Below are 140,871 nucleotides of genomic sequence, written 5' to 3'. Positions count from 1 at the left end.
TATAACTCGGGGTGCAGTTTGCTGTCTGTTCAGAGCACCCCACACGAGCTAATTCTCCTTGGTGCGTCAGGCAGTGGTGCATTAGACTTTGGTTCACCTCACGTCATCCTTGCTTTCTTGTAGATGAATGACCAGGATAGGACCAGCATCCACGAAGCCATGGAACAGCAAAGCATTTCCATCTCCAAAGCAGGCATTGTCACATCCTTGCAAGCCCGCTGCACTGTTATAGCTGCTGCCAATCCCATAGGTAAGCGCTGAGAGACCACAGGCCCATTGCAGGCCTCCAGCATCAATCCTGTTGTCATGAGATCTGTGTTTGCCTCAAAGCTTCAGCCCTGAAGCCTGTGTTTGACTTGGTTTGTCTCTGTGCCCCAGGTGGTCGATACGACCCATCGCTGACCTTCTCAGAGAACGTAGACCTGACGGAGCCCATCATCTCTCGCTTTGATATCCTGTGCGTGGTGAGGGACACGGTGGACCCTGTGCAGGTACAAGCGGTGCAGTGAATCCGAGTTTGTGACAGTGCTGCTGGGATGCTCAGCTGCTGTTGCTCACAGAGTTTTGCTGCCTAGTGGGCATCCTCAGTTCTGTTCCTCCACTGTTTGCTTGCAGGATGAAATGCTGGCCCGGTTTGTTGTTGGCAGCCACATCAAGCACCACCCTGGAAGCAAGGAAGCAGTGAACGGGGACTCCAGTGAGGTTATTCTGCCCAACACATACGGGGTCGAACCCATTCCCCAGGAGATCCTGAGGAAATATATCGTGTATGCCAAGGAGAAGGTCCACCCCAAGCTTAACCAGATGGACCAGGACAAGGTGGCCCGGATGTACAGTGACCTCAGGAAAGAGTCTATGGTGAGAATACTGGGAAAAGGGGGAAGAAATATGCATCTAGATTGTAAATCAGCCTGTGGCTGCTCCAGCACATGTTGACACATTCTAGCTATTCGTGTCACCAGAGTCTGTGCCACTTTTTTGTGAGAGACAGGCACATGCTGCAGTGTCTGCTGAACAGACGATTCTTCATCTAAATGCAGAGGCTTGCCTGTGGGTGATCCATGGGCTGATGGGCTGGACACATGTACTAATTCCTGCCAGGGCAAAGTCCTCGTGTTGTGACTCAGTCTGGCAGGCCCACAGGAGATGTTTGTATTTGTTCAGCCCCATTTGCTCCTGGTACCTCACAAGGAGCTGTTCTGTTAGAAATATCCTCTTCTTGTCTGGGGGATCTTTCAGGCTCACTTCATCCTCTGCAAGTGCAAGTGGATTTTTTTGAGGTCAGAAGAGGATTATTGGACCTTGGGAAAACTTATGGGTTTTAGAATGGCCTTTTATTTCTCTTCCTGGCTTTTTGTTTCTCTTTGCTGGAGGTAGCTGGGGATTGGTGCTCCTGGAAGGCCACTAAACGCTGGCAACAAGGGACCCCATGAAGCATTCCCTGGCGCTGCTGAATCAAAATATTGACCACAGGCTCCTGCAGCACTCTGCAGCATGTGCCAGCAGGTGGCAGCGCCTCCTTAGCCTGAGACAGTCCTTGAAGGGCCAGGAGCAGCTCCTGCCCCAGAAGCCGCGTGTCTTGCCCCAGGTCTTTTACCCTTCAGTAAGGAGCTGCTCCTTCCTCCCCCTCCTCAGGCGACCGGCAGCATCCCCATCACGGTGCGGCACATCGAGTCCATGATCCGGATGGCCGAGGCTCACGCCCGCATGCACCTGCGGGATTACGTGGTGGAGGACGACGTCAACATGGCCATCAGGGTGATGCTGGAGAGCTTCATCGACACGCAGAAGTTCAGCGTCATGAGGAGCATGCGCAAGGTGGGCACCTGGGGGCTCGGCTGCAGCCCCCTCGGTGGTGCTGGCTGCAGGGAGAGGCTCCTTCAGGCCCTGCAGGGTCTGTCCTGCACAGGCAGGCATCGTGTCTGTGTGAAGGGTATCCTGAGTCTGGAGGCACTGCTGTGTGACTGCCCTTTGCCTGGTGGGGTGTGCAGGGGCTCTCTCAGGAGCGCTGTTTTATCAGGGCTGGGGACGAACACGAGTCCTGACCTGTGCCCTGAGCCCCTGTGCCCAAAGCACTGTTGTGTCTCCCCTCCTTTGGCACCTTCCCTCCTGTTTTGTCCCAACACTCCTGCTGCTACTGCTGCCAGGTGATCGAGTCAAGCAGGCAGGCAGTTTCTTCACATTTTTTTTTAGGTCTCTTCAGGGAACGTTTAACCCCATCGCAGCCCACACCGTGACTCGGTGCACAAGAGCCTGCCAGCACTTTTCTCTGCGTAGCAGGGCCTGGCTCTGAACAGCTCTTGGCTGGCTGCAGCCTGGCATCTGTCCAGAGTGCCTGCCCTCAGTCTGGGCGACTCGTGGCCTCTCTGTGTGGCTGCAGACAGCCAGCCGGGCACAAACGTCTGCTGGGCAGGCACGGGGTGGTCTGGGTTAAGAGAAGCAGCTCTACCCTTCCTCGAGGGCTGCTTCCCCCAGGGGCAGCACGCCTCTGCAGCCGTGTCCTCTCAGCCCCTGGGAGGCTCCCAGGCTGCTGCTGGGGTCCCTCTGGAGATTTTGGATGGGCGTCAGAGCAGCTGGTGGAAAAATACCTTGGCTGATACAGGGCTTTGTTGTAACTGCACGTGCAGGTGGCAGCCTGGCAAGGCTGAAATCCCTAAGGAGACTCTGAGGGTGCAGGTGACAGTGGTGTCATTTGGTTCCCCTTGTGCTTTGTGGGAGGAGGGGTTGGTTGGTGTCGGGCACGGGAGACCTGCAGTGCGGCACGCGATGCCTGACCCTCCTGGCTCACCTCCTCTCCTTTCCTCTCCTCTGTCAGACGTTCTCCCGCTACCTTTCGTTCAAGCGAGACAACAACGAGCTGCTGCTGTTCATCCTGAAGCAGCTGGTCGCAGAGCAGGTGATGTACCAGAGGAACCGCTATGGGGCCCAGCAAGACACCATAGAAGTCCCGGAGAAGGATCTAGTGGATAAGGTACGGGCTTATCCTAACAAGCCTTCTCTGGGGTTGGTTCTCAACCAGAGGTGCTGTCAGACAAGTAACTTCTTGAATCAATGTACCAGGAAAAAAAATGGTTTAAAATCAATTCAGCCCAGAATCAGGGTGGTCTCATCTGTCTCTAGTCTAGGAGTGCCGTGTTCTTCCTCCTCAGTTCTCATGCCCATCCCATAGATCTTTGGGGTTGGAGTGGTAAATCCTGCAGTATGGCTGGTGCTTTGCAGGTGAATGAGGACACAAATTCCCTGGTGCCCACATTTGAGGAAGCACTGAGTAGAAAAATCTGCTTGTATGAATTTTGCCAATCCCTCCTGAGGTTCACTGTCCTCCTCCTTGATGTGTCCCCACCCCGGTGCCAGGGCTGTGCTCCTGACTGTGCTTTTCTGTGCAATGCACTGACCTTGCTTGGCACTAAAGCAGTACTCGATTCCTGGGTTGATGTTTTTCTGGTCCTTGTGTTAAACAAAGAGAGTAACTGCTCCTCCCAGAGCCACCAGTTTGTTGCTGAGAGATATCCTACAAGACTGCCTCCCACTGAGTGAGGACTGGGAAGTTTGGGATAACAGCTGTGTATAATAGTCATGTTCTACCTCTAGTGGAAGTAAAAGGACGAGCTGAGAGCAGGCAGATGCTGAGCCAGCATCCTCTCTTCGCTCAGCTCTGCCAATACGCCTTCCTCCTGACCTGCAGTCTCCCCTTCTACTGCAGTTCTGGTTCCCGCTGAGCAGAGCAGAGATTGCTGACTGTCAAATTTTGTGAGGACTCTGCTGTGGAAAACCACGTGGTGCTTTTTATTTATTTATTTTTGAATAAACATTTACCTCTTCCCCTGCTCTGTCCTTCCAGGCCCGGCAGATCAACATCCACAACCTCTCCACCTTCTACGACAGCGAGGTGTTCAAGATGAACAGGTTCAGCCGGGACGTGAAGCGAAAGCTGATCCTCCAGCAGTTCTGAGTCTGGCACTGGTGCCCTCCGTGTGCTCCTGCAGGACGAAACCCCTGTGCTGCTGCCCCCCTGGGCACGCTGCAGACATCAGCAGCCAGAGAGACTTAGCTCCACGTTCTCTTGCTTGCTTTGTGCCTTATGGATTAAGGAACTGCTGAGCTGCCGAAGCCCTTGTAAATAGTGCAGAGTTAAGTAGTTAAATGCCCAGCCAAGTCCGTTTAGCAACTTCGTTCGCTGTTCCGCCTTGTAGATGAGACCAACAGCGAGAGAATTGCTGCCCACATAGCCGGCGTGTTTGCTGTTTGTTTGTCCCTAGTTGTTAATGGGCTCATCTGCAGGAGGGACGAACGGGAGCATTTGAAAGACATTTGTCTGCCTTGCCCACGTCCCTTGGATTTCAAGCACCCTCGGGGATTCTCTTTTCCCAGCTCTGGCGACTGTGCAGCCTGCTGGGTGATAATTGAGACTGCTTTCAGCTCTCCACGAACCAGTCAGCCTCTCAGCTCCAGACCTTTGTGCCTGACACTTGACATTTCCCCAGGTGCCCACGTGGGCTGACCTCGTGCTTGGGTTGTGCAAGGGAAGGGGAAGACACAGAGGAAGATCTGAAATAAAACATAACCTGTTCTCGTGTTAGGGGTGACCTGAAGGGGAATTGCCTTCCCAGCATGCTGGGGCAGCATCCAGAAGCCTGAGGGAAGGGGCATCCCCTGCCTCACAGGGTGTGAGCTCTGTACCACTGTCAGCAGATGCAAATTTACAGCTGGATCCAAGCGCTGGCACCTGAACCGAGCAGCATCTCACACCCATTTGCTGGAGGTGTTCCGGGAGGGCGGGATGGGCTGAGTATCCACATGCAATTTTCTTGCTGTGTGCAGTTTTAATAAATTTTTTATCAATACCTTTTGTGTTTCCTCATTTTATTTATTTATTTATTTATTTTTGAAACTCCTGCAGCCACACAGGGAAAGGAAGAGCACAACAACTGCCCACCCTGAGGCTGCATCAGCTGCTCAGCAGTTTGCTGCTGCGTTCGGGGCTGGGTACAAATGCATCCTCTGTTTGCTCCTCAAGTTAGTGGGAGCTGCCTGTGCGAAGAGAGGGAGAGAAGTCCTGCTGGGGCTGGTCTCAGCTATTGCACATCCTCGTGGAGAGATACCAGGATGCGGTTGTCCACAGCACAGTCACATGAATGCTGCTGTTTTCCCATCCAGTGCTAGCCTGCAGTGGCTCCTTCCTCATCCTGCCTGCCTCTTGGAGCTCTGCTCCCCCTGTGGGACTGTCCCATAAATATTCTTACCACCTTGAGACTGCTCTATCACAGCATCCATCTCCCAGCTCCCAGTCCTGGGTTAGACAGCCTTGATCTTACGTCTTGGATTCTAGCCTGGGAGAAGCAGTAAACCCTCTCCAGGGCTTACTGAAGTGAATGTGCTTTGCCTGGCTAGACATAGGGACTGTACAGCATCTCCAGCCTCCTCCTGCCTTTGCTGGAGAGAATTTGTAAACTGGCTGCTGCAATTCTGGGCTGGCCAAGCAGACATGTCCCCGGCTGCCAGCATTGTGGAGTTTTGTCATGGTGATGTGTGTGTGTGTCCTCTCAGCCTGGTTGTTACTCGGGAGCTAGCAGTGCTTGAACCCTGCTGGGGGCTTAGCACATGACTCTCAGCCTGAAACTGGCTCCGCATGTTGCCTTTTCTGTCTGCCAGCTCCCTCCTGTGTATTTGTTTAACTGTTTTGGCTGTTTTTTTTCCCTTCCCACTGGGTCTCTGTCTACCAGGGCTTTCCGCGGGCAGCCCACAGAGTCACTTTCCTGGCACGTGCTCCCTGCCTGAGCTCGCCCTTTGCCCCCCAAATTTGTGCGTGGGTCAGGTCCGTGCAGGGGATGGCAGTGCTGCCGTGTGCCTGGGGACACGGGGTGAGGCCCTGCCTAAAGCCAGCGTGGCTCCTGAGGTCTGGGCACAGCCCTGTCAGCACCTTGCCTCCTAAAACCAGAGGACATGGACAGAGGCAGTCCCTGGGGAGGGCAACCCCGACCACTTGCAAGCCGTGTCCAGCTCCACGGGAACCCACAGACCTTGTTGGAGAAAGTGCTGGCCCTGAGACAGCAAAGCCAGCAGTGAGGAGGGATGCCTCGAGCTTGTCCAACAACAGGATTTATGTCATGGGGATGAGGGGTGGGTGTGGGAGGAGAAAGGCTGTGTGTAGCACTGGAGAAATACAAAATGCTCCCTAAACACTTGCAGCCTTACGAAGCCTCTGCTGTTCGTGTAGTGTCCCAGAGTTAAGCACGTTGCCAAGCACGTTATTGTGAACCATGAGAGAATAGCCAGGAGCAGATGATTTTCCCAGCTCCTTGCCCTGTTGCTGGACAGGGCTGATGACAGCCACCCTTCTGTTTTGTCCTACGATTTACTCCTGCCTCGCGTCCTCTGGCCCCACCTCACTTGACGCGAGCCGCGAGCTGTGGCAGCAGAGAGGCGCTGCTGTCGGAGTCACTTCTCTCCCCCTGCCTCATCTCGAATCTTCCCTGCAGAGGCAGCTCTGCCTTTTCCACCTTGTGCTGCCAGCATCCAGCAGAGCAATGAATTCTTGCAGCTGCGCCCTGGCTAATGTTGGCATCAGCCGCTCAGCGGAGTGTTAATGCCAATCTGAAGGCATGCTCCTCCTCTCACGGCCACTGAGCTTTTCAGGTTCCCTGGAGCAAACTTTGGCTGTTGACAGCATCAGGTGTCTGCTCCGGACAGGGGTGCAGATGGGGTGAAAACAGATGCTGCTTTGAACAAGGGCTGCCTTGCCCGGGGGCATGTTCCAGCTGAGCGTAGCAAGGATTTTACTGCAGGGCTCCGGAGATCAGCAAGGTGAGCCACGCTCTCATGAAAAGAGGAGCTGCTCCCCTGACAACCCCGGCTTTAGCCAAGCTTGAGCACTTGACTTCTCGCTGCTGAGATTCAAACGGTGCACGCTCTGACAACCTGGGGCAACAGCGAGGTCTCGGGGAGGTGAGGTTTGTCCAGAACAGGCTGTGCCTGGGCTCAGCCGGGAAGGTGATGAGGAAGCTCCCTGCAAAGCAGAGCTCTGCGAAGCCAGCAGTGTCCCTTCTGGTCATCATCGCCCCCCTTGGGACTGTGGCTGTTGGCAAATGCTGAGCCAGACAGGCTTAGGAGAACATATTGGTTTGAAAAGGGCACAAGGGGCCAGATCCTGAAGCAGTTCAATTTGAACGTGCTGTGCACACCCCTGGGAGAACAGCACGGCTCTCTGCTGCTCCTAAAAAGCTTTCTGACCTTAGCCCAGCATGGAGCATTCTGGTTACACAGAGTGCAATCCTGAATATATATATACACACACATACACAATGCGTACGTACACGAGCATGTGCCTGCACATAACCAGCTAACTCGTGTGAGGGTATTTGAAGAAAAGGAGACAGAAACTCCTCCTTTTTGCCAGCCCTTTTGTATCTACTGAAAGGGTTTGGAGTCTCAATAGCTTCTGCCTTTACTGTGATCATAACCACCACGCTGTATCTGCAAGTCCGGGGTTGTATCCTGTGTGCTAGCAGCTGTTGACCAGTCTGCTTGTCAAATGGCAGCTGCTGGCTGAGCAGTGGGAAGTTCAACCCTCACTATGCCACATTTCCCCCCAAATTAATGCCATAGCCACTTGGAAAAAATAGCATACGCAGCATTTCTGGACCACCATTGATTCAGTTTCTTCCATACCTTTTCTGGAACTTGATCTGTCCGTCTGTCTGCTTACTAAAGAGCTGTCCAGAAGCTGGTTGAGGACTTTTGCCCTGCAACCGTGCTCCAGATGGAGCAGTTGTGTCGGACAGTGTCATCGCCCTGTCCCAGAGCAGACCAGCCAGCTGCAGCTCAACCAGGAGGGACATTTCAGGCACTTGTGGCTCTGTCTTTGTTGAATTCGGCTGATCTAATTAGGCGAATTCCAGCATGCCAGTGCTGAGCCCCGAACACAGGATGAGAATACCTTTACAGAGGATGTGTATCTACAGTCACAGGTGAGCAGACAGCCACCCCCTATGCCATGCTGCAGGGAGATGCACTCTGAACTCCCTGGTATTTTTCCATCTCCTGAGGTACTTTACTACTTAACAACGCAGAGCCAAAATTGGATCAGACTTCTGCTGTATTTTGCATCTATTATGCAGTTCATGCTGCCATGACTGATTTAATGTCTCCATTATCATGGAGCACTGGCCTGCCAATGACTCCAGCCATCCAGCACGCTCCTCGGCCATAACTAAACATCTTCAGGGAGCCTCGAGGGGCTGCTGAGCAATGCATCTTTAGAGCAAAAGCTCCTTGGAAGCAGGCTGTGCTTCTTTCTGCTCTGCTTGCAAGTCACTTCCCACTAAAGGCAAAGTGGGGCTGTGGGGGGAGAACCCATGGGAGCTGCCAAGTTTCTCTTCTGGCTTCTCTGGTGATCAGGGGGACCCGAAAGTAACTGCTCTGTGTGAGAAATGCCGAGGAGCTTCAGTCCCATAAAACCACATGGAAATACAGCTGTAGGAGTGCCAATGGGCCCTATAAGACAGGGCATTGCCCTTCTTAGAGGCAACAGAAATCAACTCTCTTCAGGTGCAGGCTACTCCCCAGGCCCTGGGGTTGTCTGCATCCAGCTTAGCCAGCTGCTAAGAAGTCAAGAATTTCTCTCAAGACAAAATTGGGCTATTCAGTTTACCAAGGAAAAATATAACCTACCTCTAGCTTCTTTCCCAAGACAGTACCTTGCTCAGGGAGGGATAGAAGCTCCCCTCACCATGTGAAGGGGAAGGCTTATGTTGTCTGGGCCCTGAGGGCACTGGTAGGCCCGAATTGCTCTGACCATCCTCACCTGTGCTCACCACCCCACACCCACGGCCCAAGCTCTCTATTTAAGCTCAGCCTGGGGGGTCCCTTACTGCTTCTTTGAGTTATGAGGTAGGTGATGGGTTTATGGTTAGGGCTGGTGCTATTAGAGGTCTTCTCCAACCTCATTATGGTGTTGTCCAGCTCAGCTATGCCTGGCTATGCTCTGCCTGTAGCTTTGGGCTATGATCTGTTATCTGGTTCTGTCTAATCACTGTGGACCTGCCCAGTGGCTGGTGATGGTTGCCTTCACCAGACCTCACTGGCCTCTGGACCAGCTCCCAGCTTTGGTATTGGACTAACTTCACTGACATGAGTTCTGCTCAGGGTGTGGGCTTCTGTCTGAACATGACTGCTATCCCTGGGCAGCTCTGCTTGCTTAGGTGTCCCTGTTATGCTAGCTGTGTTACTGTACTCAGTTCCCCAGTGGATGTTCCTTAAAACCTACATAGCAAGGGTTTGGTGGTTGCTAATGTGGACCCAGGTTATGCCTCTAAGATATGCAAAGACCAGTTCTGTGCCTTGTCACTAACCTCCTTGTTCTACTGGGCTTTAACCTGCTTCTTATCCTGTTCCAGCAAAAAGCTTCAGGAGGTCTGAGGTTTGTTTGCCTGCCCTCCAGGCATCTAGTGTTCTGCATTTCTGCAGATTTCTCCATCACTCTGCAACCCTTTCCAGAAGGGCATTTGGTCTCTGCCTAGGAACTGAGTTGCTGTGCTCAATGCAGAGATAAGAGTTCTCTAAGCTGTGTTGTGCAGAAACCCAGCTTAAATGATGGGAATAAGCCCCAAGAGACCAAATCCTTTCTGCTTCCTAGCTGGAAGCTCAGTAGTCACCCCTTGAGTGAGCAGAGGGCTGTGACCATCCCTTGCATGCCTGCTGCAGCACAGCAATGTGCCTGGGCTTTTGCTTCTCTGGGAGGAGCCCTGTCCCTATGGCTGTGAGGAAACTGGCTTTGGCTTTCAGCTGGAGAGCTGTCTGCCTCCTTGCCTCAGGTGGCTCTGTTAAAGGTTATTCTGGCCCCTTAATCAAATTCAATATAGCTTTGTTTTCTTCTGCCCTCTAGGAGTCCGCGGGGGTTTGCTGTCAGAGCCTCCTGCAGGAGAACGGCCTGGCTGTTAATGCAGCAGTCAGCTCCGCTTTAGAAGGGAGAGAAATGCAGCGCTTCAGGGATGGGAAGCAGCAGGGGCATGTGAAAACTGGGAGTAAAAGTAAAGCACAACTTGTGTGTGTGCTCTTTCACACCTTTCAGCAGGGGCTGGGAAGCAGGCAGGACTGGTAACAGCGCTGTGTCCCAGGTGGGTAGTGTGCCCTTCCCTAAGGGGAGGAAGCTGGTGTGAAGAGATGAAGAAAGGCTCAAAGTGATGCAGAAAACCTTGCTCCCACTCCTGTGCCCTCAATGGAACAGATCCCGCTCCCCTCTAATTACAGCACATGCTGGAAGGCATAAATGGCTCCAGGTCACTCCTCTTAAGGTGTTTATTATACATCTTTCCCCAGAGGATTTTGGATGAGAGCAGGAGGTATGTGTTTTCCCCACTGAATGCCTGCATGCCTGGGCTAGGTAAGAATGGAGTGGGTACCTACCTCTGCTTGGTGCAGTCAAAATCCTTGTGTTTGAGCATTAAAAAGGCTACTCAGCAAATAAGCTTATATAAATCTTGTCAGAGACTCTGGAATAAATTTAGGAATGCTGCAACATGGGAGAGATTAAATCTTCCCTTGTGCCCAAGGAAGGAGAGGCTGGGCAGGGGACTCTCAAGTCCCCCTGTCAAAGGGGGATGAGATGCCAAAAGGCTGCGCAGCTTCACAGTAGTTGGGGTTAAGTTGTGTGGTGTGCCACCAGCCTGCTGTGTCACCGAGTCTCTGTCGCAAAAAGCCAGAGAGTGAATTAACTGGACATAGTCTGAAAGTAGTGGTTTTTGGTGTTTTCTTTGCGCTGAGAATGGCTACAGATCCCTTTCTGCTGTATGATAATTGTGAGCATGCAATGGAAGAAGTGTTAAACCTTTTTCTTGGTACTAGTGACATCTTGCCATTTCTAACACTGCAAGAACTTAACATCTGACTGCTTATTTGTTTTGCTTATTGTTTATTTTCTTGCTCTGCTGAGCAAGGGCAATAGATCACTTTCATCTTTGTAAGTGAATTCAATTTTGCTGGATTTAGGAGAATAAAACATCTTACCAGCATATTTCAAATTAATGTGTTGCTTTTTTTTTTTTTCTAAACTGGAGTTTAAAAACAAGTTGTATTTCTGTTGTGATTAGACTTCTATTTAATTTGCTTTTAATTAACAAGTCCTAGGCAGCAAATTCTTTCCTTTAGCTATCACCTCATTCCTCTACTTCAGTAGTATTTGTTTGCAAGTATCTTGGAACAAAATGTGACCCTTAAATTGAAATCGGAAAGCTGGCTGAATTTCCTGGAGGCAAAAGCTGTTACGGTAACTTACGGGGAAAGCGGCAGAAGGATTTTCAGTTTTGCCAGCCTAAAATACACGCTTGCTTTTTGATTCAGTCTAATAGACGTAGCTGTGAAATTGAACAATTTGGGGGAAGAACAGCAAAGCACAGATAATGGTAATACTGATAAAAGTTCCTCCCAGTATCACTTTCCTGAATAGCTTTGAAGCAGCTATAAAAAGCATTTAGTGCAATTGCAAAGCCCCTTTTACCGGTGCTCTGAACATCGTTGGAGAACGTACCCCAGGTAGGGAGGCTGGAGAAGATCAAATGAGAAATGACAAACCTTTGCCTGTACAGCTGCCAATACCTCGGGAGAGCTGAGCCAGCCGTGCCTATCCAAGGGAGCGTACGACGAAGACATGGGCTGTGCTGGGTTTAAGTTCATGCTGTTTTTAAAGAGCACTGGTGTTGCCCATCTCTGCTGGCAACGCTGACCTGGCTGATCGATGCGGCCACAAATTTTGTCTCATTTTCTTGTCTAAGATGCATCTTCTCCTTTCATACTGCCCCTTTTTTGCTGCTCAGTGGGAGACCGATGTGCGATGTCAAAATAAATCCACGCAGCACCAGGGAGCACCATGAGCCTCACAGTAAGCGTGCACAGCGCTGTGCCAGCATGGTTTCCTCCCCTCTGATGCGGGGCCGGGTAATTCATGAGGGTGTCTGCGCTGCCTTTGATGCCATGGGGCTGCTGCAGACACTGGATCCAGTTTCTAAGATTTGGGGGCTGGATGTGGCAGGGTCAAGAGATCTGAAAGGCTCTTAGTTACCCTCTTGTAGTAAGCCACCTGCATGCAGAGACAGCCAAATTACCAGCATAAAAGTGAAAAATGACAAGAGTATTCATTAAATGCCATGCCTGGGCTAGGATCTGAGTGTACTGAAGGGTTTTTATCTTGGCGAAGGGGTAGGAGGCAGCTCGGTAGTTCCTGCTGCATTTCCTGCGCAGTGGGGGCTGGGGGCTGCATTGATTCTGGGATAAAAAGGACTTTCAGAGCGTTGGGAGGACGTGGTCTGACAGAAGCCAAAAGCGAGTGGCTTGGTTCAAGCCTGCTGGCTTGCTGCGCTGGGGAACTGGAGCAGCTGGCCCGTCACCTGCCCTTGTCCCACTTGGGGTAACCACTGCATGGGAGCGGGTGATGGAGGGGAAAAGAGGCCAAAAAGGGCAAGCAGCTGCTCAGAGGGGCAGTGGTGGTCTGGTAGGAGCTACAAAGGCCAGCACTGGTCATACCGGGTACCCAGGGCTGGTTGTTTGGCTCTCAGGAAGGTTTGGTGGCCTTTGGCATGCCACCTTCTTCTAGCTGTCAAAAAGCCATCAAGCTCATGACAGGAAAAAAAAAATACCAACAGTGCTTGTTTCGGGAGATTCAATCTTCAACAAAAGAACATTCACTACTTACTTGCAGGGAAAAAAAAAAAGTCTGAAATATTTTTAGTGAATCTTTATTTAGGGGATAAGATCTGGATCTAGAATCCTGACCGCCTCCAGACCGACATGCTGTTGTCTCAGCCACATGCTGCATGGGCACCTGGGGCCCACCATGGCTCATGGACCATGGGGAGGTCGGTGAGAAGCAACCAGCATGTCTTTGCCCTGTGTGTGGCTTGCATGTGGAGAGAGACCTGCAAACCAACGCTCCTCCTGACATCTTCACAGCTCAGAAAGCACCAAAGGTGGGCAGCGTGAAGGTACTTGGTGAGGCCATGGCAGCGCTGCTGCCTCCTCGCTCAGGGCTTGAGATATTTGATATCGGCGTTGCCTGCCCTCCTAGAGTAGTGTGATGAGAAAATTGTTCTGAGAACGAAGAAAAAGGCACCTAGGTGCTGCTGTGGAGGAAAGCTTGATGCCCAGTGAGCCTGATACCCTATGGAAAGGGACTGATTTCTTTTGGGGTCCTTCAGCTTGGAGTTACAAGGTATTTGCAGCCCTGTGAGGCTTGCGTTTTGGGTAGGTCTCTCAGACATGAGGCTGTGACTAGACTGGGAGCTGCGTAGCCCCTCAGAGGTGGCTGCTCAGGGGCTGGAGGCCTGTGGGATGTGAGTTGGAGAAATGAAGTTGCTCTGGGGGAGAAATCTTCCCTCATGAAGCGGCGCAGATACACACACAGCAGATACACGCACCGTGCGCGGCTCTGTGACCCACAGGTGAGGCAAGGTGCGAAGCAAGACACCTCCCTGCGTGCTTTTCCACCACAGGGCTCAAAGGGCCCGAGGTCTGATCCCATCCCCGTGGGGATCCCACCGAGGGCTCCCCGCTCCCTCAGCGCCTGAGGGACACCCGCGGCCCTCCCCGGCTCCCACCCCCCACCGCCGCCACACGGAGGCGCGGGGGGCCGGGGCCCTGCGGCCGGCTCGGGGAGGGAGCGGGGCACCGAGCAGCGCCTCCACGGCCCCCGTCAGCCCCGTGGAGTTTTTTTGGGGTGTGTGGGGGGGGGGCAGCTCCGGACGCCCCCTCCCCGTCTCTCCGCCCCCGTAGCGGCAGGAGGAGGAGGAGGAGGAGGCGGTGCCGGGCCGGGCGCGGCGGCGGCGAGGGGCAGAGCCCGGCGGGGCGGCCCCGCTCCCCGTGAAGAGGCGGCGCGGCAGGGCAGCGGCCGCCGCCATGCAGCCGCTGCACCGGGCCCCGGCGCTGCTGCTGCTGCTGCTGCTGGCCGCCGGTGAGTGAGGGCTGGAGGGGAATGGGGGGGAGCCGCCATCCCAGCGGGAGGGTGGGGGCAGCCACCGGGACCCCCCCCTCCCTCCACATACACACACACACACGCTTCCATCCCACCGGTGCCGTGCCCTAAAGACCGGGGGGTGATCCATCCCCGCCCCGGGGTGGTGGCTGGTTGTCCCCCGGTTGTGGGGTGCCCGTGGGTTTTGCTCGCCACAGGGTCTCCAGCATCGGTGATGGGGTCCCCGGTGGGGACCCTGCACGCTGTGGCCGGTGCCGAGTGCCCTCATGATGCCGTGAGGTGAGCTGCCCGCCACGGAGGACCTTGCCCACACCAGGGCTGCCCCCCAAAGCTCTCCCTTGTGTTTCTGGCTTCTTCTGGCATCGTGGGGATTTGACCAAGTACCGCAAAACTGCCACAAAGGACGGGGGGCACCACAAATTGCTCCCCGTTCCCCCCCCCCCCCCATCTCCTTCCAAGAGCCTGCCCTTGAAATTTGGAGGGGAGGGAGGGTGCCGGGGAGAGGCAATTGAGCTCAGGGATAATCGTACCCGGAATAGTTGCGAGGGCTTTGCGCCTGTTTTTAAATCATCTGGGGGAAATTTCCCAACAAAGGGCTCCCCTCCCCAAGACTCGTGAGGCTGCGGTTGCGCTCGCCCTCCCCACCGCCGGCTCTTTTGTACCAAAATCTGGGCAGAGCGGAGCTGGGAAACAGGAGTTCGGAGCGGGGACATCTGAAGTGTGGGGGAGTCTTTGTCTTGAGTCATTCTGGCAGGGAGGGAAGGGCTGATTTCCCAACCAGTCGCTGTCTTCCAGCACGACCGAGCTGCGATACGGTGACATCCAGCCCCCTGGCACGTCTGTGTTATTGCCCCGATCTCCTGAAAATGTTGGTGGGGGAATGTGTCATCTGGGAGCGCTGGGGAGTCGCTCTGTCCCCGAGCTGTAGGCACAGCGCCTTGCCCCTGTGGTCTGGGGCTCCCTAAAGAGAGGGGATAAAGGCTTTTAGGTTGGCAAACAATAGTGAGCTTAAAGAGCAAAATGGATCGAAAAACCTGTTGGGGTTCTCTGCCAATACTCCGTGGCACAGAAGCCCCAAGCTTTCCCTGGGCTGAGCTGGGAGCCAGCTCCGTGTTTCCCTCGAGGCTGGCAGTCCACATTAGGGAAAACCTCGGGCACAGCTTGCAGAAGTCCTTTAGCTGCATCTCGTCAGGAAACCCGTGTCCCCAAATTCTGCCAGACCTCTGCCTCCTCCAAGGAGCAGGGCAATGAGCATGGGCAGGACTAACCATATTCCTATCCCACTGTTCTGCCATTTCAGGCTGGCCCCGTCCCCACACTCGAAAGCTGCATTTGCTCTACGAGGAATGGACAGGGACCTCGTGGTGGTTTTAAAATCTGGCACCCGAAAGGTCTACAGCTGATGCTGCTCTGCTGAGGGAGGGTGTCTCTTTTTCTGCACAGACTGCTGGAAACTTTCTAGCGTTGCTGTCCAGCTGGTGATGATACGGAGGATTTGGGTCCTTGGATTTCCCTGTGATCCTCTCTGCTGTCCTAGCAGGGAGAGGTGGAGGGATGGGAGACGAGGGGCAGCTCAGTTCCTCACCCGGTGAAACTGGTAATCCTGGTGCGTTGTGGTAGCTGGACTTGGATGGTCAGGCATCCCTGGAGACCTGTTTTCCTACCTAGCTGGAAGGTCAGAATTAGAGACAAAGACTGCTGAGAATTTCTAAATTGAGCCCATTTTGGTTAGCAGCTTTGCTTGGTGGTTAAGGAGCTGTTCCAGTCTGGCATAATTCACTGCGCTGTGGCTTCGCTTCTCCAGTCCCACAAGACAGGCATGGTTAAAACCCGAGAGCTGCAGGCTCTGCGTCCCTGGTGCCGAGGGAAAGGCGTGCTTGCAGCTGCCTCCTGGGGTCAGGAGCCTCTGCAGACCCTCGGGACAGGTTGAAGGTGCCCCACATCGGGGTCCCAGGGGCGGGATGGGCATCACGTAGGTCTGCTGGCAGAGCATGGAAACATCTCTCCGGGCTCTTGGGTATCTGAGCCCCTTTGCTTTTGCAAGTAGGAAAATGATGTGGTTAAAAGCAGGGGAGAGGGCAGGGAAGCGGTCTTTTCCCTCTCATTGTCTCCCCAGGTGCTTGTCTGCATGTGGGCTATTTATTATTTTTTTCCCTCCTGCCTGCTTAGAAGATTCCTTGTTAGCAGTGTGTGAACAGCCGGAGCTGAGGGAGTATAAATCAGGACGGATGAAAATTCCCTGTAGTCAATTTTTCCTTGGCCTCTCCAGTGCCATAAGGAAATGTTCATTTAATTATAGGCATCAGGGGTAGAAATAACTACATTAAGCCCTCAAGGGGAAGCTGCAGGCGACAAGCTGCAGATCAGAGCACACAAAAGTTTGTGTTTTTTTTTTTTCCCCCTCTGCTCAGCGTGGGAAGACGCTCCGGCATTTTGTGGGTAAATAAGTGAGCAGGAGACACAAAGGCAGCCGGGCCGCGGTGAGAGGGGCTGCGGGGAAGGTGCGTCGTGGCCCGCAGCTGGCAGTCGGGTGAACTTGCCTCCAGTCCTCGCCGGCTATTGAAACACGTAATCCTGAAAGAATGGAGAGAGGCTATTTGTCAGCCACGCAGCCCGGGCAGAGTCGCACAGAGGCAGAGGAAACACATGCGCTGGTTTGTTCAGAGGGCCCGGGATGCTGGCGAGGAAGATGCGCCCTGCTGGCGCTCCGACCGGACCCCGCTGAGCCCCGTTGTGCCTCCCAGGATCTGGCTGCGCCTTCTGTGCTCAGGGTTGTGCCCGGTGAGTCCTCAAGTCCTTTGGGCTGAGCTGGTGTCAACGGCTTCTGCTCCTTTGGGGTTGTTTCTGGAGGGATGTCCCTCCTGCCTGCTGCAGCAGTGCTTGCCCTGCCCGGGCAGGGAGGTTTGCAGGCGGAGCAGCCACGCACCTTTACTTGGTGTGCTGGAAACAGGACTGGGGCATGCAGCCCAGACAGAGCGAGCAGTGGGAGCAAAGGCCTGGCAAGGTGACTTCTTGGCAGGCAGTTGAAATGTTTTGGGCAAAGGAACCCGTGGGCTGTGTTGTTTTGTTTTGCTTTGTTTGTTGTTTTTATTATTTTTTTTCCCCCAGATCAGTTGCTTTCATCCTGTGGTCTGTTAGCCCTGGGGGCTTGCGGGCTGCTTTGAGGGTGCTGAGGAAAGGTAACCGAGAGAGGTAAATTCACTTCTGCTGCGTGCAACTGCCTACCTGGCGCTGCGTCTCCCCCCGAGCTGCGACCCGCCGCGGTTGATAGCGAGGAGCGCGGAGGAGCAGACGCGGCAGCAGCAGAGGAGGGAGGTGTGAAGGCTACGAGACGATCCGGGGAGGGAGCGAAGGGAAACAGTCTGCGAGGCTGAAACCAGGCATGGTTGTGACGCCCGGCACAAAGGGCTGATGGAAGGGGGGATTGGGGCTCGCCTGAGCTGCTGTGGCCTGGTTCTGTGGGGTCTGTGGGGAGACTGGCTCTGCTCAGAGCGGGCTGAGGGTCCCGCAGCCCTGTGAGTCAGACCCCAGTGCACATCTGCAGCTGGTTGCAAAAGCAGGTCGTGGTACCTGCGCTGCGTGCTGGAGGTGTTCCCTGCTCAGTGTGTGCAACATTCATGCCCTGCTCCCCATGTTTGAGCTCCCTGGTTGTGCTGGCTGTAAAGATCTCTGAAAGCTTCAAGATGCTGGCACAACTACTGGGTGCTTTAGGATCTCCTTCTGAAGCGTTGCCTCACTGCAAGGGCTTCGTGAGCTGTGCCTCGTCACCTCCTCAGTGCAGGACCTCTACGTGCTCGCCGTGTTACTTCTCCCATTGCTTTCCAAAATGTACCAGGGCCGTGAGATGGGGGAAGGCTTCGAGGGACACCCGGTGAGGGACCTGCTTGCTGACAGTACCGGGAGGATGGCAGTCTGACCTTGTTTGCTGAAGTCCTAATTAGAGATGCTCTCGGATTAGGGACCTGGCTGGGTGTGTGAGGGGTCTGGTGCACTGGGAGAGCAGCAGCAGGGCTGGGAGAGGTGCAGTGCTCCAGGCACAACTCCGAATTAGCACCAGAATGACTTGTCTGATAAGTGGCTGTCCTGTCTGCACCCTGCTGAGAGCCCAACTTCAGGTGAGAGTGAGGGAGTCAGCTGGGACAGCCCTCAGCTGAACAGCATCACGCTTCTCCTCTTCCTCTGTCTGCAGCTGGGATTTTTTTTTTGTCATTTAAATCAGCGCCGTGTTTTGTTACGTTCTGTGAGCGTTTGTGCCTTGGCAGCTCTGCCCGGGGCCTCTCTCCTCCCTGCCCTCGGGCCCTGCTCCCCAGCTTCTGCAGACAGTGGTCTGGGGGAGGGCAGATCCCTGGCAGATGCTTCCCTCATCTGGTCATTGTGCTCCTGTCCCAGCCGATTATCGGCAAGTGACCCATTGCTGACCCAGCGCTCTGAGGAAATAACGGTGTGGGATACCTCCGGGGTCTGGGCTGAGCCTGAAAGGAAGGTCAACGGCAGCGGGGCCAGATGGACACCGTTGGGGCTGCCCTGTCGGCCACACCGAGGTGCCCTGGCCCCATCCCTGGTACCCGTGGTGTTGTGCAGGCTCTGCTAGCCGGTGGTGAGAGCCAAGGAAGTCAGAGCACGTGCTCCAGGCAAACGCTCTTCCCCCCAGCCAGGGCTGATCCTGCCTTCCTGGCGGTGTGTTACAGTCCCAGCACTGGAGAAGGAGAGGTGAAACCAGCTGATACGGCTGGGAGATGGGCAACAGAAGGGCACACAACCCCTCTGTAGGTCACGCCAGTATGATGACATCTTATAGGATGTTGGTGTTATTTCCTTGGAGAGAAAACTGAGGCTTGCTCGTTGTTAATTAAAAAGCAAGAAAATTTTAAAGGCCGCTTGACACAGTCGTAGCCAGATTCCATTTCACGTCCCCAAGTCCCTCCTCTCATTTCAGCTGGATCCAGAAATGACTGATTTCCTCTTTCCCTGCTAGTCCTGCTCAATAGGCCAGTTGGGAGCTTTCAAGCAGCTGCCCCATCCCGTGGAGAGGTGGCTTGCCTTGTGGCAACGGGACGAAGTGGTTCTTGGTTGGCTAAGGTAGAAAACGCTTTAGGGTTCTTCTAGAGTTGAGCACAAATGTGAATCTCCTTTTATTCCCAGCAGTTTGGGAGATAGGCGGCAGATGTTCTTTCCTCGGATTTTTTTTTTTTCTGCTATTGAGCAAAACTCCTCCATCTGCCTTTTTGGGCTCTTATGTCGCATCCTCTGCTGAGCTGAGCAGAGCAAGCTCCACTGCTGTGAGCTGAAGCCATTTTCCAAGGCGCCGGTGGGATCAGCGACCAGCAAACTCCCAAACGTGTGTGTTCACCGGGCTGGTGCTTCTCCAGCGGCTGTGGCAAGGTAACACCAGTGCTCCCTGTTGTTGGAACTGCCCCGTTCCGCTCCTCGTGGAGGTGAAGCCTCTTCAGCAAGGTCGGTGTTCCCTCCACGTGTCACGTTTGTGGGTGCTGCCAGCTGGAGAGCTTGAGAGTTCGCAGCCAGAGCAGGAGCTCCGGCGCTGTTCCTGCCGCACGCTCCCTGCCTTTGTTCCCTCTCCCCGCGCCGCTTACCTCTCCCACTTCCCCTGTGCTCTGAGCTGGGGCTGGTGTTGCCTCCCGTGCTCACATCCCTGCTGTTTCCCCGAAGGCTGGCTGCCCTCTTTAGCATGCAGAGCCTCATCTCCTCCAGGTTACGCAGAGGTGCCGCAAAAATAGAAACGAGAGACAAACGCCCCATTGAAGCAGCTGGCGAGCCCTGGCTCCGTTCCCTGCTCCCTCCCATCTCCACTCGCAGGGTTTTATTCCCGTTTCTTTTTTTTCCTACTGTTTGATTTGCCTTCTAAAATACCAGACTGGAGACTGATGGCTACTGGAAGTCGCCTGATCCCTGTTCCCCATCCTAGGAGGAGGAAGACGGCGAGCTGCTGATTCCTTGGGTTGGGTTTCTCAGCTGTGCTCCCCGGCCTCCCAGCTCAGCTCGGGCTTTGATTCTTTCTTTGCCTCTGAGTTGACAGCTGCATTGAGCTCCTTTATCAGATGCTTGGAAGAGAGAGGGGGAAGTGACAAATGTGTTTGGCACCCCAAGCCTTTGGGTCGGTGCTGCTGCAGGTGCTGAAGGTTTGAAGCGGTGTCAGGGTGCTGTCTGCAGAAGGTGCCTTGTGACATTTGGGCTGGTGCTGGGGCAGGGAGTTCCCCCAGGCTGACCTCTGCACCCCGTGCCTGTGGGTCAGCCCCAGGCTGCTGTCCTGCCCCACATCCACTCCTGGAGAAACCCGCCTTGCTCGGGCCGTGTCTATTAATGCCTCCTGCTCAGGGATGAGGCGGTGTAGTTTTATCTTGGGCTGGGGAGAGCAGAGCATGCCAGTAAACAAGATAATGCAGCTTAAGGGGTTTTAACGGGGTAAACACTTCAGAGTTACATGAGGGTAAGCGAAGTCCCAGGACCTGAGCTTCCTGCAGGGCTGGGATTAGCTCCCTGGTCCGCCACGAGATGTCTGTTGTGGGGCTGTTGGGCCTGGAGGCAGCACAGGCTGTGCGTGGCTCGGGGAGTAGAAGCGAGAAGCTTGAGCCATCCCTGGAGCTGGCGCAGGGCTGTGTGGTGAGGCTTTGCCCAGCTGGCAGGGGGACCTGGGCTGTGCATAAGTAGGATCCAGGCGGTTTTACTCCCAACTACGCCACGTTTTCCACATCTCCTTGGACCTCTGCTGTAGTCTTTCCCCATCCTTCTGCTCCCTTTTTTCTGGATAACTTGGAGGATAACGTTCCCTTTGCACCCCTCGCTGCTCTGTCACGTTTCCTCAAGCTGTAAGCTCCTCAAGACGAGCGCTGTCCCCAATTCAGCTGCTCAGGGCTCAGCAGTGCCCCGTTACTGCTGCAGATGCTCCAGCTCTCCTGTGGCAGGCTGGGGAAGCCCAATCTGGGCAGCAGCGCTTCGGAGCCTGGTGAGCACCGCTCAGTCGGTAGCACAATGGCTGGCTGGGTCTCTCTGACCAGCCCACTCCTGCACAAGAGGTGTCCAATCTCTCATTTCCAGCTGTGGATTTCACTGTGTGTGGCTCCCAGGGAGCTGGCCTGCCCCCTGGGGTGCCTCGGTCGGCTCCGTGATGCTGCAGCAGCCTCCTCCTGCCCCCCTGGTGCTCTTTTGCCGTTTGCTTTTTGCCGCTGCGCTGGCCTCAGCCGGTTCTTGCCTTGGATCAATAGAGCAAAACAATCGAGGCTGGGGAGTGCAGAAGCCTGACTCAAGTGTGTATGGGAAAGAGTAGCCAATGTTGGGTTTTGCTTGGTTCAGAGAAGAGAAGAGGTAGGCGGAGAAGGTCAGAGCACGCACAAGGCTCAAGAATTGCATTTCTGGGCTTCCAGCCTTCCCAGGGCAGGGCTGGTAACCAGCCTGGCAAGCGAGCAGCAAGTCCCAAACATTTTTCTGTGCTAAGAAGCCAATGTTTTCAGTGAAAGCACGGGAGCCAGCCGTAACTCATCTTGGCACTTGCATTGATTTGAATTTGTCCTTCTGGACGTGGTGGTGGGAAGGAACCTTGGGAGGTCGCCCAGGCTGTGCCCTTGCCTGCAGGCAGATTGAGCTCTGCCTGAATCATTCCAGGCCACGTGTACCCAAATCTGCGTGCGGCATCCAGGTGATGTCTCAGCAGTGCTTTGTAAAATCTCTGTTTCTAATGCTTCAGGACTTTGCAAGCATTTTCACATGTGCATTCCAGTGATATCTCGGAGACACTTCTAACACAGGAGCTTCTCTTAAGACGTTTCTAACGGATGGCTTCCTATCTTATAGCGGAGAATGTTTGGTGCTATTTCCCAAGGTGGTGACTTAACCACTTTGCAGTGTCCCTTTTTGTAATATTTCTGTTATTTCCGTCCTCGGCATCACCTGGCTTTATCTGCAGTCTTTCTTTGTAGTGAGGATGTCTCCTAGCTTTGTTTCCTTGGCTAATTTCATTATCTTGCTATTAATTTTTTGAGCCAAGGTCACTTAGGAAAATGTTAAACACCACCAGGTCCAAGGACAGACCTTGAGGATTTCTACTAATAGCCTCCCTCCAGCACAAGCCCCTGTCGGTTTTTCTGTAGCCAATGCCTTATGGTTGCCTGACAGTTTATCAACTAATTGCTGTCTTTTCTTGCTTCTCTTGTACTTCGGTGTGGGGCACATCATCTGATATTTTACTGAACTCCAGATGGAGTAGATCTGCTGCACTTCTCCAGTCTAGAAAATCAGTTATCAAAGCAAGATACCAAATTAGTCTTTATTTCAGCATATTCAATTAGTTCAGTTCAGTGACTAGTTCATTAAAAACTGAAAAAAAGACGAGTATAAGCTGAGAAAGCAGGAAAACTTGTTCTTTTTTTTTTTCTTTTAATCTACAAATAAAAATCAGCTGTGAGAGGATGAGATCTTCTCATTTTAATGCACTGAAGAACAGAGGGCTAGGAAGCCCTCAGCTCACCCAAATTAGCTACTTTGCTTGCTTAAGAAAAATGCTTTAAATGCAAAGTGTGTTTTGGTAGATGTATTTTTTCTTGATGTCCCCGTGCTTATCATGGTTTTTATCGGTTGAATAAAGCCACGTTCCAGATGCTGTTTGCCTGCATTTTGATGGCAGTTCAATATGCATGTGAATGCACCTTGACACAAATCACAATTAAAGGCTCATCTAGGAATCGAGGAGTGTCAGTCAAACTTCCTAATATGCAAAATGGAAATACCAAAGTATATAATTGTTCAAACAAAAGTGAAAAATGCCACCTGCATCCCTGCTCGGCGTTAGGTAGCGTTTGCTGTTAGTTGCATTTAATTCTTACCTGTGGCAGTCAGCCTGCCCTCAGGAAAACAAAAGATGCGAATGCAAAATGAAGTTCAGATCAATGGCTTAAAAATAGATTTCCAGCCTTCGGATTTAAAACCTGATTAATATTGATGATTTAGATAATTTTGGTTTAAATCAATCCCCCTGTATAGAATACAGCTGCGTGTCGGGAACACTGGGGCGAAATCTTGGCTGGGTGACAGTGGAATAGAAAAACTGGCGTTGACTCCGCAGAGCCAGGGTTTTATGCTGTCAGTACGAGCCTTTCCACCTCCTCTCCGGGATGGGTGACTCACAAGGCACCTTGTCCTTTCAGGGGGGGGGCAAAAAGCCCCCAAAAGGCTGCCCCATCACTGCCCCATTGAAGGGAATGCCTGGGGCTGAGTGGCTGCTTGGCAGCAGCTCCTCGGGGCTGTGAATGCTCCTCTGTCTGGCTGTGAATGTTTCCCCAGAGAGCCCGATTTTCCTTGTCAGCTGAGCGCAGCCCATGTGAGGGGCAGGTTACCCCAAGGCAGGTTGCTTTGGCAGGAGCAGGTTGTCTGGAGACTGGCCTTCTGCTTGCCAGTCCTCTCTGATGTGGGTTTGTTGCCTCTGCACAGGGACTTTGTGCCTCTGCCTTGCCTCCTCGGAGGAATCGACCACTGATGGCCTCACTTCAACCTCCCTGCTGGAGTTTGCCATGATGTCCCATCTGGAGGCCGTGAATTCCCACGAGCAAACCAGCCCTGAGGCCACCGAGCCTGATCTCATCCCTGGCTCTCTGCATGCTGCCCCAGGATCAGGCTTTACCAGCGAGGAGAACGAGGAGTCCAAGATCTTACAGCCCCCGCAGTACTTCTGGGAAGATGGGGGAGAGCTCAACGACTCCAGCTTGGACCTGGGACAAGCAACAGGTAGGCTATTTTTACCTTGTTCTTCCTCTACTCTCCACCAGAGCTTCAGGGAGGCGAAGGGATGCAGGGATCTGTTTTCCTGCTTTGACACAACTCTTGCTAAGAGGGGTTGAGATTAAACGTCAGCTCTATTTTCTCACCTCAGTGCCTGATGTGTCCCCAGTGAACCCTGAGCAAGCACAGGCTTTAGAAATCAAGTTACAGCTGAGCCTTTATTCCTGAGCTGCTGTAAGGTTCCCTGAGCTGGGGGGGGGGAAAAAGCATTGCATCCACCTAGTTTCCCATTTGCCTCACGCCCTTCTTTCTCTTTCACTCCTTCTCCCTTTTATTCTCTTTTCTCTCTCTCTTCTTTCCATTGCCATCAATTAATTACGATCTAAAGGTCTCAAGACCCTGGCTCAGAGATCAAGGCCATCTGAGGGTTTGACTCGCAGCTGGATCCCCTGGGCCAAATCTTGTATTCCTCACCCTGTGACTTCAGTGGGGATTTGGCCCAGCAGTAGACAACGGGTTTTTTTCCCTTGGGCAGCTCTGCCCCATTGCTGTCCTGCCTGCTCGCTGGAGAGTCCAAGGCCATGCTGAGCTTTCAGTATTTCTGCTTGCTTTCCTCCGTGGATGTTTTTGAGCCTTGGTCCCCTCAGTGGTCTCCCCTCTGAGTCCCTTGTTGGCTTTGAGGTGTTCTTGGCGAGGGATGGGAGGAAGGAATCTCTGCAGGGTTTCCAGTAATTTAGGAGATTATTTTGCATACTCCTGCTCTTAAGTGCCATGTGGGGCATGTATTAAACATTACCCAGTGGCCAGGCCTTCAGCCTTCTCCCTCCTCCCTTCTCCAGTATCGCTGCCTCCCTCCCAGCAGGTCTGACTCAGGTCTGGAGTTAGAAGGCAGGAGTCTTGTTTTGGTCTCACCTTCACACCCACGTCTGACCTTAGGAAGAGCTGTGCTCCCCCAGGGCCGGGGTCTGCTGCAGTGCCCCGACTGGCAGCGCTGTGCCTTGGGCTGCCTGCTGGGGCCCAGGCCGTGCTCTGGAGGACAAGGACGATCCCAACTGAGGTCTCTGAAGCCCTCTGCTCACTTCATTGCCCTTCAGCTCCTCCAGACACACTCCCGTGCCCTGCTCGCATGCGGCCCCAGGGCACTTGCAGGGCTGGCCGTGGGGAAGCCGTGCAGATGCTTCCTCTGCAGCGATGCTCGCGGGGGATGTTCCCACCAGTGCATCCTTGGGACATGCTCTGGCTTAGCCGCTCTCACGAGCTGGCAGCGTGCTCAGCGGCGCTTTTATTGGTGTGCCAGCAGGCACCTGCGTGTACTCCCAGATCTGGACGTGACTTGGAGAACAGCGTGTGCTTGTGCATTGAGAGCGAGACGCGCCGGGTACCAAACCCAGCCTTGCCTCTTGCACGTGCCTCTCCCCATTTGTATGCAGAACATGCTCGTCTCTCCTTCCGTTCTCGCCTGCAGTGCTTTCCTACACGAACAGATGTGTTCTTTCAGCTGTCCTTTACACATACCCTGCCCGATCCACTGCCCAGTGCCTCAGTGCGTCCAAGCGCTGTTTTTTTTTTTTTCTTTTTCCCCTGGCCATTGCTATGTCCACAGCTCATGTCTCAGTGGCATTTCAGAACCTTGGTTAATAGAACAGTTTGAATTATTCAGGAGCTGGGAGCACATTTCTACTTAAAATTTAATTAGAAACCTGCTGTGTGTCATTTTACTATAAAGGATATTGTAATAGCATCCCTAAATTGGGCAGCCTTCTCCTGTCATGCAAAGCCTGCGCATGAGAGGGACACATAGCCAATGGTTCTTGTGTTCTGCATGTGTGACAGATGCCATGTGATACCTTGTGGAGCTGTGTAATGACATCTGTTAGGTTATTTTCAACCTATAAATCCATTAAACAGTTTCAAACAGCTGCTATTAAAAAAAAAAAAAAAGAAAAAGAATGTATACTGCAAGTTCTCCTTAAGTAGGATTTCTCTCAGAGTGACAGTGAAGTGTAGCCTGGCATAGCTGATATATCTGCCCCGGGCACAGATTTGAGACCCTGTATCAATCAAGGCACAAAACAGGATTGTTGTACTACCGGAGAGAGAAAAATTACTGCTCTGAAAGGAGACATGGAGCGCTGGCTTCCTTCCCTGTTTGCTGTAAAGACGCTGGGCCTGGAAGTGGTGGTCTTGCTGCAGATAGGCCAGATCTCCTGAGATTTCAAACTGGTATTAGTCATCTCTCCTTTTCTCTGTCCTTCTGAAGTCTGTGTGGGGAGACTGCTCTGCCTTTGTGTGACTTTGAGACTGAGAGAGATAAAAAGTAATAACAATCTGCAGCTGCTGCTCTTTTTTTTTAAAAGTGCACTCAAACATCCTTTAAAAATATTTCTGGAAAACATGTGGCATCTACAGCCACCTGTTAGTCCATTAGAAAGTGAGAACGAACTCCCACTGGCAGAGCACAGCTCAGCCTGAGGCTCTGATTCTCTTGAATAACACGCTTTTGCTGATGTAAGCTACAGAAGGGTAAATCTCTATTGACATCAGTGAACATCAGCCCGTGGAAGGACCCTGAGATTTGTCTTTTTCTGTCAGAGCAGACACAGAAGTGCACACGTGCACGTGTGCTAACCCATCGCTACCTCCTGGCTTTGCTCTTCTTGTGCAGCTGCTACCCAGTAGAGGTGCATCTGGAAAAGACAGAATTAGTCTGTTGGGAAAATGGATGCCATATCCTTACGGAAAAAAGCAGTGGATAACTGGTACTTCAGCCAAAAGGCAGGTCAGAGGAGCTGTGAACCTGCTGCTTCTGCATCCCACAGCCCTCAGGCTTCCAGGAAATCCAGAAACTGCTCAGGTTGTAGTTTGGGTTTGCCTGCTTTACTTCGCCTTTGGTATCTAATTGCCCCAAGTCGCAGATCAACCCTAAAGACGTGGTGGACCTTGCCTCAGGCTTTTCTGGCCTTCCTTTCCACCTTTTCCATCTTGTTTTTCCTGGAGGCTTCCATCTGTAGTGTTTTCTACTATCATGCTGGATTTCTGGGGGGAAAAAATGCACCATCTCTTCTGGCTTTAGGGGTAGAAGATCGGAGTCATCAGGACTTCAGGTTCCTTCCAGTCCCTGGTTTCTTGTAAAGGCGTTGTGTGCTGTCACATCCATCCTGGGGTGCTCCCCGCTTTGCGTTCTCCGTCAGAACACAGTGCCCAAAACGTTCTGCTTCCAATGAAGGCTCTAGAATTTGGCAGCCTAATTATTAACTGGTGGGAAGTGTGGGCTCCCAAAAACTTGCCAGCCTGGCAGTGGGCTGGCAGCAGGCTCGCTTCCTTACGGCCAGAGCCTGCACTTCCAGCTCCTGGTTGTGCATTTGAAGCCCATGGCGTGACTGTGCTGGGAGCTATCAAATACACTCTTACAGCTGGTGATTCACCAGGGTGGCGTGCAGCACTTTGGAGGAGGAAAAAAAAAAGGTAATCTTTTAATTATTCATAGTAATTAGTAGCAGGGATTTCCATGAGAGCTAGGATAAAGAATAGCAGGGCAGACGAGCTAGAAGCACTGTGTCCAAAGAAAAATAAGTTTTCCAACGAACTAAAGGGATAAAATCTCTTCCACTCTCAACTCGTCTCTGATGGTGAGATTCACTTCTTTCTGTGATGAATTATGTGCCTCTGGCCAGAGAGATCCCAGTCTCTCCCAGCCTTACTGAAATCTGCTGCCTCTTCATCCAGACTGACAGCAAAGCTGCAGTTGTTAATACCATCTTCAACGAAGCCTTAATGAAATGAAGCACCTGGTAAAGGCTGTCTCCGTAAGAAGCTTAGCACTGAGCAGCCCCCTGCCTGAGCTCCGCTCCCGAGATGCCTCCTGTTTATGCCCTGCTTTTCCGTACGCTGACGCGCTGGGTGAGCTGCCCAGGGATGAGCTGCCTGCACCAAGCCATTGCTTGCCAAGGCTGACCTGTGACTAACAGGGTTTCTCTCTGCGTAATGTTATTTTGGTGCAGATATCCCTGAGTGACTCCATGGTCAGGGGAGGGCGGCTTATTCCAGCCTTATTGCAGATCAGGCACGGAGCAGAAGAAAGGTGTGGGTCTCGTTGGGAACAGCTGTAGTGCTGTAAAGTTCCCAGTCTCCACATGAAGCAACTTCCAAGCATAAGGAGAGGTAAAAGCTTTGCTGCCCTGGGTCTCTTTTAGCTGTGATTTCTTTGGACTTGTCTTGGAGTGGCAGCCAGTGACTTCTCCCCCCTCTTCTGGCAGATAAGGATATTAACCCCAACTGTTTCAGCTCCGCTCCCAGTAATTGCATTTTGCCTCCTTGTTATCCCCCTGCGATTCCAGTCGGGTGTAGCACGCCTTTTTGCAACAAGCCTGGCTGCTCTGCACGGTACGACAGCAAGCAGGTACCATGGCAGAACTGGCTGCGTAGGAAGCAGCAGGTAAAACACACCTTGTGCTTCGAGCTGCGTTGTGATGGAAGCCCAGGAATGTTCTTGTCTTTATTACAGCGCCGTCTAGTTATCAGTAATTCAATCACTGGTTAACGTGATCTCCCAGCTTAATCCGATAAAGACCTTATGGCCAGGTTATGCGCACTAAAAACGATGAGGCTCGCCCTTTTTCTGAGCTGTCTCGGTTGCTTTAAACAGTTCCTAGTGGCAAATGCAGGTTAGGGGACCTCGCAGGGCAATAATGGAGCCTGGCTCTTCGGAACGAAGGGGAAGCAGAAGTGTAATGAATTAAATGGCTGGCTGGGGAATCGGGCTCTGGCAAAGAGCCAGGCCCTGGCCCAGCTGGTGTCAGGGGAAGTTTTGGGATCGATTTCAGGAGAAGCAGGACGCCACCTCAGTGGTGGCTTCACAGAGGTTTGGAGCTCATGTTCGCCTCTCCCAGGGCAAATCATCTCCCCCGGCAGAGGAAACGAATCTGTGTGACCCGGCCCCGGGTCTGCTGGGAGCTGCAGAGGGCAGGGGGGCTGTGCCAGATGGTTTCTGAGGGAAGGGGTGATCCTGGGGGTCTTTGGAGGGCCCGGAAGGGGAAAACCGGGGAGGTTTGGGGGGAGGAAGGCAGCTGGATGCTGCAATGTAATCCTGCTGTGGTAGAAAGCATGAAGGGGGCTGCGGTGGCCTGGAGGTGAGGTGGAGGTGTGGAATTTCATATCGGTGAGACGGGCTCCCAGGGGGCTGGTGTGGCAGGGACACTGGGACAGGATGTGACCCAGAGGTGGGGCTGCCTGCTGCGCTCCTCTGGGCCATCCCTGCTGGGCTCTGGGGCTGAAGATGCTGAGAGTCCCGTGGGCAATTCCCCTGAGCTGTGTCCCTCGGGGAGAGGGCTGGTCCGCTGTGGCTTGGCTGCTTTTGTTGGTGGTTTGTAGGGGTGTGTGGTGTGCGCTATCTCTGCGTGTGGCCACAAGTTCCTCTCGTACTGCAACCTCCTGCTGATCTCAGCTGCAAGGCGAGCAGCTACTAGCGGTCCTTGGGAGATGTAAGAGGAGTTAAGGTTACAATCAGCGGGCTCTCACTGAAGCAGACAGGAGGAGGATGCTCCCAGCCTAGCACAGGGGACAGCAGAAAGGCTGGTGGCAAGTGGGAATGTTAAATCAATTCGCAGCGAGTGTGAGGGCTCCTGTGTCTGCTTCCACCTCGCTGGTTTGTTGCCCCGGAGAAGCAGTTGGGGTTTTGGTTTTCAGCTGCCTTGTGAGACAGAAGCCTGCTGGAGAGTGGAATCGGCTCTCCTGAGCTTCCATCACCCAGCAGAGATGGCAGAGGCAGCAGGACTTCGGGCTCCTGTAGATCTCGTTTGTGAAAGGGCAGCACGGCTGCACCACACGGGGCTTCCCCTCTCAGGAGCCAGCTGAGCTGTGACAACACCTTAAAAAAAAGGTCAAATCCGTGGCTTCAGGGACCAGCTGACAAGCTAGGAGTGTTTCCAGCTCCTGTGGGGCAAACCTCACGCTGCTTTTGCCCCGTTTGTTTTTATTCTGTGCCCATCTGCCAGTTCGTGCTCTCTTCCTGCTGGGAGGAGGTGCAGAGGAGTCAAGAATAGCTGCCAATGTCTTCAGGCAAGGGAGATGGCACACTGGATCACTGATCCCTTAAAATAATGCCTCATCTGACAGGGCCTTGTGTTAGAGGACGAAACCAGCATCGCTCACTTCACCCCCAGCACATCAGGGCGGGCAGGGTTCCTGCTGAGGCTGGGGTTTTCGGTGCAAACCCCGAGTGTCCCTGCAGCAGCAGAGCCCTGCGAGAGCACAGGAATCCTCTCCCTTCTCTTTCTCAGAATGCATGCTGTGCTCATCCTGGGGAGAAAGGTGATTGGAAACGGAGCTACTCAGGTGCACAGTTTCTCAAGGCTAATCTGTGCCTGATGGAACTCTGACTTCCAGCTTAATGTGCCTGATCTTATGGGTACTCTCCTTATTCTGCAACCACTTGTCATTGGGCTTCCACTCCCTGCCCTAACCTTACATTTGTGAGGTGTTTTTTCTCCTTCAGCACATTTGTCTAGCACTATCCCTTGTGTTCACGGTCAGAGCCACAGAACAGCTCAGGGCTGAAGTTGGAGGGAGGGGAGTTATATTCAGCTCCTGTTTCTGACTTGTGTATCCCTGCAGCAAAACTGCTCCTTAACGACATGGGAATCTCATGGTGCAGATATCTGTGGGATCACTTTTCTTCTGTGAAGCACTATACAAACTGAGGTTCTGCATTTCAGAGGTGCCCAGGTTGATTCAGGGTTTGGTGGCGTAACCTCAGCATGCCAGGGAGAAGGACGTGGTTTGCTGTGCTGTTGTTCTCTTCCCTAGTATTTCCCATTGAGCTCATGTCTGATGGCTCTTACAGCCCAGTATCTTTCTAAAGCCCACGCAGAATGAATCCCTGGGTCCCAGCCTGATTCCTAACACTCATAACCTCACCTGAGAGAATGCTGGGTGTCAAAGCTATTTGCAGCCCTCGTGGCTAGCGGGTCTGTGATAACACCTTCAGGGCAGAAAGGAGTGAGGAGAACGAAGGTATGAATCTTCCCCAGGGAAAGCGGGGTTCACTGGGATGGGGCAGGGAGCTGGGTGAGTCCAGGAGCATACCGTGCATTTCCCAGTGTGCTGCACTTACCAAGGGGGATTGTTCTTTTCAGTGGCAGAATCTCTGCTGTTTGATCCCATCTGTGACCAGCCATGTGCAGTGGGGACAACTCTCTGTTGTTCAGAGTTCACAGGTACTTAGCGTGTGACACGAAGTCTCTTGGATCTCTTTTTAGACTACAGCTTTCCTGCTGCCTCTCAGAAGGCCCTGCCGAAAGGGAACGGGACACAGGTAAAAGACAACTGGGAAGCAGCTACTGTCCATCCGCCGGCAGAATTTGTAGAGCCTGACTTGCACACGCCTTTCTCCAGCACGCTGGAGGAAGAGGAGGGGCTGCTCCCGATAGACCACTCGAGAGGAGGAGTGGAGAGCCTTCAGACCTCCGGGCCAGAGGTTACATCTTCTGAACCAGCGGGCCAAGAGGAATCCTTGTTCTCCGTCGTGTTTTCTACAGCTTCTGCCCGCCCAGGTGTTGTGACTGAGGCAGCTGTGGGAGGGCAAGAAGAGGACTCTGCTCCTCCTGGCTTAGACCTTGGGAGCAGCATGGGGCCGAGTCTCCTGCCAGTGTCCTCTGTTCCTTCTACTGCCGCTGCAAGGTCTCCTGGTATTTCGGAAGAGCCCTTTGAGGTGACAGATGGAGACACGTGGGCTGTCGGGGGAGCATATTCCGAGCAGACTGTGACTACTGCAAGAGCAGAGCTCGCAGAGCCCACGGTGGAGGCTGGTGGGGAAGAACATTCAGCCCGAGAGGAGTTCTTGGAGACAACGGTGGGGTGGGAGATGCTGGAGCCCACAGTGCTGACTGAGCTTGAGCAGCCAGCAGAAACACCCGTTTGGACACCCTCTCCTGGTGGCAGCTCCATAGACACCCAGACTCATTCTGGTGGTGAGCAGCACCCCGCTTCCCCTGCGGCTCCGTGGGACAGGGCTGAGGAGCCTGTGCAGGATCCTGTCTGGAATGACACCGAGTCAGCCACGGAGGCTGTGACAGCAGAGGGGAGCTTGTCACCGCAGGCTGGGGACGCCCGCATGGCCCTGCTGCCGACAGAACTGCCCTGGGATTCAGCACAGGTAGAGCTGGGAGGGGGCAGAGGATGGGAGGTTGCACTGGAGATATTTGGCAGGGTGTTTAATCCCTTACCCATACCAGCCCCCTAAGTCTGACTGGTGGAAGTAGCTTTTCCTGCTCATCCAACCCAGCCCAAACTGAATTTTGGAGGGTTTCTCACAGCACTCCTTAAGGTACCTGTGGTCCTTGGGGAAAGCCCTGCCCCCCTCACATCTTCCCTCCTGAAAAATCCTGCTTCTAATAAACACCTTCCCTCTGGGGCACACGTGGCAGCGAGAGCTCCTTGTTTTCTCAGACTTCATTATTGGAAGTGTCAGGACAAAAACGGCCCCAAGGATTTCTGGCAAGGGAGTGAGAAGGAAGTGCTATTTTTGTGGCTGCTGCCTGATGCAGTCACCAGATGCAGAGCAGGTGGAGCAGGGCAGAGCGAGCTATGAGGATGGTAGCCTAGGAGAGCCCGTGGGTGAGGAGGCGTGAGGTGAAGTGCAGCTCCTGAATCCAGCAAACGGGCAGCTGGTAAAGGCAGGATAGCTAGGACGAGCAGGTTGGTGGAAAAAGTACCAGGGAAGGCTTTTAATTTTTCTTTCTGCCCCCAAAGTACTTGGGACCCTGAGTGAGTGACTCAGTCCTTCTGTGCTTCCTGCCCAGGCTGCAAAGAACTGCCCTCTCTCACCAGTTTAAGCTCTCCAGGGGCTCCTGGTTAGGTTTTGTGTTAAGAATTGATCACATATACAATAAGGCTGCACGCTAGAGAGCTCTGCATCGAGTTCTCGACTCATGCTAGGCTCTAGATATGAGGGGAAGGTAAGCTGGGCTGTGGGAAGCTGGCACAGTAGCCTTGTGCAGCATGTGCTAGCACTGCAATGAAAGCAGCCAGTGTCCCGCATTACAAATGGAAGGGTGAATCCTCCGAAGTGCAAAGGGAGTACAGATCCTTCCTCTGAGAAGCATTTCTCTGGGGCATGGCGCAGCCCCGTGTGTACCCCGTGCTTTCAGCAGAAGAGCTGCATTCGCTATGCAAACCCAGCTGTCTTTACGTCTTGTCTTTCCAGGTGATCTGCAAAGACTGGAGCAACCTTGCGGGGAAAAACTACATCATCCTGAATATGTCGGATAACATTGACTGTGTAAGTCAGTCCGCGGAGACTTGCTGGCATGGGAGGAACGGTGCTGAGAGGTGTGGAGGCAGGCGCAGCTCCTGCTGTGTGCTTTCACTACAAAACATTTTAAAAGCACTAATTCTCAAAATCCCTACAGAGGCTGTGGAGAGAAGAACAGAAATATTCCCGTTCTCCAAATGGGGAAAGAGTGGGTGGATTTCACTCAGTCTAGACCGTGTCAGTTCCAGATTGGATTTTGACTAAGTCCTGGCTGCCAGTTTGTGCGTGTTCACCTGGTCTGTCAGGAGACATGAGAGCTTCTAACTTTGCACCTCTTACTTACAGGCAGTGTGGCAGGGTTGAGGTGTGACCCTTCCTCCCTGTCTTCCTTTTTCTTCTTTTCCTTCCAGGATATAGGAACATTCCTCTGATGGCTCAGAGGAAAAAGGATTCCCCACTTGCAGTGTGAATGGTTCAGTATCAAGCAGCTGTCTCTAAATCTTCCCTAAGTGCCTCTTGTTCCCACCCCGTTATCTTGTGTGTTATCTGGGACTGTTAACTAGACATGCTCTGCTAATCCACTGCCTGTCCATCCAGCCCCGTAAAGCTGCCATTAATTCACGAGCCCAGAGCCCCTTGTGGATGTCTGGTAAAAGGGCTCATTCACCTCTGCCGGGCCTTTTAGCAGGCACTTTAAAACCAGTTGTGAAAGGCCTGGGGTCAAGGTGCCTTTCATAATTCTCAGAAATGATTACGAGCCTGACAGCCTGAGACCAAAATATTTCATCAGGGAGCCCCGCTCTGTCCTTGTGCGTCTGCACTCCTGCTTGTTGCAGCTCCTGCCGAGGGGAGTGGTTTTGTTACTGCAGGGTGACCCTCCTGCACTGACCTATTTCCACTAGTGGTGAGCTTGTGGTGTGTCTTTTTAGGGCTCAGGGTGAAAATTCTGGGGGCAGTGCAAGCAGGTGATTTGCAGCACAAAGCATGCTGCCTGCTGTACAGGTGGATTAAAAGTCAAGCCTCATTCCTCCTGACTTCAGGCAGACAGGTTTGCCCTTTGGAGAGCCCTAAGTGTTTCTGTTGCAGTTCGGAATTTCAACTCTGAAAACCAGTCCTTTTTCCTCCACATCCACCATTCCTCTTTCTACCATCTCTGTGGAGTTGAAGTGCTTATTAATTTTGCAAAACGTGGTAGCTTCCTTGTTGTGGTCTTGTGTTGTTTAAACCAGTGGAAGGGCGAGAGCTGAAAAGCAGGCGTGGAGATGTCCCTTGACAAAACTGTGCCTTTACTGGTGGATCCTCAGTTCTGTCATGCTGAAAGAAGGAAGTGCCCTGGGACAGGCAGGCCTGAACTGTTTTTCTACTTGATTTCATATTTCAAAAAATATTTCCCAATGGGTCATTTGTACTTTTTTCCCCTTTATGTTGACAAGTGTCCCTTAGAATCTGTATTTAACATGAACATTGCTTCATTCCCTGTCTCCCATTACCACTTTGCATGGCTGAAACTGGAATCAAGCCTCCTCCTCTCCACCACTGCTGGCACAGTTTGTTTCCTACCCATGGCAATGTGCTCACTTGGGGCAGTTCACCTGTCCTCTGCCTCCCCCTTTTGTTTTCTGGTTTCTGTGTCCAAGGCCTGCACTGTTTGGATTTCTGGGGCTGTGGGGCAGAATTTGCACTGCAAGTGCTGTATCTGAAATTAGCACGAGGGGATTCCTCAGGTATTTCCTCTGTTTTGATGCCTGATCTGGTGCAGTGCTGAGTCCCACTGAGAAGCCGAGGGACAGGGAGGGTGCCAGCCCCTTGCAGTCACACTGTGAGCTTCAGTGTTCTCCATAGCCCCAGGCTCTCACCTGCTGCAGGGTCGATGCCTGTATTGCAGGTTGCAGCTGGCAGCTTGACTTCCCAATGGGAATTTCCATCTTCCTGAGGGGCAAGGCAGTCGTTTCAGTCCCTCTTGGCACATCTCCCACTCAGTATTCCTGGGGATTGTGCCCGGGAGAGGACTGCAGGATCTGACCTGACGCTGGGAGGTGACCGCCACGTGGCTCACGTGCATTCAGAGGAAAATCCATCAGTGCTCTGCAACCTCTGCTTTCCCCGTGAGGAGAAATCTCACCCCCGTTGTCCCTTTGCTCCTGGAGCCAGGCCCCAGCCAGCGGTGTCTCTTCCAATTAGGCCATTTTCGGCACAGGCCTGTGCCTGCCCTGAGCGCTTCGCATTGCCGTGGCAACGAGAGCTCTCCATTTTATTAATCATCTGCGCGGCCTTCGGGTTGACATGGCAACTGGAGATAAGAATAGAAACACACGAGTGGGAAAAGCAGCAAAGGAGCCCGCCGAGGGATGGCTGGAGCATGGCAGGCTGAGCTGCGCCCGCTGACCGGCGCTGGCAGTGGGGAGAAGCCCGGCTGATTCCTGCCTTACGTGGTGGTGGTGGTGGTGCTTCACAGTCCCTGTGTGTGGGATTTGGCGTGGTGTGGGGTGTCCGGCAGCCGCAGGAGCCCAGCAGGAGGGTTGGTTGGTGTGTCCTGAGAGCTGTGAGGGGGAGCATTGCACCAGGTTTAGCATTGCTGGCTTTGGGGTGCAGGGGTTTTGCCATACAGACACATCAGCCCTGCGGTGCTACACCTGCCCTGTTCCCACTGTGTGCTCACCAAGGTCCCTTTCCTGTGGCAGGAGGAGTTTCGGCTGGAGAGGGGTCCCCAGCTGTTGGCGCTGGTGGAGGACGCCTTCTCCAGGCAGACGGATGGACTGCAGGACCGCTGGCTGATCTCCCTGAGCAAGCCCAATGAGAACGAAAAGCACTTGCTAATGACACTGGCGGGGGAACAGGGTAAGTGCGGGGAGGAGGAGTCTTCCTGTCATGGGGGTTGTTTTTAGGGGGCTCTCAAATCCCCTAAGTGGAGCTTTTGCTCTCCCATCCCCTTCAATCCCTCCAATCCCAAGCATTAAATGGACTTGAGGGATAGAGTGGGCTCTGAGGACTTAAGACCCTTTTTCTTCACATCTTCCTTCTGGCTTGTCCTTCACTGCTTGCACCAAGCTCTCTTCTGCACTTTGCTTCCTGCTTCACTCCCGCTCTGGATTGCCTTCACACATCAGCTTCCTCCCCGTGCTTCTGCACTGTCTTCCATGAGCAGGCCTCTGCCCTGGCAGGGCACGGCAGCCTGCTCTTAGGTCACTTCGTAACTTATCCCCAGAGAAACTCAAACTGACGATGAGAGGTGAATTGAGCTGGGGAATTTTAACACCTTCATCCCCTTCTGGTAGGAGCATGCTTCTCCTGTACTGCTTCTGCTCTGTTCTACAGGCCTCTAACGTTGACATTATGGCCAACATAAAAAAAAAGCAGTATTCTATAATGCCCTGTAGTAGTAGGAATGTAGAGCTAATGTTTAAAAGATATTTTCTGTATCGATGCCTTAAATTATTACATCTCTCCCAAGCCCTTAGGCTGGACCATGTGCCAATGAAAAGGCTTAGGTAAGCATTTGCTCTTCTGAAATAAAGCCTTCATGCTGTAAGAGTGGACATCCCCCTTCCTGGAGGAAAAAAAAGAAGTCTGAACAGCAGCACAGCCAACCTGGGAGATATCCCTGCGTTTAGAAACCTCAGGAACCAAAGTATTTTCTGCTTTGAAGAGTTGTGCTTTTGTTCAGTCCCTCTTTTTACTGCTTTGCAAGTGAATGTAGAAATGGCCCTCAGCCTCTAAATCCTCCCTGGCTGCTCATGCTCGCCTGGCTTGGAGAACAACCCAGGAACTGTTGGGGAAGGAGGGTCCCAGGAGGGGCTGGCTCAGTGTGGGCTGGCAACTCCCTGGCAAAAGCTGTTCCCTGAAGCTGTTCCAGCACACCTCCTGCAGCCTCTGCTGTTGTGTCAGGGATGCAGCCTCGCCAGGGTGCCCTGCCGAGCAAAACGCACCTGCTGAAGGATGCAGTAGGTGAGCACGGGGCTCTGTGGGATCATCCTAAGTGCTGCAGCTCAGGATCAGAGCAGGGTGGCTGGACTGGGCAGCACAGGTCCCTGCCTCCACGACTCTTCGGATGTTGCTGCTCACAGAGCAGACGCAGATCCTGAGAGCTTCTGTGGCTGTCAGAAGGGTACCTAGGTGCCTCCAGTATCAGTTCATGCCTGTTTTTTTTTTTTTCCTTCCTTAAGAAGCATTTGGAGGTATCTTCAGTTATGGTCCTTGCATTCTTTTGATCTCCTAACATAAAGTACCAACGAATAAAAATGTGTGTTCCTCTTCCTTCATCCTGTTGGGGATTTTGAGTACATCTTAACCGAGTTAACGTGAGCTGAAAAAGCAGCACTGATCTCTCCCTTTCCTTCTTTGCAGGTGTCATCCCTACAAAAGATGTTCTCATGGCACTGGGAGACGTTAAGAGGAGCTTAGCTGAGGTGAGAGCCTGTCTGCCTGCATCTACCCTTCAAGACTGGCTATACAATTAAAATAAGCACCTTGCAAACTGGGAGCACATCTCAGTCTAACCGAATGCTGAACCCACAGCAGGCGCACAGATGAGTCAGACTCTTGGCAAACTCCCTTCTGCCCTCTCTGGTAGTTGCCAGATCATCAAATGTCTGCTCCCAGGGAGAGAGTAGCTGTGGGTTATCCCCTCTCTGCTTTTCTGGCTTAGTTTTGAAGCTGCTTTTCATAAATTCATTTTGTTGGGATACTTGGTCTCATACTTTCCACACTCTTGCCTGTGGGTGCTGCAGAGCCCCAGATTCAGCCCTGCTCACCCTACAGCTGATTTACACGTGCTGGCTGCTCCCAGTTGCTCAGTCTTTGCTGGAGAAGGTGGGAGGGGTCCATTTACTAGATGGGACACATGCACAGTCTTCCTGCAATCCCAGGCTCTGCATTTCACTTCTTAGGATGAAGACAAGAACTGTCTCCACAAGGGCAGGCAATGGATGCCAGATTCTACTGCCAGCTGCCTGTAGCCCTCACATATTCACTTTTACCCATAGGCAGCTTGGAAGAGGGCAGAGATGAGAACAAAACAGTCCTGTGATCTCTGAGTTTGCCCCTTAGGCACTGATTCTCCTTTTTAACATTCCTGGAGTAATTCTGCTGACTTTAGCAGCAGAAATGGGCCACCACCTTGCTGGATGTCTGCTCCCAGGTTTTTCCCTGACCTAACAAACTGGTGCAGTTAGACAAAGCAAATTAAGTGCGCAGTGCGGTATTGATTGGCTTACACCAGGGACAGTGCTAAAAGCCAGCCCTGTAGAAATAGTGTGACTGAAGTATCAACACCTAGAACTGTCCAGAAAGAAGATTCCTGTTGGTGTAAGGTTTGACTTCTATGTACAACAGCGCTCCTGCATAAGCATGCATCCTACCACAGTAGCCCCACCGCCTGCCTCTCGCTCTCCAGCTCCATCAATAATGAAACGCTGCTCCCTGCCTTCACCTTGTGCTAGCACAAGCTTGGGAAGAGGCGGGAGGATATTTTCTTACCCCCATCATACTTGTTACTGAATTGATGTGTAACCTGTCTGGAGAGCACCAAGTCACAGGGAATGGTGTTGGGCTTTGATGACAACCCCAAGGGAACTCTGAAACTTCGGTGGTTTCTGCCATGAAAGCCTCCTGTCTCACACGTTTGTGTGAGCCTTGTGCAGGCAGCCAAGGCAGGGTTGTGCCTACTGTCATTTACGGATTTGTCAGCTCCCAAGGATGGTGGTGTTAAATTCGGTCGTGTTCCTTCTCACTGTGCAAGACAGCGAACATCCTGGCTCCCTAACCCTGGCTTTTAGTTCCTCTGCCCACAGTGACGGTCCTGTACTTAGGACCTGGAAAGTCTGAACAGGATCCCACCTGATTGCGGGCCAGGGGTTTCAGTGTGCCCCTTCCTTCCTTCCAGATTGGCATCCAGAACTACTCGACCACCACAAGCTGTCAGTCACACCCCAACCAGACACGCAGCGATTATGGAAAGCTCTTCGTGGTACTGGTGATCATCGGGTCCATCTGTGCCATCATCATCGTGCTGGGGCTCATATACAACTGCTGGCAGAGACGTCTGCCCAAGATGAAGAACATGGTGAGCGCTGGGTGGGTGGGGAAGGTGGCTGGACTCATTCCTTGGGATGGAGGGGATTGGAAAACTGGGAGAGATTGTTTTCCTTGTGCACCTTCTGAATGTAGCTGGATACGCTGCTGGAGCAGCAGGAAGCCCACTTAGGCATAAGAGAGATGCAAACCTGTGGCTCTTGCTGTGCTCATGTCTCCCAGGAGGCCAGGAGTAAATTTACCTTTTCCCACGGATGACCTGCAAAGTTCCCCTGACCCTCGTAGCCTGATCCAGTTGTGCCTTTCAGCATCACTAGGGCCTGTCCTTCCTTGTCTCCATTTGTGTTCCTCTCTTCCTCTGCAGTCGCACGGTGAGGAGCTGCGCTTTGTTGAGAACGGCTGCCATGACAACCCCACCCTGGACGTGGCCAGCGACAGCCAGTCAGAAATGCAGGAGAAGAAGCCCAGCGTGAACGGTGGGAACACCATCAACGGCCCCGACAGCTGGGATGTCCTCATCAACAAGCAGGCAAGCGAGGACGTGGATGTGTTTGAGGAAGACACACATCTTTAGAAGGAGAAGAGAACCACCCCCTTAAATACACTTGTCTCTCTCCTGTCTGAACTGGTGGACCATGGGATCAGGTGGCTTCTCAGGAACTTTTTAAAGGCTTGGGACTGGTCAAGTCTTTGGGCAAGTTTTCCCGACGGAAGTCCTGAGCCTGCATCTGAGGCTTGGAGCCAGGAGGATCACCGAACAGAGGGAAGCGGGAGGGGTGGGTGTGTAGGTCTCTGTGTGTGTGTTCCTATCAGTAGCACCAATGCTTTCATCACCTTTCAAGGCACTTACTGTAGCTCTCTGGTAGTGGCCGAAAGTGGCTGGGCTTGAGAAACAAGGAGGTGAGGCTAAGTCTGCCACCAGGAGCTCTGGGGAGTAAGTTCACTTTGGGAGTCCAGCTGGAATTACGGCAGCCAGATCCTGACCTTGCTACATCTGGATTTGTATCTGTAGAGCTGAGGTGGCGTCCAGCCCCTGCAGGTGCAGTAGAACCCGTGCACCATTCTGGATGGAGAGAGCCACAGTTTGTTTGATGTCCTGGGCAGAGTTTGCATTCCACACATGAAAAGAGCTTTTTGGTGTTTTTGTTTGGTTGTTTTTTAGCACTCTAGCGTTCAGCTGCTAATTGGATGGGCCAATGTTTCTATCTGGGAAGAACATCCTCCTGTCATCTCTTTTTTCCTCACACCCTCAAAGAGCTTCTCTCTGTCCCTTTTCCATTTCACAGCTCCAAGCTGAGCTTGCAAAGTTTGAGCACTTTACCCTTGCTTCACTGATTGCAGAAAACTTGGTGCCATGGTGCAGCATCTCAGCTGGAAACTTGCTTTAGGCTGGAGAGTTATTCAATAAGGACATTTACCTGCCTCTTTCACCTAACAGCCTGTGAAATCAGCAGCAAAGTATCCCTTGTGTAAGTCTCAGTCCTAGATTGGCAGGCCTTTTCTACTCCTGTTCCATTTTCCAGGATAGTGTGGTTTCAGTTGATCTTTTTGAGGTAAATGTAAAGGCTAGGGGAGTCTTTTAACAGGGAGAAAAGTGAAAGCTCAGATAATTTCCTGGTCCTTTTATTTCCTTTTCAGGATCTTGCCTTGGGGTGTGAAGTGTTTAATGTCACATTGGTGTAAATCAGGGTAACATCTTTAAAATTGCTGCAGTCAAACAAATGTAAAAGCCTGTTTAGATGAGATGAGAATCAGATCTAAGAGCTCCCCAATGAATATTTCTCAGGCACGCCTCAGGCAACTTTGAGGCCCCAGCTCCCTGAAGATGTGTGATAAAAGGCACGTGAATATGCATAATTGTTCTCTGAGCCCTGCCTAAATCAAGACTCAGAACTACTTTCAAGCCTGAAATCCCAGAACATTTGTTTTTTCTCTCACTGAGGGATTGAGGGACTTGCTTCGGTCAGAGGCAACAGTATTGGTCTCTGTTTTGGTGAGCTGCTTGCTTGCTTACTGCAAGATGCAGCTTGGCGTTTGGTATTTAAGGGAACCTTTGTACAGAAAGACTCCAGATATGCAGCCTGTAAATCTATCCCTGTACATATACGTATTTTTAGCATGCTCATCCCTGATGTGAGTGCCTAGAGTCAAGGTACAAAAGAGTCTGTTGTTTCATTTTGCATAGCGCTTTGCATACAAACTGAATCACAGACCACCTCGAAGTAGGACCAGGTCGATAGCAGTCTATAACGCATTCAAGAGATAGCCTTTGGTTTCCTATCCACATTCCAATTTTCAGTGTTTATCCTGCCTCCTTACCTTTCCCTGCGTTGTGTAGGAGATGGTGACCATCAGCTCCTTTTGTATCTTGGTAGAGTTGCAGAGATGCCCAGAGGAGTTCCCTCTCCTGTCCCAGCGGCTGGCAGTGGGTGGCTGGCAGGGGGGACAGTCCACACGTGTGTCCCTTCGCTGACCACCCCTTGGAGATGGCTCCTGCTGAATTTGATGGGTCCGTGCAGTGAAACTGCACAGTTTCAGTGGCTGTGTTGAGGGCATCTGGGGGCTCATGGGTTAAATGCAAGTTGTTATGATAAGGTGAGTAAATTTAAAGCATGGAGTTAAAATTTGAGTTTGTATAGCACTTAGCATAACGGGGCCTGGCATGGCTGTGGCCTTTAGGCAGTTTCACTGTATAAATGTTTCTAAGTCCAATAATCCTCGTTAAATACGTTTTTATAACCCAGTGGCTATTAAAAAGATACAGCCACCAATCAGATGTGAATTAGCTCACCTGCAAAACACTTTCTTGGTGCACTTCATTGCTAGGAGCCGCTTTGCTGCCTCATTTTCTCTCTGCATTACTAATTCAGACAAACAACAACATGCTGATAAAGTAATGCTTCTTGTTGAGCTCAGTACCTCCTGATCCTGTCTATGTCTTCAAACTTTGAAGAAAGCACCTGGGGGGCACTTGGGCTTGTTAAGGAGCTAGCAAATTCTCCTGGCTTGCTGCTCTGGTTTCTTACAGCCTGACTGTATTCCAGGGACTGTAGTGGACTCTTCTGAATCTGGAGTGCTCCGGGGTATCTTGAGAGTGTCTAAGGGTGGCTGTCACGAAGGTGAGAACAGTCTTCTGATGTCTCTGACTGGGTGCACTTAGCTGTATGATCTCAGTTTATCTCTGGAAATCTACTGGCTAATACAATTTCCTTGTAGTCTGGTGATACTTTTTATACCTTTTCCATTTGTTTTTTCTCTGTATCCTGTTTTGCACTAGGCCGATCTTGTTAAGTCAATTGCACTGTTGTCCTCTCCTGCAAGCCCCGCAGATGGGTCTTCTCCTGGTACCTGTGGGCTGGGAAGTGCTGTAGAGAGGCTGTCTGTAGCCCATTTCACTTTATTGTTCAGTGCTTGGATTTCCAGCTCTGTACGGGGAGGATTTGAAAAGGAAGAGAAACTTTTGTTTTATCACTTGTAACGGGAAACTTTTCTATCAATTTAATGTAGTTAAACTTTGTAACAAAGACTGTCAAAGCTGGACTGCTCAGAGGGGTGTGCCAGGCAACAGAGCAGATAGAGAAGACAATGTAATTCCTGGAAAACCCTTTTCCACCTACTAGGACTTCACTGTAGTCCCATCTGCCAAACGTTTGACCGCACTGACACCTGGTGGCTGCTGGGAGTTGGAGACAAAAAATAAAACGGAACTTTTTTTTTCCTCCCCTCTTATCTATGGATATTTGTTTGCTGCGACTTGCCTAGGACACGGGAGGTTTCTGGAATTGCTTGTGAGCAGAGGGGCTGGCACCAGGCACGTGAGGGATGGTTTGTGTGAGGATGTCCCTGTCTGCAAATCAAGGAGATGGGATGCTTCATGGAGGCGCCAGTCTAGAGGCCCTGGACAGCCAGCTCAGGGTCACAATTTTGTGTGCTCCCTTTCTCCTCCACTTGTCCCCTCTCCTCCCAGGAAACATGGCCAGAAGTCAGAGGCTCTGACTGGAGAGAAAGGTGTTTCATCCAAGAGCACAGTGGGGTGCTGGTGTGAGGAGCTGTGCCCCAGGGACATGGCGATGGCAGCGGCTGGATGCACAGCTGGGTGCGGAGCCGCTCGCCACCTCAGTGGGACAGGGGCAGACGTGGTCTGGGCTGGCCGTGCTGCTGCTTGCTTCCAGACATTGCTGAGATGTCAAGACGGGGGTCTGTAATAGTACAGTTCTGTGTAGTACAATGTGCTGGGGCTTTGCATCCCACAGCCCTGTCCGTGTTTCAGCACCGTGTCCGTCCTTTCGGGGTCGGCGGCAGCTCAGCCCTTCAGCCACACCAGCCGTGGCGACTTCGTCGCGGCTCATCCCTGCCTGTCTTTGCTGTCGTGCTTTTTCAGCCTCATAACCACCTCATAAACACCCCAGCCCTAGCTGGAGATCGCTTAGAAACACATATTTGGCCCTGAGAGCGCCACAATCGTGTTTTTATTCCCTTCACACAACCCTCGCTCACTGCGTGCCTCAGCACCTCACCCCGGGGCCGCCTCACCCCGCTGCCCCTCAGGCCCCGGCCGTTGCTCCTCCGGGCCGCGGGAGGGCGGCGGCGGGGCCTCTCTCCTCCCTTTTTTCTCCGCCCTGTTTACATCCAGCACTGTTTCCGTCCCCTCCGGTCCCTCTCGGTCTTCTCCGGTCCCCGCTCTCCCTTCCCCGGCCCGGCCCAGCCCGATCCGACCCAACCCGGCCGCCCTCCCTCCGCCCGCAGGGTCAATGCGGCGCCGCCGCCCCGCCGCCTGTCCCCGGCCATGGACACCAGCGACCTGTTCACCAGCTGCAAGAAGGGGGACGTGAGCCGTGTGAGGTGAGCTTTGGGGACACGGAGGGGACAAGGGGGGGCTGCAGCCACTGCCAGCGCCTCGTCCCCGGCTCCCCCCTCAGCCCCCGGGCGGGCTGGGGCTGCCCCGCAGCCGGGAGATGGCAGGGGCGTGGAAGGGAGAGCTCCTTTCTGTGTAAACAGCCCCAAAATTTGGGTGGTTGCAGGGTTTTTTGCTGTTCCCTGGGGTTTGTCGTAATGTCTGCTTCGTTTCTTGAAATTCCTCAGTCGGGTGGTTGTGTGTGGGTGCTGTCTGGGGTGTCCTTGTGAAAACCCCTCGTCTTCGGTGATCTGTCTGTGCGGCTGGGCGCTGCGTGTGCAGCGGTAGGGAGCTGGGTCTGTGCAAAGTGCTCGTGGAGATGCTCAAACACCTCATGTAGGCTGTGGGGGTGTCCCCGAGAACCTGGGGGGCTAAATTTCAGCCTCAGCCTGCTCACGGTGCCGCCAGGTGCCGTGGTGTGAAGGCACGGGGTGACCCCGCACACCTCCGCTGCCTCTCACGGCCTCCCTGCTCCTGTTAGATCCTTCCAGCGCGTGGATCTTCCCCGATAATCAGACAGAGCCCCTCTGTCTCAAGGAGCTTCCTAACTAAGGAGAAGAAGCTCTGTGGGTGAGGTCTGGGAGGCGGTTTTATCAGTTGTGTGTTCATGTTAGCTTAGTTTGTTGCAAGCGCTAAATCGCAGCGTGCTGTAGAAGGAGAGGCCCTGCACATGACCTTGCGGAGGTTTTAGATAACCAGCGGAGAAGTGATAGCAGAGAGATCATCGGGCTGAGAATGCTGTCAAAGCAGAGATGAGTGCCGCATGGAGCCAGACAAAACAGGCTGAGTAGAAAGGATCTGAGTTGTTTGGGGTTTTGGATGTACTTGCAGGAAGCTGAGGTTTGAGGAAGGAAAGACAGAAGGAGTGGAAGAGGGAGCTGATGTGGTGGATGAGGAAAACAACTGAGAATCTTTGTGAGGGCTGAGGGGAACTCTCTTATGTGGCTAGGAGAGACAGCTGGGGCTGTAGTTGGGGGCAAGAACCAGGCTGCATAAGAAACTGGTGTGCAAGGCAAAGGCTGGTTTCTAGAAGTGCCAAGGGACAAGAGTTGGCAGCCTGTGATATAGCCTAAATGTGCAGGACAAGGAAGTGACAGGAATTAAGGGCAGTCTGGAGTGATACTGATGTTGTTGTTACTCATGGTAAGAAAAGCCATAAACAGGGTAGAAGTTTAGCCTTATTCTTGTAAATTTGGCCACTTACTAGTAAGTATCCAGGCTGTGAGCATTTAAAAAAAAAAAAAGAAGGTACTGCTGAAGTGCTCATTCTTCTTTTGTGACTGGCCTTGTTAAGGGTCAGCAGGAGGTTGATTTGATCACCCTCTTCCACTACTCACTACTTAAGATTGAAGGAAGCTGTCAAGCCACCCTGAAGAATGCTGTTCTTTGACTGATGTCACTTGATCCCTAGGTTGAATGCAAGATCTTGTCATGCGTTTGGACGTTACCACCCAAACTCAAAGTCCCATCTTTTTAAAGAGAGGAACGTGTTTGAGTGAAGAAGTACATGACGTTATGACTGTGCTCTCCCTTCTCTTCCAGATACCTCCTTGAGCAGCGAGATGTGGAAATTAATGTCCGAGATAAGTGGGACAGTACGCCTCTGTGAGTCCTGCAACCTAAAGCACAGCCTGGGTGGGAGGGCAGGGCATTCAGAGGGCTTTTGCTCTCTTTGCATTACAGCTAGAAGCTCTGTTACAAAATGTCTTGGGTTCTGCTTTGTGAGAGATTTGGCTGCATATTTCTGCTTCTCTCCTCTGCGCGTGCTGTGATAAATATGTCTTTGTCTCCCCATCTGAGTGTCACTTGCTGGAGTTAGTGCTCAGAAGCATGGTTAGTGCTTCCAAATGACCTGGATTGAGCCGTCTGTTTTTGGCCTGGCTATGCTTTTCTTCCGAGTCTATGGTATCCTGCTGTGTCTTTTCAGGTAAAGGTGCGACCTGATAAAATGCAAAGTGGCTGTGGGATCACTGTCTGTCTGGCGAGGTTGTGAACATGCAGTAGGTAGTGAAGAATCCTCAGAGTTGAGGATTGTATGAGCTTTTTTCCTCCCTACATCCCAATTCCAAAGTGTACTTAGACGTCTGCAGTATATTTGGAGTATAGAATAACTTTGCAAAGTAAAAGTAGAGTCACATTTGCCTGCTGCAGTGCAGGATGCAGGATTCTCCTAGTCTGTAGGACAATTTCAAGTCCTCATGCAAATTAGTTAGAAAAGGTTTAGATTTGTGTTGGGTCTGTCTGAGCTGGAAAAGGAAAACAAAACCTATCACAAGCAAGACTTCAAGGGATGGGTTTTCTGTACATACGTTAGGGGTGCTGTTCCCTCATTGTCCTAGCATGCAGCAGTCAGATGGACATACCAAGGAGCAAGGAGAATTCAGCGGAATTGCTGAGTGCCCATGAAATGAACTCCATTAAAACGAGGGAGCAGATTTGGCAGCTAGTGATGCAACAGAAGATGCAAAACCCAGGCTTGGGACCTTGAGATCTCCTTGTAGGACAGCAGTGCCTATGAGTGCTGGAAACAGATCCTGTTTATTCTATTGTTTGAGTCAGACTTGGTATTCAGGAACAATTCCTTGTTTCTATGAGGAGCCATCTTCTAAGCTTATCACGGATGGCTCAGTGCTGAGGTCTGCATGTTGTGGTGTGCCCAAACACTGAATTTTGCTTCCCGTTTTATCACTAATTTTCCTTTCTCTTGTTATTGCTAGGTATTATGCTTGCCTCTGTGGACACGAGGAGCTTGTACGCTATCTTCTAGCCAATGGTGAGCAAAATTGTTCTGGTTATCTTGCTCCCTACTGGTCTGTAGGGATTATATAATGTTCTAACTGTACCTTGTGGAAACTTCTAGTTTAATGAACCATCTAATCAGTAATCTCAGGCTTTAGGGAAGCTTTCTGTGATGACTCATGAGGTATCATGACTTTCTGAAATCACAACTGGTGTTTTAGAAGGGTGAATTGCTATTAGGAGTATGTTGGTGTAAGAATTGTATGTCATCTGAAGAACTGTCCATATAAAATGCTTTTGCAGTCTTCTGATAGCCTTGCTTCATACCCAGGACTTGAAGGTGAAAAGCAAGGACTTTGGCTAACCTGAACTAAAGCAAAGCAAGCCATCCAGGCAGTGTCTGCCCCTTTGGTTCTTGGCACCTAAGTTCCCTTACACAGTGGTGGCACTCTGCATTCTGGCAGAGGAATCAGTATGCAGAGTGAGATCTGGAATATTTGTTTCTCTCCCTGCATTCGGTGCACTTTAATCTGCCACTCATGTACGTCTAAAATAGGAAAATGCAAGTGCCCTTCAAATTTGTAATAGAGTCTAAAGAGGCGTCTTTTGTCCTCCTGTTAAAAGTCCAAAAAGTGATTGTACTCTTTGTACAGAGAGATTCTTCTCCCCAGAACATTGCTGGAATCATACTGAGTGACTTATTACCAAAGTCAATTTAAATGAGTCATGACATCTTCAGAAAGGAATTATGTGGTGGGAGTACAGCTTTAGGTTATGCACGTGTAGCGGGAATTTAATTTTCATAATTGTGCTCAGCAGCACAGGAGATCACAGCGAAACGGATCATCAGCTGAAAATTGTACTTGTTTAGTGACCATTCAGGGACACATGAAAGACACAGCTCTGCCCTCCAGCATGTACTTGTTGTCATTTTGCAGGAGCAAAATGTGAGGCAAACACTTTTGATGGGGAACGTTGTTTGTATGGAGCTTTGAGTGATGCCATCCGACGTCTGCTGAAGGAGTACAAACAGATCACAGCGAAGTGCATGAAAAGAGACTACTACGATGTCTTCCTACAGCGGTAAGCAGATGGGACAGCTCTGTGTGCAGTGCACGCTGTCATCCTTCCGTAGCTGTTAACCTGGATATTCAAGCTCCCTGTTAAGGGCCGATTTGCAAGGCAGATGATCAGAACCTTATCTCATTCCTGTGCATGTAGAGCTTCCTAGGGGCACATATTCCTATGTCGCCCTAAGGCTGACTTCCAGGTACACATGCATTGAAAATATAGCCTTCGGGTACAGGTTCCAGAGCCAACAGAAAGTTGGACTTTCTAACACAGAAGCATTAGACTGTCATCCTTGACTGTCAAATCTAAATCAGGTCACCAAAACCACATCAGCAATTTAGGATAAATGACAGCTAAAATTAAGTTTCTGACCTCAAGTACTATAGCCTGCAACCAAGGTTTCCAACAGTGATAATAGGTGTCTCATCTCTGAGATGCTCAGTTTGGGCTTCTTAAGGTGCTCTTACAGGCAGGTTGCTGAGCTCTTTCTTTTTGTTCATTAACATTTAATTAAAATGTGTTAATTTTAAGATGTTTCTGAAAGTTACCTGTCACACCATGTAGTCTTAGCCTAGAGCTCAAAAAGAAGCCTAACTTGCTCCACGAGTAGAGGAATAGTGTCAGTCTTTCTCTCGTGCTGTTTTTCTACCCCGGAAGTTCTTACATTATTACACAAACATATTTTTTTTTAATTAAAAAAAGTAATAAAATAAAAGTAATAATAATAAAAAAAAACGACAACCACAGATTTCAGCATATATATCTTCAGATTTGGAGAGAAAGCAAGTCCTGGAAAGATCTGAAAATCTTCCCATTACTACAGAGTCCTAATTTCTAAAGCTGTGAGAAAAGAGTGGAGGAAGGAAACTTATTTGTCTAACTAAAATCAGATTCTGCCTTATGTGGAAGTAGAGTTTCGCAGGGTGATCTGTCACTTCCCGATGAGTTTGTGGCTCAGATAATGCAAGGTTACACATGAAAACCAAAATGTGCTGTTTTCTACTTCTCATTCCAAACAGATTTAGCATTAAAATTGAAACAAAGGGCAACAGTAGGGGGGCAAAAAATTAACACCTAACTGTTTCCATTTCATTTTGGACAAGACAGTAGTAGGAGGGATGTAGTGGCAGGAGCTTGAGATCAGCATTCAGGACCCTGCTGTGATATCATCTGCTTGCATGACCCCCATGCCTTTCTGTGCATCAGTCCTGCTCTCTAAAGGGAGCATGGTGCTTATTTCTCCTGCCTCATTTGTGAGGGATGTTTGTGAGGATATTAATGCAAGAGGTGATGGGTGTTAGGAAACACTGGTGAGGGATGCCAAAAATCTTTTAAGTAGCAATCTTATTTTTCTCCTTTTCAGGAGTGAGGGTATGGGCATGCAAACATAAACAGGGCTTCATCTCTGATGTGGTAATCGCCTGTGTTTCATGCCTGTAACATCCTTCCTTCTTCTAAGGGTGTGTGATCTCAAGTCCCTTCCTGTTTGGTGCATGGTTAACTCATGCACACTGACAGTGGCCAGGGAGCAGAAAAGTTGTACCTTATCTTGTGGTGGGGTAATTCTTTTATGAAAATATGTGCTTCTCTGGATCATGAACAAATGCTGGTTGTCATATGAAAGTTTAAAAGTAGGATTAACCTTTAAAAGATGTGTTTGGGGGCAGCTAGTCCCTCGTTAAAATCCTCTGCCTGTGTTCAGGGGCTCACCTGATGCAGGAAAGTTCTTCCTCAGTCTGCGTTTTACATGAATTAGGTATTAATCATACAACATTCAGGTAAGTTTGTAACTTTTTCAAATTACTTTTACCACCAAACATTAAAACTGCCTGATTTGATAAAAGGCATCTAGGCAAAGCAGTCTGCCTTTAAATTCTCTTACTCTCTTCCCCCCTGCACTTTGTGACCTGTTGTTCATTTGGAGCTTAATGTTACCGGTGTCTCCCACTAGCTTTGCTCCATTCTCTCCTTTTTCATTTTGCAGCAGATTTCCCCTCTCTTTGTTCCCTACAGGTTGCTGGAGCAGGGTTACCAAAGCGACATCGTTTTCATTGTTCACGGCAAATCCTTCTGTGCCCACCGCTGTATTCTCAGTGCTCGCAGCGCCTACTTTGCAGAAATGTTTGAGACCAAGTGGAAGGGGAAGAACATGATAGTGTTGAAGCATCCACTGGTGAGCAGGGCTGTGCTTCCAGCCTTTCTTTTCCTTTTTCAGTGGGGTGAGAAAAGTGAGTGGGAAGGATGGTCTGAGGGTTAGCTTCCACAGTGGAAGTCTTGGAGCTCAGAATGACCCTAGGCAAGGAGAAGGACTTGCGAAGGCACTTTATGCATAAAATAGCATCTTATTGGATTAACAAAGGGCTGTAAGGCTGCATAGTTTGCCTTTGTTCCCTCTGTCACAGGCTCAAACATAGCTTAATTAATTGCAGTAGCAGGTAGCTGTTACCATCTGCCAGCTGCGTCATAACTCCTCTGTGAGTTGAGTCGCTCTAATTCCTGGTGGACAGGTGGTCTCTAGTGAAGACATCACCTCCATAATTGGTACTAATTGAGTCCCTTTTGTTGCCTTTACAGCAAGAACTAAACATGCCCTAAGTACATTCCATCCATTAATCACCAATACTCTGGCGTATGTTTCCATTGCTTGATTGTGGCTGTGCAAAACCTCTCATGGCAAACACAGTTCCAGTTTCTCAGGACATTACTTAATGTTTCTCCTTTCTCTTTGTACAAGAACATAGCTGTCCTGTCAAATTAAGAAGAGGGTTTGGAAATATTTGTGACCAGTGAAAGAGGGGATTTTACAGAGTGTGCATTATAACTGTCTTTGGAGCACTTGCATTAGTCAGGTCCTGTCCCATAGGCACACGGATTAGTGTCAGCTGATACATTTGAAGAGCAGTGTAAACCAGGTGGAGTAGCAGCATCAGTTATGCAAGGAACATAGAAATTAGATACTCAGATTGCTGTGTCTGAGTTGCCATTTGTGTGAGTGTTTTTTTTTTTTTTTTTTTTTTCCCAACTTGTTCAGGATCATGTTGGTATCCAGGCAAGATTCAAGCTTGTTAAATTCCTGGGAATTCTAACAGTAACTTTCTTGTGTTTTATTTTAGATTAATCCAGCAGCCTTTGGCGCTCTGCTGCAGTATCTGTACACAGGTAAATGATTTACTGTCTAGTGCACGTATACGTGGCTGGTGGGTTGCTGTCTGTTCCTCTGCCATAGCATAGTTTGGGTGGCGCAGGCTTGCAGACAGGCATGTTTGGGTACATGAGTTGCCAACACATCCTTTCTGCTGGCAGAAGGGGAGAATGTGAGCAATCCACGGCTCTTCCAAGTTGTTTGTACCTTTTGCCAGTTGTTGTCCTGCCAATAACTATACAGTCAATTAAAAAAAAATCAGCTTTGGCTGATTGGCTGGCTGGATGGGGAGAATGTATTTTTAACTTAGAGAAGGTAAATTTATCATCTGGGGTAACAATCTCTATAGTTGTTGAAAACCCAGCTTTCCACATAGGGCATTTTCAGTCTGGCAGACCTGATCAATGTGTGCTGAATGCTTTGACTACTTGCTGATATTTTTTTTCTGAGCAGCAGTGGATCATAAACCGTCAGTCAAAATGCCAAATGTTGCATTGTGTGCATGTTGAGTGCTGAGCTATTTCAGGCCAGGAGGTGGTGCCAGAAAATAACTTTATCTTCAGGGCTGTCTCCCCAGTTCAGCATTTTCAGAAATACTCCTCACGACATTTTCAGTGATGCTAAAAGATTCTGGGGTTACAGTTCATGAGCCTAAAGTGTTTTCTCACCCCAAACCAGACAGTCCGTGGTGGCAGTAATACATGACGCTGTTGTGCTGCTCTTTTTTATTTTCTGAAAGAACTAGCTGCATTTTTGTATAAGCCTGTTACATCTTTGACTTCTTGAATGGAGCTGTTAGGATAGATGCTGGAAAGTGGGAATATGAATCAGATGCCAAACTGAGATGGGGGTGGGCTAGCAGATCTTAGCTTCTTGGAATGAGTTGTAACTGGACACTGAAAGGTGAGGTGATGTCTCTAATTATTGCATTTTTGAGCCATCCAGTCTTCAGTCCTTGAATTTACCATTTTTACAGGTAAGTGATATGGGTTAAAAAAAACTGTCTGCATTTCTTCTTCACAGGTCGTCTCGATATTGATGTAGAATATGTAAATGATTGCAAGAGATTAGCCAAACAGTGTCGGCTGCAAGACCTTATAGATGACTTGGAGACCAAATGTAAAAAAGTCTATGAATTTGGTAAGCATCTTACGTGCTGTTGTCTCTGCTGTGCAAGTGCCCTTTCAAGGAGAAAGAGGAAAGTGTGATGGTGGATATTTCATGGTGGCCCCCTTGGGGCTTCCAGAACATGATTTTGTTGTGGAATCCCCATGTTTGCATGATAGTTTTCAGTCACGGGTTCTCTGGGGGGCAGCTGAAGTGGTTTCTGGCATGTGCATGTTTATCATTTACATAAAATGTTTTCATTATAGTAGAACAGCTGTGGCAGCAGGACTTTGCTGTGGTTACTGGCCACTCAGTGCAACACTATGGGGTATATTGGGAAGTGCCTTTCAGCAAAGAGTTTATTTAAATCCCCGGGGAGATAAAATATGTAGAACTGGAAGTCCTTTTCTGCATTTAGCTGACTCCTAACCAAAGTAAAACATTCGATAATTAGTTCAAAATGAATGCAGAAAGAGATACAATACTTTTAAAAACAGAGAAGTATTTCTGAAAGGATGTGCGTATTTTTAACACGTGTCTGTGCCAAATGTTAAATGATTCAATCCTCTATTTAAGGGCTTTTTGTTATCCAGAAGGCTTGTGATCTAGTCATGACATCAGCTTATTGCATGAAAGCCAACAGTTGGAGTTTATCATTCATCTCTTTAGCTCAAGAAAAAGGACACGTGAAGAATCAAAACAGCACAAGTAGGGCAAAGCAGTGTTAATCATTAAATAACAGAAAGGTATCTGGTAACAAAACCTTCAGGCTGAAAAAATCTGATTCTCATTTCATGCTCTGAGTTAACTCCTTTACTTCAACCAAGTGAATTTCATTTCAGGAAGGTAATGTAGTTTGTAGCTTCTAAGTCAATAGCATCTTTTTCCTTGATCTAAGAGGTGAGGGCGTAGCTATTCCAGCTTTCCATTTTGAATTACAAATTCTGATTATTCAGCCTCCTAAAGTTGCCGGGCTTAACAGATAGAGATAATATTCTGACTCAAGAAATTCCTCACCTGTAGATCACGTGGAAGATTTTGCCATGTATACGTCTCCCCTTAGCCACGTGCAATTGTTTGTTGGTGATGGGATACTGGGTTACAACAGTGCAGCTGTTCCCATATAGACCAGGCTGCAAGTGGAAGCTGTGTCATAAGTCTTACCTTAGCTGTGTAAACACAAATGTTAACACATCTGCAGAGATGAGAAATGTATTTCTTGGTTTCTTTTTATGAAATGCTAAGTGTAAGATGTCAATCTGGATATTACATGGTTGGTGGAAAAGGGGAGTGGTGGAGAATACTAGAAGTGGGAAATAATAATTGCTTAGGCATCAGGTAACAGAATTGTCCTGTGGTATCTTTTGATATCAGAGTAATCCCGTGAGATGCAGGAGATCTTTTTTCTTTTTTCTTTTTTTTTTTTTTTTTCCTCCAAGGGTCTAGCTGAGACCCCGAAGGTGAGCATTCCACCTTAATACATTAAATTAGAATCTCATATTACATTGTGGGAGGAAAGTAAAGTGAATAAATTTCTGGCTGTCTAAAGCCACTCATTGGCATCTTAAGGATCATAAACTCCAGTGGTTTATTTAGCAAACTGCCAAACTTCTTGGCAGGCTCAAAAAATGCAAAATGGTGAAGTAACATTTCAGGGTGCTTGGGAGTTCCTGTTGCAAGCTGTGCCTGCGAAAGTGATAAAAACCTTCTGGGTGGCAGAGAATAAATCTTTTAATTTCCTTGCTCTTTGGCAGGAAAGAGCTGTTCTTCATGTGTAAGGTCTGACAGAAGACATAATCAATGTGTTTAAAGCACTGATGGAAATCCTAGGCTTAATTTTTATTCACAACAGGTTGGATTCAATGGAATAGACAGAACTGCTGATAGGTCTGTTAAATGTTTTGTCTCCTATCAGATTTCAGGTGGAAGCCAGGAGAACTTGTTGATTCTCCAGAAAATGATACATGCAAGAATTATAGACGTTAAAAATGGGAAAGACCTGAGATCACATGTCTGGCACTGGACAAAGCATTACTGTTCTCTCTCATGCATTAGGAATCTCTGCTTGTTCAAAGTGTTTGCTGTGGAACAGACATCTGATTTGGGTCTGCAGAGCAGGGTCATGTCCTGCATCTCTGTTACAAAGTGGAAACATGCCTAATAAAACATGCGAGTTCAGGCCTGTGCAGCTCCAGTGGATAATAGCAGTCTTTGCAATGTCATTATCTAGAGTTAATCAGCGTTTCAAAAACACTTAGTGACTTGGCACCCACAGGCAGTAGTTTAGGAAAACCTGGAGAGGATGACCCACAGCATTCTGCTGCACCTGAGATAGACTTCAGTGTGACTGCTTGCATGTGGACGGTGCCTACAAAAAGAAAAAAATGTTGCAGTGTTTGGAAGAGCTCAGACAGGGTTTGTCCAGACTAAGCCATAATCCTTCCTACAGAAGTGAATATATTTGAAAATAAACATTCTGTAGTTACTTCTACAACTTCTACAAAAGGTTTGGAAGAAGGATTATCATTCTGTGATGCTCACCTTCATGGTGGAGGCACTGGAGATACAGAATTAATTGTTGCAGTTTGCTGTGGCATTGGGAAGAGGAAGCATAAGGCGTTACCTGGGTGTGACACCATTTTGTGAAGGTTTGGAAGTTTGGTGTTTGTTTTTTGTGGTGCATTGACTCAGCTGAAACAAAAGAATACAAAGACGTATTGAGCAGCAGAAGCAAAGGCAGCTGATGAATTGGGAGGTGATGTTCAGTGCTGTACAGCTGGGCTGGATTGGGAGGGAAGACAAAATCACTCCTTCCTCAGCCAGAGCTGGGTTATTCCCTCCAGGTCTTTGCATTGTTTATGTTGCCTGTTCCAGAAAGCCCTTCATTCCCACTTTTTGCTAAAGGTGATGGTCCCTGCTGCTTCCTTGCAGCCAACAGCTTTTTCCTGTTTTGTCACTTTGATTTTTTTTATTGTTTCTGTTAGGAGAGAGGTGCATGTGCTACCAAATGCTGTACTCCTGGATTTTGGGAGACACAGTGCCTGAAATGTCTCCTGGTAGATGTGCTTCTCAGACAAACCACCGTTCTTTCATGCTTCTGTGAAAGTGCACAGATGCTTTGCAGATCCCATGAGAACTCTTTCCCTTGACTACTGCTTAAAACTTGCTGGGTCCATTAGTGCTCACAGAGCCTGATTGATCTGGCGACGACAGGCACTACACAGATATAAACGATTCTCTCTGCCATAAAGAGTTCCTAATTGCACAGTGAGAAATTTGCTTCCCTCACACTGGTCTGTAAGTGGACAGGGCTCTTCAAGCAACGTGTGTGAGTTGGTGCCAGGTCTCCTTTTGGCTTACTTCCCTTATCTGAAGGTGGCATTCAGTGCTAACAGAGCAGCCCATCTCCCCGCTGGTGTAGCTCCATGTGTAGCAGTGATGGTACCTGGCTGTCTTGTAGATTACCCTTCCTTTTCCAGCATCCTCCTGGGATATTCGGCCTATTTGAGGCACGCTGGTAGCGTATCTGAAGGGTGCAGCAGTAATGTGGAGGAGGGGGCGGAGAACTTGTTTTGAGGCACATCATGGTCTCGTTTCGCCCACGGCCCCGTGAAGTCATCTGATGGAGCTCACGTAGTGCTGCGCAAAATGTCAGGAAAAATGAGGTCTCAAGGTGGCGTGATTCACCTGCGAGGGGTTTTAATGCGGTGAATCATACCTGTCAAATTATTCTGAGCGCTTCAGTGTGGGGCTGCTTAACTCTTTTGTCCTTGAGAGTTAACTTTGCTTCTCCGTGGCTCCCAGCAGCATCTCAAGCCTTCCTTACCTCAGCTTGGCATTCGCCTGTGGTGCGTCACGTTTTTCACGTGCTTCCTTGTGTACCAGGGACTCCTGAATGTCTTACGTGCTCCAGTCCTCACCCAAAATGTGCTGACTTGAAAACAAACCTGAGGAGCGGTGTGCCAGCAGCAGTAGTGTTTCCGTCCAGCTACTGCACTGCCAGTTTGGTTTGCTGCTCGTTTGAGGTTGGAGCATTTCTCTCTGTTATTCACAAAGCTGAACTTTCAAAAGCAGCAAAGATTTCTTACGGCTTGAATTTTACAAGCATTGCTTGATTAAGTTTGAATACTTGCTCGTATTGCCTTTTCCAATGGAAAAAGGGATCGATTACAAGTGCTACAGCAGCCTGCTTTTCTTCTGACTGAGGGATGATGGCAGGTTTAAATGTTTGTCTCTCATGTGGTGGCACATGTAGTTCTCAGTAGTTTTTGGAGGGACTTCAGACTTCTCTAAGATGCTGGTGTTGGAGCAAACTGGAGACTTGTGCTTTAGCATCAAGAAGAGCAAACCCTTCTGTAAGGGCATGGCAGCAGCCTGCTGGCCTACAGGTGTGCAGCAAGGCTGTTGGCTTCAGTGAGCTCCACATCATTTTGATCATAGCAAGACCACAAAATTAAGGACATGTGTATTGCTTCTCCTTTACCAGGCTGTTTAGTGACAGGGCAAGACAGTAAGACACGCTAAGCCTGAAAAAGGCAAATAAAGTAGTAGTCTGTCTGCGGTTTATTTGGTCTCTTTGGTGGTGGTGGCAATGATTATTTAATATTTGCAAACAGCAAAGACTTACTTAGGAGACCAGGTGTTCTGGGGGTCTTTGTGCTATGGTATCTCCATAGGTAGAGAGTAGAGAACAGACTTAGGAGCACAGAAGTTATTATCTAAACAAGAGTAAATCCCTTTGTTCCATGGAATGAAGTTAGGATGGCACAGCTGAAACAAGACCCATGAAAGCACGTGGCAGAGCGGAGAGGCATGGGGACAGCTTCATTTTACCCATCTTATCCCTTGTCAAGGGCTCCACCGTAGGTGGTGCTGTCAGTGGTGAGGATGGTCAGCTGGAGAAGTCTCTGTACGGGTGACTCTTGCAGGGATCAGCAACCTGTAGGACAGTCCTCGCCTATACCTGACGACAAGGATTGCAGAGAACAAGCTTGAAATGTGCCTGTAGCAACTTTGTGTTCGCTACCATTCATATTTTGGTGCAAGGAGTAAGTTTGAGGAGAGACAATACAGGCATCCCTTTCCAGCCCTGCTCCCGAACTGTAGTGAGGGGTGCTGTGTGCATGTTCACGCAGGGCCATCACTTGTGCAGTGCAGTAAAAGCTACACAGCAGTAACGCTGATGTTTCCTGCAGTCTCTTTCTTTTCTCTAAATGGGAGAAAATGTTCGTATAGGAATTTAGGCATCTCTGCTGTTTTGTTTTTTGCTTCTTCCAGTTTCTTCCAAGCCAGGGACCTGTGTGAAAGTGCTGACGATTGAGCCCACAGGTAACTGCCGGCTGCAGGAAGATCTGGCTCTTCTAGCAGACTGCGCCCTGCCAGCCGAACTGCGGGTAGGGAGCATTTATCCTACTTCTGGTCTCTCTGGGGCTGTGGTATGTGTTCACATGTGTTCGGTCTCATTCTCTCCATTTGAGTTTAATGCTTGCTTGTTTGCTGGTGTTAATGCTCCAAGCTGATTTTGTAAATGCTGAAGCATTTTATTGCTTGGAAATGCTGTAAAAGTATTTAATGAGGCTGTCAGTGCTGGGCCTTTCACTCGGATTTCTCCCCCGGCAGGGATCTTGGTAAATGAAACCCTTGCCATGCACTTGGTGGGGATTTCCCCATTGACTACAATGGGACAAGAGTTGGCCCCCAGCTCTTTTTCTTTCCCCCAACCACCCTTCTTGAATACCAGGAATACTTTATCAGTGGGCACTGTTACCCAAGGGGGCGCATCGATGGAAGGTGTCTTGCTGGGCTTACTTGCTGGGAACTGACGCCCTGCAGCTTCAAACCCTGCTTTCAAACCCTGAAATATGTTCAGCAGAAATGAGTCCTTCCGAAGCAAATGTAACTTGACTGGCAATAGATCTGTTTTTCATAATTATGTCTTGTTGATCCCTAGAAACGGTCCACAGACAACAGATTGATGATCATAACGTTAAAATACCATCAGGATTATTAGTTAGATACGTGGATATTTGCACCTAGTTGTGGGAGAATAGGTTAAAGATTAGAGGTCTTCATTCTCCTTGCATCTGTTGCTTTCTCTAGTACCAGCAGTTTCACTTTGCTTTTGTCTGCCCTCTTTTTCTTTCTCTTTCATACCAAGCACTGAATTTAATAACATGAACTCATCTTTGGTGGCTGCTATGCCCAGAGGTTGTATGAGTGAGTGCTGTAGCAAAGTTTATTGCCTTTCTTCTTCTTTTTTTTTTTTTTTTCTTTTCATCTCCTGCTGAATAGACCTGTAATAGACCTGTATGCTGCAGATGTCAGGGAATTTGATGAAGCAGAGAGGATCCTTTGCTCAGTGTGTGTGTGTGTGTGTGCATGCAAGTGCAAGAGTGTGAGTGACCAACCTGATGAACAGAGTCTTACCTGCAATATGCCGGTGTGTTTTGTGCTGGCTTTTGGCAGACACGTTTCTTTGAGTACAGAGCTCTTTATAGAGGTAGTTTTTCTCTGTCAGGTTTCCACCTACCAACTCAGGCATCGTTCCTATGTAACTTCTCTCCCCCAGATAACTGCATTTGTTTGTGGCTCTCAGTATGCTTTCCTATATGCTTGCAGGCTATAAAGAGAGGTGATACTAAAAGAAATCCCTAGTATTACCTCCCCAGGAATTAAAATATGGATTGTGGCCCCAGAACGGTGAGATTTACATAAAATTTAAGTCACTCCACAAATAAATCTAATGCTTTCTGTTTGATTTCTTGTTCCTAGATCTTTATACCACAATCCCGTCAGAGTTAAGGTTTTCTCCTCAAGAGTTAGAAACACTTCCCATGTAATTCTTTCATGTGGAATAGGAATTGGAAGGAAAATGCAAAACTTGGAATAATGCAGTCATCTGACAGTGCCATGAATGCCTTTGTGAGTTGTGGTTTTCTTGCTGTGTTCATAAACCAGAAAGAAAGCAGCTACAACAACGTTAGGGTTGTTAGGGCTGTGAAAGTGAAGAAGGCATGGGCATATGCCTATTCAGTAGGGATTTTGTATGCTGTGCACAAACGTGTGCTTCTTTAAAGTCAATTTCTAAAAGATTTCCCTGTTGTTTCTCTCCATATTTTTTTCATTAATTTACAAAGAATATATAAACAAATGTCATCATCCTATTCCCATTTATCTGTTCCTAACGTTTGCAAATTGGTAAATTCTGTGAATTAGAAATCTTTTTCCTGGACAGAGAATTCCCACTTCCTCACTTCTACAGGGTCTCACATCCTACAAGGAATAGTATACAAACCATTTAACTCAAAATGTCGGTGTCAACCGAATAGTCATGTTCAAGTATCTATGTTCTCTAGAGAAACATAAACGTTTTCTAGCATATGCAAAACACAATTGGTGTTTGGCTTCCGGGGTAAAATCCAGCATTTTTTGATGGCAGTTCAGGTAATAACCAGAATTTGATGAGGCATTCTGAGCTGCTGCATACTGTGTAATGCTGTACCAAATGGAATTGGGATGTATACCACTTTCTATTTCACTATGAACAAATAATTTACATGTGATGTCTTTATCTAGCTCTTCATCTCATGCCTGCCCAGTGACCTCTGAGGTAGAAACTCCAGGACTTTCAGTACGGAGGACTGCAGGCACATCACTTCCTTGCAGCTGTTTTTTCATTCCTTTTTAACTGAAATCTTATTTTCCAACATAAGATGAAATCAGACTTAGAAGGATCAGCATGGCATGAAAGAAATACTGTTCTTTCCATCTGTAGCCACATTTGGTGTGGCTACAAAAAATGTGGCCATTTGTCATTTTTGGCATAAAGGTGAATGTTGTATGGCTTAGAAACATTTGGAAGTAATGTCACTACAGCCATGTAATGGAGTTATTGGTAGTTATTCCTGGGTTTTGCTTCCTCTGTTTGGCAGAGGCAGATGAACTGAACTATTAAAAACTTGCATCAAAATTTTTTATCCGGTCCACTCGCATCTGATTATGGGCTGGTAATCTCCTCTTGGATCGCTAACCCCTGTATTTTGTGTTGTCATTTATTTACAATTGAATCTTCTTGCTGAGCTAATCTCCTGGCCAGGGTACAAATTGCTGTCACTGAGCTGTTCTGCGTGGTTTTGCTTCCAGCAACGTTTCTATTTAAGCACTAATAGCAAATTCATAGCAGCAAAGGCTTGATCCTTGCGATGTCGGGGAGATCCTGTGAGTGTTCGTGCTGTCTTTTGCTGCAGAGGTGTTGAGAATATTTTTGTATGGTGAATGAGATATCGTGAAAGTGTTTGCACCTTGTAGGCTAGACTGTTTTGTGCCTCTTGGGCAGCATACTTAACTTTGCAGCTGTGCTTTGCCTGAGCAGAAGTATGTTAAGAGGTTGCCTTAATGGGGGGGCACGGGAATAAAATGTTTTTCTGCAGGGAAGAAAAGACGAGACGAAATTTCTGAAGTGTGACAAGGGAGGAGAGTAGAAGTAGAAGAGACTTAAAAGGGGAGTAAAAAGGAAAAAATCTGCAGAGCCACTTCATGCTGACTAGGAGTGACAATGACATGACGTTGCTTTTGTAGTATGAATTGGAAATGACCTTGTAAACCTGAGCAATTAGAGTGCAGACCAGGCGAGGCTAGGAGCTGGAAATTGAGCCAGTAGGATTTTGTAATTCAGGAGACAAACTGAGCCAAACAAACTCCCATGTCCATCCCAGAGGGGTGAATTCTTTCTCAAAATTTATATTTGGGGAATGAAAGGAGCAAAGGATGGATGACCATAGGAGCTGGGGAATTAGTGCCTCGATCTAACTTGTGCTGCAAAGAGTGGCATCTCATGCAAAGCCTGTTTCTAGTTGCCTGTGAAGTTTTTTTTGTTTTTAATTTCATATCAGAATTTCTAGGAGAGGACATGGAAGCAGTGAGGATAGCAGCAGGGCAAATAGAGCAGGCAGTCACACCATGGCTACCAGCTTTTGTAATGGGATGCCACAGAGCACCCCTGCTGGGGTATGTTCATTGCCTCCAAACACGAGGCATGGATAACAGCAAAATAACAGCCCGGGGAAGCTACAGATGGGGCAGTTTGTCTCATCTTTGGTACTGGAGGTGTCCTTTGTGTTAGAGCTGTGTAAGAAGCAGGTAATAGATCAGGTGTGGAGTGTTCCCTGGTGGCTGCATCTGTTCTAGGGGAGAAGTCCCCTGGTGGGGATGTAAGGGGAGGGCTCACAGAGGGGAGGAAACATTACTGTGACAGCCCTGCATAAAATTTGAATGTTGCTGGCCTTACTCTCATATGATTAGGAAGCAGAGGCTGCCAAATGTTGCTGTGGACAGACGAAGAGCACAGCAGATGGGGCCAGATTGCCGCGTTTGGCGGTGTTGTGAGCTTTTGCCAGCCTGGTGCCTTGCCACATCCCAGGACCTGTGTAAGAGAAACCCCACTGCATATAAACTGAGCTCATCTGAGAGCACCACCCCAGTGCATTGCGGGCTGGGCCTTTGTTTAGTCTTGGAGGGAGGAGTCATCTGGCTCCTTAGTAAGGCTGAAAGTGTGTTGCTTCCAGTTTGGATCCAGGCAGGCATGTTGGAAATGATGCTTAGGTAGGCTGTGATTGGAGACTGGTCTTCGAGGTCAGCCCAGGATTTTCCCAGGTGCAAATTTGGGATGTATCTTTCCTGGATGAGAAACAGGGGTAATAAACTCCTTGTCACAGGCAGCACAGGGGCATGTGTCTGGAAAGCAAGAACCAGGAGGAACTTTTATTTCCAGAGATTAATTGTCTTGGTTACGTGACTGTGAATACAACCTTTTTTTTTTTTTTAGCAACCAAACACAGAATAAGGTAGAAGCGAAAATATTTGGAAGTGTCACTTTAAAATAACATAAGGCCAACAGATTTTTTTTTGTGTCTGTGCTGTCTTTGTTGGCATGTGGGACTGGGAGGAGGTGTGTTGATGTTAAAATAATTCACTGGAGTATTAATACCGCAACAACACTATCTTTGGCTGCAAATCAAATGAGAAATTTAAAATGTGCTTTGGAAATGTTAGATTATTCAAGTGAAGCCATAATTGTAGCCAAACCATTTTAACATGGTTTATACATCTATGTAACCTGTACTTTACTACATCCACCTGGAGATCTACACAATAATGTGCTAGTCCTAAGCTCTCGTAGGCTTATGATACTGACTTTGTGAAATAAACGTCACCTCCACTTGGTTTGCTGCCTTGCTAGGTGGTGCAGAAATGCTTTCTGGAGGTGTATGGAAGGGTCAGGGAGTTTTCATTGAAAAGGGAAGCAGCTGTAACTTGCACCAGGAATATCTCTACCAGGAGTGCAAGAACTGGACTCCAGTCCTTCCCATCAAAATCTTTCTTCTGAGCATCTCTAGTTCTCTGTGTTGTGCTGAGCGAACAGATGGATGGTTGCATCTGGGAACAGCAGGAAGTCCAAACTCAGGTTCCTGAGCATGTTTATGGCAAGAACATTAAAGGCAGGATTTTCTGGTTTCTTTTCCCAGGTTGGTTTTGGGGAGTTGCCGTTTGACAGCACCGACAACTTCAACAGTTGTCCTGACGTGTGTTTCCGGGTGGCAGATTACAACTTCTTGTGCCATAAGGTATGTGCCTGCGCTATATTTCGTTCTCCTGTTCTTTGCTCTGAGTGCGCTGTCTTCCCCACTCATCCAGTGTTGGATACGCTTGGCAGAAGCAGCATTGCCTCATCAGCTGGAAAACCAAAAGTCTCGTTGCAGCTGGAAACTCTGTTCAAAACATTTAATAGAGCAGCAAACCCTGCCTTTCTTGCAGAAGTGAGGAGATAAATTTATGAATTCAGCTACAGCATTCACAGCTGCAGAACATCCTGCTGCCGGTTTGTGAGTTCAGTGCCTGGAGAGGGGAATGTTTGATTTACAAGTACACACCAATAAGAATAGATTTTGAGATCCAACCTCAACTCAAGCTCCGGCCCTAGTCCCATGCTACTTGTGAATCTCTTAAGTTCACGAATGTTTGCAGTTCTGAGGTTAGGCAGGATTAGAAATAAGGTACAGAAAAAAGGGAGGAAGAAGTCTCACCCAAAGAGTGAAAATGCAGCTTCAGAATATAGGGAGAATTGGAGTTACAGAGTCTGAGCTTCAGAAATATCTTTGAGCTGCTCCGACAGGTAGTGCTGTTTGGTGAATTGCTAGTGTTTTGGCCTTTCTTCCTTCTCCAGGCATTTTTCTGTGGTCGCAGTGATTACTTCAAAGCGCTACTTGAAGACCATTTCTCTGAGAGTGAGGAGCTGCAGACACAGCCCAGCATCCCTGTGGTGACTCTCCACAACATCTCAGAAGACATCTTCATCCGGGTCCTCTACTACATCTACAGCGATGATACGGAGGTGAGGCCAGCCACAGAGCTTTTCCTCCTGTGCTGTTTAATTCTGGAGGTGTGCACAGCAGAGTTTTTCTGCAGCATCCTGGGGATTGTTTCATAAATACTGCCCTAGTCTGCTACTTCATCTCTGTCTTAGGAACCCGTGTACTGGGACTTGCTGTGAGCTCTGCAGGGAGATGGCTTATGTGCATGACATTCAGAATAAATCCCCACTCTTCCATCCAATGACAAAAGCGTGGAAATTAGGTTTCATGCTGCATGTTGGGCTGGTAAATGCAGGTCTTTGCAGATTTCCCCCTTGGGCTCTGGAAGGGTAAGGTGGGGAGCTGCCAGTAGATGGCAGATCGAACACATTTGGAGATGTGGAAAGGTTAAGAGATTCCTACTTACTTACCCTTGGCATCATGGCCCACTTTTCCATTCGTAGTGAGTAATTGTTGCCACTGTTATTTATTGCTGGTGTGGGCAAAGGTTCCGCTGGGAGACCAAGGCCTTGCTGTGCTCAGTATTGCAAGCAGGGACAAAAGGGCTCTAACCCACACAATTTTGAGTCTAGTGGGAGGTGCTGCAAATTTCAGCAGTTAAGCAGCTTCCTGCTTCGATTTTGTGGCAAATGCTTTCCACAAATGTAGCTGCAAGATGCCAGGACACATTCAGGCATTAGGGCAGTGATCAGAGACTGCTGCACCTGCCAGTGTCAATTTTTCCAAAGCAGTTTTCATGCTCTGGGTTAGGTGCCATGTACAGAGAGCGCATGCAGCTGCGACCTTGTTTCTGCTGATCTGTTCACCTCGGGGCAGCAGCCAGGAATACCCGGTGGGGAGAGATGTATTTAGCAGGCAGCAAGAGCAGGATTGCCATTGGTATGCCAGAGAGCAGATGCTTCCCTTGTCTGTGGTCTCCCCTCAGCCGTGCTCTGAAGGAGCAGGAAGGGAGGCAAAGAATTGTGTTGTGGTTGTGAAGATGCTCCTGACCTTGAGACCACGCTGCAGTGGGACCCTGTTGCCTTGCACCTCTGCAGTCTGCCTGCTTCTTGGTAGCTCACAGGAAGGTCGTTTCCCAGTCAGCTGCCCCTTTCCAAGGGGTGTCTCAGCTGCCCTAGCTGGACTTGGGGCAGGGCAGACCAATAGCAATAGGTAGGAGTGGAAAGGGTCTTGCTTGCATGTTTCCTGTGCGGGATGGTGCCATCACTGGCACTAGCTTGGACTGTAAACTGAGCAGCCAAGTCTTGAGTTTCTCTGGAGAGTTCATCTGGCATGGAAAGAATGGTCAAGAAAGCAGGAATATAGCTCAAGTTCCACACTTATATGTGGAGTGTTCTCCCTGGCCCCTGGATTTCTCCAGACGGATGCCAACACTCTTGGTTCCACTTTTCTTTCTCCAAATAATGTAAAAGTTTTTCTGCTCTGTAGTAGTGACAAAGCTTGCAGCAGGAGGGAAGAATATGTACAGAGCCCAGGAAGAGTTCTGGGTAGAAAGAGAAGCTGCTGATCAGAATAATTGTGTGGGCTCGAGGGGAGTTTATGGAGGAAGCTGCTGCCATCAATACTACTGACTCAAACACCTCCAGCTTGTGAGGTTCCTGGAGCCTTATGAAAGGACAAAGCAGCACTTGATTAGCAATCCCAAAAGCTTTGTTACATCACTGTGGCACTATAGCATTCAGGACATGCCTCTAACACATCCTTCTGCACAGCTGTTGTGGGATGTTGTACTGCTGAGACATTTGCTGTGAGTAGACAGTCCAAACACCGGTGTGGACAGCTGTAGGGGAGGAAATAATCAGCTTTTTGCAGTTGTCAGAGTGAGCAACCACACGTGGAGCTGTGCATAGCAGTGTTTTTGCTGCTGAGCAGTTTTCAGGGCACTGCACTGTGCTGCACTAGAGCTGTAGTTCCTCAGTCTAGACCAGCGTGGCTTGGTCTCTAGAAACAAGTGATCTTGCTTCCTCCCCAGCCTCCCTTGTATCCTGCAAATTGGCTGTTAAAATGCATGTGGGTAAGTGCACTCTTTGCACTTCACATTAGCAGGAACAGAACTGTGCAGAAAGTGGCTCTAGTTCCAGGTTAGTGACGCAGATGGCTGACTAAAATAGGATTTGCCCAGCCAGGGAGGATAGATTGAGTGAAGCTGGAGGTGGTGTCTCCAGCATTACCTATGGCATTTTTTATCCTCCTATTGCAAGGAACAGAAGTATCCAAGAGGGAAATGGGAGGCTGGTTCTCTACCTCAAGAGCCTCAAAATGTTAAAGGCTGTTAACAGCAGTATGAACTTGAGCATCTGGTACATGAATTTAGTTCAGTTTGAATGCCTGTCAAAGCTCCAGTGATATTTGATGTGCAGTCTGTTCCACGGTTAGTTAGGCTTCACATACAATTTATTTGGGGTACAATTTTCTGTGTGCTTCATCTAGCTCTGATGCATATGTCGAAATACTTGCTTGTGGCTTGAAAGCCCCACGTGATTTGACCTCCTTTTGATACTGCGATGCTTCCAAGGAGCCCTGGTCCTGACAGTACCTGCTGGGATTACTGCTAGCTTTGAGAGCTGCCTTTGAAGCCGAGATGAGTCGTGTGCTGTCCTTTTGCCTGTGGGTTCCTTGATCTTAGATCTCTGCAGCGCTTGCATTCATGCTTCTCATTCCCCTTTTCAGAGGCTGGTTTGCGCCTTCTAGGTGTAGTTTGATAAGATTGGGAGTTCCTGAAAGAGATGAGAATGGCAGTGGGGGCAGGAGGATATGCTGGCTGGCTTCACAGAGCCAGTTTGAGGGAGGACCTTAAGAGAATTTTGCACGTTTTTCACAAAATGGGAATCCAGAAGTAGAAAATGGGAGGAAAAGCCCGAGTATGGACAAAATTCTCTGTTCTGCCAGCCAATCTCTCTGAAGAGCTTTCAGTACCTCTGCTACAAGCTACCTCCTTCTGTTGCCACATTGAGTATTTCCAAGCAGCCAGCATGCAGCTACACTTCAGTGTTTCAAATTGCTTTGTGCTTAGTTAGGGGGTCAGCTGCAGGATGGCAAACTTCTTGCTTTACGCTGAGCAAGCTGCCTCTGCAGCATTTTAAACTCTACAATGACTGAGTGGCAGACCTAGCCCTGAAAGGTTGAGCTCCTCTCTTTCCAAAGCAGTGTTTGGGCTAAGCAACATTTCAGGGAACCTCTGCTAAGACACAGAAGAAGGCATTTTGCAAGGGACAAGTGAGGTGGGTGTCATTGGGCAGTAATTTCCCTCTTTCCATTGCCAGCTGTCCCCGGAAAATGCCTACGACGTGCTGTGTGTGGCAGACATGTACCTGCTGCCCGGGCTCAAGCGCCTGTGCGGCAGGACCTTGGCGCAGATCCTCGAAGAGGACAACGTTGTCAGCATCTGGAGGATTGCAAAGCTGTTCCAGCTGACCCGGCTGGAGGACCAGTGCACGGAGTACATGGCCAAGATCATCGAGAAGGTAGCAGAAACACTCCCTGCTGTGCTTAGCACATGTGCCTATAAATTTAAATGCACAGTGAGCTGTAGACTTAATGGTTGTGCTTGGTCTGTGATAAATAATTGCCCTCTCTGGTTTTATGTGCTTCCTGGAGAAGAGCAGCTGTTGGGTAGGGATGCTCATGGTGAGTTAGGATGGAGTTTGGGATTGTCACTGCAGTAAGCCAAATGCTGGGGGCTGGGGGACTGTCTAGCATAGCCCTGGGGGCTGGAAAACCTACCCCAGAAGTTGTTTAAGTGCTGCGGGCAGGTGACTTTCACCAAGCTTTCAGCCACAATGGCCAAAGTAGCAGCAGTGTTGTCAAAGTGCATCAGCTGCAGCCTGGAGAACCCAATGGGGTTGGCAGGGGAGTTTGGTGCAGGAAATGTATGCAGGTGTTCACACATGGCCTGCTCAGGGTGGGGAAGGGTGGTCTTCCTGGCATACTGCGATTGATTGGAATCATCAGTATGATCTCTCTCCTTTAGGATGACAAATCTAACTGTAGAGGTTCTCACAGGGGAAGTTTGGCTGTTGAGCAGCCAGAAACAATTAATCTAATGCTGCAGTTTTCTTTAGGAGGCTCCATTTAAGTGTTACGCTTAGTGATTATAGCCTGAAGTGTCAGGATTCATGGATTAAGTTGCCATACAGAAGGACAAACTAGAATCCATGTGGGTTTATTTATTTATTTATTTTATGTCCTTAGACAGGTCTCGCTAAGTGGCTTATACAGCTCACATGGGAATCTAACATTTTCACCTGCAGCTTGGAAGGTGTGAAATTCTTTCTAGCTTGTGAAAACAGTAAAGGGAGTAATTTTAGGGCTGTTTTTTTGTTCAGCGTGTTGCTTGGGGATGATAAAACACATCATTGTGCACCCAGATTTTGGCTTCAGAAAAGAGAATTCATTTTGAAAGCTGAATTGGTACCCCAAATAGTAACTGGGCAAGGTAGGGCCTTTCTTGTATGTTCCTCTTCCTCTTTTCTAGCCTGGGTGGGCATCCTTGGACCCAGTACTGGCAATGTGCCTTTCTAAGGGTGTTAGCACAAATGAAGCCAACCCCAGCTGTTAAAACATCAGCAGCTGCCAGCATCTCGTGGAGATGCACTGATGATGGCAACGGGGAGAAATTTTGGCGGAGTGGCTAGCACAGAGCAGGGCTCAGCAGCCCGCTGTGCCCAGGCGCAGTTGGGTCGCACAGACAGACGGAAGCTGCCTCTCACCCTTCAGCACACCACATGTTCCTGGGGAACTCGGTGCAAAATCATTCATGGGCGACCTGATTCTGTCAGGATGGGCACAGAACAGAGCAGCTGCACTGCTGTGATCTGCTGGTGGTGGTGGGGTGAGAGCCGTGGTGGAAGCAGGCAGCTGGGTCTCCTGCTTCTGTGTTGGGCGCAAGCGCCCGCTGCCTTGCCTGTTGCAAGACGTTTCCCAAAGGTGTCTGGCGAATCTCCTGGTTCCTGCTGCCAGTTCCTGCTAGGGAGCTTTTCTGGAGGGAATATTATGTATATTCATGTGCCCTGATAGCAGAGCTACGGATTCTTAGTGGGTTTTACAGTGTGCTAATTGAGGTGCAGGTTACTCACAGCTGTGGCTTCTTACTGTTGGAGTATTACTGCCTCCTTCAGGTGGATAGCAGGACACATCTCTAAGGAGACACGGGAAGATTTGATAGCCTTAGGATTCCTTCTTCTCCTGTAAGATCTCTAAAAAGTGGATGAGCCCGTTATCCAACAGTTAACATCTCTTTGCCTGCCTTATTGTCTTCCTAACGATGCTTTTGTCCGCCCCATCCAGCTGGTGGAGTCGGAGGAGTTTGTGGCTGCTGTGAAGGAGAATGCAGAGGCTGTGGAGGAGCGGCAGGAGACTGACTCCATTCCCCTGGTCGATGACATTCGCTTCCACATCACCAGCAATGTGCAGACTTACAGTGCCATCGAGGAAGCCAACCAGAAACTTGAAGCTCTGGAAAACCTCCTGGCCAGTATAGGGCTTGAGTGCTGATGTGTGCAAACCCTGCCTGTCATATGCAGCCTGCGTAACCCCCAGTGGGTTGGCTCGGAGTGCAAGAACATCTGAGTCTCTGAATGTTTCTTTTCCTCTACTTTGTCCTCCTTCCCATCCACTTCCAGGCATGGTTTCTTTTTAATTTATTTACGTCTGGACATTTGCATGTCTGGTTTGTGTTTGATTTTATTTTGGTTTTGTGTCTCCTTTCGGAAGTAGCTCCCAAAGTTCAGCCTAACTCAGTAGCTGCTGCTTTGTACGATGCAATGCTGATAGGAGACTGCAAACCGTAGGGGTGAGGGAGTTGCTCGGGGGGACTTGCTATGCCTGGTGTTATGATCCATCCTGTTCTGTTGCCCAATAATACACTGCTGAAACTGGTTCATGCCTGGGTATTTGCTGAACTGCCAGCAGCAGAGGAAGAAAACTGGATTAAACTCTTCAAATAAGTATATTAGAAAGAAGATGGCCTTTCTTTCTTTCGTTATCAGCATTATGAGATTGGCAAAGGTGAGCAGCACTTCCCTAACAGAGAGACAGAAGCACTTGGCTGTGTGGAAGCTGCTGTTTTCACCTGCTATTCTAGTTAGGTGGAAAAAGCCAAAGTGATTTCCAGGTCTTCCCTAGCTTTTCATCGCTTTGAAGTGTTGTCATTTGGATTTCCACACTCAGAGGAGTGGAAAACCTCAGATTTTTAAAGTATCTGAGTTCTGACAGGTGGACAATGTATATGCAATCAGGAGGGGAATACAGAGCAAAGATTTGACGTTTTCCTTGTGCTGCATGGGATGCACAACTTAAGAATTTAAAAGCTTTGCTGAACAAACATCTTTGGTGATACAGAAGAGATCAGAGACCTTCCATTCCTAGAAAGCAGTAGCTTTCGATGCATAAAAAAGGGAGAGCGCCCCTTGTCTCCCTAACAGGGGAAGGAAACAGCACTTCTTCTTGGAAACAGCACCTTTCCCTTTCTCTTGGTCCATTGTGGTAGAGAAAAACTGACTTGCTGGTTGGGCTGGGGGAGAGGGGTCACCAGAAGTCTTCTGAGAAAGAAGAAGGGGCCTTTTGGGTCTCTCACGGGGCAGCTGTCCCACTCTTCGACCTTCTGGCTTTGCTCAGCCTTCAGCCTTGTAGGTTCATGGTTCTCCAGGAAATTCACTGTTTGTACTAATGAATGTTTTGCAATCTGTGTTCTGCACTAGGTCATGTTATCTCTTCGTCTCCTTAGACTCCTAATGAGGGTAATGATGTTATTTCTCCTCAGCACCGACCAGCAGGTGATAGCCCTGCACAAGTAGGCTGCCCTGAGAGCTGTTTAGCTCCAGAATGGCATGTTACCAGAGTCTCAGGTCTCCAGGGCTTGAGCCAGGCATACTTTTAGTGCTGTGAGCTGGGGGGACAAAAAGCATTGTGTGAAGCACATAGGGAATCTTGCACAGGTGGTGGGCTGCCATCACCAGTACGTGTTGTCATTTTGGTCACACCATGCAGCAGGAGTTTAAAATCCACGTCAAGTGTGCTTTTAGTGTTTGAGGTGAGGATTGGGCACGGGTTCCCTGCAGCTCCAGGGTCTTGTTTCCTGTAATGGTGGTGGCACTACACACGGATGAGGAAAGGGTTTGAAGATCCAGTGTTTAGCGGGGACTTGCTAAAGTGCAGATATACTGGGAGGATGGGTCTCCCTTCCCCGCTAATCTCACCTGGTGAGGCACTCATGCTCCTGCCATATGAGAACTGCAAACTCTGCCCCTGCTCAGAGCATCTGCCCGTACCTGGCACTCATTGCAGCTCACGCGGGCAGACTTTGGGCACTGCTTGCACTCAGCAGGCTGGGTTCAGCTGCAGTGAGAAGGTGGCACTGGGCTTAGCCGGTGTATTCGAGAAGCTGGGATTCGGCAAAATCACGTCAGGACTGAGTTGCACTAACAGAAGCTGCAGGCAGAGCAGGAATGAGGTGCAGTGCCACTAACTGGACCCCGGATGCCCATGCACTTTGTTGTCTGTATTTAACTGGTTTCTCTTGCCCAGCAAGTCTCTTTGTGGTGGGAGATAGTGGCTGCATGGCTGCTTCAGTTCTGTTTCAAAAAGCTTGTGAGGACGCATACGGAGTTGTTGTGGTTTGCTTTCTGCAGCCATACGAGGGTGGGGGAAATGGGTGTGTGTGTGCAGGGTGTGTTGCTGTTTGGGAGCAGCAGGAGTGCTTCTGTTTGGGGTGGTGGCGTGGAGAGGAGCTGTGTGTGTGGTGTGTGGTGTGTGGTGCGTGGAACGTGTCTGTGTCCCTCTCCAAGCTTAGTTTGGCTTTGACAAGACAACCAAAGAGACCAGCACAGCTTGAACTGGTGAAGGCATCTCAGTAGATTTGAGGAGGGGAATGGCTATTTGGAAAGCTGGAATATGAAGCCCCATATATTTGGGGGAAAAGAAGGGTGGAAGAGCAGAACTGCCTGTTTTCTTGCTCAGTGAAGCGTCAGGCTCATGAAGCCTGCACAGAAACAACCGTCAGCTTAGCCCAGCCGGTTCAGTTCCCTGTGCATCTCCTCCGTTTATGGCTGAAGATGACACTGAACATAAGCACGATGTTTAGTTTATCACGTCCCCTCTGCTTCTCCCGCATAAATTCCCCATCTGACATCTCGGTAGGCAGCTTCCCACAGCAACGGTTGTGACAGCCCTGCACGAGGCTCGCTCGGAGCCCCAGAGAGCAGAGCGTGGCCTTTGCCTTCTGCTTGTATTGAACAAGATGTAGGCACAGGATTACCGAGGAATGCGCTCATTCTTTTCTCTGCAGATGCCTCAGCTGCTTAAGCAGGATGGATGCTGGCAGTGGGCAAGGCGGGAGGGCAGCAGAGGAGGGGCAGCAGTGCTGGGAAGCGTTTTCCATGTGGCTGCTCTTAAATAATTCCATTCCCGTGTCCTTAAGCGTGGAGCGAGTGAGGCTGCGGATGGACATGTGGGAGGAAAGGTCAGCGTGGCCTTTTGATCTGCTCCCCCAGCAGCCCCGTTCCTCACGGACCGCTGAGCAAACCCCTGGGCTGTCTGCGGCCGCTTCTGTGAGCCCCGCTGGATCGGCCAATTACCCGGGGTCCTTTATCCCCCCCACCCCTTTTGGCAAAACAGGGCTGTGAAAAAGCATGCCTAAGCAGATGGTCAGCATGCAGGCAAGCTCTCTGATTAACATGAGCCAGGTCAAAAAGTAGATCGGAAATCACTTTATTCTTGCTGCATATAATTTTATCACGAAATAAAAAACTTAGGATTTTTCTTCTGTTGCCGGCGTCCTTTTTGTGTTCTGTTGCCTCTGTCCTTTTAATTTACTACTTGCCACTTGTCGAATTAAGGAGATTGTAAAGTTTATCAGAGCAACAATATATTTAAGAAGAAATGTATAAGCATGTGTGCAGCAATAAAATAGTATATTTCACTATATGTGTTCCTGCTGTAGCCTGTTTGTTACCGACTAACATCAGTGTGCCTTTATTTCTGAAAGGACTTGGTGGGTTCTTTGGCACTTGTTCCTGCACCTGAACCAGGGCTGGCTCTGTACCAAACTTCCGAGAAGTGAAGATGTGACTGCTCTCCTCTCCTGGTGACCTGTTTGGACAGTCCTGCCATTGGTGTGAAGCACCAGCTTGGTTTTGTGCACTCCTTTCTTCCAGAACTTTTCTCCCAGCACTGTTTTTGTGAGCAGTTCCATGGTGTAGATGTGGTCTGTGTGCTGGTGGCGTGTCAGGGAGATGATTTTTATCTCAGGGTGCTGCTCTGGGAGGTCAGTTGTCTGATCCTCTCTGCTCGTCACCCCCTGCCTTTGTTATTGCTGGCTTCTCATTAAATCCAAGGATGGAGATTTCTCAGCCTCAGTGAAAAGCTCTTCCTGTGCTTAACTCTGACGTGTTCAGTGCACTCGTGGTGCCCTCAAAGCACGTGTTTTCTCCAAGCCTCAGGCCTGCTGGAGTGCCAGGCAGTGTTTCCTCTCCTCTGAGGACAAATTCTCCCTTCTGCCCTCTTGTATGCCTGCGTGGCTGCGATAGTTCTGGTGGCAACGAGCACGACGAGCTGCCTGCGCACAGCCTGCTGACTCCAGAGCATGCCTTGGCTTCAGAGAGCACGGATCCAAGCACCCCCTCCAGCTCCCTGTAGGAACGCGCAGCTTTCAAGGGGGGAGAGCAATAGTAACTGAGTGAGTAATGCTGCTGAAGGGAGGGACGGGGTTTGGCAAAGTTCAAGCACTAATCAGGCTTTTGGGACTCGAGGAGCGGTGCTTATAAGGAGTGTCATTGTGCTGCGAGAGCCTGGAGTACCAGACGAGGATCTTTCAGAGCTGTCGGCGCTGGTACAGTCATGGTCAAACAAACAGTGTGGAGATGGCACCTTCCCACGGAACAGCTCGCAGCTCGCTGTGTGTTGACAGACTCGTCTGCTCGGGGTGACACCGAGCTGTTCTCTCTTGCTGTGGGCAGCCTGCTGAAGGCTGTCGCAGCTCGGGGAGCTGGATTGTGTCTGGGCTCGGTTTTTAAGGATGAGCGGCTCCTGCTGGGGCTGGCGGCGGAAAGCGAAGGCTTGGCTTGGTTCTCTGCTCGCGGGGTGCGTTGGCAGAGCCGGTTTTTATTTTACCTTCTAAGCTAAAACAGATTTGACATAACAAATTCATTAAGATAAGAGAGGCCACGCTGGCAAGCCATTTGTCATAGTTGGGGCCTGTTTGGAATAAAGGTGGCGGGGCTGCGCGCCTTGAAGAAGCACCAGGGGAGGAGGGCGGTGAACTCCTCCAGGGTTACGGATGTTTTGGGGATTTCAGGTTGGAAATTGGCAGGGGGTTACTGCCAATAAGCAAGGCGAGGTCTGCAGGGAGGCAAGCTTAAAGCTAAGTGTGATCAGCGTCTGGGGAAGGCGTGTACGTGCCTTCCGCTTTTCCTGGCCGTGGTTAACTTCGTAAGCCCGCAGGTTTCAGGCGAGGTTTGAAGGGCACTTCAGGAGACGAAAGCAAGCCTTTGGAAGAGGATCAGTACCATGCAAAGAGCTAGCCCTGGTCTCGAGGGTCTGGTTGCTCAGTTCCCAAAATAAGCTCTGAGAAATGAGCTTTCCTCTCCCTCCTCCTGTTGCTGGCAGAGCAAGCTCGAGGGGAAAGGGAGCGGGATTGGAAAATGCCATCTGCTCCAGGGCTGCTCCCTCCTGACTGCAGCTCATGTAGTTTTCTGACAAATCGTCCCGGGGGGCCGGCTTTGCTCCCTGCTCTCTTTGCTGGTGTGGCAAGACATGAGGCCATTGCTTTGGCACGGTGTGGTAAGCAGGAGGAAAATTGGGGAACGCTGTGGCAGGGCCAGATGTGCTGGTTCGTGGGCTCGGGTGGAGCTGGCTTCTTTTTAAGGAAAGCCAGAGCAGTGTGATGTAGCTTTCCTGTGGAAGAAACTGAGCTGGTCTGTGTCGTGCTGGTGTCATTACAGCCCTGGTAGGAAGAAATGCCTCCCTCTTTAATCTTTTGTCCTATTGCTTCTTTGCTAGCCGGGGTCATCCCAACACCATTCGTGCGAGGCTGTGACAGTGATGAATTGTGCAGGGCTGTGCTGAGACCTGCTCTAGAGGGAAGGAAAGTAAATACGTTAGTTACCGCTCCTTGAGATATGCTTTTGGAGATGAAGGCTGATCTTTCATATCAAGGCTAAGATGACATTATATCTCTCCCTTCTGCTCAGAAGGTTTTATGCTAACACATTCTTGGCACGGCACAGCAGAACCACCAATATTTCTATGAATTTTATTAAGCTTGCTTCCATAACGGGAGCCAGCAATCTGCTCTCTCTAACTCCTTCCACCCTCCTCCTCCCTGGAAGTAAAACTGAACTTTTATCCAGGAGTTTTTAAACCAAGTTTGTTGGCGGCAAGTTCAACCTCTTTCAAATTCCCCAAAGCTCTTGTTCAGAAGCTGGGAATGCCTCGGGCAAATTGTCCAGAAAGATTTTCCTTCCGAGATGCTTCTCCTTGAGCTCGGCATCTTCACAGCCATTCAGGGCACGGGCTGTGTCCTGCTCCTCCTGGGGTGACTGCTCCTTCCCTCCCTGATGCCTGGAGGAGATGGCGTTTCTTTATTCCCGCTGTTACTTCTGATCACGCATGCAATCCAACAACAGCCTTTTCGGTCTGCAGGCACACAAGTGGGAAGTGTTTCTCTTGCTCTGCTGGCTGGAGGACTTTCACTGTGCTAAGAGGGCAGCTCAGGCGTGCGTGCAAACTTCTGGCATTCTCTGGGGGCCGGGGGCTTGCCAGTCACGCGAGTGCCCCCGGTCTGGGTTTGGGTGCAGTGGGGGACACGCACGCGCTCGGCACGGGAATAGTGGGCTTGGTGTTCAAAGTGCATGGGCTGGAAGCTGGAAGCTGGGCTCTGCTGGCGCTTTTGATGTGGCCAGCACAAGGGCAGCCCTGTGCTGCGGGCAGGATGCTTGTCGCCTTCGCTCCAGCACAAAGCTGACCCCGCAACCCATGGTGAGGGAACATCCCTGTTTTTGCTCTGGATCGGGAAGCAGAGCTGTCTGCATCCAGCCTGTGCACCCCGCCAGCTTCAGGGTTTGTTTTGCTGGCCTGAGCAGAGCTGTGCTGGTGCTGCCAGTGTGTTTTTTGTTGAGATAAAGACAAGGCTGTGGAAGGAGAGCTGCCGGCCTTGGGAAGGCTGGAGAGGCTCTGCTTCTCCTGGGGCTCTGCCCTGCGGTCATTTAGGGGATGGCTGTGGGCCCTTCCTATGCTGCTGCAGGAAAGGTACCACTCATCCTTCCCACCTGAGCTCCACTGCTTCCCCTCTGTGTGTTATCTCTCAGGACAGCACAAGTGTTTTCCATGCTGGACATCCTGTCCTCCCCTCCGCTCCACCCCAGGCCAGGCAGGTCCCTCTGCCAAGTTTCCCTTGCTCACACATCATTGTGTACCACGCGACCCATCCCAACTCCTCATTGATCCCACAGGAATTGTTTTGCATCCAAATTCCTGGAGTGCTTCCAGGCACTGAAGAGCTTCCCCTGCTTGCCCTGGTCCATGCAGGGCAGGGACAGGGTCTGCTGTCCCCCTTTCCCGCAGTGTCACAGCAGAGGCCAGGGGATGCCTGCCCAGCCCGGAGAGGAGCCGCCAGCTCGGGGCAGCACAAGGCCTGGCAGGGGCTGGGGGATCAGGCGCAAAGCCTCAGCCTCCTGCTGGCCTGTGGGGTCGGGCCACGAGCACGTGCTAAAAACAGCAAGGCCACCCACGGCCGTGACAGATCGCTGCGCCCTGGGTGGTGGTGGTGGCGTGGAAACGCTGGGTAAGGCGCACTGCCAGAAAGGAGGATGAGGATGATGAAGGGCGATGGACTGGGCACTGGTACCTGCAGGAGAGGATTCCTGCACCAGGGCACCCTGAATGCACCAAACTGGGGCTGGGCTGGCCGGGCTCTCACCCGCTCTGGGCACTGCCTGGCAGCTGGCGAGGGGCTGGCCCCGCTCCCCGGCCCTCTTTGGACTCACAGCCGGGGACACGAGGTGGCATTTACCCTGCTGCTCCCCTTGGCCGTGGTGCACATGCTTCCTGTTCCAAGTGGGTGCATTTCAGGACAGAAATAACATTTTAACAGGCTTGTGGAAGTGTGGGGAGCAGGTCTCAAAGCAGGCTGAGCTTGTCTGACACTGCAGACTCCTCCGTCAGCTCCAGACCCCTGTCCCATGTGGGGCAGGGGAAGCACATGAGGAAGCACTGCTGCAGTGCCCTGGTGGCTCTTGTTGGGCTGCTCCAGGCTATAGCAAACAGCAGCACAGGGCTTCCAAAAAAAAACAACCTTTGAGCAGAAAGGCAACCTCCGACCCAGACCTCCTGGTCCATGGTGGCTGGGGAGCAAGCACCAGCCACAGCGGCAATGCCCAGGGGCTGCAGGTGCCCCTCCACAAGCTGGGTTTAATATCTCTGTGCCTCTCCCTTCTCACCCTCCAGAGACACAGTGGTTATAAATGATGCTCTCAAACACGCTCCGCTCAGAAAACATAACTTTATTATTAGTTGCAATATACCTTGTATTCCTTTAAGAATTCTAAACTCGTATATGGTTTCCCACTGAAAATACGTGTATGTATATACGCTTTTATATATGTATATATATATATATAAATGTATTTTATTGAACTGGGACACAACGGAACAAGAGAGACAAGCTTGGAAATTACTTGGAAAAATAAATGTGATCTCCATGGATTTGTGCTGGCAGTGTGCTAAGGTAAGTGGTGTAAAAAGAACAGGCTAAATAGGAAATGTGATGGGTTGGGCGGAGGGGAATGGTCTCCCAGTGCTACAGGAGGTGGGTGACACAGGTGGGAGTTGCACAGTGCTATTGCTCGGTCACGGGTGCCACCTCTTCTCCAAGGCAGACCAGGCTCCAGCACGTCTCTGCACAGCAATGCTTGTGAGGCCGGCCGTGCTCCCTGCAAACGGTACCTGCCGCTTGGAAATGGAGTTTAATTACATTTCCCCTGGCAGCAGCTCTGCTCATTACTAATCTGGTCAGCAAAGGGAGGGTTCCTCCGGGGGCACGGTGAAACCAAACTGGGTCAATGTAAAGTAGTTTATGGGCAGGGGAAGGGAGCAGCAGGGAGCTGGGGAGTGCGGGCTGAGAGCTGCAGCTGGTGCAAACCAGCCTCAGCTGATCCACATGCATCTGCTCCTGGCTCCCTCCGGCCCTACTGGCTTCCCCACCCGAAAATCTCCACTCACCGACCTGCCTGGAGGCAGGCAACATTGGGGCTTTTTGGGGTAGGTTTCCCCGTGTTAATTCCTTCAGAAAATTCAGCAAAGTGGCCGAGGGTAGCAGCAACATCTGCTGTGCCAAGGTTTGGGGCTAGTTTGGCTTTTTGTTGTTCATTTTTAACCAAGCTACAGTTTTGTTTGCTGACCTGATTTTCAGTCGCAGCTTCCCCCGGCCGCTGTCACTGAGCTTAGCCAGACAGAGGGACAAGTCTTCCCTAGATGAAGATAATTGCCTGCCTTTTATTTCTTCTGGGCTGCAGATGTGTCGTGGGCGGAAGACGCGCTCTGCCAAGGCACTGCCCGCAGCCCAAAGCCAGGCTGGAGGGAGCAGACGGGCTCTGACCTTCCTGCTGCAGGGTCACTTCCCTCCGCCCCGCAAAGTGCTTGTCAATTTGGGATGAAATGAATGTGGGCATCGATCTGCTCCTCCTGACTTCCTCGGGAAAAGTGCTTTCGAAAAATCCCATCCTTAAGTCCTCGTCTTGCTCCGACCCCCGCAACATCTGTCACCGCCGCATCACGCCCACTTGATTCCTGCTCGGGCTGAAGAAGCAGGTGAGCCTCGTCACCGCTGCAGCGCTTCTGTTCTTGCTCTCCTTCCCCAGCAGCATCTGGCAAGGAGGGACCTCGCTCGGGGAAAGAAGTTGCAATGAGGCAGGCTGCTGGAAGGTGCGGAGCGGGCACCCTGTGCGTCGCCTCATTCCCGGTGCCGGTGCTGCTGCAGGTTTAGCAGGGGTGGGTGGGAGCACTTGATTGCATGGGAATAATGTTTTAAGCAGAAGCTGGGAGAAGCCCAGCCGGTTCCTCTTTTTCAAGGCAGGAAAATAAAAGTGGAAAAGTGCCTGCATCAAACTCAATAAAAGAGCTTTCCTGACTTGGGCCCCTTAGGGCAATTGCAAGGACGCAACCTGCACCCACAGGGCCTTCATCCCTGCACGCTGATGGTGTCGGGCCCTGGTTCTGGCTGCTATTGCACAGAGGTCCCTTTCCTGAATGTTGCCAGAAGTGGCTCCGAAGGCAGGAGAGGTGGGGGAGACCCCAGGGCTGCCATGGGCAGGATCCAGCCCTGGGGGCAGCAGCGCACAGGGCAGCTGCTGCCAGGGAGGGCAGTGGGGTTTGTCCCCGTGGGAGATGCCCCGTTATCTCCTCCTGGAGCATTTGCAGGCTGCTGCAGCACTGCAGGGAGAGGGTTGGGTTAAAGCCCTTCCCTTTGGCTGCTGCCAAGAGGCATGTCAGTAACTAGGGCCATCTCCCTGGACAAAGTGACCCACACAGCCACGCTGTGATCGCTGCACTGCTTCTGCTGTCTCGATACAATTCCTCTGCTCCATGTCGGGATCTCAAACCTTTCTTCCATCCCTGCTGCTATCAGAGACCCAGGCAGCTCTGGGGTTTGGCTTATCTGCACCACTGGAGCACTTCACGAGCTGCTCCCTGGATGCTGGATGTACGATTGCACCCTGTCCTCTGCCCTCGCTCCCCACCTTGCCCCCAGGAGCGAGCTTGTCCCCCGTGCCCTGTGGGCCCCAGAGGTGGCTGTGCTGCTCCGGAGGAGATGGGCAAGAGCTTGGCTGGGATCTCTGCTCACGCTGTGGGTCTCCTGCCAAACCGGTGGACCATGAGGACACCCGCTGCTAATCCCCACCCACCAGATGCTCTGCGCTTCTCTCGAGCATTCTTTTCAGGACATTTTCCAACTGATGAAGGAAAACAACAGATTATGACTGTAAAGTTATGGTGAGAGGACTGGATCCTGGTAGGACAACATTACTCCTTGCCAAGAGAATTAACCCTTCTTTAGACTCTCCTCCCGTTTCTTCCCTAGCTCCCAGCCACCTCTATATACATCATATATTATATTACTATATTCTCATATAACTCTGACTTTACTTTTTCAGTTTCAGTAGCGCAAGTGATTAACTTCAAGAGGAAAAAAAAAAAATAAGAAAGAAGGAAAAAAAGCAGCCCCTAGGAATATTTACAGAATAGTTCATCTTGGAGAGGAGAAGGGGGTTTGGCCTTGGGAATAGCATGGTTTGTGAATGTGCTACGTGGGCTTGAATCTACATTCGTCCTCTCCCCTTTGGGATTCTGCTCTGGTGATGATGACATCTGAAGGTTTACTCAGCATGCCTTCCCCCAGCGCAGACTCACGGGGGACTCTTTATTCTCCCCCTGGGCCCGACCTGCTAACAGAGGTAGCAGCCAAAGGGGTCTGACCTCAAAAACCAGCCTTTCACTTCCGAGCCAGAGCCTCTTCCCACCGCCCTCATCAGATCCATCTTTGGCCTCTCCTCGTTACTCAGCACCTTCATTAACGCTCGCCTCTCAGGGCCAAGGCTGTAAAGGGACCGGATGGTGGGGACAGGGAGGGAACCGTATGCACCTGGAATCAAAACTGTAAAGTGGAAGATACTGACTTTTCTAACATACCAAAAATTATTGCAGTATAAATAAACCCCCGTCACCCCGGCAAAAGCAGAGAAGAGGAAGTGATGGAGGAAGCTTGTTGGCTGAGGGACATCTCGGCAACATCATCTGACCTGGAAAGCTTTGACGACTGTTCCCACAGCTATCAATGCTTTCTCAGGTTATGGCAACAGCCATTTACATCACCAAGTAACACCCCACTCTGTGCCTCTTCCCCCACCCTCCCTTACACTGCGCATGGCAAAATATCCCACAAGCCCCTCCACGTTAGATCTTTGCCAGAGAGACTTCTATTAAGAAAAGCGTCTATTCCCAGAAACCCCCAGTAAGAGCTGCAAAAACATCTGCTCTTAAGTATGGCTGGTTTCTCCAGCTGCTGAGACCTTCTGGCCAACCCACGTAAGTATTTCCGTGAAGACGGAGGTAGTGACCTCGGGCAGCTCTTTGTGGAGGGCATGGTAGGCTTCGTCATACACCTGCAACCAGGGAGAGAGAGGAGATTAGCACAGAAAATAACATCCTCGCAAACAGAGCAGCCTTCAGTCGCCTCTTGTCAACACCCACAGGTCCAACGCGTCCTGCCCACACCTTGTCAGGTTTTTCTCCTAGATGTGGCAGGTTATCAAATCAAGCTAGGTTACCAAGAGATACCATCAGCATTGGCAGGCCCTTCTTCAAAAAGGGATCCCACTGCCCACTGCCAGCTTCTGTGCTGACTGGCCCGGCTCTGGGTTCTGCTGCTGCTGCTTCTCTTCCACCCTCCCACCTTCTCCACACACTGCCCTGTCCTCTCCCTGCCACTGCCCCTCCGCAAGCAGGAACGTGTTGGCACTGCAGCTCGACCCGAGCACCCTGCTGCACGTGAGTAAGAGGATACATGTCCCAATACCAGGCATTTCTCACTCCTTCTCCCAGTAAGAACAGGGAAATGCTTATCGTGCCCCTGGGGGCTAAAGGCCAATGGGGGATGTTCCCGTCATGCCTTGTGCAGTTTTACTCCTTTCATGCCCAGGCTACCCAGTTATTTTTCTGATGACAAAAGCTTTCCCTTGGTCTCCCTGTCTCTCTTTCAGGCTCGTTCATGTGCTAACAATCGGTTAATCAGCTGTGGCTCTCTTGAAATGAGCAGATGTGAAGTGGCTTTTGTTGTGCAGCGCTTTGGGAAGGCCCCCCCTGTACCCTTATGGGCTGGGGCGTGAGGTGGGCTCGGCACTAACATGGTTGGCATTGTTCAGAAGAGTTTCAGGGTCACCACTTCACCTGGTTATGAGCCTCAGTGCACTTGTATGGCAAGTAGCTTCACGTCCAAGTGGCCCAGGGGGTGTACAGCCACCCAGGGTAAGGCCTTGAGGTCAGCCACCACACCCCTCACAGAGGCCACTCAGGCCAACGCTGACAGGCCAATACCCTAAAACCCAAGAAAAGAAGCTGACCTTGAGGGTTTTGTCCTGACTCTGCACTGTATCCATCAGTAAATGGGACCCTCTGATATCACAGAGCTTGTCGGAAGAGCCGTGTAGCACCAGGATGGGCAAAGTCAGCTTGGGCAGAGCTCGCTCAATTCTGGCAATGGCGTTCATCAGCTGGATGACGAAGGACACCTTCATGCCACCGTGGTAGACCAGGGGATCGGACGTGTAGGACTCCATCTGGCAGGGAGAAAGAGGTAATTTAAGGTTAGCAGTATTTCATGCAGAAAAGACAAAGCAGGTGGGCTGGGCAGTGAGGAGTCTCTTCCCTTGGCTTGTGCATGTATTTCCTACTCAGTCGGGATTTCCTGCTGTCAGAGTCAAGGTCGAGGCCTTCACTGTGGCTCCCCAGAATTGCTCACACAACACATCTTGCTCCATGCTGTGTTTTTCTCTCTTCCACCACTAGAAAATATTCAAGCCAAAGCTCTTTCTGCAGGCAAACAACCAGCACAGGACAAAGGCTGTTCCTGTGGGGCACCTGCCTGCATTTTTCTGCTCTGCCATGTCCCTCTGTCACTCAAAGGTGACAGTCTCCTCTGCAGTGTTCTTTAACTTGTGTTACTTCAAGGCTGGTGTTGTCCAGGTCCTTATCCTGCTCTGCTGAGGGCTCAGGTGTTTTTCTCTCTTTCATCTTCCCTCTCTGGGGATGAAGACCGTGCCCTACACCTACAGGCAGCTGACACATCCAGCTCCAAAGCACTCTTACACTGAGGGTCTGTTCCAGGTGAAAAGGGTGCAGAGAAAAGGCAGCAAAAGATGATATTAGGTGGCAGGCAAAAAAAAGTCAACAGTTTGCTCAGCCAGACTGTGAAAGGATAAAAATGCACAAGAGCTGGTGCAGAAAGTCTCTAGGAATGAGTAGTTACTGCAGCAGGCAAATCTACAGTAAATATTTGTATACTGTACATGGAGACGGCCCACACAGCCACTGCCATCTCAATATTTGCCAGAACGCTTTGATTACGGCCTGGTCTCTGGCACAGCCTCCAGTTCCTCCCAACCCTGGCAGATGTTTATAGAAATGACGATTATTTATAGGTTAGCCAAAAACAGCCTCCTCCTCTCATCACGAGCATGGAGGTCTGCTCAAATTCTCATTCTGCAGAAAGGTGAGGTCATGCTGTTTCTGCATGTGCCTGCACTGAGGGCCATGAGTGGGAGATAACCCACGAGGCCACCCCAGGGACCTGCAGCTTTGTGGAGGTGAAGGCACAGCCTGCCTGTACCCCACCAAGGTGTCAGAATGTCTTTGGAGTGGGTTCTGCTCCCATCTCTCCATGAGATGAGATTATCAGGGGCTGCAGGACACCTGTGTTGGGGCTTTCCCAGCTGAGGGGAATTAATTTGTTAGAGGGGAGTGTAGCTGGCTTCCTGTGGAGCTGGCTTCCTTCCTTGTTGTCTGCAATGTGTTGGGGCACAATGCACTAGAAACAGAGCTGGCATGGGGGGAATGGTGGTGCACAGAACTCTTTCCCCATCACCTTTTACTTTATGGTATTTTGTCAGCATTTTGAGCAAATCCACCAAGCTGCACTACTTGCTTTAGCTGAATCCAGATCTGTGTCAATGCTGCACTAAAGCAATGCAGCTTTGAGGTATTTTTTTTTCTTTTTTTTTCTTTCTTTTTTTTTTTTTCTTTTTAATTGAAGGCAACACTTGAAGGACCTTGGGGGTGCTGGAATCAGGAGAGGTAGGTGGATGGATTGACTGAAGTTCGTTTCCCATGGAGTAAAACAATATTGATGAATTCACGTGTGCTGGCCCCCTCCCCAGCACCATAAATGCTAGGAGAATGACCTAATGGGTTTCATTCTCTTGTTCTCTTCTTATAGAATAGGGATTTTTTTAGGTACTGAGCAACCAATAAATATTTTTGTATAGATGATGGGAGGAGAAAAAATAATAGCTTAATCCCAACCTAAATTGATCAGTAGTGAGTGGGAGGATCCTCTTGCTGGTGAATGAGCAAAGTCTTTGTCAGAAAGTTAATGCTCAGAGTATGGGGTGAGGGCAAAGCTGAAGCTCATGGGGGAAAAGAGGGAGATAAAGGGAATGGATTTTATATTCTGGTGGAGGTGACACCGAGAGGAAAAACTTGTGCAGTTGAGCAGCTTTGGATGGGGAAAAAAGAAAAAAAAGAATAAAGAACTCTTATCTGTATCATTCGCTGTGTTAAGCTAGCTGTAGGGAAGGCTCGGTGAACACAAGGGTGGCCCACAACACCCTGCAGGCCTTCCCATCTCCCTGTCTCCTGTTACTAGACCTCTTCCAGATCTGCCTTTCTGTGCAGTCCACTTTGCCTCTGGGTGCAAGATACAACCATTAGGGCTCCTGTTTCCTGCTTAGAATTTTGTATCTTCCTATTGCAAAACAATAAATTCATTGTAAGGCATATTTCTTTGCATGCATACATGCAAAAACAAACAAACAAACAAAAAAACAAAAACTAAAACAAAAAACTTTGCATCTTCCTTTTGTGTTTTGCAGAATAAATTCTTTATAAGGTAATTACAGTCTCATTCCCTGTGCACTCTACAGGAGCAAGAGTAAAGTCAGTGGGACTATTCAACCAAATTCAATGGCAGCTAACAAAGATTTATGGGGTAAAAGAACCTGCTCCTGTGATGTTATTCACCTTGGAAGCAGGAGTGGGTTTTTGAGGTTACATCTTGCTCTCTTTTGTGTCTCTTGCATTTGATATAGCAAGCAGATCAAATAAACATCTCCATGCCCTCCTGTGTTTCAGTCCCTCCACCCTGAGGACAGCCTGCTGGGAACACAAGCTCATCAGGAAACTCTTGGATGACGTCCCAAAAACATTTCTGCAGAATAGAAAGTTGGTCTGGCAGAAGAATATGTTTAACATATAAATAATGGATGTTTCCAGCACATTGTGTGCTGCGAAGCTGTGCGTCTTGAGTCCAAAAGGAGGATGGAGTGTGCGGTGGTGGCAGCCAGAGGACTGAGATGCTGTGTCATTTTTGGTAAGTGCCTGGAGCCTCAAAGGCTGGTGTCTGAAGCTGGTCAGGAAAGCACTTCATGTTGCAGTCCACAGCTGCTATATCAGCTGTGTGTTCATCTGCAGGTGCACAGGCAGCAGAGTAAGGAGGGGGTGATTGTCTCTTACTGAAGACTACTCCATTAAGAGCAGCCTCTAATGACGCAGACCTACATTTTCATCCACTGCCAAAGGCTTTCCCTTCCTCAATGGAAAGGGCAGAGGAAGAACACCACCCACAGGAAGCTCTGGAGATTTGGAACATCACAGGGCAACGGGAGTGGCAGCAAATATTTGGGTAGAAACAAAACCCACAATAGGATTTTTTATAAGCTATGCCCAGGGAATATGGAAATAACCGGATAATACTGTGCAGCCAGTTAAAGGAGTTCCACTGGCACTTCTATAAATGTGTTACAGTCAGGACTTCTCCCATCAGTGCTTTTCTCTTGTAATGCTATTTAGTGCAGCACTGGTGCCTTCCAGCTGTTGGAAGCAGGTGTGTTTAAAAATGCCATCCTTAAGGAGTGCCACATAATGAACCAGTGCAGGGCCTGGCAGAGACCCACGTCTCCCAGCCACACTCACTGCTCGGGTAGGGGCTAACATCCTCAAATTCCCCTCCTCCATGGCACTGACTGCTTTCATCCTCCAGATACAAATGCAGAATTGAAAACTTTCCTCCATGTGATTTTAGTGAATTAGTTCTTTAATTTAAACCTTTTCTCTGAACTATATGCAGCAAGTTGGCAGCTGAGTGTAATTAGGAACAGGTTTCTACAGCTGGACTGGAATCAGCCTTTCTCAAGCATGTGTTTTGAGCAGCCTCTCACTGTACTTTGGGACACATGTCATATGGTGCATCAGTGCACAGCAGATGCCCATTAACTCGCCTCATGCTAGTCCCAACAGATTCCTACAACTTGCTTTGTCTTTCTTTTCTCATCTCCTTGAATCTTCCTGCTTTCAGTCCAGGGAAATACTATGCTTGCTTCACAGGTAAGTAAACTGAAAATCATTTGATCAAAACACTCTTTGGCAGGGGCAAAACCCAACCCTGAAAACCTCATGGCTATTCCACGAGTCTCCTTTGCTTTGCAGTTTCCTAGGTGGGTGAGACAAGAGAAGGAATATTCTGAGGCTGATGGCATTGCTCTCGCACAACCACTGGCATTGTCTTTGCTCCTGATCCTCTCAGCTTCAGTTCTAACACTGGTCAAGCTGCCTCCCTAGAGGAAGGCAATTTATTAGCTTCTATTAAGATAGGAAGCACTGCATGAATAGCAGAAGTGACAGCATCTGTCAGTGGGATGTGAGCTGACACAGGAGCAGGGAAACAACTGGCTGCTACAGCAGTGAGCTCTCCTGCTTTGAAGACACCCTTGGGTACCGTGTTCTGTCTTTCAAGCTGCTTCATGAAATGCACCAGGATCTGGGTCATTCCCCTCCTCAAACCAAGCAACTTCACTCACAGACTGTGCCTCCTTCCTTTCACTCCTGCCACTCTGAGAAGGAAAACACCTTGTGGTGTGTTGCAGCAGCAGTTGCAAGGGCACCTGGCTTTGCCAGTGATGGCATGAACAGGCTGCAACGGTTATTACTGGGAGTGGGTATGAATGGGAGAAGAGGCTCAAACTATGGCAACATTGACAAAAATTCACCCTGGAACCGCTCCATTCACAGTTACGGTGGTGGAGCTGGAATTAGGTTGTTACAAAGGCTGCTTCAATTGCAGCTCATTTAAGTATTATTCTCAGGCCCAGAAAGAATACATCATTTGTTCGGAAAGGCTGTAGCAGAGCCAGCGTGTAATCCAGGAGACCTTGTAGCAAGGTCTTTGGGGCAAGCATGCTCTTCCCCTGGCTGAATACGATCAGCACAATGCCATCCTGGTTTGTAAGCAGGAATACCAGCCTCCGGGACTGTAGCATTTTGCACTGTTTCACTGCAAAGAGCACAGCTGGAAAAGGAGACTTCAGCAGCATTTGCAACCTGCCTGAGCTGGCTTTGCCACTGTAGTGAGATGCAGTGCTGCGGCAGAGACCTGTGTGTTTTCCACCCCAGCTGTAGCACCGGGCTCTGCTATGCCTGGTACCCAGAGCAGCTGTGGGTGCAAGAGGCACGCAGGGATGAGGAGCTGGTTTCCCACGGTGAGCTGTGTTTTCTGCTCTGTGTAAGAGGGCACGGTTCCACTGACCTCAGGGATGCCTCAGCCTTTTACACCAGCATAAATCTTGCCCTAGCGATTTAGCTATTTATTTATTTAAGAGAGAAATGACAGGATTGGGACAAGATACCGACTATGCAATGACTTTAAATGGCATTAAGGTTCTCACCTCTTTCTTGTTCCGGGAAACTGCATTTGGATCTATTGATCCCAGTGACAGGTTTGGGAGAACGAGGTTGAGCACTTTTGCTGCAAAAACCTGCGGGAGAGGAAAATAAGTAGTTAAAGAGATAGTTGGAGCAAGAGAGAATATAGAGGACCAAATCCTTAGCTGGTGGGAACCAGCACAGAAGTTAAACAGTAGAGAAATGTCAGCTGACACTGGAGAAAGATCTGTCCTATATTTAAAACATTTTTCTTAAAGGGAAAGTGTTTAAACTGCTTCTGGGATTGGGGTGTGCTGGTCTGAAGTGCATTGGCTGTCTGTCTACAACATCACAACTTCATCATCTTTTCCCTTTTTCTCACTCTCAAGTTAATTTACAAAAAAGGCCTCAGGAAAAATGCCTTGATAGGAAAAAGCTGTTTCCATTTGACGGTGGAGCTGTTTTTTTGTGGTTGCTACTGCCCTTTTGTGCTGCCACAGCTCTGATTTCAGGCTGCAGTGCATACGTGATATTCTGTGCAATTTGCACTAGTTGCCTAGGCTGCACTCTTTCTGATAAGCAGATTCTCAGGGGAACCTGTAAATAAATAACAGCAAAATGTGCATACATTGGCTAAGGAAATCTATTGCTCATTTGTCTCCTGGGAATGAAACACAAAAGCATTCAGCAGCCCAGGCTTGAAACCACTGGCAGAAGAAAGGGTAATATCTTTCATTTGAGTTGATACCAAGCTTGTGCTCTGATCTTTGATAGCAGTCCTTAATTAAGTGATTACCACTTAAGTCAGAAAATACACCATTAGTGTTTGGTGGTCTATTTATGGCCCTTCTGTGTCCACAGCTGATAGCTGCAGGTGGGCTGTCACCTATGTTCTCTGTGCTTATATTTAATCACATCTGAAGCACTCTCTGACACTTTAGATCACGGATGATACATGACAGAGTAATTATGGTATTAGAGGAATAACGCAAGGTTGAAGTCAAAGTCATCCAAGAGTGACAAGTAGTCAAGACTCACAGCAGATCTGAGAACACCTGAGTACTTTGGGATGGATATGACTAGGAAACAGCATCACCATTTACTCATACGTTGAGTCTCTCACTGGCTATGGCATTGTGTCAACAAAATTTACTTCTACTGGGGTCTCTGGAGTTGGACCAGTAAAAAATACCTCCACACAGATACAAGTGTAAGCTTATGATGCTAATGAGCAGGAATGGGGTTGTCTTTTGTGTTAACCCCAGGCTGTGATGATTTGAGGAACATACCTTCATGAATTCTAGGCAAGACTACGGACTGTGTGTACTAACAATGCTATAACAGTTTTGCTTCTCTCGAGCCACTTATGTTGACCCAGATATATGTCAAGTAACTGTAGATACCTAGCTGAGGTATTTAATTTAGAAATGTAATTGTCCGAGGCTTTCTTTACAGAGTAATGAGAGTGAGGGGAAAAAGAAAAAGCAATAACAAAAACAAAACACATCTGAGATCTGACTAATGGTTTGGAAGTGCCTGTCTCTGAATATCATCATGATAACCTAAGGCAATTAGGCTGCCCTAAAACTGGAGCCTGAGTTAAGTGCTAGAGTGAGTTCCTATCGCTAATGATTGCTTAGTTGAGAGGAAAGTACTTGGCATAAGAAGTTTGCTGATGCTCTCTCCAGATCTATTTAGAATACTGTCCACAAGATCCAGCTGTTATTAAGGCCGTAGATATTAAGGTCCAAGTCTGTATGTAAAAGAGAGAAAGGGGAACTCTCCTTATTTTTAAGGTCAGCGTTAAAAGGAAGTTAGTTGATGTCCTCTAAAATTACTGAAGAAACTGTACTTTTTATGGGGATTCTTGTTTGTGTCTGCTTGTACATGTAAATATTTATGTTCCCAAGGAAAAGCAACACGGTTTTTCTAGAAGGAGCGTAAATTCAAACCTTCCCCTCATGTGAGCAAAAATGCACCAGCCCAGAGACATTTGGCAGGCAGGGAAGGTGTGACAAGGTGTAGGAGAACTAGACACACCCCTTGCTCTCAGGCTGTGCCTCATTGGTGACAAGCTAAACATGCTTTTGTCATATTCAGAATGGGCATTTTCTGTTCTAATGACCCAGCTCATCTTCACAGCCCCACCGCCTGCCAATGACCTCGCCTCTGTGACATGCTTTGGAAATGTTCTTGAAGTTTCTGTGTGTATCTGGAGTTTTGCCAACTGGAGTCATCAGCTGCCTGCTGCACTGCTACGAAACATGGCTGGCTCCTGGCCCCAAGGACAGCAGCACCTACCAGCCAGTAAGTGGTGTCAGCGCGGTCACTTCTGGTGTTCAGCTGCACGGGGGAAGTACCAGACCCTGCAGATGACATGTCAGATGTACCTACACATATATGTATACTCACTGTGTGCGTAAGAACTCTTATTTACACATAAGCAGAACCAATATTGGTCTAAAGGACTCATTGGGAAAGGGCTCTGCCACTGACCTTTGAAGGGTCTTCCGATCTGCAGGAGGCACTTCATTCCCTCCAGTGTGTAATACACCCTCAAAATTTGGACGTAATTTTGATGATTCTTGGAGTCAAGGTCTCCACAAGCCAGCAGAGAAATCAAGTTTTGTGTTATAATCAAAAAGTCAGAGGGCTCCCCTGGGCCTTCAGTGAGTTTGTGAGCACAGTCATACACAGTCTGTGACAAGCTGGACTTTAATTAAAAGCCATCCTGTTGAAGGACTGGCTGGGTTTGATACATGAAGAGCTTACGTCCCTGTTGGTTTGATGTGGCAATGTTAGTTCTTGAGAGAAAGCTCCCAAATGACCAAGAACGGGTACAGCAATGAGGGGGATATTACTGGCTGGGCTGAGGATGACACTGTAGAGCTGTGGTTATTTGAGCTGCTCGAGGCCACTGCAGATGTATGAAATACTAACGCTGAGAAAGATCTCAGAATAAGATTGAAATAGACGGTTCTTGGCCATCTTAGACAATCTTGGCCATCAATAGACAGTGCCTCTTGGCTGGAAGTGTGACTCAAAGCTGTTTTTGTCATTTTGCATTGGTTTAACTGCATGGATGCTTTGTAATGTAGACACTTCTGAGTGGAGCAATTCCTGTTCCCTGCATACCTCTACATGCTTATTTCTCTCTCCCATGATCTCTGCTTGTCACACTGCTTGTGTGAATGCTTTTTAGTTCATTTCAGCTACAAAAGAGACGGATAAACAAAACGGTGCTGTATGAGCTCTATATACTAGCCAGGCTCATTTGGCTGAGCAGAAAACACTCTGGAAGAGACACTGTGATGAGCTACCAAGATCAGGCTGAAAGCAATTGGAACAGTGCTGTCAGGGAGATGTGCCATCAGGGATATGACATGATACATGATCAAGGAGATATCAGATCTGGTATCTCAGATCTGACACCAAACGGAAAACACAAAGAGGATGTGGTGTACTGAGCCTGTAAGGGATAGGCTGGAGGGTACCTTACAATTAGTTGTTAGGGATTATTTTCTAAGAGATTGTGCTGCCCACCCTATTTCACATCATTCAACAGCAGACATTTAGTGGGATATTCTCTCTTACCCTTACTCTGCTCTTTGTCAACGTGTGATTCCTGTCTCTTTGCATCCTTTGAAATTTTGGAGGCTCAGAGCCGAGTTTGGTCCAAATGAACTAAGAAGGGAAAAGCTGCAAGATCCAGCTTTCCTCACTGGGTGTGGAACTGGTCGGTAGGTTTCTATCTGGAGACAGAATTTACAGGGCACTGATAAAATTGTGTTTCTGCAAAGAGCAGAATTTGATTCTCCTGTGTGGAGTCTGCAAATGCACTGGGTTTTTCCTGACACCAACTAAAGGACCCAGCACGTCCTCTGCACCGCTATTGTTGCTGCCTTGAGCCCTCATTTGTTTAACCAAGGTAAATTCTTGCTCAACTGGAAACTGCTCCAGCAAAGGGATGAATGCAGTGGTCCCTGGGAAATGGCTCAGGGCCTGGAAATCACACCAGTTCCAGGGGAAAACGGAAGCCTTTGTGCCACAGGGGCACTGGCACCAATGCAACGTCTTTTGACAATCAGAGGAAAAAAAGCACACAAGAGTTTTCAGCTCAGCTTTCTGGGAAATTGCAGCTTTTGCAGGAGTACTCTGACTGCTTTCACTCCTTCCTCTTGTGAATACTTTTTCAGAGATATTTCAGAAATAATAATTATTTTTCTATCCATTTGGAGAAGCAACAATAGATTTGAAAGGGAAAGAAACCCACTGTAAACTTGTTATTATCACATTCAAGGCACTATCTAGGAATGAGACCCTATAAACACCTCTGCAACACTCTAGTTAAGAGGTTAGGATTTCCTGCACTGATATAAGCAACTATCCGTTATCAACCTGCAAGAAACCAGACTACAGTAACTAGTTTCCACAGAGCTGGTTTGTCCTTACTTCAGAAAGGATTCAACACCTAGGAAAATGTGTAGTTCTAGAAGAAAGAAAAACATTCTGTATTTTCCTTGAATCGTCTAGAAGTAGAAGGCTAACAGTGTGTCTCAGACTCAGACCCTGTGCTATTTTTTAAATATTTATTCCTTTTCCCTCTCCAAAGAAAGAAAAGACAGGAGCACTGATGCCCAAGGGACCTTCATGGTATTTCAGATATTGCCTCACCTGTGAGGAATTGGCTACCAGACTCCTAAATGCACCCTTTGTTGCTCTGACTCGTATTTAAATAAATTTTCCTAGTCTAGAGTTCAGGATTCACTTCCCTTCCGAAAAGCAGGTGGGACTGTGGGGGAGGCACTCAGAAGAGCAGTACTGACTGGCATCCAGGTGGTGCAGCTCTCAGCAGGGTTTTGCATTTTAGGGCTGAAGGTCTCAATGTATTTCTGTCTGTGGAAGAGCAAGGTGGTTAACAATCACCCTGTGGTGCCTGTAATCTTGTTTTGTGGGGTCAGTAGATGGCTAAGGTACAGGAGATGGTGTGACAGGATTATACTGAAAGCTGAGGCAATCTGTTTCCTTTCTCTCAGGAGACAAAAAAAAAAAAAGAGGAGGAATAGCTTAGAAGTAGATTAAAATGAGAAGTTAGCCCTAGGAGAAGAGTCTAGGGAGAAAGATTAAAGGAACAAGGACTGTGGGAATGAGATGTTCTGTCATTCCTGCTGGCTTAGCTGGTCCTTCCCTTTGCTTATGGCTTCTCAGAGGGTTGTTATTTATTCTTTGAAACATTCAGAACGGAGGGGAGAGCGGAGAGTTGGCTGCCTTGCAAAGCCTCCCTGGGGAAGGGCAGGTCGGGCAGTGCAAATTAGGGTCAGAAATAACTCAGGGAGGGAGACACGAACGGGACAGGGTGAAGCCTAACTGCAGACTGAAGGAGATGTTTGTCTGGACAAGAACCAGCCAAGGTACCAAGCCAAACAGGCTGCTGCTGGGGCAGTGATGCTTTAGCTGAAAGCCTTTGTTGAGGCTCATGGACTCCTCGGAGTCATGAGCTCTAGGTTTGTTTAGACATCGGTCATCCCCCAATCATCAAAAATAACCCCGGCCCAACTTAGCCAGCAGCCTGTGTTGCAACCATACCAGACTCTGCATGAGTCAGGGAGAAAACTGTAAGAGAGGAAGGGAAAGGACGGCACTGCGTGGGCTGCTGCAGGGTGTGGTGAAGGAAGCACAGCCTGCTGCCACCTCCCGAGGTAGCATCGCTCTCTGTCTCTCATCTAAATCAGTTTTTCTGGATGAGTGCAGGATTCACTTCCCCTCTGAAAAGTGTGTGGGACTGTGGGGGAGGCACTCCTGAGATGAGCATTGACTGTCACGCAGGTGGTGCGGATCTCAGCAGGGCTTTGCATTTTAAGGCTGGAGGTCTCAAGGCATTTTCTTCAATGAGCAAGAGGTGACCAGGTGCAACACGTGTTTGCTCTTACCTTGATGGGGGTGGCGACTTCTGGGCTGGCCACCACTAAAGGAGAGATTAACACCATGCCCGAAAAGTCACTGAGTCTCTCGCTAGCTGTCAGAATGGAGATGGCTCCCCCCTGCAACACAAAATAACATCCCACAGCTTAATACAGATGTCAACGTCTCATTCACATAGTAATCCTACATGTATTGCTGGAAGGGGTTTAGGCCAAACAAGCAAACAATTTCTGCTCCAGCAAGAGTGCATTGTGGTCAGCAAGGAAGGCTGGAGGTGTGAGTTACTGCAAGTGGCTGATTTTTGTCTTTCTGCTCTCATGCTGCAGACCCTCACATCGCACTGAACTCAGCCCTCTGTGTCACGGCAGCCAGTTCGCTGGGATGCCTTATGTCCTCAGTTAAAATGGCTAAGAAGGAAACACCTGACTTCTGGTAGTTTGGGTGGGACTTGAGAAGTGAGCTGGGGCTCTGTAAGCGTGGCAGATCGGTGCTGCATGGAGAAAGGGAAGGGAAACCAGGCTGGCTCCGTGCTCGTGGCACTGGTAACCCGGGTAACAGCGATGCTGTCAGCTGGCACGCAAAAATCTTCATTAATTACTGGAAGTTAAATATTCTCCTCTTCAGTGCCGCCGTCCCCTCCAGCCCCACAACCTGGTGGCTGACACCTGGCGCTTCATTTTGAGCTGAACACCAGCCAGGCTGAGCCCTCCTGCATGAGGACAGCGGCTGATGGTGAGAGGGGTGGGGGACAGAGGGACTTGGCTGGCTTGCTCGGGAAAGTTCGCAGAGGATTAGTTGCCAAGGGAAATATTTGGTGAACTTCCATGCTGCCGGAGAAGCAGGGGCTTGTTAAATGGAGCAGCAGCGAGAAGCATCTCAAAGACCTCACTGGGAAATTAGCTCCTTGTTAAAGCAGCTTTGGAGCGCAGCGAGCACTTCAGAGCATGCCATGCGTTCTTATGCAAGAACACTCGTTTATCTGAGCATGGGCTGAATCCCAAAGTACTTATTCATTTTTCTCTCCTCCGGGAAGGCAGGGGGAGAAGATCAATGACATCAATGGGAATATTGCTAGCTTGAATAACGGGATTTGGCCCGTGCTGTCAGGACCAGACTTCAGATCTGTTCACCAAATCAGCGCCTTTGTTTTTGCAGCCCTAATCCTTGGTACATTTTCCTGTAAGGTTGTTTAACAGAATGAGGCTACAGGGTGTTTTCGTGCTTCATCCCCTAGCTGCTCACAAAGCTTTGGAGGGCTTAACCGCCTGGTTACTGGGTAAAATGAAAGGAGAAGCCCGATGCAGCAGGGAGGTGGTGGGATTTATCTGCTACCCGGTGTGCTGGAATGGTCCCAGTAACAAATAGGCCCATTGTTGTAAATGGCGCTAATTAGGGCCATGATCCAGGTGGAAAAGTTAAGGACTGACTATATTCAAGGCAGATCTGGTGGGGTAAGGCATGCTGGCAATCAGTCAGTGAATAAAATGGAAGGGATGCTTGCACGTAGTTGTGTTTCTCCCGCTGTGGGCTGAGTTATTTCCCGCTGCCTGCAGTTTTACCCGTGCTGCAGCACACACCCTGGACACTGCCAGGAGGGAAGGGGATGATGCTTACCATGGAATGTCCCAGGATGAAAACGGGCAGCCCAGGGTGATCTTTCTTCATGAGATCAATGTGCTGCAAGCTGTCCCTGATGAAGACGTGGAAATCTGAGACAACCATACGATCCCCTTCGCTCTGCCCATGGCCAACTGTAGAGGAAAAGGAGAGCATGTGTCCAAGTCATTCACAGCAAGGGTTGCAGTCCAGAAAGGCGTCATCAGAAACAAGCCTGTTGGGCTGCTGCTGTCCTAACCTAACCTCCTGCAGTCAATTAGAGAGTCTGTGAAGATCTTCCTCCTCGGAGATCTTCAAAAACTGCCTGGACGTAGTTCTGGGCAACCTGCTCTAGGTGTCTCTGCTTGAGCAGGAGAGTTGAACCAGATGGGCTCCAGAGATCCCTTCCAGCCTCAACCACTCTGTGATTCTGTGATCTCTCAACAGAAAGGGTGCTGCAGACATACAAAGGAAGCTGCACAAGAACAGTTTAAAAAGTGTTGTATTGTTCGTGACCTGGCTAAAAGAATGCTATATTCCTCTGTGTTTTTACATGCTCTGCAAAACTGCACCCTGGGAAATTGTTTTTTGCCCTAGAGGTCATAGCTGCTGGACTCTGATAGTAGAGCAAGAACTGCTGTGTGTGGAGTCTTGCCAAGAAACGGAAAAAATCCTAAAGGCTGGATGTGGTCGTTATAAACTTAATGGGCCTTGGATGTAGCCTTTTCCAATGCGTGGCTGTGTATGAGCTATGCATGAGCTTTGCAGAGTCCTGCTTTCCTCTGGGCTGCCCAGGAGCAGTAGGTGAGCTGGAAACTTTCCCTGCTATGAGTTGTAGAGCTCTCTGTGGATAGGATAAGTGATGGTGGTGGTGACAGCCCCCAGTGGGAATGTCTCGAGTGGCGTGCTCCTCCCAAACACATACTCGTGCAAACTGTGCTGCACCTGGCTGCCTTAGCTCTTTCCGTATCTGGGAAATATCTTGTCTGATCAAAGGGAAGGGAATGGCTAAAACTGGAGATGATGAGTTGCTATGGAAACAGGGGATCCCTGGCAGAGGTGGAGCCAGCAGACCCATGAATGTGGTCCCAGGCAATTTGGAGCCTGCAAAGGCTTGAAATTATTGCCACCCAGGGAAGTGGTTTCAAGTCTGCCTGACCACACAGACATGTTGGTACCCATCAAGGAGAGGAATCTTCCTTAAAAACAGTCTCCTCTTTATTTCTACTTCATGCACGTTGTTAAGGAAAACCGAAGGGAAAAACACTAAGCAAACCACTTCTGTATGGTTAGGGTGTAGGGAATCTCAAACACAGCTCCCTCCTCCCCTGGGCCTTCCCCAGTGGGACCAGAGAGCAGGGAGAGAAATTGCAAAGCACAAAGGCAGTGACTTGTCAAAGGATGTTAAGTGCCTGCTAATTGTTTACATGCTGGATGGCACCCCCTATAGTGATCACCAAAGAAAAGCATTGCCTACCCAGCCCGAAAGGTGAAGGTTTTTCAGCTGGATCTGCTGGTGAGAGTCATACCAGAAGAAATCAGCACGTCTGAATTGACTTTCTGGCAAACTGTCCAGAAAATCACCTCCCAGATGAAGCAAAACTTCTAATAAAGAGCTGGACTAAATACACCCCATCTAAGAAAACCTGAGCTCCAAACTTGCTCTTCTTTTACCCTCCCAGGTGGTCTCCAGAGCTGGGCCTTATGGCAGTGAGTTACTGGTGATGCTTTCCATGCACACACTCCAAGTCCTGCCAAAACATGATACTGCAAGCATTTACCATGGATCATTGACCAAAAACAGATCAAAGAGCCAATTAAGAGATCCAATAATCCACGGACAAGAAGTGGGTCTAGTGGATCCATTTAAAGTGATTTTTATTGCAGATAGAAAGTGAGCTTTTCCCAGCCTTTATACACGGAGCTTCATCACTTTGTGGAGCTCTAATGTGTTCTCTGCCTAATAATCAAACCACAGATTTAGCAAGTTAATATGAGTTGAGCAGTCCAGGGAGAGGAACTTTTTCTCCCAGCAGAGCTCTGCACTTCTTTTTCCTCTGGTGCTGCCTGCACTTGCTTCTGGTATCTCTTTCTCTGCAGAGCCTGCGTAAGACAGCTGAGCAAGCAGAAATAGCAATATCCCCATGGCCCAGGTCTGTATATGGGCCGTGACTCTCTGTTGTGGGGCTGTGAGGCTTTGCTCTATTTTTGGATAGACAGAGGCAGGTCTGGAAGGTTTCCTTCATCACTGGTCCCACCGCAAAACAGTGATACTGCTCATAGCAGTGAGAGTTGTGATTGTGGGAAGCCAAGAAATGCCTGTGCAAGCACGTCACTGGAGTTCTCCAGGTCTGTTTTTTTTTTTTTATTATTGATTACTTAATGAACCTGCCATTTGAACCTAATTTCAACTACTAAACTACTGTTCCCCACTGAGATGGCACAGCAGTGCTCGGGGCGCCGTCTGGCTGCCTGTATGGTAAAGGAAAGCCATGCAAGTCTGCATCAATGCCCTCCCTGCCCCTTGCTCAGGGTTACCTGATGGCATTGCTAGGTTGCCTTCTTTTATTTTATTCCTTTACTCTCTTCACCTCCAAGAAACCAAACTCGTTCCTCCAGAGCATGAGTTTATTGAAAGTTCAAATATCCCAGCTGAGAAAGCTTCAGGGTGAGGAACTAAAATGAAAGGCATGTGCACAACCAAACATCAATACAGTCAAGAGTATTGACATATTCTTCTCTGATCTTTTGCCTTTGGAGCTATTAAGAATGAAAGGTCAGGTTCATCCTTGATGTGAAGGTATTTGCTTTGGGTTTTGCTGGGAAAGAACCTGACACAGTGGTTCCACAGCACCTGTGGCAAGGCACTCAGTGCAGGAGGGGACCTGCCCGCAGCTGGGAACTGGAACTAACCAGGAGCTGCTCAGCACCCACGTGAGACAACAGCCAGCCAGAAAAGTGTCACGGGAGTCTCAGCTCCATGAGTTCCCACCACAAATCTCCTCCTTGGGTTTCAGAGGGATGTCTTAACCAGCTTTTTTGAGATGCGCATCTCCAAAGAGCTGTAATCGCCCATGCACTTCTGCATGGCACACTGGGCTTCAAAACCTTTCAAATAGGTTTAAAGTTTTCATACCCAACTTGCATGGCTCACTGCTGATGTCATGAATCTGCAGTAGCTCTGTGACTATTTCAGGTGGCAGGCACTGAGGTAGTTGTGGGCACCCTTTCCTAAATGCAGGCTTTTAAAAAAAGAATCCACAACTTGTTTTCAAATTGCCAGTCTAGGATTAGGTCTAAGCCTCCATTTCCAACCAAACTCCTCACTGCAAAATAGCTCAAAGTCTGAATAAAGGCTGCAGTGACATAATAGATATATAATAGCTATTAAGGTCTGCTCTCTGTATTTTCTGTAAAAGCTTGTTCAGGCTGCAGCTCTGCCACCACAGGGACAAGAACAGTGACTCGTGACAGTCATCAATCCTGTCTGAAACCATGACCTCAGACTGTGATTTCTCCTATGGCTATGGATCTTCCAAAGCTCCACACCTCTCTGGGTGGATCAACAATGGAATATTTGATGGTGGATGGTGTAAGGGCTCTGGGGACTGAGTTATCACTGCATAGGTATCGCTGCCTGCATGGAAGAACCTCTCGGGCTGAATAGGCTCAGCAGCATTGCTCATCTCAAAAAGAGCTGGAGCCTCACTGAGGGTGAAAGCAAGGGAGAAGCTGCTGAGCAGCTCCTCTGCTGAGAGAAAAACAGAGGGGCCTTTTTTTCAGATAGCAAAATTAGGTGGCAGCACAAACAAGATGGTGCTTTGACAACTTTTGTCTTCTCAGCATCACACTGCGTTCCCTCTGGAGTGGGAGGGAGTTTCAGATCCTCATCAAATCACACTGAGCAGTGATGAAAAAATCCCTCCGTGCACCCCACTGCATCACACCTTAGCAGAGACTTGTCCTCAGGCTTTTATGTAAGCTACAGGCTATTGTGTTTCTTTCTCCTTTTAGTGCCAGACCCTCACAACAAAGGCTCAGCCCAACCCTGTGTGCTCAGGTGTGGCACGAACTTTTCAAAGCTCCAGCTGGAATGTTTGGCTGCAGAAGATGAGATGACACGGAAAATGCAGGGTCAAATGCTGACTCCAGCTATGCTGCTGTAAATTTACTGATTTCGGTGGTGTCCTTTAAAGCATACAGTCATGGGAGAGTAGAAATTATGGTCTACGTTGTTTTTTCAGCCTTTGCTCCCTATTTATTATGGAAAAGCCATAAAACACAGAGAGAGGACATGAGAAATCTGCCTGGGGAGCAGTAATTCTCCAGGCAGAGTCTGGATCTTGACTTTCTGCATATTTGGAGGCTTCCAACTTTGGGGGAAAGGGAATGGTTTGGATCCATTGTTACTGTAGTGAGGACAACACTACAGGCATCACTACAGGCGAAATGCTATCTTTTGCCAGCTGAAGATAGAACCAATGAGGAGGAACTCAGGGCTTGACCTCAGGATCCATCATACTATGTGTTTGTTTTCCTCTCTAGAAGCCTAACTCCAAGATTTTAAAGAGGGAGAGCCACTGACAGAGGGCTGGGAGAGGTTTGGGTATCCCAGACTTGCTGCTTTCAGAGCATAAACACATTTCACATTGCACTGGCACTAACTGAGGAGCGCGGATGCAGGAGATCTCAGCAGCAGCTAAATGTGAGACCTGCCACCACCGAGACATCAGTGATTAACCAGCCCCAGCTGAGGAGCTGCTCCTGCACTGCAGAATCCCACACCAAAAGGACACTTCCTAATTATGTCAGAGGGGGCCGTCAGCAAAGCTTGGTGCTGATTTAATAAGCTGGAGCCCGGATGTGATTCCATTCCCAGCAAGGCCTTTAGAGGCCAGAAAAGGTGATCTTACTGCTCCAGCACTGGCTCAGCAGCAGCAGCAGCACGTTTCAGCACACCCACCGCTGTGCTGGGCAGCAGTAAAGGCAGGATTTCTGCAAGATCCCCTCTTCTTTCACTGCCTCCTTGATCGGTAAGCGTTTTGGAGTAATCTGGAGACTGACAAGTCCATTTGAAACAAAAGCCTAAATGTCTTTTGGAGGAGGCATTTAGATGAGCATTTTGTGCTTATGAACTTTATCAAAGATTTGCTTTATTCTTGAAGGCCTCAGGTTTCTGCCCCAGAATGGAGTAGAGATGGGTTTCTTGCTGGTGTATGTGGTTCTGGACGCTGCAGCACATGAAAGGGTGGTGTGCTTTTTAGATTAAAAAAATTTTGGTTTTGAATTAATGCTAACTAAGAGATCCTATAGATGCTTTGACTCTGCTGGTGGCCCAAACAGACCTGGAGCCTGTGAGAGGCAGAAGCTGATGACAGCCATTTGTTTGGCTCTTTCTGTGCCCAAGGAGAAAATGTTCCAACCTCATCCTCTGCTGCAATCCTTCTGAGCAGCACCACGTGGCAGCTGGCTCAGGTGGGGCCATCCTGTGAGCAGCCCTGTGATCCTGCTGCTGTGGAGAGGACTCATTGTGATATCCAGCCCCCTGGCTGGGGGACAGCAGCCCTGCCAGCCTCTGCCTTCCTCTCTGCCCCACACAAAATGCATTCAGAACTGGAGGTAAAAGCAGTCACGTCGGCCCTGCATCGATACAACTGTAATGCTATGGACCAACCAGGATGCCTCGATAGAGCACCATGATTTAGCCAGTGCTTACAGTTAAGGTACAAAATGAAGCAGATGAGGTTTTCAGGAGTGTTCCAGTTTTGGAAGTCAGTCTAGCAGTTAATTAAGTGGTGTCACAAGGCACTACGGCTGATGCCTGTATTTATGAGATCTATTTAAACTCGTCTGAGCAAGGACTGCTTTTTGGTGCACTTGTACAGCACCCAGCACTGTGGGGCATCATCACAGACCTTGGTCCAAGATACTCCAAGATCTTAATGTAATAATTAACTCTAATCCTGAATTCTAAGGCAGCACATTTTTGCAGAGGAGGAGATGGGAGGAAGCACATAGATGGAGAATGTGGGTGATACAATACACAAAACGACACTAATAATGGGTGTGCGTAGCAAATGTTGTATGAAGCCTTGATTTTCTGCTTGGGTGTTTTTTCAAGGTTTAATGAAAAAAATATTAATGAACTAGTAAACACTTCAAATTGTCAGAACAGTTCACTACTGAACAAACTATACTTGTTTTGTAATGAATCAAGTACACATCTTTTTCATCAAGCGAGCAAAGCTCATTAATTAGACATGCTGGGTTTCAAAGCTCTCAATGTTTAATTATTTGTTTAACAAGCACTACATCTAACCCACCGTTCAGACACACAAACAACTAAAGCAACAGGAAGAAGCTTCAAAGCAGGACAATCAACATCTGGAAAAGTCAACAGACTGTTCCTCTATTGTCAGGAACATGTAAAGCAAATGTTCCACTCGCAGAACAAATACACACAGGAAGCACCTCAGATTCCATCAGAAAGATTCCTACTCAACAAAGCAGCTTCCTTGCCCTGAGAACACCCTCGTCACAGCAAGGGAGCTGGTTCTGCTCCCCCGTGCAACCTTTTTCAATTTCCTAACCAAACAAAGTCTGAGGCACAGAGGGCACTCAGTGGTGTCTGCCCACCGTGCACCCATACTCTTCATTTTGTGTGAGAGGCAGGACAGAGCCAAGAAGCACCATAAGCTGTACCAGGACGTGCTATGCTGCCATGCCTCTGCTCAAGTTGCCACAGGTCAGCTGCTGTGCCGCAGTGCATTTTGTAGGTAAACCTTTGGAGGTGAACTTTTCAATGTCGGTCTAACCAAGCTTTAGCTGTGCACCACCTTATCCTCTTCCACAGCCCTGGCTTCCCCAAGAAGAAAAAGGTTAGACTGGAAGGGAGCTATGGAGGGCTCCAGCTCAGCCACCTGGACCACCAGGAGCCAGGACCTTGGGGCACACTGCAGAGTAAGCCTGCTCTGCAGAATTGATGAGCTTCAGACTGTCAGTGTTTGCCACAAGCCTACTATCTAAGACTTTCCCAGGAGGGCTACATCTGCATCAGATGGGAAGCATTAGGGACTAAAAGGAAAAGGGCTCACCCTAACCACTGGTTCCGTCTTTATCTCAAGGATCTGAAATATATCTCAACACATGCTTATCGTTAGTAACTTTCATCCACTCTACTCTGTCTTGGCAGCCCTCAGCATCCCTTCTTTTGTATGACCTGCATAGATGCAGTGAACACACTGGGTTTCCCATGACAATAGCCACATTATAAAACCGTTAGTTATGGTGCCCAGCAGTATCTCTACACCCTTGGTGTTTTATGTGTTGAGCATTTACCTGAGAATTACAGATGGATTCTGCTGCTCTCTTATCAAAGGGGAGTCTTACCCTCAATAGGCAAGTGCAGCATCTTCCCTTTTCCTTCTCAAGATTAGGAAAATCATTTTTCTTTCAGCCTTTGCTGGATACTTTTTATTCACTTGCCTCACACAAAGAGTGCAGCAAACTGAAAGCCTTCTCCTCCCACATCAGAGACACATTTGCAGAGCCGAGATATTTTTAGAATAGTGCACACACAGAGTTATATTGTTTGTTGTCTTGGTTAGGGAAAAAAAAAAAAAAAAAAAGAAACAGGCAATTTTCTATACTAAAATTATTTGTGCCTTATTGCTGGGGAGTAGAGAACTAGTCATCTTGCTGAAGCCATTTCAAATCTTTTCTGCACTCTAAAGATGACAAACAAAATGACCTGGAACATATCAGAGCAGTCATTAATTCTGTCCAACAAGGCAAACTGTTTCTGCCAATGTTAAGAGCCAATTCATCTCTAATGGATACAGGCACGGTTCTTTCAGCTTTCGAAGACTTGCCCATTTCTTATGCTGTTGCAGAGTTTGGCTCTGAATTGCACTTTCTTAAAAGTCTTCCTGGAACATCACGCTGCTCATGAAAACATGCTGAAAAAAACAAAACATCTGAGTGTTTGTGTTACAAAACAAGAAGTCAGTGTGGCCAGACTGGAGATACAAGCATCTCTCGGGATGTCAAGTAACAAAGGGAGGTGAGACAGGCTGAAAGCCTGCTCACACCACAGCCGGCTCCTGCACAGCCAGGACTTGGGCAGCTTTGTCACACCTGCCACAAATACAGGACGCTGCTGCTGGTGAGGTAAGGCCCAGGGAAGAGGAATACAGAGCCCATTCTCTTTTTCACAAAGCTCATACGCAGCAAGATCCTACTTTATTCTTTAGCCACTGCCGTGATGCCACCTCCTCAAGAATACTAAAGCAAAAGAGAGGTGAAGCGAATGTCCTTCTTGACCATGCGACTGGGACCCATGATTGGAAAATGCTGTACAAAGCTGATGTGGATGGTTGAGCAGCTGTTGAGTTCCACTGCAAAAGGAGTTTCTCATGGTGATGGGTGAAGCGGGTTTTGTCTCGTCTCTTTTCCCATGGGATGAAAATCCCAATACAAATATAAGGCATATGATTAGTGAGGCATACCATATGCTTTTTATAACCAGGCAATTAGTGGTTTTACTTAAGTCCCTATAATAATTTCTAATTGTTATTCTTGTAGTGTTGCACTGAGATTTCTCTCTCTTTCCTGAGGAGCAGATCATTTACAGACGTATAGAAGGGGTGACTATTTAACAACAGAGTTGGTCCTCAGAGACTTATTCTGGGGTTATTGCAGAAAAATTCCATGGACTTTGCTGGAGTTAATCTAGGCTCTCATTGCTTCATTTGATTGCTATGCCACTGGTCTTTGTTGTAGGGCCTCTGTTCTGCTCTTCACGTATGACTCAAGATACACTAACGGTAGCCAGAGTTCCACACTCACTGGGCAAGGAGGAACCACCTTTGTAGCAGCCAAGGAAAATCTTTCTGCTATTTTAAGTTAATTTTTAAAGCATTTATCTATCTATTTATTTATTTATTCTTTTGCTTTAGTGCCATAAAATCCAATAAAGGGTGCAAACTTTATTTCCAGATGACAAGAAGGCTGAAAGTCCACTTTCCTTTGCTTTCTGATCCAACTTCCAGCTTTAAGATGCTCTAAAACAGCTGGGGCACCAATTCAAAATGTCAGGGTGTTCAATGAAAAAGACGGTGCTGCGGTGGAACTGCACACTCCCCTTCCCTTTCCCTGCCCATTTATTCCAGAGCACTGCTGGCATGTGGGCTGGCTCTCCAACACGCACATGCTATTAAGTCCTAAATGACAGCTTGTTTAACTAGAAAACATTTCCATTTTTTCCTTAACAAAGGCCATTCATTTCTTGCTCTTCTATTTGCTTAAAGACGGTTTCATTTGCCCTGCCTGAGAGTTTGCACAGCCCTCCTGATTGTTCCCCTCCAAATAGCGCTGCAAGTTAATGACCCACCTCTTGATCCCTGAGCAGGGAGCCCTGCCCAGCACGCTGCGGGCGCATCAGCCTGCTACTCACATTGAAAACCCATACGTGTGCCTCGAATATTTTTATGCTTGAGAAAACAATCAAATCAATTCATCTCAGGGAAGACAGTCCTAATTCTTCCCTGCTAACACTAGATTAAACATCGAGAAGAAAAAGAGATGAAAGCTGGAACATGCAGTAACTCCCTCCGTGCTGCTGACTGATGTCTTGGGGGACAGGCACGGCTTCCTTTCAAGCCGTCTTCAAAAGGTTGCCCTCCATACAGACCACCCATAGGGAACCCACATCAATAACAACAACAAAAAAAAAAAGAATGTAAAAGAGCCATTTTTCACCCAATTTATTTACATGTTAAAATAAACACGAGTTCCCATATAGAACAAGGGCTCCCGGTGGGTTCTGTTTAGTCTGTGAGATTCCTGGCACTGGCGTACAGCATTTCTTAGTCCAAAGCAATCTTGGCATAGCTAGTTGGTTATATAATTATTTTTTTTCAGCAACTGGCAAATGGATAATAACAAAAGTGCCTCTTAAAACTGGAAATTGTGTTTGAAGACACCAGCAAGGTGCTGCACCAATTCATCTGCCAGAAGGTTGTTTGCAAACCAGAGCTCCCAAATTCTTGTGTTCAGGATCTGTTCTCCCCACGGTCGACCTAGCTGAAGGGGGCTTGGAACAACATCAGTTCCGCAGTGTTAGGGAGGTTTTTGCTTTTTGCTTCACTCCTTTGCACTGCCACACAGCCGCAGTTTCACGGCCAGGCAGTGCCACCCTCATTAGGCTGGATTTGTCCCCGTTTCTGACAAGGCATGAAGGAAATAGTACTCTCCCAGCACTGGCAGTTTTTTGTACCCACTTTGCATAAGCTCAGTGATTATACCGTGTGAGCAGCAGGTGGATTATTTGAAATAAGGACAGCCTTTGTTTGTGGATTTTTTTTTTTTTATTTTTTTTAACAGTGTACATCCACACAGAGCTAGAGCTGACCCAAACCCTACCAGACCTGACTGCAACCCACTTTTCCCATTCACACAATTAAGAAAAGCCCTTCTGATTAAGCAGGTCTGCTTGGGAGCGTGCGGACAGTCCTGCCTGGTGTGCCAGGACAGTCCCAGGGGTGCCAGCTAGCTGCAGGCTGCCTGGTGGTGAGATGGTGCATGGGGAAAGTAGCATGGCAGAAAATAATGCTACTAAACTCATCTTGCAGCAAAACTGCTGTCCTTTCTTGATACGGGCTGATTTCAGTGTGGTTGTTTCAGCTGCTTTTTGGCAGCCAATACCCTTTCCTCTGTAACTCTCCTCCCTGAAACTCTGAAATCCTCACCACCTATATATTTACCAAGCAGGTCAGGATCAAACAGGCAGGTTGTTGCTTTCTGTGCTCTGTTGCTCATTTCAAACCACGCTTGGCTGACAGCAGACAATGAATACTAGCTAGCTGGCAGCCTGCACTTCAGTCACCAACACACCAGTGCAAATGTTGAGCTACTGAAGACTGGGAACCTGTATGCTGCTTCTGGGCTACGCAAGATACTTTTCAAGCAGTCAGTGAGTGAAAATAGCAGGTAGGATCAGAAGGACTCAGTTCAGAAAAGCCCCAGCCTCCTCTCCCTTCTGCCTGCTGTTGCTGAACTGAGCATAAGCTCAGCAACACCAGGCTGCAGGCTCCTTAGCTTGAGATAAATTACCAGGGTCTCCCAGCAAGTCTTGCCTTTGATAAATTCAGAACCGGAAAATAAATGTGGTGTGGAGAATGGCAGTTTTAAGGGATTTGGGTTGGGAGCATTATTCTTTGTACCATCTACAATTCAGCATTTTATTTTTTTTTTAAGCTGAACAAGGATTCTCAAACTGGGGAGTACTGCCAAGCCTTGAATAAATCTCAGCATTAGAGATGCTGTGGGTATAACAGCTTTCCCCATGAACCAAGTCTACAGACAGTACCTTTGGAGAGATTAACCCTTGAGTGCCACAAAACAGGCTCTCAGTTTTGATGCACAAAGAAATCTCACCTAGGGAGACTTAAAGCAGGTTATTCCCGCTCGTGGGGCAATACTGAAAGAGGGAGGAGTACAGCATAGGCTTTTCTGCTTTGTTTGTGAAGTTGTCAAGTTTCCAGACCCAATTTTGAGCACAAATTCAGCCAAAGGATGTGTAACTACCAGAATAGTCAACCAGCATGTATCTATCTGATGTACAATTATTTCCTCTTACCCAGCGACCAGAACTAAAGCTATGTGAAATCAGCAGAATGCTGAGAAAATAAAGCTTTTCTGTTCGGGTCACTAAAATGAATTTGACCACAGCTGGCACAGACCAAAACCTGTTACCATCCGAGGACAGGCTGTTGCTTACAGAAATGGGTTGGACTTGTTCTGGTTTGATGTCTTGGTGAACAGATTGGTGCATTACAAAACCAAAACACCTCCACTGTAACCGGCTCCCTGACCGCCAGCCTGCACAGAAGACTTCACAGTGGGTGCACACACCTTCAGATAAGACTATTTCCAGATGGCCATAGGTTTTGTGAGATCTTTTGCAATACTCGTTTTGTTTTTATAATGAAAATGCTCAAGGCTGAAAGGAATGTTACTGTGGTGCTGGAAAATCTCATCTGGGTTGGAAAGTGAACCAGAGGCTAACCAGATGTTCTACTCCGCTTTGCTAATGGACTAAGAAACAAAGAGGATAACACTGCCAGAGGCTTTCAATTATGATGATTATTTTTTAAAAATTCTGAAATAGTTTTCCTGAATGACCAACCGTGTTTGTCACAGTTCCCTGTACATCTCTTTATCAGCTAAAACAATATTTTATTCTCTGAAATAATAGCCCAAGAAGTATTAGCTTCTCACTAAAATAGCAAAAACAACCTTAAAACTCATGAGTCAAGTCTTGGCCCCAGTGAAGTTAGTGACATTTAGCTACAGCCTTCAGAGAGTGCAAGTGTGTACTCTGTGTGTAGAGACATAGAGCTCAAGCAATTAAGAAATAACTCCTTCCAAACCATGTAAGAATCACATTAGGAATGTGGCTTTAAATTGTAAGCATTCTGAAATTAAAAAGAAGCTGCAGTGCTGAACTGGGACTATCCCTACCAGAACAAGAGGCGATGCCGAGGGCATCTGGCATGTACAAGGTCTCCCCAATGCCCCAGAGAAGGAAGGAAAGGCAGAACCAGGAAAAGTTCAAGGGTTATGTGGTACAGTAGGGAGAGACATCAGTTAATGCCAATGCAATGCCAGGCCCTGCAGATAAGGTGTGAGACCGTACGAGATGTGCTCTTAACAAACATGTTGTGGGTAACTAACAGATGGAGAAGAGAGAAAAATATTGGCACTGAAATACGTAGCCCTAAAGTGGGCAGAAAGACACTGAGACAAAAAGCGAGAAGTGCATTTCGGAGAGTCAGAGGTCCAAGAGCCTGGAGCAGCCTGCTCAGTAGGAGCAGTGTTTGCTAACAACCAAACTTGGTTAAAACCCGAGCTTTGACCATATGTGAGAAAGACGCGGGGATGCTATCTGCAGGAACAAAACACTAAGTGATCCAGGGAGTGTCTTCCTGTCTGTGCTCCTAATAAGAGCATGTTTTAATAAACAAAGAAATGTTTTTTCTGTTTCACATTCAAAATGGATGTGCAATAGGAGGAACATGATTCACTGAAAGCACTAAGCACTGTAACAAAATATGTTTCTCTGCAACACTCAGACTAATTAAAAAGGGAAGAATCTGAAGATGTGAATCTAAAAAGGATGAAATTTCCCTTCTTTCTTTGTCTATTTTGCTTCTGGGGCTTGTTGCTGCAATATTCAATGTCTTGTTTGCAGCCACTGGTAGAGAATATTTTGTTTTTTTTTAAAAAAGTTTCTGTATCTTTTTTAAAAAAGAAAAATATCAGTTTTAGAACTTGTGAGAACAGTTGGTTAAAAGGGCTCATGGTCTGTAACAAACAAAGCTACTCCCGGGAAAATCAACACTGCTAGTTAGTTATGGGGAAGATCCACCCATTTGACACAGGCCTATGAACTTTATAACAACACACCACACTTTATGAGTGAGCAAATAAGCCAGCAAACAACAAACCCTAGAACTACATGGTATGCAAAGCGGTGTACCAGCTGCTCCTGCACCTTTATCTTGGCAAGTATCTCTTGCCCCAGCTCTCTAACCCAATCTGAGAGCACAGACCATTGAGGGACATCCACTGAAGTCTGAGAAGGTGCAGGGAACTGTTGCCTCATTTGTTTATACCCTGTTATTCAGTCATTTGCAAAATAGGTAGGGCACAATTAGGATGTAATTAAGATGAAAATGCAGCTAGAGACCATTCATGGCCTGGTAATACTTTTTACTTTGTAAAGTTACCTGTCCCTCACCTTTGTTCAGTGCAAATAAGAGCTTTCTCTGAGTACTACACTCCCTAATAATCCTGTTCCTACAGGTTAGCACTGAGCTAGACACCAGCCTGAGATGGATTGTGCTCCCTTGAGTGCTGTTATCTGTCTAAACAGGAACTGGAGGAAGTCAGACTGTTTTAATCCAACAGGAGTTATACACACAAAATACCTTTTCTTCTGTACTTTTCCAATGGTGTTCAGTAACTTAGAACAGCTATTTGTATCTCAATCGGATAACAAACTCGACATTTGCATGAGAATACATTTATAGGTGAGGAATCGTCAGTGATTAGCTTCTGAAACAACCTCTTCCAAATTAAATACATCTGACAAACAATAGAAAAGTTAGTCACGTTAATGAAATGCTGTTGCTATGGAAAAAAAAGTGTCCCTGTAAAGGTGAAAATAAACACATGCTTCCTTTTACTCGTGAAAAGGCATCAAGAAGCATCTCCCTGAAGATAAAGCTGTTCCTAACTGTCAAAGTGTGCTTTTAAATGTGCCATTTCTCCCCCCTTTCCAAAACCTCCTGTGCTATAACTTTGGAAGAAGCATCCCAAATGCTATCAGTTAAGATGTTCTTTAGCTCATAAGGTCATAGACTTACTGAGATTGTCTAGTTCAAGGCCCTGCTGAATGTGCTTCCCATTAGATCAGGTCGTTCAGGGCCTTGTCAACTTGAACTTTAAATATCTCCAAGGCTACGGAAAACATTTTTCTTTCTATCCAGTTGGAATTTCTCGAGCTGTGACTTGTGTCAGTTCCCTCATCCCATCACCATGCACTTCCAAGAAGAGTCTGGTTCTGCTGTCTCCATGCCCTCACCCTGGGTACTCACAGAGAGCAGTAAGATCTCCTCACGGCCTTCTTTTCTAAAGCCAAACAAACCCATTTTTATCAGCCTCCCCTTGTACGTCTTGTTCTCCAGTACCCTAATTGTTTTGACAGCCTTCCACTGGCCTTGCTCCAGTATGTTAATGTTTTCCTTGTACTGGGGAGCAAATTGGACCCAGTGCTTCAGATGTGGTCCCAAAAATGCTCAGTGAAAGAGACTAATCACTTCTCTCGAGTTGCTGGCTTTAATCTTTCCAATACAGCCCAGTGTGTTGTGGCCTTCTTCACTACAGGGTCACACTGTTGACCCATGTTCAACTTGTCTGCAAGGATCTCCAAGTCCTTTGCTTCAAAGCTGCTTTCTATTCACTCAGTGCCCAACCTTTCCTGCTGCATGGGGTTATTCCACCCCAGATGCAGGACCTCACAAGTGCCTTTGTTGAAACTCCACGAGGTTCCTGCCAGTTCATTTCTTCAGCCTGTCAAGGTCCCTGTAAATAGCAGCCTTCCAGCATATGCTTGCTTTCCGCAACTTGGTATCCCTGTACACTTGCTGTAAGTGCTTTCTATCCCATCATCCACATCTTTAATGAGAAAGTTCCACTGAGGGTTTATGCACCATCTATTTATTATTTTTCCTCTGTAAGACATAGATTATTCCAAATAGCTTCTTGAGGCCAATGTTCTTGCTGATATGAACTAATGTCCTGCCATGGAAGTCAGTAAATGAAATGATCCCTGGAATAAATTCTGAAGCATGTCTGATGTCTGTCCAATAGCTCCAGATAGCAGACATAGCTCATAGCAAGAAATGATCTGTTCTCTCAGCTTAAGCTCTTTAATAAACATCTGGTCCTTCTCCTTTCACCCTCAACCATCTTGCACACAGACGTACTCCTACAGCTAGCGAAGCTGGTTATGGGAGGGCAAGTAAGCTGTTGAAAACATTACAAGAGGTTGTCAACTTTCCTTCACTAATAGGAAATGTTGTTACAAGTTACGTGCCTGAACCTGCTTTCTGGCACGGTGACAGAGTTATCCTGAAGCTCCCTGAGCAGATGTGAAAGCAGAATTTGACCCTTACTGGGAGGATTGATTTATATATGTAAAGACTGAGTACAGGTGACAATTTCACAGATCTTTGAGACTGCAGAAGCTAGAAAACACATTGAAAAACAAAACGAGCTAATTCAGTCAAGGCTGTTTCCTCTTCAGTTTCCCTTATTGACCGCAGTGAGCCATGTGTCTGAATAAACGATGTGCTATTCCTGAGTATCAGGACCACTTGTCTAAAACTCCTCTCACTCGGTGCCAGCATTATCTGCACTCCACACAAATTTAAGGGTCCACTCCTCTTTATCAGGGACGGTAATCACAGAAGGCAAGCCAGAAGGACTTAACCCTCGGAGGAGGAAGGAAGCCTTTTAACTTTGCTGAATGAATGACAAGTCTTTCCTCCATCACACAGCCTGCCTGTTAGCAGTTAACAGTGGCAGGTTGAGGAGCAGGGCCTGGAAGGTGGCCAGTGCCGACAGCTCCACGCTCAAGAGTTGTTGTGGTAAAAAGGGAGCATTCTGTTCTCTCTATCACTGTTTCCCCTCGCACTAGGGCCCGTTGTTACAGCCTCACGCCTCCTTGTGTGAAGGCCAACAGCGAGGCTTTGTTCAAGAAGCAGCTGCGGAGAAGATGTACTATCTCAGGGAATGACCTACTGACATTGCTCCCTCTGCTCATTAGTAAGCAGGGAATAATTAGGAGAATTGGGGCAGACCGCATGGCCTGCTTCTTTCGGAGTAAAAAGCCAGCTCCTCAGATCCCAGTGTGTCCCAAAAGGGATTCCCTCATACCATGGGCTTGCTGCAAGGCCAGGGGAGCTGGCTCTGCATCACCTCCTTCTCATCACCTGGCTGTGTGAGGGAAGAACAGGTCGTGCTTGAAGCTGGATGGGGCAAGGCAGGAGCACAGGGTGTTCCAGGCTCGGAGCTCAGATCCACACCTCCCCCTGTTCACCTCAGCTGCATCAAGAGCAAACTTGGCTCAGCCAGGAACCGAGCCAAGGATCCTGCTCAACTGGATGTGATGTTGTTGTTTATTCAGTAATCCGTCATTACAGGGTGGATATACAGCAGTGAGGAAATGGCTGAGCGGTTGGAAGTAGCAGAGTAACTGGGGGAAGATAGAAGGCCATGCCTACTCTTTTGCAATCTTTACTGCAATCCAACATGATCAGCTAGTGATGTGCACATCCAGGGGCAATGAGGAAGTTTTATCTGCATTGCCTTCCCCCCAGCCCAAATAATGCCTGCATCCAGCTCTGAGCTATCACATGGAAATTGTCTGCCTGCTTTCTGTCAGTGTTTAAAATCACAATTAAATCTGACTTGAAAAAAAATGGTCAGATAAACGAATAGATTGGTTTGAGCCACCCAGGTTTGGTTTGGCATGTTTTCAGAGCACACATTAGATGACACTGCACATCTAATTTCAGGTGCTCAGCTCTCACTTGTGTCTGTACTAAAGGTGCATCCAGTCCTCACAATTTCCCAACTTCCTTGACTAAAAGACAGAATCAGAGTTATGTTTTCCTTACTTTTACATCAGCATGGCTCCCGCATTACTCTCAGTAAGTCCATGACACACAGAAAGTCTCAGCCCCAGAGTGGAGGGGAAATATCTCTGCATATCCCTTGTTTCTTCGAAAACCCAAATATTTTAAGCAAAACGTTTCACTGTGGCTGATGTGTGCACTGCCTGACACACTAGCCACACACAGCCTCATTGTCTCCTTATTTTTATTTTGCTGTGGTCTAGCTGCTTCCTGGCTTGACAATGTTGTTTCATCTGCCTTCACAAGACAAACAAAAGCCGTGCTTCCATTTCCAAGTCTCAGCCTGTGGCCTTCTCTAGAGTGTGAGACACTGTAGGTATTTGCTTTCATGATCCACCTAGTGTTTTCTTGCTGTTGTGTAGTTGCTCTCCTCAAACAGAAACACTGCTCACTGCCCAGAAAGATGCTATGTGGTGCAGGCAGAGATGTGGGACTGCATGATCCCAGTGTGAACGCAGGGCTAGCGCTGAAGTGACAGGATTGGTCCTGAGATGGCTTCACTAGAGCAAGACTGGGCTGTAGATGTCTGTAACAAGCTGCTTAAAGATAACAATATTAGTGTGACATTTCTATTCAATAAAACCTATCTCAAAGTCTTTATAATTGCCTGTTACACCTCAGGAGGCTGGGCTACCCTGTATTCTGGTACAATTTCTGCATCCCTGTACTGTAAGAGGTGTATACAGAGCACTTTTTTTCCTCTGGGACTATCCCAGCCACCAAGAGAGCCCACCTCCATGCAGCAATCTGGGAGAAAGCAAGAGAAAATAAACTATTCCTTTGAAAGAGTGCATTCAAGAGCATGGAGAAAGTTGGACCTGTTAGCTGCATGAATCATTTTGCCTGCAATTTCAAAGAGGCTCAGACTGAATGACCTTAACGAGCTGTCACTGCTGCTTTGAGATGCAGGGCTACAAGATCAGTGGTCAATTGCCAGAAGAGCTGGAGGTGAGGAGCAGCTGCTTTCACTTTGGCTGGAGCTCACTGGTGGCAGGCAGACCATCCTCCCTGTTCGTCTTGAGTTAATCTTGCTTTTTGTTTGGCAGCTTTCTAGTACATCTGTGTTGGGTGAAGTGCCCGTGGTAACTCCCTCTATGAGGGTCATTATCCACTTCACATGAGCATCCCCACAGCCAAAACAGAGTTAGAAAAGGCTGGCAGGAATAAGTTTACTCATTAGCTGCTTGTTTTATAGGAAGACTTTGCTCCAGGTTCTTACAGAGTTTTCTCATTGTCTAAAGAATTACATGGCGTACTGCAGTATCTGACCTCTCACCCTGTATTGAGCCCTGTGGTTTTACCTCCTGTGTGCCCTGTGCGTGCTAAGCATTCCTCACTGCTGCCCTGGGGGGCAGATAAGCCTGACTTCTATCTTCCTTCAACATCTGAGAAGGGAAGGCGAGGGAGAGCTAGTCAGGCTTGGGTCTGTACTGAATTGAGCGTCAAAACAGGGATGAAATGGCTCTGGCTGTGCTGTGCCAGCTGAGCCAGACAGCCATCCTTTAGAGGCTCCTGTTAACTTACAGAGGATGGATGCCTGAAAGAGAAAAGCTGAGTGGTGGGGCAGGCTGGCGTGGCTCTTCCCTGGTATATCCCCTGCTATCTCTGCCCACGTGCCATGCAGCAGACATCACTGCCTGCTTTTCACGTCACAGCAGTGTTTATGACTCAATCATCCCCTGGGTTAAAAGGGGAGAACAGATGAGTCCAGCAGGGTCCATATGACACTTAAGGTGGATCAAGGGTCAAAGAATCATTTAAGAGTTCTCTTATATTCCTGTTAGTCTTGCTCTGTCATGAGCTTTTGGTCTGGCTGTTTTCGGGGCAATATGCACAAAGATTTATGTCCACACGCTTGTATCATGGCAGGACAGATTAATCACCCCTTAGCAGCTCTCTCTCCAATCCAAACGAATGATCCTAAAATACTGAAAGATGGACAAGTAGAGATAATTTGAAGAACAAAAGGGCTAATTTCCCCATAGGGAATGTACTTGCAAAATTTACGATGAAGGTCTGAAGAATTTTGTTCTTACTTCTTTGCTTGGCAATTGTAAGGAGCTAACAGCAGCAAAAGTCCCTGCAGCAGTCCTTATCTGACAAACAAGGTTGTGCTAGGAACCTTCAGTTTGGGACCACTAGTAAAAATATTAAAAGAAAAAGCTTTCAAGATTTGTGAAGAGTGGGGCTTTATGCAGAAGAAATACACAGGAAGGGAGGGGAGCTCACCCTGGCAGCTGTGCTCTCCTCCTGCCCCTGCAATCGCCACCCCAGTCTGTGAACTCTAACAGCTTCTACCCCTCTGTGACACTTCTCTGTGGGAAACACTCTGGCTTTGCAGAACTGCAGAGCTCATTTCCTCCCAGCCATGTTAGCCTACAGCAGGAGCTCTGCCTCGGGTAGGTGTAGGAACCCTGTGTTCACACACGGAGCTGGACAGCACTGTGAATTTCTCCTAGGTGAACAGCTGTCATGAATTCGGAAAAAACTCAGAAGAGGATGTGACGATACAGTTACACAGCTAGTGCTATGCTCTTTTTCCTAGCCAAGGAGCATCTAAGGATGGGCACATCAGTAGCAGCCCAGCTGCTCAGAGCACTGCTGCTGCTGTACCTCAGGTAGTGCAACTTGGCAGTGCAAGTAAATCCCAATTCTTTGTTGAGAGTCTTCCTGCTGAGCGGAGCACAAATGGGATCAGGATTCATGGGGAGAACAGTCATTCTGTACTCCTGCAAGTGCTAATGTTTCCAGACCCATGGTTATTTCCAGTAGTGCCTATGGAAGATTTTATTTCCCAGCTATGTTCAAATATCATGCTGAAGGCTGGGAGACCTTCTCTGAAAAAAATTAAATGCCCACAACCCATTCTAAACCTCCTGTCAAAAGAGATACAAACAATGTGTGCCACTCTTTCCTATATCTCTGCAGAAAAGCAGTTACACTTTTTCTGCTCTGGTGAGATAGGCTCACTGGGAGGAAGCAGAAAGAGAACAGATTGCTGTTGATAACTGGGCCCTCACCCAGCCTCGCTCATCCTCACCAAGGAGCAGTTGTGCTGCTCTGTGCGCAGCCAGCCCCACACAAAGCTTGCCAGGGCTTTCCTGACTCCATCCCTGGAGATCCCCCCAAAGCCTGCCTGATCATAGCGTTGGGGAGCACTGCTCTCCAGGGGCATTCCCTTGCTCTGGTGTGCATGATCTCTTCTTCTCACTCATGGTTCTATCCTAATTCTTATTAATGTTCTTATTAATGCTTACATTTGTAGTCATTTCCCCCCTCCCAGTTTGTCTGTGTTTAGTTCTTTTTAACCTTTCTGTGTAGATCAATCCTTCCCAGTCCTATGAATAAATAAAAGCCTTCTGTTCTCATCAACAAAATGGTCTTTTAACGGTTGCAAGAACAACACAGCAATCACTTGAAAAAAAAACAACAACCAATATTTGAAGCATTTAAGAACCTCTAGCTCAAGCTATTTTCTACCTTTTAAAAATGAGTGCTTTGTTAAATAGAGAAAACATAACAAAATTAATGGGGGGCACAAGCAACAGTAGGTGTCTGAGAGGGACCTGCTAACCCATCAAAAATGCTCACCACACACAAAGTAGCAGTGGGACTAAAAAGCAAAGCTGAACTTCAGTTAGAAACATCTAAGGAATATGAATCAGCTGTTAAAGCTGCAGCCTTTCCCTTTGCTTTGATCTGATGTCACACGTAACTTATGAGTTGGAAATTGAACAGCTTCAAAGACTGTAAGAGAGTCAGGGCTCTCCATGCACAGGGACAGGTAGAGGTTTGATTCTGCATGGAGAGAGAAGGTATTTTGATGGGTTGTCCTCAGACAAGTGTGAGGTCTTGGAACTACTGACTGGTTAGGGCAAAGTAATTCACATTCCTCATCTTCTCTTCAGATGGCCCCATTACCCATAAGTAGCACCAGCATGTCTGAGTGAAAAAGACAGCCTGTGCCACTATCATTAAAAAGTCTAAGAGATAAGCTAATACATTTTTGTGGCCCTTGGATCTTGGAAATGCTTTTGTAACCGACGTACTTTTGAAGGTGAAACTGTGGTTGTTCTGGGCTCAGGCCACGTAATGAAACCATAGAAAATAAGATCTCAGCAAATGAGATGTTATAAGAAGTGAGATGAGGAAAGCTGGAACATTATGTGCTTTACCAACTGGAAATGCTTGGTATGAGAAAACAAAGCCACATTTTCTATCTTTTATTCTCATTTTCCTTGGCTCTCAGCTTTACAGTTCCCTAAAAATACTGCATTATAGCTAAAGGAGCTGCAATCTGTCTGCAGCTTAATGAAGAATTACAATATCACTCCAGTTTGATGAATCTCCCACGAGTATTCCTTCTAAGAGGACTTTCCTAAATTGATTGCCAATAACCTGTTTGTCTCTTTTTCTGTCATCAGAATGTTGACATAATAAAATAATAGTAATATAGGAAGGAAATTGAAAAGTGAAATTTCATTTCAACAAAGCTAAAGCTTACAGACATACATAGCAAGGTCATCCTGGCAGCCTTAACTCTGTCTTCATGAAGCTGCACTCTGAGTATGCTCAGAAATCATTGGAAACTGTTACCTGCCTATTAAAAACACAAGAGATCACAGAACCAAATGTGACTTTACAAAGAAAAAAAACATTTTCCTCTTCCATGGGATTGATATAAAGCAAAGCAATTTAACAATGTTAGGTGTAAAGGAGAGCTAAAAGGTCTTCTGGAATTAAATTTTCACCACCACCCTGGACAGTTTCTAATACATAGCTCTGAGCTAGAGCAGTCTTGAGGTTACTATGAAATACCTGAAAGAGCAAATGCACAAATAATATATCCTGAGACACTGAGAGAGCTGGCCAGTGCTAGCTCTCCACCGTCAGTAGGAAGTCACAAATTTGGGTGAACACTGTTACACTGAGAAGTGCCATCTTTTTTTGCTGCAGCCTCTCATAACATGAAACAGTGCAAAGCAGCCTTCAGCAAGATTTAGAGCTCATGTATAAGCTCTTACAGAATCAGCAGTATAAATGGAAATTATTTTTCCTTCTTTTGACTGAAGGTTAGACACCATATAAATCAGTCAAGTCACACATACTAGAGCCCTAGCAACTTCCCAACTCATCTGGGAAATCATGCTAGCCACACTGTGGAACTGCATTAATAATTTCATGCCTGAAATGGGAAACGTATCCATGAGTATTCCAGAACAAGAATAAATGTCCAGGTCAGGAAATTATGCCAAACTCATAAGATTTACTGTAAGACATGAGGAAGAGAAAGCAATTATTTTGCTAATGCAGTTGAATAATTAATATTACACAAAGATATCCAAAGGATGGGACACAAACAGGAAACACACTGGTGAGGTGATTTGGAATAGGCAAAATGGTAGGGGAAAGCTATAAAACTCTGTTTAGCTTGGGCAGTTTTGGCAAGTGAGAAAAGTATGCCCTTCAGCTCTCACTGGTGTCCACTCAGGCTGTAACCTGTATTCTGCCAGACAAGGTCTGTCCTCACTGCTCGGCACTTTAGGTGCAATGATTATTTTACAGAGCCTAACATATGTTAATTGTCTTTGTGGCTTAGTGAATCTAGTCTCATTTAGATTGGCTCTTTGAGTAACACAATTGCGTGTCCAGTGTTCTGCTTTCAGGTTCCTCTTTGCTTCTCCCCTTTGCTGATGAAGAAAACCAAACGGAGTTTACGAAGATTACTGTAGGCCTGACAGGGAGCATGAACTCTTAAAGCAGCCTGAGCAACCAGAAATGTGTTAAATGAAGTAAACTGATCAATTCAGCAACATCCATCTATAGGGGAAAACACAAACACAACATGTCTATGCTTCTCTAGACAAAAATAAATTCAAGGAAAAAGAGAGAAAATAACTGCACAATAAACACCTGTGGGGGTCTTTACTTCCAAAGCCCTTTTCCATCTACAAAAAAGCCATTCTCTGTATCAAATCCATGCAATAATTACAACGCTTTATCACTGCTTCTAGGCTTGTTGCTTCAAATATTGCTATTTTAACTCTACTTCTTAAAACCACTATCAGGTTTTAAAAGAATGAGGAACTAAGGCCCGCTCAGCATGCACAGTGAGAAACCACAGGCCTGCAGCGCTGGGCTCTGGCATTTAAACACATCGCTTGTGTGTCCTGGAGTTCACTAACTTTCTGTATACGGTGTTTGTGATCTACTAACAGCAGCTGCAGGGTGGACAACACGTGGTCTGTCCCATCTCCTTTCTCATGAACTTTGTGCCACATAGATAATGAAAGAGGAATGGGGACAATTTCTGCTGGTTTTACTGCATGCTCCCACTACCTTGTGTCTAAATCATTAGGAAGTAGATCAAAGTGAATGAGCCCCCACTTACAAATTTTGCGCCTGCATAAGGAGAAACATGCCCCTGGGGTCAGCAATGATACTTTTGCACAGGTTCACTGTCTTTGTAAAGCCAGCTCTGTATACGGCATGTGGTCAGCTGTTTGGAAAATCACGCTTTTTATTTATTTTCATTGTGAGCTGTTCTGAGGGCTGGATATTCTCTTTGTCAAGGAAAATATCGGGTTAATTTCTGCACACCCAGTGCAGTGCTGTGAGTGAAAAGGAGTCATGAGAGCAGAAGCAAGGGGAAGCTTTGGTTACTTGGGTTTGCTAAGGCTTTGCCTTTCCTCTTGCAGACTAAATGGTGCAATGTCTCACGCGCTCTAAATTCTACAGCTTTAGCAAGTTCAAATTCGGCATCCCTGCCTTTGAGGAGATCTAGAGTCTCAGTTTCAGCCAAGTACATTGCAGTATACTTTCCATTGCACTGTGGTATACTTTGCAATGTCAATGGCAGATCTGCCAGAAGGAGATCAGAATTATACTGAGGTTCATCCCATTTCACCTGTCAGCTCTGAATTTGGCCTTGCTTTTTGTCTACTGCCATTATTAACCACATTGATCCGTTTTACTAATGTCTAGAGTGATTCTTGCTGGGAGGCAGCAACCTGCAAGGATTTAAAAAAAAAAAAAAAAAGATTTCCTGACACAAGGCAGTCATGAAGCTGCAAGGGTCAGGTGTGAGAGGATGCTACCAAAAGAGCACAACAGGTGATTCAGATATGTTCACAGTATGTCCCAATTGATTTGCTTCAGGAGATCTGTTGACACCCAGCATATCTATGTCATGGAATGGAGCAGAGCAGAGATCCTCAAGGCAGAAGAGGCAGGGACAGTAAATTTACATGGCACAGCATTGCCCAGGTGTCTGCAGCCAGCTCTGATGTTTCTGCAGTGCTGTCGAGGTGTGTCTGAACAAACCTCTGTGATGTCTCCATGCCTGTCCATGGCCCAGGGGTGCAGCTGTCTGGTTGTACTGGTGTATGAAAGTTGTGCTGTTGTTTCATTCTCTCCCCCCGGATTATTTAGGACAACAAGTATGAATCCAGCAAAAATGGCACCTGGTCCTACTTTCACGGTGGACAATCCCTCTTCACACCCCAAGAGGCAGGTGAAAGAGAAATAGTCCCTTACATAGAGGTTAAAAGACCATCAGCAGTAATGTCAATGGCAAGGTTGAGGAAAAGTCTCAGTACTGGGGTCGCTATCTTACAGATTCAACATGCAGATCTTTACAAAGCTTCAGATAGCCCTTTTCTCATTTACGCTGATGTGTAAATATTCTATTGACTTTTCTCTCACTGCTGAGTAGCTTTAATGGCATTTACCTCAGTAAAGTCCTGAGCTGCTGTAAATCAAATACTGTTCAAGGCTACTCACCATGGTCATGGGCAAATACAAACAAGTTAAGTTCTGTCAGCCTCTGGGCCAAGTCATCGTAACGGCCGCAGTGTTCCCCAGCGCCGTGAGCGATAAACACGAGGGCCCTAAATGGAGCATTAAGGTATAAATCATTAACTTGGCAATCAGTGCACAAAGGCTTCAGAGCTGCAAGCAACAATGGCACATTCAATTTAGCAACAGCATTTCAGACATCAGCAAGTACAAGGCAAGCAAATAATGGCTGAGGTGGGTTTTAACATGGGAAAGCAGCTTGCTATCCTGACCTACCATCGACCTGATCTTCAGCAGGTTGTAGCAGGACAGTCCACATGGAGGTCAGCTGCACATGGGACAAACTTACTGATTTGTTTGCCACCATGGTCTTCTACAGGTTGGAGATGCAGATGTCTAATGCTACTGAACCCTCCTAAAGATGAAATTATAGCTAAACAAGTCTCAAGCAGAACCCAGAACTCTGGTTGGAGTTTGGGATTTTATCTTTTGACCCCAATTCTGGTAATCTTACCATTGCAGTTTCTACCCCAAAACAGTTGCTTCGCTTTGGCAATTAAAGTGACCTTTACATAGCCACTGTACAACTACAGCCAGGGATCCAGAAAATAACCAGTCTAATAGACATTTATTTTTGAAAGATGCTATACAAATATTTATCTTCAAATATTCCAGTTGTACCAGTGATGCTTTATTTTCACTGGAATGGCATCAAATGTGACTAAAGTTGAACGAACCTTCCCAGTGTTTTTAATGGGAAAAGTTTGTGCAGAATTGGACTAAAAATACAGCAGAAGTAGCAATGTGATTACATAAGTTTTTGTTGAATTTGACAAGTGACTTTCCAAAATCTGGCTTTAGCAACATAAACAGAACTTGTTCATTTACAAGTACTGTCTGTCACTGGAACATCAGCAACCACTAAACAGTCTGAGGGCTACAGGTTAGACATTTTCAGTACATTAATAGAGAAACATTAGACAAACTGACAACACAAAGCAATGACAGCAGTTTACAGCTAGTGAATTCCACAACTTTATTTTGATTGAGGTTTTGAATACATTTTTAGACAGTGTATTCACTGCAATAAGCTGCTTTGATCTTTATATATTTAAACTTTAAAAAGATGTGAGTGATGTAGAAACTCCAGCTCTAGCTCTTTGATTAGCACCTGCTTCAAAGTATTTTCTCATGCTAGACAACTTGAAAGCACCCATCGAAACCAAAAGGATTTTTACAGAGCAAACCTGCTAACACCAAAAAAAGCAATGCAATGATGCTCTGGTATCTAACAGTAATTAGCAAGGGTGGGGTTAGGCCGTGTAGCATATTTAACTTCCTGTGCCTTATAAATGTTCTTTAGTGTCACTGAAGGTTTCAAAACAATCAGTGTGGAGCAGTCATTTTGTCCCCTGTCACCCTCCCCTGTCAATAGATTTGTCAAGTTATCAATGGACTTGCCAGGCAGACTGATTTTCCAAGTGCAACACCTGTAGTTATAGAACCAAATGCCAAAGAGATGGAAAGACTGCTCATTCCACAGTGAAGAATATTAACTTTCTGCAGCAGAGGCATCATAGCTTTATATGTCTCATCTCTCCTAGACACAGGCAGCCCAGCAGAGACTCCAGCCAGTGCTGGGACAGTGAATCACTATTCTATGTGTCCCTGAAAATTGCAGTCCCCGTCTAAATGCTTCTGCCTCTACCTAGGCATAAAGGTCTGAGATCTCAGCTCTGGTCCTGGGTGACCTGAAGAGACCACACACCACTGACCCCAGGTCTGGGGCTGGCAGATCTGTCAGACGTTCAGGAGCACAGCAGCAGAGCATGAAGCAAAGCTGGGCTGATAACCTGCACGCTCTGGGCTCTGCAGTACGACAAGCAATGGCACTGCATGCCCAGGACTCTGATGGAGAAATTAAGGAAATGTGAGAGAAGATTCTTATATACCCATCATTTTGACATCCAACAGAATCAGTCAGGCTGAGTGTCTTTGCTGTGTAGCTCCTGCAACCTGGCTCTTGGCAGCTTTTCTCCTCAGGGTTTTATTTAAGCCCCCTGTTACTCTTTACAGGATCTACCTTTTTTTTCTGCTGACTAGGCACAGGGAGTAAGGTGCAGCTTGGCTGAGTGCATATGGCCCTTCATTTCTCAGAGAAATATGATTTGAATATATGCACTGAAATGCATCAAGTGAATGAAACCTAATGGGAAGCTGGTGAAGAGAACTCTGCCAGGGAATGCTTTCTGCTATTTCATCACCCTGACAGCAAAGCCCTAATTTTGCTCTCATTCACACTGCTGCAGCACCACGACTTCGCCTGACAGCATCCTGCTAAGATGCTCAGCCCCCTCATCTTCTGTGAGAAAAGAAAGAACTCCATTCCTCAAAGCAGCAAGGTGTTCCTGCAACCTCTCCTCTCATTCCAGCATGAAAAATGTCAGGCATTACAGAATTGAGCAAAATACTGAATAAAATTCCCGAGATTGCTTGTGCCTTAAGATCCCTAATGGCAGAAGCTGTCAAGATGACTTAGGTGCTTTTAAAGGTTTTATCGTATGAAAACGTGGTGTCATAAATGTGGAGTGAAATTTCCAAACTGTTATGTCCACACAGACATAGCTTGTTTTGCTGGTGTGTAATGAAAAGTAGGAGATGTACTGACTAAAACCCAGGTTACTTCTACACAGGTCTCTGGGGCCAGCTTCAGGGTCTCTGTGCACAGGGGTCATGCATTTTACACAGTGACCTGGAAAACTGAAGTTAGTCTGAGCATCATCAGAGCCAGGATTGTAGGATTTAGCTCTTTCCCCTAATCTTCCATTTTCCATTGCAAAACAAGTCTAGATTTGGCAGAGAATACCTGAAGGCAGTATAACAAATACGTGGTGCACATATTTTCACTGGCAAGCTGGCATGGAAATACAGCGAGTGATTAGTTTGACTGACAGCAGTTCTTTACTGTATGTAAACATTTTTGCAGACACCCCTGCTCTTGAATCGCAGTGTGCTCCTTCCTTTTGCAATGGCTGGGAAGAAAGAAACATGAAATATCAGAGATTGCTTTCAGCAGAGGTGTTTCTGCGAGTCGTTTAAAATTAATATAGAAACCCAGCAGGTTTTAAGGTGTGGTGTGGCTTTGTTGTTGTTGTTTGTTTTGTTTTTGTGACTGCATTGCCTTTGTAAGTTTTGTTTAAGCAAGGCTTGTGTATTGGTCTTGTATCAAATTGATCCCAGGGAGAAATTTCTTCACCTCCAGCTCTTGCAATTTCACCAGTGAAATCCTTGCAAACACACACATCTCAGGTAGAAAACATCGTTCACACTCTGTGATTCTTGTAAAGACTGACCTGTGCCTGAACCCATGAATTCATCTCTAACCGCAGGCAGGGCCACCTGACACATCTTTGGATGCTCCTGCTGGCTTTGGCTGAGGGAACTGAATTCCTAAATATCTCAAAATGCTGCCAAAACATTGTTTTGAATTCTGCTCATGAAAGCACCTAGTGTGCACCTGATCACACAAGAGCACAATTTCCCCACACTCCACAGGTGTGTCTTCACACAAAGCCAAGGTGTAACCTGGAGCATGAGTAAGCATTTGTGTTGCAGTAAGCAACCAGTAGAGTAGCAATTATGGATATTAAATGAAACCAGCTTTATTGACTGTTTGCAAAAGCAACCTTTTTCACAGATCCCTGCCCTTCCCATAGCCTCCTCCTCCTAGCTCAGGAGGAGGAAACCTGCAGGTTTCTGTCTCCTGGTACTGCACAGCTTGGCAAACAGATGTGGTTACTTAGCAGAACAAGTGGGCAGGACAATATTTGTCTTTTTTTTACCAGTCAGTTCAATTACGGGCTGTGTTTATTGATTTGCCATCAGGGGGTAATGGTGTATACCAGAGACCAGCCCCTGCTCCCACATCTCCACTGGGCCAGTTATCCATGATTGCTGTTAGTCCTCCTGTGCTGCAGCAGCTCCTTACTGAGCAAGCAGCACCCAGAGGTGCCCTGTGTGCAGGACAGATGCAGATACACTTTGCTGCACCAGGAAGAAAAGTAGAAATTAGGAGTGGTAGAGCTCAGGCTATGGCATAAAGAAAGGCGGTGTGAGCAGCATCAGAGGAATGCATTGTTTTTCCATCCTGCTTCTCAGAGAGGTCATCAGCTGATCTAAGCTTTAAGCTGCTTTCGATTCTTGTGAATTTATCACTGTTAGCACACACCATCCAATATTTGCCTTCTTGCGTGGGGAGCAGCCCTTGCAGGGCAGGGATTCAGGCATAGGTGCAAGAGCAGAACCAGTTGTAGTGGATCCCACCTTTACTGCTGGGCACGTTGCCACCTCTGCTTAGCCCTGTTGCAACAGTACGAATGTTTATAGATGTAATTCCACAGTCAATTGCAGAAGAAGAATTGAGGGAAAAACAAATGGTGGCACAGAGCTTACACAACTGAGTGAGAGCTCTCTTAAAGCAGGGCTCAACAGAGAAAACAAAACTTAAAACAAAACTCAGACAGCTGATGTGCTATGGCGTCTGCGGGCCATGAACAAAACTCAGGGCTGGGGTCCTGCTAGAATCACAGAATCACAGAATTTCTAGGTTGGAAGAGACCTCAAGATCATTGAGTCCAACCTCTGACCTAACACTAACCAGTCCTCCACTAAACCATATCCCTAAGCTCTACATCTAAATGTCTTTTGAAGACTTCCAGGGATGGTGACTCCACCACTTCCCTGGGCAGCCTGTTCCAATGCCTCACAACCCTTTCAGTGAAGAAGTTCTTCCTAACATCTAACCTAAAACTCCCCTGGCTCAACTTAAGCCCATTCCCCCTCGTCCTGTCACCAGGCACGTGGGAGAACAAACCAACCCCCACCTCGCTACAGCCTCCCTTGAGGTACCTATAGAGAGCGATAAGGTCGCTCCTGAGCCTCCTCTTCTCCAGGCTGAACAAGCCCAGCTCCCTCAGCCGCTCCTCGTAGGACTTGTTCTCCAGGCCCCTCACCAGCTTCGTCGCCCTTCTCTGGAAGGGCAAGGTGCAAGACACATGTTCTAGGGTGCAAGACACATGTTCTTGATTATTCCTGGTTGAGACAGGGCCACAAAAATTGTGTGGAAGTCAAACTAGATGTGGAAGGTTGCGAGCAGGATGCTATGATCTTAACATCGTGTCCTCTGGGTACCGAAACATTTCTGTGGGACCCCATGAATGCTCCTTTATTGCCAGAAAATAACCCAGAACACTGAGACTAGACCAAAGAAATGAAGACAAGCTTCCTGTGACTGCATATACAAAAAATTCAATCTTTTCCACCCCATTCCAAAACATCCCTCTTCAGAACAATATTTAAGTACTTTCTTAACCTCAGGAAACTCCCTTCGACTCATGAAAGTCAGTGGGACTTAAAACGTACAAGATTGAACTTTAAAAAAAGGATTTATAAATGCTGTTCTGAGTTAGGACTGATTTAGTCACATGCGGAAGTGATTTCCTGAACCAGGCCCTCACAACCTAACCTAATACCATGTTATTCTATGTAAGGCAACCATGCATTCATTAGATATTATGTATGTTTTTGCTAGAACCAGATCAACTCTAACAAAGAACATCTGATATTTGCAGTTTTGAATACTTGACACCAAATTCCTAAAGTATTTTTTTTTTTTAATTAACTGATAGGAAAGCTCTGAGTCGGTGAGGCTGCCAGAAAATCACTGGCTTACTGAAAGTGAGCATTAGGTTTGGTTGTCTTGTTCCAACTGATTTATTAGCTCCCTTGTAGCCAGTATCAGCCTGACTCTTAGAAATATGGCGAACAATGAACACTTATTTATCAAAAACATTTCACTGGTGACATTTTTGGACAAGGGACAGAATAGTTGATCACAAACCTTTTAAAGTTATTAAAAATTTAGTGTTGTTTATGTTGATTTTGCTTCTACAGGATATTGTCAAGAAAATCTATTATAGGTATGCACACTTGTGTTAGCTGGGTTAGTAGTCCTCACTGATTATGAAGATTTATATATATATAAATCCTTTCCTTTTCCGTCCCTATAATAGAATTATGCACTCAGCAGATTGCAATTTTGTCAGTATTTAACCGTAATTCCAATTTTCTACCCTTGGTATTCAGTTAAAGATGACCTCTTTCTTGGAAACTTCCAGCTAATCATTTCCAAGAACATGTAATGAAGAATGAATTTTGTTCGCTGGAAAAGACATGGGTCATCTCTCCTCTGGAGGTCTCTAGAGCCTCTTGCTTTGGGTGTAGACCTGAAGTCTCTGTCATTTGAGTCAGCTTTTGCACTTTTTTATTTATTTTTTTATTTTGTTATTTTCTTCCCTGAGGTGATCTGCTGACCTACGAGACCCTGGCAGAACTTGGCAGTGGGCAGGGGTTACAAAAAGTTATGGGAGTTTCTCTCACATTGTGCACACTTGTGACCTACGCAGTTAGCCAAATATTCAGGCTGGTGACTCTGGTTAGACAGGAAAATTTATGTTGGAGTCAGGTGTGTCCCTTCTTGCTGTTCTTCTGTCTCCAGGAAACTTGCTGAGTTATGTCCCTCTGAAGGCACAAGAGGCAATGACCTTGCTCCTAATTCCAGCCCATGTTTCAAGGAGGCATGTTTCATTAAGCTCAAGTGCTTTGCTTGCTCTTTTGCTCAACTTTTTAGAGAAACACATTCTTAGCCTTTGCTCTGCTGGCCTACATAGGTCCATAATCTGGGCAGTCACCTCTTTTCAGCTGTCATTGGAGTTTAATGATGTTACCTTACACTAGCAGTTCTACTGCTACTTTTCCCACCTCAAGAAAAAAAAAAAAAAAAAAAAAGTAAGTCAGAATAGCAATAGTCTGGAGTCAAGCCCACATTGACCTTCTCTAAATACCACAGACATTGTAGCATGACTGGAGTCTCCCTCTTTGGAGATCTTCAAAAGCCATCTGTGATCAGCACAGATACCTCCCCGGGATCTAAATTTGGAGGAACCTTTGCCTCTTCCAGACAGACTGAGGCAAGCAGTAGCTCAAGACTGTAGCAGTTCAGCCTGTGAAACACCTCCAAGTGCCGGAGGCTGTGTTGAAGGACTGTGTGCTGTGGTTGCACTACAACGTTTCTGCTTGATTTTATAGGGCTTGTGGGGATTTAGGATTCTGCACATTTCTGTTTGATGTACTTTGTCTTAGTCTAGTAGAATCAGTGGCTTCACTCCAGTTCAGATCCTAAACAGACAATTTAAAAATAGACCCCTCCAGCAAACTACCTCCTCCCTTTCCCCCATTTACCCAGGCTTGGGAGTTCCCATTCAAGCCTGCCCAGAGGTGCTGCTGTTAGTTTGGGCAGCATCCTACTGCTTAACATCATGGAGACTTAGGGCTCAGTCTTAACATCTGTGCCTGCTTCCGTGAGCAACGCTCTTGCCTTCAGCAGCTGTTCACATGCATGTCTGCAAGCCAGGCTCACAATGCAGTTCAAAATCACAACAATGGGGTTAGGAGGAGATTTGAGAACTGCCATGACCTCCAGGAGAAGTACCATGGCTATTCAACAAAGACCAGAAAGTGTAGATACCATAAATCAAGAGAGAAGAGACAGAACCGGGCAGTACAGACATATTTCAAAACAAAAGGCTCAACAGGATCTAGCCAGAGCCAGCACAAAACAATGTGGAGAAACAGCTTATGCTGATTTATTGTAGCTCCTTGAAAAGCACGCCCCCGCCGCAAATAACTCATGAATGGTCTAATATAGGGAAAAGAGATGAAGGAAACTTCAGGAGAGGTGGGAAGGAATTATCTGAACCTTGCAACTGCATAGCTCCGGACAGATCTCTGCAAAGTTAACATTTCTGACCAGCTGCATTCTGTTTCAAGGAAGCTTTGAAGTAGTATTTTAGGGTACACAAGGCTGAGATCAGAGGTGAAGTGTGTGGTGTGTAATTTGAAATTCATAGGCAGGATCTTCCCACCCCTTTTTGAATAAAACCGAAGTGAATGGATCCTAGGTTTATGGGGATTGCCTCAGGGGGACACTCCCCCACTTTGATATCAGAGATGGGATTGTTCCTGGCAGACCCGCTGCTCTGAATGTGTGAGACAGGCAAGCACTCTGGTCTGGAGCTGCGCTTTCCTCCTGCTGCTGCCCTTCTACAGAGTGCAGGAATCCTTGAAAGATGAATTAGGCCTTCTATTTCCAAAGAGACAAGTGTAGGCATCGCTCACATGACTGAGGCAGGGATCACTTGAGGTGAGCCCTGGCACAACTGCTGCTGGGCCTGGCTGGGAGAAAGGCTGGGATCAGACAGCCCAGTGCTGTACTTCGCTCTGCTTCAGCCCGTCTGCAGTGCAAAGGGCAGCTCCATGCACGTCCTTGTGTACAGGGGAGATAAAATGGAGGTCATATCTTCCAAGGGGAGCTACAAGGATGAATGCACAAAGTATTCGGTGTCTTGCTCAGAAGACTCTGCAAAGCATTATTCAAAGTGGAGACATCAGCTGCAAAATTCAAGTCAATCTGAAATCACACTCAAAATATATAGATAACTTTTAAGGTGTGGGTGGGGAATATTCAAAGAAGCAAAAGAGTTTCTGACATAAATCCACCTGGAAATCAGGAAAAATAAAAGACTTGTTGCTAATTTTCAAACTAATTTTCACTGGGAAGCAAAGCCACTGCAGATGGCTGTAGGACCATGATTCTTGACGAGGAAACAGAAATGGAAAGTAAGAACAAGAACAGTTCTTGCAGGTCTCCCCCTCCTCTTTCCTGGGCTTGCACCGAGCCTCTACTGATTTGCAAAGGGACAAAAATTACAGTTTATCCAGTCTTGTGGCAGTTTCTTGTTGAAATCAAAATGCAGGCACTGCTGGGTGATATGAACCCTTGGAAAAAGAAAGGCTTGTGTAATTAAGCAGACTGTCCTTCCAAAGCACAAGAGCTGCAATTAAAGGCCAGAAGACTTCTACTGCGCACTTGCTACTGCTTAAACTCAGCTCCACTCACCACTTGAGCACTAAACTTGTTCACTGAACAAAAAGATTTTTCCGTATAAAGGTATGACTGGCTCAGAGTAGCTGTGTAAAAACTGTTCTTTGTTACTGAGCTCACTTAGAGTTGGGGCATATCCAAAGCACTGGTCCAACAGTTCCAGTGGCAGTGCAAGTCGCTCCTTACTGATGCTCTGAGCTTGTAGCTTGACACATCCAACTCAACCCGGAAAGACAAAGCAGGCTTTCTAGAAGGGAAGGTGTGCTTAATTAAGGCATCAATTCAGGCCATGCAAGAATGTTCTTGATGTTACAACCAAGCCCCATTTTGACAATTTAATCTCACCTTTTTACGTAAGCACAGGAGATAGGGTTAGATTGCAGTATTTGTGTATCAAGGTGAGGGCTTCTGGTTGAGCCAGGAGTTGGACATCATTTGTGGTCTGAACCTGGGTTCATGTGAGCAAGGGGCTCTTCATTGCCAGTCTCCCCACAGAATCAATGGCTCTTAAAAATGGGATCATCCATATCTTAGACTCTAGCCATAGCTCTAATCGTCTCTCGTCTCAAACTGTTATTTCAGGGAGTGGATGGAGCAGAAAACTCATGACAAATAATAATGAAACAGTTATTAGAGGAAGGATTCAGGTCATTACACTGGCACCTGTACAGGGAAGAAACAGAAAAGAGTACACTTGGCACAAAAGGATCAGAGTGTTTCCAAGCCACTTCTTGTAACAAAGACTGCACAACCAAAGTACTTTGATTGGGCATTTTGGGCTTACTTGGGTAAATCTTCCACTAGCTTTGAAGAGATCTGTGAATAAGTAGGGAGCGAGAAAGGCGATGACACTGTAGCTGTCCTGTGACCCTGAGACAGCATGCTTTTATTACTTTCTAATAAAGCCCTGACTGTACAAATCCCACGTGTGGCCATGGTCTAAAGCAAAATGTAAAACTTCAGTTCCCTGAAATGCTTAGACCTGATAGCATGGCTTGTACCAGGCAATACCACCATAACGTGCTCAGGAGCTCTTGATTACTTCCTGCACACTTACAAAATTCCAGTTTGGATGTCAGAGATAACATGAGTCTCCAAATAACCAGCTGTTTTCTGTGTGATTTTCCAAAAGTCAGCATGGGATTAGCCCATAAACTCAGAGACAGAAACTCAAGGATTGATTTCTTAATCAGAAAGCAGTTACATATATTTTAGCATACTTTGAGATTAAGCACATTAATTTCCAATGAATAATCCTCTCTCAGCACATCCCAGAGCTGCACTCCAGCCCTGCCAAGCTATGAGAAGAACCTTTGCAGAGAGAGGTTTTACAGGCTCTGTCAAAATCAATATCAGGAACTATTCCTCTGGGAAATTAGCAATGTCACAGGCAAAGCGTTTGCCAAGGCTTTGAGCATGTTCCAATTAATTTAGTATTCCACATTTGCCGTAGACCTGAGGTATGAAAGAAAGTTGAAAGTAAACAGCTAAACGTGACACACAGTAATCCTGCGAAGGGAGTGATTGCTGGAACATGTGCTTTAAAAGCTGAAACATTTATTCATGCCTCGAACCAATGTAAATTTGAAACACAGTTGAGGTGCAATGGTTTACCTACGGATGATTTACAAGCTAACAAACGGAAAGAAACTTCTGCCTACAGTTGCTAAATTCAGGTCTGTGTTATTTCTTGGTCATACTGAGCTAACATGTTTGTCCAAAGAATTTAGTTATGTTAGGTTTGTTTTCTGAAATGCTCTTTCGTTTCCAGCTCCCAGGCAGTGTCCCTATGGCAGGGAGGGCTGCCACACCAATGTAGATAAGGAACTGCTTGCCACCAGATCTAAATATTGTCTTGCTGATTTGCTCTCAAAAAGTAGCCAGATGTAATAGCTTTAAACTCCAGAAGTTGAAGGAGGACCTGGACAACTTGGGGTGCAACTGCTGAAATAAGGATGACTGATAACACTGAAATTAAGAGGTATTTAGTCAGATATATCATTGGCTGCAATCGCTTTAGGTAGAGGCAAAGAAAGCTAAAGGCATGTGGGATGCCTTTTCTGCAGAAAAGCTTAAAATAGAAAAGGAAATCAATACTCATTTACAGTATCTGGCAGTCACTGAACCAAAACATACATGTACACCTACAGCAAAGCAGAAATAACAACATTTATTTAAACCACAAGCTGTTATTCTGCTGTGGGAACGCTCTGTTTTCTGTGGATGGCTTCACCAGAAACAGAAAAGTACCACGTATTTGGGACCATTTCTTGAAAGCCTCAACAATACCAAGACCAAACACTGTTAACACTAGAATTATTAACCCAACACTGCTAGTCTGGCTCCATCTCCTCTGGATTGCTGGCAAAGGAAGAGCCAGAGGTGATGGGGGAGAGAGCAACAGGGAAGGTGCTCTGTCTTCTCTCCTAAGCTTCCCTTCTGCCAAATTCCAAGCCACCATTTGTGGGATCACAAGGCGTGCATCTGCTGCAGCCTGCAGCAGGACCAGGCAGAGCTTTATCAGGTGCATCACCACAGGCGTGAGAGACACAGGGTCTCAGGTGAGGGTCAAGCTTTTGCATGTGGGGTCATGGCAAAGGAGGGAGACCTCAGCTCTGTTCAGGTGGGTTCTCCAACTGCCCATGTAGCTGGGGAGGGCAGGAAAATAAGGGGCATATCTGAAAACCTTTGGGATTTAACAAAACTCAAACAAGACTTGATGTTATGTTTAGGTGTGCTGAGTGATGGGATCACCTCTCCTAAAGCATCAGGAAAATGCACAGACCAAGAAGCAAAGCTTTGGAGGTCAGAACCCTTACATGGTGCTTACAAAAGAGAAATGGATACTAATGCCTAGGAGTGATGCAATGTTTCTACAGGCTGAGGAAAACTAGGGGCTTTAGGGGAAGGAGTAGTGTTTAGCAAATTAACATTCTCCAAACACAGAAAGTGAAAATGAATATAAACAAAGTGAATCTGCTGACTGTTTTTTTTTTTCCATCCCTCAGCTCAGAGAAATGTGACCAGTAAATAAACAGCATAAATAATAACAACAGCTGGCTTTTGTACAATACTCCTCATTCATAAAACCCAGAATTCTTTACAAAGGGTGCAGCTATGCCTGTTGTAGAGCCACGTAACGCAGTGTTGAACGGGACCCTCCAGAGGTCCTCTCGCCTGCAACCCTGCCCCAAGCAAGGGCCGACCCTGCCTACCAAGTGCCACGTAAACCGAGCACAAGAGGTGAAAAGCCTTGCTCACAGCAACACAGCATGCCAGAGCAGGGATGGGCACACTGTGTGTCAAAACCTGACCCTACAGCAGTCAGTGAGAACTCAGCAGCAGAGCCAAGGTGTTCCCATGCTTTCCCTGAGCTCCAGTCCTGTGCTACATGCCCAACAACATGGTGAACCTGGAAGGAGATCAACAATTTTAAAAAAGCTTTCTGTCCTAATGAACCTGTGGGCAGCTAATCATGTCAGAAAGATGATGTGTGCATTTTCAGGTCAACCTGGTTTTAGATGCTTGGTGCTCCTCGCTAAAACCATTTGGAGAGGGACAGATGATGACTGAAGGCTGACCCTTGACTATCCTTTTAATAAAATGAGATTATGAATGCTGCTCGTGCTGCTCAGAACACAGTTTTTATTACTCCAAGTATTGTAGACTAGCTCTCACACAAAACTAAAAAAAAAAAAAAAAAAGAAAAGAAAAAGAAGAAAAAGCTTAACCATTAAGTCAGCTAGATGTTATCTCCAACACAATTTAATTACTTACTGCTTCCTCATCACTCCTCACTCGTTTAGCCCAGCAAATTAAGCTACTGCAGATTTCTGGATTTTGACAAGTGAATTTGAAACCTCGCTGAGATTGTTTTGAATAAGAAAAGTAAAAAATATGTTGAAGAATAATAAAAATAAACCCGTCTTTCTGGCTGGTGAACTAGCTAACCTGCTGTCACTTAGAGAAAATTTAACCAACTTTCTGCTCTATAAAGGGCCAAAGGTTTATTTTTTTTTCCCTCACTCTGCAGTCTTCAAGCTTGAACAAGGAAGAGACAAAAAATACAGAGCAAACTCTTTTTAGCATAGAACACATATGTGGCTGAAAAAGCTCAGTAATCTTTCTTGTTTATTAACTCTATAGTAGTTTGTGCATTTTCTCCTTGCCCATCTATACACAGTATTGCAGCAAATGATCACTACCTTATTACAACTGAATGGCTGGCTCTAGACCAGTTGTCAATATTTTGTTCCTTTTTTTTTTTTTTTTTTTTTTTTTTTTTTTTCCCCTCACTTGTCTTTTTTTTAGTGGATTGCTGCTGAGGCAATTTACTTGTAGCTGAAAAGCCGAGAACAACTAATGCATCACTTAGTAGACTTTTTAAATCTCTCTTCAAACATCAATCACTCTTCAACCACCAAACCTCAATGAATAATCTACTCTCTCTAGCACCAATCTGTCACCTTGCTTACATCATTAACCTGTATGACTATACCCAATTTTAGATGAGGAAACAAAAGCACAGAGAAATTAAGAGTCCAATTATTTAAATTTATGGTCATTGTGCCATTGGCAATTGAGAGTCTTGATCGTGTTTTTTGCCTGTTCTCTGCTCCTCGTTGACTTCTGTATTCTGTTTTCTGATACTAAATTTTCTAGGTCCAGCAATCTGCCTTTGCCATCACTTTCAGATTCAGAGGATTCAGAGTCTCGCTCCCACCATCAAGTGAGGGTATGCCACACAGAAATGAAGACAGATCCTGACTGGAGAGCAAGTGCCTATTACTCAGAAGGGGAGTCTCTGTCATTCCAGTGTAAGTACTCTTGAAGTATGGTTTTACTTGAGGTATTGATATCATCAGAAAATTTACCCTGGTGCTGGTAATTTCCGCCCTGTAGGTTAATAAACCATACTGATAGAGTGTCACAGCAGTGGTGCTGGCAGAGTAGGGGCAGGGATGTATGGGTATAGTCAAGGGTGTAACTCTGGGTTGTGATGGGGCAAGGGATCAGCCTAAACGTAATTTAAGGAATCTATGAGTAGGATGGAACAGTATTTCTTTGGATACTTTAGGGTAAGGAGAATCAGCCATTTGCTGTCAGAGTTTTGTCACATCTTTTGGATAAGCGACAATGGAAGGTTGTTAAACACTAATGGCTCCATTCAAGTGAAAGCACATTAGGACAATGGGATGCCTGGACCTAGGAAGGCAACTCAGCCAAATGTGTCTGCAGGGACAGCTCTTAGAACAATGCAATTTCCCTAGAAGAACAAAAAGATCAGATGCTGGCTCTGAAAAGCACAAAGGCACAGCAGCTTGAGGGGAACTTCCAAGGAGACACAGGCCAAATCCTCTGCAACTGGCATCTAGAAAAATACCCTCTTCTAGCCAATACATCTCTACCAGCCAACTCTTGTAGATGTGTTTGTGATGATCTAGAAAAGCTCTTTTGTGTTCCCAAGGGATGTTCAAGAGTACTGAAGAAATTGAGGCAAGGAACTGTGTGCAACTGCTTGTATTACTTCATCTAAAACTATGTATTTCATGGGCTCTTGCATCTGGAAGCCTGATAGAGTTGATGAGTTTGTCAAGTTCAACTTTGGCACCACCCTTAAAACTTAACTGGCTTAAAGCGCTCCCAGTTTGATGCCATGAAGGAAATTTATGCAACAGAGGCTAAGCGGAGAGTCAGTGCAGGGCCTGGCCTGCTCGGGCTAGAGACCTGGAGGGACAGGTAGGGCATCTATTGGGTCATAGTACAAAGCCAGTACTGATCACCACACTCGTAATCCAATTTAAATGAATTTAATTACTTGCACCAGAGGAGCAACATTTGCTCAGCCTTCAGTGTCTGGCAGAATAATGAGCAGAAACTTAGGTTCTCAGCACAATCTCAAGATCGTTTTTGTTCTTTTCTTCTACCTCTACATCTGACATTGACTGTGTTGGATAGCACAGTTTCCAAGGATTCATCAGGTTAGTGGCAGAGAGAACCAAAATTGTCGTGTCAGGACCAGGATGACATTTTAATGAAATTTTAGAGATTCACCACAAGGAACTCCTAAAGTCACCTTGTTCCCACACACCAGCATGCGTGTAGTTGCACTGTCCTGCAGGAAGTTGCACATTTGTGCTTAGAAACTGATCCTAACAGTGCAATGACTAAAAGTGGCAGTTTAATAACCACTGTTATTCTCTTTGCTATTTGCCTTTTTCCTTGGATTCCGTGGAAAAAAAAAAAACAAAAGCAGATTTGCTTCTGTCAGATATTCCTGTAGGGACTGAAAAAAAACTATTCTATTAAGAAAAGCTGCTGGAAGCACCCACAGCAAGAACCAGAGCTGCGCTCCTACCTGTCAAAGCGTCCCTCTTAGGCGAAGCTGGTTTATTAATTTGCCCACCCCCTGGAAATGGACAAGAAATCATGAAAGCTTGCCCCCATTCACACTGAATAAGACAGTCATATAGAGCAAAAAGAACATAAGAATTTAAGGAACACATACAGCTGATGAATTGGAAAAGGGAGGCTTTAGAAACTCAGGCGATAGCAATATAGCACAAAAAGCCTGGAATGTTGGTTCGACAATGATAATCGTTAAGCAAAAAGCTCTTATTTCCCCTGAGCACTGTGTATGATGTGATCAGACACACAGAGAGCTCGATTCATCCTACGATAGACGATGCTGACATCAGTCACTTTGCACCACACAAATTTGGCCCTTATGCATTAGTTTGAAGTTGACCTCATTAGCACAAACAAAAGTGTTCTTCCAGAGTGGCACTGAATTAGAAATTCCCGCAAGTATTTCAAGAGACTAGCACAGTATAATTAGAGACGTTACAATTAGTGACTCCGTTTCCTTTCCTTTGACTTCACTCCAGTTTATTTATTTCTTTAGTCATTTTGGAAGGGTCTGAAAGTCAAATTCAGCCTTGTCATCTGCTCACGCTGGGAGCAGTGCTGTTCTTCTGGAAATGCCATGGAAATGCTGATAACGAGGTGCCAAAATCAGCAAGCAATATTCACAATTTAAGGGCCAGTTCAGATATAAAGGCAGTTTGTATTTCTGTACCACAGGCACTTCTGCAAAGTCCTTCGGGAAGAGAGAAATATATTTTCTCCTTATTGGCTTGCTCTTTTATTGCTAGCAAGTCGAAAGAATGACAGGCATTTCTGAGAAGAAAAAAAAAAAAAAAAGCAGATAGAAAAGAGGGTGGTTTTTGTTTGTTTCATTTTGTGTTTTTAATCACACTTCGCATGTTTAGAACTGAGAGAACTCCAACAAATACAGTGTTTACTCCGACAATTGCACTCTATCCACCTAAACCATGGCCACAATGTCTAAGGTTGAGCCACACCATTTCACTGTACATTAACAATCAGCCAGGAAAACATATGTGGCCCGCACATGTGTCTCAGCTTCAGGCAGCCTCCTCGGGCAGTGTACTTCAATTGCCAGCAATCATCTAAGTGCACTCGGAGACCCCTAGGTGAGGAGGCACACAAGCATCGTGCTAACTAGCCAGATAATGATTTCTGTTTGACTGATGAGGAAGCTCAGATACGAGGATGTCTGGATATTGAGGATATCTTCTAACTGCGAGCACCTCAAGCATTGAGCATCCAACCTAGAGCAACTGGTTTATGCTTATTTATAGGGCGAGCGCTGAGAATCACTGTCTCTGCTTGAAGTCAACGGTGGCTGCAGGCTATCAGCACCTTTCAAAAACTAAGCTGGGTCAACAAATCTCACAGGGTTTATTTGAGGTCACACAGAGGGGCTGAAAGTGCCCCAGCACAAACTGTTTATACTTATCTAGGCAGCGATTCAGCTGAAGCATCCAGACAAGGCTACGACGATACAGAGCAGAGAGGAAAAGAAGGTCATCTCCAAGCCCTTCTGGGGCCTCAAAGGAAATATCTTGACTTCTCCTGACTTTCCTTCCCCTTCCTCATCCCACCTCTATTCTTAGCAGCTTTGTCTGAGAGCTGGGAACAGAGCGCGGTTCTTAATTCCTCACCTCCTCTTACCTCATGTTTTGACTCAGATGGCTCAGGGTGGTGGCAGGGGTTTTAACCTTGCATGGAGCTGTTGTTTTTGTTTACACAAAAACGTGTTTCCATTAAGTAGGATTTCCTCAGCTACCGGGACACGCCACAGGCATGAGATCAGCCTGTTTTGGTACCACCGATTTAGTTCCTCCAAACAGCATTACACGGTCCTGAAAACTTTCTGCCTCCCCAGACCCTAAGCTCTGCCTCACCAGTGAGCACCAGTTACCTTCTGTCATGCTCCACAAACCTTGCTCTTGGCACAACTGAAGAAAACTACACCAGAACATAACCACATATTCCTCCCGGCCGCATTCAGCATGACCACTTAATTACATTTTCGGCTGAAACTGGCCCAACAAGAAGGGTAGCTTGCAGGGCTGCTGGCCAGGGAAGCTGCACCTGCATTGCCGCCAGCAAGCAGTACAAGACACCCTGTCCGTGGCTCTCCTCTTGGGAGTGACTTCCCACCCCAAAAAGAAGCAAAAACACTGTCGCTCCCCTTCCTTAGTCCCATTAATATCTACTCTATCTACCCCATCTAATCACTGTGACATCTGAGTGCCTTTGTGTGTCAGCTTCCTGCGAAGTAATCACCTAAATCCCCCTCTGAAACAAAGCAGACCCTGCTGAGGAACTCACAATAGGTGCCTTTCACACACACCACAACCTTGGCCTCGGTGGCACTTACAACAAAGCATCCATATGTGCACCAGCACGGGCTGATCAGTCGGATCAACACCACGCAGGATCAGAGCCTGGATATTTGTGCCCGTGAAGCAAAAGAGCCTTACAAAATTTCCCATCTTCCTGACAAACCTTTTTTTTTTTTTTTTTTTTTTCCCTTTAATGCTACAGCACGTTAGTCCGGCACAGCTTTTATCCACCTTTGTGTGCCCGTTTGAGGAGATAAAAGAGAAGCACCAGCTCTGAAGGGCAATGTCTGCTGGCTGGCCCCACTCTCAGAGAGCATCTAGCCATTGTTTGCTCTTCAACCCCAGGCTAGTGCTACTTTTTAATTTTTCCTTTGGCAGATATCCCGTTTTTTTTCTCCCCGGGGGGTGGATCAAGGATGGTAAGTTCTGTTCTAATTGAAGCCAAGTCAATGATAACCTTTGGGCATCTGCAGAGAAAAGGTATTTCTGCAGCCCTGGCTGGGACTAGATGCATAATGGATCAATGCAAGATCCCACCGTTTGACTGCTATAGCATCATTCATTAGTGTTAAGATTTCAACCCGAATCAACAATTGAGTTAGAAGATTGAAAGAATTACCTTCAGTATTTGAAATAGAATAATTGTAACAGGCCAGTAAAAGTCCCCTGAGGTGTCTCTCTCTCCCTCTACATATATATAGATCATTTTTGCTGAACATTTAAAATTAGATGAAAGTTGCCAAGCTTCTACATATGAAGCAGAAAAAAGCTGAGCTGCTTCTCAAAAGTGAGAGGGAAAAAATGTATTTTTGGTTTGCCTATCAAAGCACTTCGGGAGCATTCTTGACTGTAGAATCCAGGCACTAACTTGCTGCTCAGTCACTTCCAATCTCTCTCGTACATAACAATGCCAAAAGAGCTAATAATAAACAGCACGCCTCCTCCTTAAACACAAACACACAAACACACACAGACACACACACATACATGCACTTAGGAACCACTTGTAAATGAGCAACACTGATCCCATCTACTTTTGTTGTTACAAAACTAGGGCAGGCTCTCTCAATTAACTGCTTGGTGCACAGAGCCGTAAAAAAAATAACTACCCAGAGGACTTAGACACCAAGTTTTAACTCTCAGTTCTTTATCAGCCTTTCATTTCTTGATCAAAGACCCCTCCACTCACTACTAATTTGCTAAGAAATTAAACATGAAAAGAGAAAGTAATTCCACTACTGGGTGAAGAACATTGTGGGCAGTTAATGATTAATTAGCATTACAATATGAGACAGCCTGATTTCACAGTAGAAGCTTGTTTTGATAGCTTTTTTTTTTTTTTTTTTTTTTTCCCTCTCTAGTAGAGGAAATCTTCAGGCTGGTGCAAAGGATATGTAAAACACCAGTGCCAAAAACTTTCCTCTCTGTTTCTGAAAGGCAGTGATTAGAGGTTACTATAAAATGCATCGTGGACCTGGTGATCTTAAGCCAAGTCCCATGTCCTAGAGCCCAAGAAGTGCAACAGAGCTACAGGGGGGTGGCTGCACAGTGTTGCTCCCTGGGGACAAGGTGGCAGCGTACACTGCTTAGGTGCTCGCCACCACCTGTCTGTAAGCCACTCGTGTTGCCCCTTCGGTTGGTGGGCACAAGTTGTCTGACTTACTGGGTGGTCAAGGAAAAGGTGGGACTCCTTTTGAGCTTGAACCACTTTTCCTGCAACTGTTTATTAGTTGTTTAAACTTAAATTTAAAAAGATCAACATAGCTTTTCCTGTTGGCCTGAACTAAAAGAAAACAATAAAACAACATCCAGACTTTTATAAAGTAGCTACCTGTACAACTAGTGGTAGTAAAACACACATCAAGCCAGAATCTTACAGCAGATACTGACAGAAAGAGGAACAATCATAAATAACTATGGGAAAAACACAGATAGCTTTCTATAGCAGACCACAATCAGCACATAATAAGCACAGAAAGACATTACAGTAAGGGGATTATGTAAATTATGAAAAAAGACATTATTTACATTTCTCTATCTCATTTCTTGTCTATGTTTATTACTGAGTTTAGTTTTGAAATCACAGACAGTTTCCAGTGAGAGGTCCTTAAATCATTCATTAACCATAAATTAAAAAAAAAAAAAAGCAGTCAAGAAGCAGTGTAGTCAAACCAAATCCTGCCTGTTGCTCTGAGATTTGTGCTATTACTGTTCAAACTGAAGTCAGATGCTGCTGTTTTATTTGTTGACAGTAAGAAAATTAACAAGAGTAGACATCAGTAAGCCATCATCTCATCCCTCCCTGATTGCCTGTGCTATTAGTTTGGAGACACTTGTTCATTGCTGGTAGGCACCAGCCACCTGCGTGTGCCACCCGGTAGCATACTGAAACTGCAAACCAAGCCAGCTGTGCTCAAGTAACTCTGGTTCACATCTGTAAGGCAAACTTGAGGGAGTAAAGGTTTGGGGAATACAATCATCACAGTAGGAGCTCTCTCAGATGAGAGGCATCTCTTCTCAGCAGCTCTGTGAAGCTCTACGCACACAGCCCTGGCATGCCAGCCAAGCTAAAAATAATAATCACATGAAGAGAGTCTTATTTACTGATAGTCAAAAAGGGCATTTGCTTGGAAGTGCTCACCTGGCAGCTGTTGCTGGCTTCCAGTACCTGCAGAAGAGATGCTGCCCGTCAGCGTTGATGATGTGGGGCAGGTCTTTGTATGGGATGTTTTGAGGACTCCGCTTTGGCGAACTTTCCTCTGGCATTCTGGAGGAATGACCTGCAAGGTGTTAGAAGAAACAAGAGAGATTTTAAGACAGGGTGAAGGCAAGACAGAGGCTGATGGGCTTGATAGCCACGGACATTCAGGAAAGTAAGGCAAGCACCACTGATGGAAGTCTCCCTCCAAAGCCCCATCCGAACAGTCCCCCAAATTTTTCCTGCTTTAAACTGAAACAGAGCATTTTTGTTCAGAAAAGGCTCTCATTTGGGGGGGAGGACACTGAAGGGGGGGGGGAAAGAAGGAAGATCAATCCACCATTACTACTTCAGTACAGCTTTCCCTCTCCCACTTCTCCCATCTGTGTTTATTTGTGAAACGGATCTTAAAAAGAATATTTTAGCTGCAATCAAGTGCAGATTGTACGGCAACCGCCACAGCTATGAAAAGACAGCTGCATAAAAGATTTATCTCTGTCTCAACATCTCCGAAGAAGAGCGGAGGGCTCGCAGCAGCAGAGGGCTCTGCTTCATCATGAAGATCTTCTCCGGCATCTCCAACAGCAAGGTGGTGGCGGTGGGGAGCGCAACATTTCCCAGCAGAAATGGAAACGAACCTGTTTTCATCCTGTGCAAGGCTTGGCATTCTAGTGGGAAGCCGGCATGGCGAGGCAAACAGCTGAGGCTTTTCGCATCTCGCTGCGGAGCCGCTCTCACAGCCCCCCGAGCACGCAGCCCCCCCGGGGGGCTCCGGTGCCGGGCGGGCTGCTCGGGGCTCGCCGCCGCTCCTCTCGCCGCTTTGCTCTCTCTCTTTGAGAAAAGTCGCTTGGGTAATTTCACCACTTCTTGTTCATTTCATCACTTTTTTTTTTTTTTTTTTTTTTTTTCCTCTCCCTCTTCCCCCCCCCCCCTCCCCTCCCCTCCCTTCCCCTCCCCTTCAAACAAATCGCGTGTGCGGGCTGAAGTGGCGGCTGAAGTGGGAGGGGAAGGGTGGGGAGAGGGAGGGCTGGCGGGTGGGAAAAGCTGCAGCCCGCTTTCCAGAAGCTGCTGCACACATCAAAGGCACCTTGAACGCACGCAGCTGGGGCAGCGCGCAAAGTTCCTGCGGCC

The 140,871-nt window shown here is 47.9% G+C and overlaps 4 protein-coding genes across 4 annotated transcripts in view; 3 read left to right on the top strand and 1 right to left on the bottom strand.

Annotated features, from left to right (window-relative positions):
- Positions 1–4,744, top strand: part of MCM2 (minichromosome maintenance complex component 2) — an 11,917-nt gene extending 7,173 nt beyond the window's left edge. Inside the window, exons 11-16 of the mRNA XM_032194490.1 lie at positions 124–250; positions 379–491; positions 616–858; positions 1,636–1,818; positions 2,816–2,971; positions 3,842–4,744. Coding sequence (XP_032050381.1) covers positions 124–250; positions 379–491; positions 616–858; positions 1,636–1,818; positions 2,816–2,971; positions 3,842–3,952 — 933 coding nt within the window. The 3' untranslated portion in view covers positions 3,953–4,744. The remainder of the gene's footprint in view (positions 1–123; positions 251–378; positions 492–615; positions 859–1,635; positions 1,819–2,815; positions 2,972–3,841) is intronic.
- A 9,091-nt stretch (positions 4,745–13,835) lies between these two features.
- On the top strand, positions 13,836–42,692 carry PODXL2 (podocalyxin like 2). Its single transcript, XM_032194004.1, has 8 exons — positions 13,836–13,939; positions 23,399–23,692; positions 30,943–31,838; positions 32,889–32,963; positions 35,618–35,774; positions 37,281–37,342; positions 38,818–38,997; positions 39,331–42,692. The coding sequence occupies exons 1-8, from the start codon at positions 13,885–13,887 to the stop codon at positions 39,538–39,540; spliced, it is 1,929 nt and encodes a 642-aa protein (XP_032049895.1). The 5' UTR covers positions 13,836–13,884; the 3' UTR covers positions 39,541–42,692.
- A 901-nt stretch (positions 42,693–43,593) lies between these two features.
- ABTB1 (ankyrin repeat and BTB domain containing 1) lies at positions 43,594–72,210 on the top strand. The gene is made up of 12 exons (XM_032193991.1): positions 43,594–43,808; positions 45,403–45,465; positions 46,578–46,633; positions 47,538–47,682; positions 49,684–49,843; positions 50,784–50,829; positions 51,836–51,952; positions 57,197–57,312; positions 62,443–62,541; positions 63,141–63,308; positions 66,552–66,752; positions 68,575–72,210. Exons 1-12 carry the CDS (start codon positions 43,753–43,755, stop codon positions 68,779–68,781), a joined length of 1,434 nt encoding a protein of 477 aa, XP_032049882.1. The 5' UTR covers positions 43,594–43,752; the 3' UTR covers positions 68,782–72,210.
- Positions 72,211–76,768: 4,558 nt separating this feature from the next.
- Positions 76,769–140,658, bottom strand: MGLL (monoglyceride lipase). The gene is made up of 8 exons (XM_032194333.1): positions 140,379–140,658; positions 139,684–139,822; positions 119,313–119,419; positions 94,285–94,421; positions 92,679–92,789; positions 86,772–86,861; positions 81,399–81,614; positions 76,769–80,441 (listed from the first exon to the last, which is right to left on the bottom strand). Exons 1-8 carry the CDS (start codon positions 140,386–140,388, stop codon positions 80,316–80,318), a joined length of 936 nt encoding a protein of 311 aa, XP_032050224.1. The 5' UTR covers positions 140,389–140,658; the 3' UTR covers positions 76,769–80,315.
- Between the last annotated feature and the right edge of the window lie 213 nt (positions 140,659–140,871).

This window comes from Aythya fuligula, chromosome 10 (genome assembly GCF_009819795.1).
Source record: "Aythya fuligula isolate bAytFul2 chromosome 10, bAytFul2.pri, whole genome shotgun sequence".
Lineage (NCBI taxonomy): Eukaryota > Metazoa > Chordata > Aves > Anseriformes > Anatidae > Aythya > Aythya fuligula.
The sequence above is the reverse complement of the archived record's forward strand: the minus strand, read 5'-3'. Positions and strand labels throughout refer to the sequence as shown.

Bases quoted from the DNA above. Each gene is read 5' to 3' on its own strand.
- PODXL2 (XM_032194004.1), top strand. From the start codon at position 13,885: ATGCAGCCGCTGCACCGGGCCCCGGCGCTGCTGCTGCTGCTGCTGCTG. The intron at 13,940-23,398 runs GTGAGTGAGGGC...GCCTCTGCACAG, and splicing joins GCTGCTGCTGCTGGCCGCCG to GGACTTTGTGCCTCTGCCTT. The intron at 35,775-37,280 runs GTAAGTGCGGGG...CCTTCTTTGCAG, and splicing joins GACACTGGCGGGGGAACAGG to GTGTCATCCCTACAAAAGAT.
- ABTB1 (XM_032193991.1), top strand. From the start codon at position 43,753: ATGGACACCAGCGACCTGTTCACCAGCTGCAAGAAGGGGGACGTGAGC. The intron at 47,683-49,683 runs GTAAGCAGATGG...TGTTCCCTACAG, and splicing joins TACGATGTCTTCCTACAGCG to GTTGCTGGAGCAGGGTTACC. The intron at 66,753-68,574 runs GTAGCAGAAACA...CGCCCCATCCAG, and splicing joins TGGCCAAGATCATCGAGAAG to CTGGTGGAGTCGGAGGAGTT.
- MGLL (XM_032194333.1), bottom strand. The intron at 94,422-119,312 runs GTGAGTAGCCTT...TTTCCTCTACAG, and splicing joins TGTATTTGCCCATGACCATG to TTGGCCATGGGCAGAGCGAA. The intron at 81,615-86,771 runs GTGAGAACCTTA...TCTCCCTGCCAG, and splicing joins TTTCCCGGAACAAGAAAGAG to ATGGAGTCCTACACGTCCGA.